This window comes from Macaca fascicularis, chromosome 4 (assembly GCF_037993035.2).
Source record: "Macaca fascicularis isolate 582-1 chromosome 4, T2T-MFA8v1.1".
Lineage (NCBI taxonomy): Eukaryota > Metazoa > Chordata > Mammalia > Primates > Cercopithecidae > Macaca > Macaca fascicularis.
Genome location: NC_088378.1, coordinates 128,641,357 through 128,774,764, shown reverse-complemented (window position 1 = coordinate 128,774,764; position 133,408 = coordinate 128,641,357). Strand labels below are relative to the sequence as shown.

General features: G+C 44.6%; 3 protein-coding genes across 6 annotated transcripts; 2 read left to right on the top strand and 1 right to left on the bottom strand.

The window, feature by feature from the left end:
- The first annotated feature begins 12,105 nt into the window (after positions 1–12,105).
- On the top strand, positions 12,106–101,182 carry BICRAL (BICRA like chromatin remodeling complex associated protein). Of its 4 annotated transcripts, XM_045390906.3 has the most exons (13): positions 12,106–12,369; positions 40,337–40,432; positions 52,384–52,429; positions 53,172–53,220; positions 53,311–53,379; positions 59,440–61,119; positions 85,128–85,233; positions 87,008–87,108; positions 89,532–89,593; positions 90,869–91,014; positions 93,067–93,161; positions 95,451–95,553; positions 97,289–101,182. In XM_045390906.3, the coding sequence occupies exons 3-13, from the start codon at positions 52,389–52,391 to the stop codon at positions 98,074–98,076; spliced, it is 3,240 nt and encodes a 1,079-aa protein (XP_045246841.2). In that variant the 5' UTR covers positions 12,106–12,369; positions 40,337–40,432; positions 52,384–52,388; the 3' UTR covers positions 98,077–101,182. The 4 variants fall into 4 exon arrangements, with proteins under 4 accessions (XP_045246841.2, XP_045246840.2, XP_045246839.2 ...); XM_045390905.3 differs by lacking the exon at positions 40,337–40,432; XM_045390904.3 differs by lacking the exons at positions 12,106–12,369; positions 40,337–40,432 and adding an exon at positions 12,998–14,121.
- An 11,311-nt stretch (positions 101,183–112,493) lies between these two features.
- RPL7L1 (ribosomal protein L7 like 1) lies at positions 112,494–120,817 on the top strand. The gene is made up of 7 exons (XM_005552976.5): positions 112,494–112,807; positions 114,046–114,151; positions 116,346–116,509; positions 117,502–117,639; positions 118,888–118,997; positions 119,165–119,379; positions 120,059–120,817. Exons 1-6 carry the CDS (start codon positions 112,767–112,769, stop codon positions 119,371–119,373), a joined length of 768 nt encoding a protein of 255 aa, XP_005553033.1. The 5' UTR covers positions 112,494–112,766; the 3' UTR covers positions 119,374–119,379; positions 120,059–120,817.
- A 562-nt stretch (positions 120,818–121,379) lies between these two features.
- PEX39 (peroxisomal biogenesis factor 39) lies at positions 121,380–123,737 on the bottom strand. The gene is given in 2 exon segments (XM_045391804.1): positions 121,380–121,431; positions 123,392–123,737. Coding segments are annotated over 2 exon segments (360 nt in total). The 5' UTR covers positions 123,700–123,737.
- Positions 123,738–133,408: the final 9,671 nt, after the last annotated feature.

Genomic DNA, 133,408 nt, shown 5'->3' with positions numbered 1-133,408 from the left:
TCATTATTATTTTTGAGATGGAGTCTTTCTCATATTGCCCAGACTGGAGTGCAATGGCGCAGTCTCAGCTCACTGCAACCTCTGCCTCCCAAGTTCAAGTGATTCTTCTCCCTCAGCCTCCGGAGTAGCTGGGATTACAGGCACCCACCACCATGCCCAGCTAATTTTTTGTATGTTTGGTAGAGACGGGGGTTTCACCATGTTGGCCAGGCTGGTCTCGAACTCCTGACCTCAGGTGATCCACCCGCCTCAGTCTCCCAAAGTGTTGGGGTTACAGGCATGAGCCACCCCACCCAGTCAGTGTTTTTGTTTTTTTCAGTCTGGATTGCAGTGGTGTGATCTCCACTCACTGCAGCCTCCACCTCCCAAGTTCAAGTGATTCTCTTGCCACAGCCTTGCTGAGTAGCTAGGATTACAGGGGCCCGCCCCCACGCCCGGCTAATTTTTGTATTTTTAGTAGAGACGGCGTTTCACCACGTTTGGCCACGAACTCCTGACCTCAAGTGATCCGCCTGCCTCAGCCTTACAAAGTGCTGGGATTACAGGCGTGAGCCACCGCGCCCGGCCCTCCCCTCTCTTTGAACAGGATTGCCTACTCTGTCCTCCGACTCCCCAGAGCTTTTCACTGACACCTGGGGACTGCTGGGTCCCTCCTCTCCTAGCCTGCCCAGGGCCACCCCAAGCCTGTAATAGATTTTCATTTATCTCTGTAAGAACGTTTACAAGGACATGGAGCAAATTAGCATCACACAAATGACGATGCTGCAAATGAGCGGTGTACAGGGTTGGCGGGTGTTGCAGGCAGGTTTCCTGTCGTTAGCGCCACGTGCTGCAGAAAGAGGACCCCTCCCCCTGCGGGCCGCCGCTGAGCCCGCGCGTCCGTCACAGGTACAATTCGCACCGGAACTTGCGGCCTGCTTCATTACATGGTGCATTTTAGCTGCTCTGGTTTCTTTTTGTTTTTTCTACTTTTCTCATTTGTTTGTGTTGTTAGGGACAGCCTAGTGAGAAATTGAGCTTCAGGCTGCATAGAAAGGCCTCTATATCTGCATCCCCACCCCTGCGGGGGTGGCGGGGGTGGCGGGGTGGCGGGGTGGCGGGGGAGGGTTCCTGTCTGAAGTGGTAGGGAAGGAGGGTTTTGAGGTTTTTGGCTATTTGCTTGCAAGTATCTAAGTAAGAGATTTGTTTGCCCACATTTGCACTCTCTTGGCTAGCAACCTGACAAAATATTTTCTGATGGTTTTGCGTGTATGTGGTTTTTATTTTTGAGGGAGAGAATAATTTACACCTTGGTTAAATTGTACTGAGATACAATGGCTGTTTTTAAAAATTGCTGTTAACTGAAGGGTTGAAGCTAATATAATTCCCAGGCTCAGCCTCTTGGGAGGCTGTCTCCAATAGCATAGTCTCCAATAGACTATGCTGTCAATTGTAACAGAAAAGAAAAAAAAATTAGACACGAGCAAAAGCAATTAAAGTATTTCTTCAGCCAGGCGCGGTGGCTCATGCCTGTAATCCCAGCACTTTGGGGGGCCGATGCGGGCAGATCACGAGGTCAGGAGATCGAGACCACGGTGAAACCCCGTCTCTACTAAAAATACAAAAAAAAATTAGCTGGGGGTGGTGGGGGGGCGCCTGTAGTCCCGGAGTCCCGGTGACTCGGGAGGCTGAGGCAGGAGAATGGCGTGAACCCGGGAGGCGGGGTTTGCAGTGAGCCAAGATCTCCTCACTGCACTCCAGCCTGGGCGACAGAGCAAGACTCCGTCTCAAAAAAAATAAAAATAAAAATAAAAGTATTTCTTCTCCAATATTTGCATTTCTGCATGTGTCAACAGCTGTGGAACTGTCACAAGATATGCCGATTTCGTTTTGGTATGTGCCTATCTGGGAAAGAGAGGAGGAGGGTGAAGGTAGACTGTAAACAGATCATTATTGTAAAGTGGTCAATGGGTAATAGAGGTGTGTATCGAGTGCATAGAGAAGGGACTCACTCATTTTAAGCAATGTTTTTCAAATGGGGTCACCTCCATTTGAAGGTCATGAAATCCTTTTACCAAGTGCCTAACAGCATTTGAAAAAATACAGTATAGAATGAAATACATCAAGATGCATCCTCCATAGTAAGTCTAGATATTTTTTTCCAAAACCTTTGTTTCAATTATATATCTGCTGAATTACAACGTGAAATATATTTCTTGGGATTGAGTCTTTTTTTTTTTTTTTTTTTTTTTTTGAGACGGAGTCTCGCTGTGTCGCCCAGGCTGGAGTGCAGTGGCCGGATCTCAGCTCACTGCAAGCTCTGCCTCCCGGGTTTTTACGCCATTCTCCTGCCTCAGCCTCCCGAGTAGCCGGGACTACAGGCGCCCGCCACCTCGCCCGGCTAGTTTTTTGTATTTTTTAGTAGAGACGGGGTTTCACCGTGTTAGCCAGGATGGTCTCGAACTCCTGACCTCGTGATCCGCCCGTCTCGGCCTCCCAAAGTGCTGGGATTACAGGCTTGAGCCACCGTGCCCGGCCGGGATTGAGTCTTAAGCAAAGATGTTTGAAAGCCACTGAGGTAGGTGACGGAAGAAGGCTTCCCAGAGGAGGTGGCATTGGAGCTGGGCCTTGAAGAATGGTGGACTTGTGCCACAGGAAAAGGGAATTCTAGGCAGAGGGGAAAGGATATGTCCAAATCTGGATATGTTTGTTCAGGGGCAGGGTATTCTCTGTAAAGGGACCATAGGTTACTAGGAGAGGACTGACTCGAGATATGCCTGGAGAGGCAGGTGGAGCCAATTACCGAGCCACTTGAAAGTATATATTCCACTTCTCAGCTTGCCTCAGAAATTCCCATTCTCTGGTTATGGATTTGGGTTTGGGGATCTGTACTTGCAATAAGCATCCCTGGACAGTGAGGTGCTGATGGAGGTGTGACACAACCAGCTCTAGAATCTAGAAAGATGATCTTTGTAGCAGTTTGGATAGGAGATTGATGGGAAGCAATAGCAGGACCTGAATTCGGGTGATGGTAATTGACAAAGAATTACCATCAAGGGAGGATGGTATTCAAGGGAGATTTTGGAGGCGTGTTTTGTAGGGACCAAGGGAAAGCTTCCCCTCCACCCCGTGAAAGTTTGTTGAAAATGAACTGGCAGTAGACAGATTAAGAGGAGAAAAGACAGAAAAATTTATTTAATATTTAACATGCATAGCATGGGGAAATAGCAAGAGAATGATTACCAAATAACCCAGTGAGGTCCAGGTGCCTAAGTACCCTTCTTCATAAGGGAAGGGGAGATGGGGAGTGGAGCAATTTTTTTTTTTTTTTTTTTTTTTTTTTTGGAGACGGAGTCTTGTTCTGTCACCCAGGCTGGAGTATAATGGCACGATCTCGGCTCACTGCAACCTCTGCCTCCTGGGTTCAAGCGATTCTTCTGCCTCAGCCTCCTGAGTAGCTGAGATTACAGGCATTCTCCACCATCATGCCCAGCTAATTTTTGTATTTTTGTAGAGACGGGGTTTCACCATGTTGGCCAGGCTGGTCTTGAACTCCTGACCTCAGGTGATCCACCCACCTCAGCCTCCCAAAGTGCTGGGATTGCAGTCATGAGCCACTGCGCCTGGACGCAATTTTAAAAAAATTTAAAAAGATACAAAGCATTGCCATGTTGCCCAGACTGGTCTCAAACTCCTGAGCTCAAGCAATTCTCTAGCCTAGGCCTCCTAAAGTGCTGGGATTATAGGCAGGACCCACCTTGGCCGGCCTTTTTTTTGTGAGACAGAGTCTTGCTCTGTTGCCCAGGCTGGAGTGCACTGGCACGATCTCGGCTCACTGCAACTTCTGCCTTCTGAGTTCAAGTGATTCTCCTGCCTCAGCCTCCTGAATAGCTGGGATTACATGCGCCCACTGCCATGCCCAGCTAATTTTTGTATTTTTAGTAGGGACGAGGTTTCGCCATGTTGGCCAGGCTGGTCTCGAACTCCTGACCTTAGGTGATCCACTCGCCTCGGCTTCCCAAAAGTGCTGGGATTACAGGCGTGAGCCACCATGCCCAGCTGGCCAGCCCTTTTTTGGGGATCATGGCCTACTGCAGCTTCGACCTCCTGGGCTTAAGCGATCAGAGCAATTTTGAAGTGTACCAAATGATTTTTAAGAAGAATAAATGGTCCAGGGGACAGAAATTATTTTGTAAATGATTGTTTTGTAATTTGAGTGAGAGGCAGACATTATCTTGTGAAAAAACCTGTCCAGATGTGATTGCATTTCTCAGTCTTCTTTTCTGTGACAAATAATGAGATTTCAGGGAGGAGACCTAAGGCAATTATGTTTCTCTTTTGGGGTCCAGTAGTTAAGGGAACTTCAGAGAACGTCCTGTGCTTTGAGAGAGACGGAAGACTGAAAGATGGGGGTTTGGAGGAGGAGAGGTCAGAGAGGCCTTCAGGCCGCTTCTTTAGTTCAGCATGTCAGAGTGCCATCTTTCAGGCTATCATTTTTCTGAGCTCCAATAGCTCCATGGTTTGAGGGAGAATGAGGAGGAATCATAGACAATTGAAAAATATCCAGGGGTTGGTCTAAGTGAAAGGTGGGTGTTGCAAGCATGCATAGAGACTAGAGAGGAAGAGCAGATTCAGAAGGGAAGATGATTACTTGAGTTTTGGTGCTTGCATGTGGTGGGACAGGAGTAACGCATCACATTTTCACCAGGCTGCGTGCAAAACATACCTTCAGAGCATCAGTGCCCTTTGCTCTGACCGCCCAATCTCTGAACATCTTCCTTATTGTCTTAGACCTGACTCAACCTGACTCACAAGGATTGATAAATACACCTAACTAATAGTTGATTGGTATGATTTGTAGTAAGAGAGATATATAAACATTTGGAGTATAAGAATACTTGTACCTTTGCTCAGGGTGTCATTTTTACAGTATTAGGACCCTGGGAAATGGAACTAGTAATTGGAAGATTTAGGAAAGAAAGAATTATATGGTCTAAGGGTATTTCATCAGGCTCTAAAAGTGCTCAAGTAAGAATGTGGCTCTTTAGTGATAAGAATACTTGTTGGAGTCACACAGTGTCTCCACTCCCATTGTCTCCACTCCCATAGTTTTTTTTTTTTTTTTTTTCTTTATTGTCAAGGATATTTCTTGGTGCCTGGTTAGTACATACTTATTTCCTTGTGCCTGGTTAGTACATACTTATTTCCACTCATATTTACGAGTCATCTTTTTTAGAGTGGTTTTTTTTTTTTAATTTTTTCTTTTCTTTTCTTTTCTTTTTTTTTAAGACAGAGTTTTGCTCTTGTTGCCCAGGCTGGAGTGCAGTGGCACAATCTCTGCTAACTGCAACCTCCGCCTCCTGGGTTCAAGCGATTTTCCTGCCTCAGCCTCCTGAGTAGCTGGGATTACAGACACTCGCCACCACGCCCAGCTAATTTTTGTATTTTTGGTAGAGACGGGGTTTCACCATGTTGGCCAGGTTGGTCTTGAACTCCTGACCTCAGGTGACCTGCCCACCTCAGCCTCCCGAAGTGCTGGGATTACAGGCGTGAGCCACCGCCCGGCCAGAGTGGCTCCTTCAGATGTTTTACCTCTTAGTAGTTTCATTTTCAGAAAGCACACTGACATTTATTGGGCAAGTCCCTTTACATGGGTGTTCTATCTTAGAGACTGGCTTTCTCACCAAGCTCCAAGTGTGCTTTGTAGTAGCACCTTAAAGCCTGATTATGTGACCTCCATTCCACTTCCTCTCCACTCCCCCATCCCCCTGGGCATGGTGGAATAGAAGGAATGCTCTATTTAGGAGAGTTAAAGAGTTCTGATAGAATACTAGGGGGACATGGGAACCAGTGAATGGCACATCCTGCGGCATGCCTGCCAGCAGCATGTGGTGCCCCCCTAACCTGATGGCTGTCCTCCCCCCAACATACTGTGTGGGGAAACAGTCTACATGGGTAAGACAGGAAGGCCAGTGGGAGTGTTGAATGCTTTTTTTTTTTTTTTAAACAGCTCTGCTATATTGTATTAATTCCTTATCCTTGTACTGAAAGCTTGTAGTTCAGATTTGTTTTTTAAGTCTGTCAAGGAAAATAACCAGCTTGAAACATGTCATGTAATATAGAGACAAATAGCTTTAGTCTTCTACAAGGATGATGTGAAGTGTTTAAATTCATATATTGAATAAAATAATGTAGGCAAGGTACTGAAAACATTTGTAATCACTCCAATAAATTGCTTATCATTGTTTTGAAAATAATTCCATGGTACTTTTAATAATAACAACAACCACAATAATAATGGCAACTATTATTCAATACTATATATGGGACACTGAAGCAAAGGTTTTTTATTTTATTTTATTTTATTATTTATTTATTTATTTATCCTGAATCAGAGTCTTGCTCTGTCCCCCAGGCTGGAGTGCAATGGTGCAATCTCAGCTCACTGCAACCTCCGCTTCCTGGGTTCAAGCAATTCTTCCAGCTTAGCCTCCCAAGTAGCTGGGATTATAGGCATCCACCACCACGCCTGGCTAATTTTTGTATTTTTAGTAGAGATGGGGTTTCACCATATTGGCCAGGCTAGTGTCTTGGCCAGGTTGGTCTCGAACTCCTGACCTTGTTATCCACCCGCCTTGGCATCCCAAAGTGCTGGGATTACAGGCATAAGCCACTGAGCCCAGCCTTTATTTTTATTTTTTTAATTTTTGAGACAGGGTCTTGCTCTGTCGCCCAGGCTGGAGTGCAGTGGCTTGATCATGGCTCACTACAGACTCAACCTCCCAGACTCAAGTGATCCTCCGACCTCAGCCTCCCAAGTAGCTGGGACCACAGGCGCATGTCACCATGCCCAGCTAATTTTTGTATTTTTTGTAAAAATGAGATCTGACCATGTTGCGCAGGCTGGTCTCAAACTCCTGGGCTCAAGTGACCCTCCTGCCTCAGCCTCCCAAAGTGTTGGGATTACAGGCATAAGCCACCATAGCTGCCCAAAGCAAAGGTTTTATATACTTAATATTATTGAACTGTCCTCCAACCAACCTGAGATATAGTTATTACTATCTCCATTTTACAGATGAAGAAACTTAGGTGAGAGAAATTTTTAAACTAGGCCAAAATCACATGGCTGAAAAATGGCAGTGATAAAACTGGAGAGAACTCTAAACCATTAGTCTATATAGTACTGCCTGTAATCAGCTGAGCAATGGTTTTACATGGTTTAAGGGGGGTTATTTTACCCCCTTAATATATGGGTCGCTACATAGAGATATGCTAATTTCTTGTAGATCTTGTGGACTGGGCTGTTTTGCCTTTATTGCAAAAATACTGATTGTGACCAAACTATATACAAAATAACTCTGCTAGACTCTAAGAGAATTTAAGGATGGAGATGATGGTCTGGCATCCTTGAGGAGCTCCCTATCCAGGAGGGAACATAAGGGAAACATACCAGGTTGAATCATAGGAGATTGCCATTGAATATTCACATGGGAAGATCTCACAGGGCTTAACCTGACACATAACTAAAATAAGGCAGTACAGTTGAATGTATTGAACTCTCATTATGTTTCAGGCACCATGCTAAACATTTTACACTAGTTCCTGAACCCTTAAAATAACTCTTAGAGGTGGGAACTATAATCATCCCCATTTTATAGATGAGGAAGTCGAAGCCTTGAGTGGTGAAATGACTTGCCCAAAGCCACACACCTGGTAAGTGACAAAATTAGAATTTGAACCCAGGTCAGTCTAAATACAGAGCCAGTACACTTAAACCTCAGAATATAAGTACTTCTATAGGTACAAGTAAAGATATATACCTTATGTATGCACACCGATAATTTAAAAAATTTTGTTTTGCAAACACTCTATAGGACACTTACTCTTCTGGTATGTGTTGGTATTTCTGTGATCTGGATACATCTGGTCATGCGTATCACTGCTCAATCTCCAGCATTTTCATTCTCCACTTCTGAGAATGTTTAACCAACCAAGGGAAACATTTGGAGGGAAAAAAAAGAACACTTTCACTTTTCATTGTTATGTGGACACTGGGCCTGTTTATGTGGTGGTCCAAGCATGTGTTAGAACATTTCAATTATATTTACATCCTCCTTTCTTTTTCTGTCCAGTTGCCTTTCTTTCTAAGTCACATACACAGATGGGAATCATAGGAATGGCCAGTTTATTGTACATAATTAAACTGTAGAGAATACAATTAAAGCTATTTGCATATAGTAAAGCCATTTGAAGAACTTTCCTCTTAAAAAGTTTTCTAATCTTACATTCAGCTACCAAAATCCTGTCTATATAAACTATAATTCTAAATTTTAATATACAAAGCATATCCCTCATTTAAATGAAGTTTTATAATAATCTGGGGAAAAAGTTGTTTTTGTTTTGCCATATTATTAAATAATTACAATTTTGGTTGTACCTGGAGAATCTGAAATTCTCCTACTGTGTCCCAGTATTTTGTAAACTGCTCCTCCAGATTTAAAATTAGGTTGGACAACTGGCATTCTCAAAGTAGGTCTTTACTAATTAGACAGCTGTCCCCTCTGTACCACACCACTAAACTCTAATGTTAACATTGAAACAGCAAAGACTGCTTGTTCCCAAGATCCTTTTCAGGCCTGACAGAGGGTGAGTTTTGGGGTCAGCCAGACTTGGTTCTCCTGTCTGCCCTTATTAGACTGATGTCCCCAGGCAAATTGCTGAAACTATCCTATTGGGAACCTCTTTTACAAAATCCAGATAATTAAACCTTATTCTTCAGGTTTGAGTGAAAGTTCATATGATAATGTGTATAAGCATCTAGCATAATGCCTGGTGGCACTTAGAAGACCTTCAATAAATGTTGATGTTCTTGTATTTGGACATTATCTTTAAAAAGCCTGCAATGCCCTAAGCTCTTTATGAGTATATAAATTCAGCTTTGTTAGGTCATTTTTAAAGTCAGATTTCAGTTTCCTTGCAATTGTGGCTGACTTGAGAGGACAGCTTTCTGAAATCCATTACTATTTCACTGGAGGGCCCAGCACCGTGGCTTACAACTGTAATGCCAGCAGTTTGAGAGGCTGAGGCGGAAGGATCACTTAACCCAGGAGTTCAAAACCCACCGTGGCAACAAAGCAAGACCCTGTCTCTTGGTTTTTGCGGGGTGAGGTGGGGATGGAGTCTCACTCTGTCGCCCAGGCTGGAGTGCAATGGCGCAATCTCAACTCACTGCAGCCTCCACCTCCTGGGTTCAAGCAATTCTCCTGCCTCAGCCTCCTGAGTAGTTGGGATTACATGCACCTGTCACCACGCCTGGCTAATTTTTTTTTTTTTTTTTGTATTTTTGGTAGAGATGGTGTTTCACCATGTTGGTCAGGCTGGACCCCTGTCTCTAAAAAACTGAAAAATTGGCTGAGTGTGCTGGTGTTCACCTATATTCCCAGCTACTAGGAAGGCTGAGGCTAGAGAATTCCTGGAGCCCAGGAGTTCCAGGCTGTAGTGAGATATGATCATGCCTCTCCACTTCAGCCTGGGTGACAGAGGGAGATCTGTCTCAAGAAAAAAAAAAAAAATACACACACACACACACATATATCATTGGAGCTGTGGAGCAACAGCTGTAAAACTTGCTTGGTGGGTCCTAATTGCAATGCATAATATATGGACTCTTGAAATGTAATTCTTAGAATGGGTATTATAATTACATCCCAGCCAATCCAAAGGCACCTTAAAACATGTTTAAAAAATTTTCCAAGCCAATTAGAAAACTGGTTGGTCCAACCATCAAGTGTAGAGAAATATGCTAATTTATGCAAAGATTACTGTTCCAAGAAGCCCTTGGATACATTTGAAGCAAAATATCTGAGAAAACACCTCGATGATACTGTGTGATACTAAATCACTGAATGTATTTTTAAGGCACATTTAAATATAAAGCATACATTATGAATGATAGAATGGCAGTACCAGAACAAGATATGGTGTTTTTCTTTGTTTTTTGAGACAGAGTCTTGCTGTCTTGCGCAATCTCAAGTGATTCTTGTGCCTTAGCCTCTCTCTAGTAGCTGGGACTATAGGCGCATGCCACCATGCCTGGCTAATTTTTGTATTTTTGGTAGAGACGGGGTATTGTCATGTTGGCCAGGCTGCTCGTGAACTCCTGGCCTTAAGCAATCCTCCCATCTCGGCCTTCCAAAGGGATTACAGGCGTGAGCCACTGCACCCAGCCAGATCTTTTTTATTATTTTTTAGAGACAGGGTCTCACTCTGTCAAACTACCCATAGCTCGCTGCAACCTCCAACTTGTGGGCTCAAGCAGCCCTCCTGCCTCAGCCTCCCCAGTAGCTGGAACTACAGGCATGTGCCACACATACCTGGCTAATTTTTAATTTTTTTTTTAGAGATGGGATCTCACGCCGTGTTGTCCAAACTGGTCTCAAACTTCTAACCTCAAATGATCCTCCTCCCTCAGCCTCCCAAAGTGCTAGGATTATAGGCTTGAACTACTGTACCCTAACTAAAAAGATCTTCTGTATTGACTATGACAACATTGTATGCCAGCCTCAACAGATTTAATTTATGCAACATAGTCTAGTTACAGTATCCTTATGTATGCAAGAAAGGTGTACTACCATTATGTTTTTATTAATGCTGAGGGGATATAGAAACCATACAATAATTTCACTTAAATAATTTTAATCTAGGGAGAGTTTTATTGAGAAGTCACCAAATATCTGGGAGAGATGGGTTTGAGCCGTTTGAGAACAGCTACTCCATAGGCAGAGCAGCTGAGCATTCTGTTTATCAGCAGGATCCTATTGCTATATGTATTACGAATGATTTTAAAACAATTTATAACATTTCTGAGGCTTAATATGTATTTTTTAAAACCTGAATTACATTCTGTACAATTCACCTTTTACCTATCCTTGATGTTTATTTAAAATAAAAGACAACAACAAAACCCCCAGTATATTTTGTGGGCATTTGTAGTTAACCTAGACTACAAAGGCACCTGCTCTCACTCCAGGCCACATAATATTGTTGTGTTGTTTTGTTTTGTTTTGTTTTGTTTGTTTTGAGTCTTGCTCCATCGCCCAGGCTAGAGTGCAATGCCCGATCTCGGCTCACTGCAACTTTTGTCTCCCAGATTCAAGCGATTCTCCTGCCTCAGCCTCCCGAGTAGCTGGGATTACAGGAGCCCACCACCACGCCCAGCTAATTTTTGTATTTTTAATAGACACAGGGTTTCACTATGTTGTCCAGACTGGTCTCGAACTGCTGACCTCAGGTGATCCACCCGCCTCGGCCTCCCAAAGTGTTGGAATTACAGGTGTGAGCCACCGCGCCCGCCCTGGGCCACATAATTTAAATGCTTTGGATACAGAGAAGTTTCAACAATTTGAGATTTCAGATTAAAAAATGGGTGGTAGTTATACTTGGACCAAAGAATGTTAAAAGATTGACTAGCTCTCTTTTAAGAATGAGGGGGTTATGTAATGAAAATTCCGCAAATATGGAGATAAAAGGTATCTACATAAAGAGAAGGCAGTAGAATGTTTTGAGAGTGATTTACTCTGCCTCACCTTCCTTTTGGTCACTAAAGTTTTTTGTTTTCCTTTTTAATGTTCACATATGGGCTTCACAGGTAAGGTTTCACGAATTTTGGAATGGAGAAAGAGTGTTGCAAAGGAAAGCTTAGTACATTTAAAAGTTAGGACGAACCAGTTATTTGCCTAATAACTAAGTTAAAAGTGGTTTTGGTTTTTAAAAAGCATATGCAAAACGTATTTACTGAGGCTTGCTCTAATTAGAGTTCTAAACAAATCTTGTAGGTTTTTTTTTTTGTCTTTAATCTTCCCCGTTCGCGTGTCAAGCTAAAACTGTGTGTGTGTGTGTGTGTGTGTGTGTGTAGAGAGAGAGCCTGCAAGAGAATTAGCACGCACCTCGTGGATCTTAATAATTTTTTTTAAAGCCAAATAAAACTTTCTTGAATAAACCAGTACATTTCTGAAGTTAAAAAGAATCCCAAAGGAAACAGGAATGAACATCCTTGGAGCTTGATTTACCAAAAAAAAAAAAAAAAAAATTTTAATTAAAAAAATCCTAATCTCCACATTTTTTGCCAGGCGAGAACCGAAGTTTGGAGGTAGAGGAGCAGGCGAGCGGTTTGCCCGGGCGCAGAGCATGAAGGCCGGGCGGGCGCGGGGAGCGGGCGCCCGCCGCCCGGCGCGGGGGTGAGCGAGAGAGAGAGCGGAGCGCGTGTGGCCGGCGCCGCTCGGCCGGGAGCTCCCGCGCTCGCGCCCCGCGCCCCGCGCCCGCCGCCGCCGCCGCCGCCCCTGTTGCGATGGCGCAGAAACCCCGTTGACAAGGCACTGCTTTTTCATGACGGTGAGTTTCCCTTTGAGTGTATTATAATTTTGTGATAAAAATTTCAAGGAGAAAAAAAAAACACACAACCTCCTTCCTCTGCCTCTTTCCTTCGGGGAGGGGAAAAGCGAGGGAGGGGGGGCTGGAGATCTGTCTCCAGACAGAAAAGAAAGAGGAGCAAATTAAACACCGAGTTGCCAAAACCAGGATATTAGGTTTCAGCCCAGAGAGCTATTGGCTAAGGCTGTGTTTTTTTTTTTTTGGGGGGGGGGTGGGTTTGTGGGTGGGTGATGGTGGTGGTGGGTGGATGTTTAATGGACACGGAGAAAAGGGGAATCGAGTGTTTATGCCTTTCCCAGCGCTGCCGGGGCCCCGGGAAGACCAAGTTCAGTGTCTCGGGCGGGGGCGCAGGCGGGCAGGGGGCGGCGAGGCCGGGCCGGGGGCGCCTCGGCGAGGTGGGGGCCCGGCGCCTTTCTTTTTCCTTTTTTTTTTTCTCTTTTCCGCGGATGCAAATTTCTGGAGCGGGGAGAGGGAGAGCCCGGGAAGGGGGTGGCGTGGCGGTTGGTGGTGGGGAGGGGAGGGGAGGGAAGCCTTTTAATGACTCATTGATTGAGCCGGTTTAAAATTAGTTGTGTGCGCGAGTGTGAGTGTGTTTTCCGCCCCCCGGAGCCGCCGGGAGCCGGGAAGGAGGGAGCAGGGCTCGGCGAGGGGAAGACGGCGCGGCGGGGCCGCGAGCAGGGGGCAGGGAGGGCCTGGAGTGACGGCGGGCGAGGAAGAAAAATAAGCTTTTCCAATCTCCTCCCCTCTGTTTTCCCCCCCTCGTTTCTTTTCTCTCTCGGAAGCTCTAGGGTGTGAATCACATTTTCTTTCTTCTCGGCAAAATGGACCCCGCGTCTGGGGAGGGGGAGGGGAAAGGGTGGGGAGGGAGGCGGCGGAGACGGGGTTTATTTTTCATCCTGGCTTCGTCCTTCCCGCCGCATCTGCGGGCGGCCGCGGCGAGGAAAGCAGGTCCGGGCTGCGGCGGGGAGAGCTCGGGGCCGGCGAGTCGCCCTGGCCCCGCTCCGAGCCCGCGGCGGCGGCGCGCACCTGCCGCGGGACTGCCCTTTCCCAGCCGCTCGCTGCCTTCTGAAGCACCGCAGAGGATCCGCGGTCGGATCCGGCCGAGCCCCCAGCCACGCGGAGGATCCGCGGCCGGGTCCGGCTGAGTCCCCAGCCGGGCGGAGGACTCGCGGCCCAGCCGGGCGTTTCCTACGAGGCCCGTGTTGTCCGCCGCGCTGGCCAGAAGAGCTGTGTGGCTGGGACGGCGCTTTTTTGGCCGAGTGCGCGCGGGCCTGATGCTATTCGCGCCCCCCGAGTCGCCCCGAATGCGGGATCTTGGGTGGGGGGTGCGGTTGGAAGGCGCTAAGATGGCGCTGGGCCTGGCCTGTCGCCAGGGCTGGTGGCGCAGTTGCTCGGCGGGCGCCATCTTTCTCGCGGCGCGGGCGGCGCCCTCCGAGGACATGTCGCTGACCAGGGCGCCGCGAGGCCCGGGGCCAGCGGGAGCCGAGAGCGGGGTGCTGAATTCTGGAGATGGGACTGGGGTCGCGCGGCCTTCTCCTTCCGCACGGCCCCAGACCCAAAAGACGAGGCCGCCGACTCGGAGCGGGAAGGGCTGGGGTCAGCTTCTTCCTCCTTCCCACTTGTGATGGAAGAAGGGGACTGGGCGTCGAGCCTCGCGGCTGATGGGTTCCCTCCCTGACCCCGCACCCCCACTCCTCCCAGTCAAAATTGGAGGTGAGGCGCTTCTGCCATTTCTCTCCTGCCATCTGAGAGTGGACGCCTTTGTCTTCTCTGGCCCGGCTTGGGGGCAGGGCATTGAGGCTTTTCCTTCATTCTCCAGTTATTGGAAGTAGAGTCCAACCAGGTTACAAAACTAAAAAAAGAGTCCAGGACATTGTCTGTCTGCCTTCCCGTAACATGGTTCTCTTGTGGGTACCCTACGCTTCGTTTCTTAGTTTTACTCTAAAACAACCATGAGGAGACATTTACTAGTCAGATTGAGAAGGTGATGGGTTCCAGTTTTCTGAAACTTCTTGTTGGCTTTCATATTACTTCAAATGGCAGTGAATTAAAAGTTTCTTAGAACGCTGATCTGAAAAGTTAAATATGCTTTAAAACACTCTGAAACTCTTCTAAAAAGCAAAACTGCATTATTTTCCTAAAAGCATCCATGTAAGTATCTGTTGGTAGTAAGTATCTGTGTTAGAGATGGGGGAGGGGTTTAACGTTTACATTGTTACTGAAAAGAGGAGGGGAAAGATTTGTAAAGCTCTGATTTCTCTAGAAGTCCGCAGACATGGAAAGTAAGTAGTTAATTTCTAGTATAGAAAAATAACACAGTGGTGCCAGTAGGTGTGTCCTTGTGTTTATAAATATACATAGTGGATGTTTTAGACCATTTAATAAGACCTATCTCATTGAACATCTGTATGCCAGAAACTGTGCTTGATGCTTTGTATAATTTCTATTATATCAGCCCTGAAATAGTGATTTTATGATCTGTCTACCGGGGAATGAACTAACGTTCACAGAAGTATAGTAATTGTTCGAGGTCTTGCAGTTTTTAGTAAAGTTGCCATTGGATAACGAAAGCTGTGTTTACCCCTACACCTGTGGTTTCCAAATCTGAGCATCAGAATTAACTTGGGAGATGTTTTTAAATAGAGATTTGTAACATCACCTCTTCCACCATCATTTGCTAGGGCCAATGGGGTCCTTTAATTGTGTGTCAGGCGCTCCAACTTCTTGATGTTCAGTGTTGACATTCTGGCCCACCTTGCACCCGCTATACCCAAAGATCTAGTATTCATTCCAAAACTTTCCAGGTGATTCCAGTGTGATACAGATACACATTTGGACTTTCTTATACTATGCTATGCACTGTTCTGCTGGCTCTTTTGAATTGGAACATGAGAATTGAGGTCCATATAATTTTTTTTTTTGAGAAGGAGTCTCGCTCTGTCGCCCAGGCTGGAGTGTAGTGGCGCGATCTCGGCTCACTGCAAGCTCCGCCTCCCGGGTTCACGCCATTCCCCTGCCTCAGCCTCCGGAGTAGCTGGGACTACAGGCGCCCGCCACCACGTCCGGCTAATTTTTTATATTTTTTTTAGTAGAGACGGGGTTTCACCGTGTTAGCCAGGATGGTCTCGATCTCCTGACCTCATGATCCGCCCGTCTCAGCCTCCCAAAGTGCTGGGATTACAGGCTTGGGCCACCGCGCCCGGCCGAGGTCCATATAATTTTGAGTTTCAGCAGTTTTTTGCTCACATTAGTCTCATTTTAATTTTTCCCATTCTAGCTGCCATTTATCAAATAATCGAAATTATTTCCTCAGAGAAAAAGGTTTAGGTATCCTAAGACCTTAAAATCTCAGTACATTTTTAAAAGTATATTGTCTCATTCTGTTGGGAAGTTACACAACATACAGGCTTCTAGGTCTAGCCAGGCCATCTAGTTTAGTCAAGACAGCTGTGTAACAAACATAGCATTGAGGCAGGGCACGGTGGCTCATGCCTGTAATCCCAGCACTTCGGGAAGCCGAGGCGGGCGGATTACCTGAGGTCAGGAGTTAGAGACCAGCCTGTCCAACATGGTGAAACCCCATCTCTACCAAAAATACAAAAAAGTTAGCCGGGTGTGGTGGCAGGTGCCTGTAATCACAGCTACTTGGGAGGCTGAGGCAAGAGAATCACTTGAACTGGGGAGGCAGAGGTTGCAGTGGCCCGAGACCGTGCCATTGCACTCCCAGTCTGGGAAACAAGAATGAAACTCCAATCTCAAAAAAAAAGAATCCAGGATTGATCCAGAAATTAAGAATAGGGTAGAAAAGACCGATATAAAGACCTGAAGATAAATCCTTAAAAGACTGTTTCCTGAATTTTGAATTGTGGACATACCTTCTGGTTTTGGGAAGTAGGATGGTCAAGTTATGTGGAACCCAATAGCAGAATATGTATAAAAACACAGGTCAGGGCCAGGCACGGTGGCTCACACCTGTAATCCCATCACTTTGGGAGGCTGAGGTGGGCGGATCACAGGGTCAGGAGTTTGAGACCAGCCTGACCAACATGGTGAAACCCTGTCTCTACTAAAAATACAAAAATTAGCCTGGCGTGGTGGCACGTGTCTGTAATCCCAGCTACTCAGGAGGTTGAGACAGGAGAATGGTTTGAACCTGGGAGGTTGCAGAGAGCTGAGATCGCACCACTGCACTCCAGCCTGGTGACAAAAAACGGGTCAGGAAGAAGCATCTAGAGCAGGTGATGAATAGATGACCTTACTAAAATGAGAAAGAGAACTAAGTCAGTGATGAAATCATTAACTTCTCTGGATTAAGGATCATATATTTTACTTATTTTGTGCTTTCCCTTGTTGATTCTTCTCAGATCGTTGTGTTTAGTGATTGCTAGGAAGAGTAGTTTAAAACTTAGATTTTTGATGCAGATGTCAGAATTAATACCATCTTTGCATATGTCCACATTGGAAAATTTTTGTAAGGAGCATCTGTTGAATACCTCTGTGCAGTCTGTCCAGTCTAGACCACTAGGTGGGTGGAGTGACTTACAGTTTTTGAAGGGAAGTCACTTCTGGTTTTTCTCGCCTTGTTTTTTATGGTAAATGCCAAAGTAATTATAATCTTTGACTAGACTAAAATCCAGTAAAGCTTGAAATGAGGGGGAAATCTAAAATAAACTTGCTTAGAGGGAAACAGTAGCTTCTTTAACCTTTATTGGAATTCAAGATCTCTGCACTCACGGAATTTACAGTATAGTGGGGAAGGACAGAAAATAGTTAAAATCACGATAATGACAGATTAAGAAAAAATATAAGTGGCTGGTGGAGCTAAAAGAGTATGTTGGGAATGACCATTTTGTGTAGTAAGGGTCAAGGAAAGTCTCTTTGTAGAGGTGATATTTGAGCTGAGACTTGAAACATGAACTTGTGCTAGCCATGTGAAAAGCTGGGGAGACATTCCAGACATGGGAACAAGTTCAAAGAACTGGAAGGCTGGGTGTTAGAATGGAGAGAAGGGTCCTCTGAGCAAGGGGAGAAATTAAGAATAGGGTAGGCATGAGATGGAGATGGAGAAATCCTATAGGTCTTCTTGTGTTACATCATAGGGGGATTTTTGGATTTTATTCTAATGGCAATGAGGGGTTTTAATTTGGGCAGTGATAATTTTTTTAAAAAATAACTATTTAGAGGAAGAGAGGAAACAGGGAAGTTAGGAGGGTATTGTAGTAGCCCAAGATCAATAGTATTTCGGGCAAGTAAAGTGGCAATGAGATACAGCAGAGTAGACAGCAGCTTTCACATATATATTTTGGAGATGGAATCAGAAGGATTTGCTTAATAGGTTGGCTGTGGAGGGAGAGGGAGGAATCAAGGGTGCCTTCAGGTTGCACGCCCCAGCCTTGGGCTGCTGATGGTACCATTTGCTGGTTGGAGAAGACTGGAGGAGGAACAGGTGGGGAGGGGTGGGTAGCAAGAGTTCTGTGTGGAACCTGTTGTATGTTTGAAATACTTGGGAGACATCCAAGTGGAGAGTTAAGTAGGCAATGAATATTTAAGTCGAGCTGAGGGGAGTGATCTAGACTGCACATGAATTTTGGGAGTGACTAGTGTACAGATGGCATGTCATGGAACTGATTGAGATTGTGGCCTTAAGATCAAGCCGTAGGAGACTGATTTGACTAATAAAACTCTGGCCTCCCACACAGCCAGCTCTGTGGGGGAAAAAAAAACCCTAAAACACTAACAATGGCTAAAGCTTGGGCAAAGGAGACTGAGAAGTTTCAGCCATTAAAGTGGGAGAGTGTTTTATTTTCAAGAAAGAGGGAATGGTCACCTCTGTCAAATGCTGCTGAGAAGTTACACAATGAGAATAGAGAAATGTTTATTCGGATTTGACAACATGATGGTGATTGTTTTGACAAGTGGTCCAAGCCACATTGGAATGCTTTGAAGAGAGAGTAGGAAGGGAGGTGAATATCGACAGTTAGGGAAATTTTGCTGCTGTAAAGTGGAGAGAAACAGTTTAGTGGCTTCAGAGGGAGATGGGGTCAAAGAAGAGGGCTTTTTTTTTTTTTTTTTAGACAAGGTGTCAGTCATCCAGGTTGGAGTGCAATGGTGCAAATTATGGCTCACCACAGCCTCAGCCTCCTGTGATCAAGTGATCCTCCTACCTCAGCCTCTTCTGAGTAGCTGGGACCACAGGTGTGCACCACCATAACCCAACTAATGAAAAAAAAAATTTTTTTTTGTAGAGACAGAGTCTCCCTATGTAAAGAAGAGGGCCTTTCTTTTAAACAGTGGGAACTAGATAGGCTAATGAGAATATTTAATAGAGAAGGTGAGACTAATCCAGAAGACTACCAGTGGAGCAGCATTCTTTTTTTTTTTTTTTTTGGAGACGGAGTTTTACTCTTGTTGCCCAGGCTGGAGTGCAGTGGTGCAATCTCGGCTCACTGCAACCTTCACCTCGGGTTCAAGCAATTCTGCCTCAGCCTCCCAAGTAGCTAGGATTACAGGTATGCACCACCACACCTGGCTAATTTTGTATTTTTAGTAGAGACAGGGTTCCACACAGTGTCTTGGTAGTCTTGGTCTCTTCGCAAGGCCAGCAACTTAAACGAAGAAGGGATAGTGGATTAGTGGATGATTTCAGGAGAGATGGACACTTCACCTTGAGCAACAGGACAAGGAACTGAGTAACTGGGAAACAAGGTCGTTTCAATGCTGGGCATTGTTGAATCCTCACCATGGCTTGGGGCCATGAATTTAAGGGGAAACCAGTCAGCTGAGCTAGTTGTGTGATTTTTCTCCTAGCAACATTCAGCTGTTATGACTGCAGCAAAGAGCAGGCAGGTGATCAGTTCACCCAAAATTCGTGTTTTGCCCTGCAGGTTTGACGGAGGAGGAGCAGTGCCAGAGGCTTGAGAGTAGTTGCAAGGGGGTGATTTTGATGATGAGCCTTGAAATGTTAGCCAAGTAGGAAAGCAGGAGAAGAATCGGTGTGGAGGCCATGAAAATCATTACTGGCTTAAAGTGAGTTAATGGGTACAGAGTTTCATTTTGGGAAGATGAAAAATTTCTAAAGCTGGATAGGGCTCTTGATTTCACAACAATGTGAATGTATGTATTGCCACTCAACCGAACACTTTTGAATAGTTAAAATTCAGTAATTCTATAGAGAAATAAAGGGTTTTCCCAATCCTGGAAAAAAAAAATGGTTAAAATTGCACTTTGGGAGGCCGAGGCAGGCAAATCACTTGAGGCCAGGAGTTCGAAACCAGCCTGGCCAACATGGCAAAACCTATATCTACTAAAAATACAAAAAAAATAGCCAGGCATGGTGGCACACACCTGTAATCCCAGCTACTCAGGAGGCTGAGGCATGAGAACTGCTTGAACCTGGAAGGCAGACATTGCAGTGAGCTGAGATCTCCCCACTGTACTTCAGCCTGGGTGACAGAGCTAGACTGTCTCAAAAAAAAAAAAAAAAAAAGAACACTTAAATATTTGTGGCAGATAGAGGTGTTATTTGCATATGGAAGAAAATTGCTTTGGAAATGAAATCTCAGATTACTGAAACTAAAGAGAAAGTATGTCTTCTTATCATGGTACCAAACTTGAGGGTGCATAAGTCACCTATAGACGTAGAGATTCTAGAATAGGACCTGAGAATATTACATTATTTGCTCCCATGTTTACTGTTTTGTTCTAAGCCTTTATCACAGCATTCAAAACAAGTTGAGCACTCAGTAAACATTTGCTGACTCAGTATTTGCAGAACCTAGGTAGAGTAGAATGATGGGAATCAAAAGGAAAGCAGTGTTCTGTAGAGATCGGCAATGCCTCATAGTATTAGAGGGATCTGTGAGAAAAAGAATCAAGACCATTGAATGTGTGGTGGGTTATAGCATTTGACGTTCTGATCTGTGCAAGTGATAAGAAAAAAAATCTGATTACAGAACAGGAGAGGAGAGAAATAAGCATTGAGTTCCGTTTTTTGTTTGTTTTTGAGACAGGGTCTCTCACTCTGTTACCCCGGCTGGAGTGCAGTGGTATAGTCGTAGCTCACTGCAGCCTGAACCTCCTGGACTCAAGGGATCCCCCCACCTCAGCCTCCCAGGTAGCTGGGACTATAGGAACGCAACACCATGCCCAGATAATTAAAGAAAAAAAATTTTTTTTTTTTTGGTAGAGACGGGGGTCTCTCTTTGTTACCCAGGCTGGCCTCAAACTCCTGGGCTCAAGCAGCCTTCCCACCTTGCCCTCCCAAAGTGCTGGGATTACAAGCATGAGCCACAGCATCCTGCCAAGAAAATCATTTTTTACTTAAACAATGTCAAATGGAAGTATGTAGCACCCCCCCACCTTCTTTTCCCCATTCTTTCCTCTTTGAATCTGCTGTCATTCCCTTTTTCATGAGTTTTCTTTGCTCCCCAAATAGGCTAAACCATAACCGTAAAGTGAGATTAGAGAAAATAAGAATGGAGTAGATGATGGAATTCAAAATAGCTGTCTACATTCTTCACTGAGAAAGATAGCTTTGAGTTAAAGGTGAGAGGAGCAAATCTGGAATGTATCCACCATGGGGAAAACGGGTGAAACAGCATGATTTACGTAGCATACCAGATGCGTTTCTGCATGGCATGGCTCTTGCTTGATGAATAATGTTCTGTATAGTAGAAGTGGAAAATACAGTGAGTGAAGGAGCTGGCAGAAGGTGGGCTGGGGGAGTTGGGGAAGAGTGAAATGAGTATGGAGAGGTGAGAGAGCTGACTGAAAAGGCATGTGGGGTGTGGACTTTAAAAGGAAAGCCCTAAGGTGGAAATCACTAACATGGTGCCTGGCTGCTAGCAAAGGGAGCCCAGGACTTGGCTGTGCTGGGGGTAGCCTGCCCTTTTGTAGTGCAGTTGAGGAGAGCTCAGGGACTGTCAGAATGCTGTGTGGGAAGATGGAAGAAAGAGGACCTAGTAGCAGCAGCTTTGTTCTGGTTTGTTGTTTTCTCTTCCCTACCTCGTGTGTACTCCCACTCAGGAAAAGATCCTGAGACCTCGCTGTTATCAGATCTTATACCCAGGTTCTCCTTAATCCCGATCAACTTTAACCTATAAAGTTATGATTTGTTTACTTACAAATTTATTTGTAATAAAGTTGTGAAACCGAACATGTTCTGTTTTTGTGGGTTCTTTTGCTCTCTATCTTGCAAACACATTAAACACTTAACATTACTTAAAATTAAAGCCCTGAGTCTGAGAATGTGAGAGAATAAGATATGACAGATACTGGCTTTCTAGAAATGGTTTATTTCAGTTGAACCCAAATCCAGGACACTTTGTTTCATTAGGAATTGAACTTTGTGTCCTGGCCTGAAGTGGAAACATTTTCACAAGGAAGAAAATGAGGGGGAAGAGAAATAATATTTGTTAAACCTTCACCTTGTTTGAGACCCTGACGGGTTTTGTTTTTGTTTTTGTTTTTTGAGATGGGAGCTCACTATGTTGCACAGGCGTGTCTCAAACTCCTGGGCTCAAGCGATCTTCTCACCTCGGCCTCCCAAAGTGCTAGGACTACAGGTATGAGGCACTGCACCTGGCCTCTGATAGGTTTTTAATAAATACAGTCATGCGCCATTTAATGACAGGGATTGGTTCTGCTGAATGCATCGTTAGGTGATTTCATTGTGTACAAACACCATAGAGTGCTGTTACGCAAACCAAGATGGTATAACCTACCACACACCTAGGCCATATGATATAGCCTGTTCCTCCTGTACTGTAAATCTGTACAGCATGTTACTGTACCTGGATACTATAGGTGACTGTATTTGTGTATCTCGACATATCTAAACATAGGGTACAGTGAAAATATGACACAAAAGAAAAAATGGTGTACCTGCATAGGGCAGTTACCATGAATGAAGCTTGGAGGACTGGAAGTTGGTCTGGGTGAGTCAGTGAGTGGTGAATGAATGTGAAGGCCTAGGACATTACTGTACACTACTATGAACTTTATAGACACCATACACTTAGGCTACATTAAGTTTATGAAACATTTTTCTTTTCTTAATAAGAAGCTTTTTCTTACAAACATTTTTGGTTTTTTTCCAAGACAGTATCTTGATCACCCAGGGTTGGAGTCCCATGGCATGATCATAGCTATAGCCTCCATCTCGCAGGCTCAAGCAGCCCTCTCACCTCAGCCTCTGTTGAGTAGCTGGGATTATGTGCGTGCACCACCATACCCAGCTAATTTTTTTTTTTTTAATGTAGATATGAGTTCTCGCTATGTTGCCCAAGCTGGTCTCAAACTCCTGGCTTCAAGCAGTCCTCTTGCCTCAGCCTCCCACAGTGTTGGGATTACAGGTATAAGCCACTCCGCTTGGCCTAGATTTAATTTAACCCTGAGACTTTTTAGAAGTGCAAATAAGTATATTTAGACATTGATGCTGGATGTGGTGGCTCATGCCTGTAATCCCAGCACTTTGGGAGGCTGAAGTGGGTGAATCACTTGAGGTCAGGAGTTTGAGACCAGACTGGCCAACATGAAGAAACCCCATCTCTACTAAAAATACAAAAATTAGCCAGGCGTAGTGGCAGGTGCTTGTGATCCCAGCTATTCTGGAGGCTGAGGCACAAGAATTGCTTTGAATCTGGGAGGCGGAGGTTGTAGTGAGCTGAAATCGCGCCACTGCACTCCAGTCTGGGTGACGAGAGAAACTCTTGTCACAAAAAAAAAGGAGAGAAAGAAATTGGCTGGTTGGTTTATTTCTTTTATTTATTTTTTGAGATGGAATCTCACTCCGTTGCCCAGGCTGGAGTGCAGTGGCACAATCTCAGCTGACTGCAAACTCCACCTCCCAGGTTCAAGTGAGTCTCATGCCTCAGCCTCCCCAGTAGCTAGGATTTACAGGCACATGCCACCATGCCCAGCTATCTTTTTTTTTTTTTTGAGACGGAGTCTCGCTCTGTTGCCTAGGCTGGAGTGCAATGGCGTGAACTCAGCTCACTGCAAGCTCCGCCTCCCAGGTTCACGCCATTCTTCTGCCACAGCCTCCCAAGTAGTGGAGACTACAGGCACCTGCCACCATGCCCGGCTAATTTTTTTTTTTTTTTAAAGTAGAGACAGGGTTTCACTGTGTTACCTAGGATGATCTCGATCTCCTGACCTTGTGATCTGCCCGCCTCGGCCTCCCAAAGTGCTGGGATTACAGGCGTGAGCCACCGCGCCCAGCCGCTAATTTTTGTATTTTTAGTAGAGATGGGGTTTTACCGTGTTGGCCAGGCTGGTTTCCAACTCCTAACCTCAAGTGATCCACCAGCCTGGGCCTCCCAGAGTACTGGGATTACAGGCATGAGCCACCATGGCCGGCCAGGTTGGTTTATTCTTATTTCCCATTGGAATTGTAATTCTCCAGATCTGTGAGAGTTTTAGGACGGAGAAATCTGTGGAAGTTAACCCCTTTTCACTGTGTGTGTGTGTGTGTGTGTGTGTGTGTGTGTGTGTGTGTGTGTGTGTTTGGCCGTGTACCTGTGACCTTGAACTCCTGGAGTCAAGTGATCCTCCTGCTTCCCCTGCCAAGTAGTTGAGACTACAGGTGTACTCCACCATGCCTGACTCTATTTTATATATTTTATGAGCACTAATATTTTATGTTCTTTTTTCATTTGTATTGTCAAGTTTTAAGGTTAAGCTAGACATATCAATTAAGAACTTACTATAAGTGGCCGGGCATCATGGCTCCCACCTGTAATCCCAGCAGTTTGGGATGCTGAGGCGGACAGATCACTTGAGGCCAGGACTTTGAGACCAGCCTGGCCAACATGGTGAAACCCATCTCTACTAAAAATACAAAAAAAAAAAAAAAAAAAAATTGCCCGGCGTGATGGCCGGCACCTGTAATTGCAGCTACTCGGGAGGCTGAGGCAGGAGCATTGCTTGAACCTGGGAGGCGGAGGTTGCAATGAGCCAAGATCACGCCATTGCAATCCATCCCGGGCAACAAGAGCAAAACTCCGTCTCAAAAACAACAAAAAAAAAGAAACCGCAAGTCATGCAAGAGTCTATTTACTGATCTCCCCACCAACACTCACAAAGAGAATTATGCATGAACTACAGTCAAGGTAACTGAAAAGATCTACATCTGTTGTTAGAAAGTTGTCTAACTTGTTTTCCAAAACTTTTTGCTATTAGATTTTAAAACGTGACAAAAGACTAGGAGCGGTGGCTCACACCTGTAATCCCAGCACTTTGGGAGGCCGAGGCTGGTGCATCACCTGAGGTCAGGAATTCAAGAGCAGCCTGGCCAACATAGCGAGATCCCATCTCTACTAAAAATATAAAAATTAGCCAGGCATGATGGTGCACGCCCGCAATCCCAGCTACTCAGGAGGCTGAGGCACAAGAATTGCTTGAACCTGGGAGGTGGAGGTTGCAGTGAGCCAACATCATGCCACTGCCTGGGCAACAGAGGGCAAGACTCTGTCTCAAAAAATAAAAATAAAATACATATATATATATATATATATAATGTGACCTATTTCACATTGTTTTATTTCTGTCATATATTACCTCAATTCCCAACATATAATTATTATTTCATATATGTTCTATGTCTCAAATTACCTTACTATCAAAAATTACCTTGAGCTTGACTCTCAAGCATATCTTTAGGACATAAGAGGCTGTGAAAGTCACAGAATAAATATTTTCAGAGCATGATGTGGATTTTGTATAATGTATATGCACCTTTAAGATATGTTCCATTCTTTTTAAGATTAACTTTTCAAATTAAATATTTTTTTCTTACATCATACTGCTTTCTAGAATGTTTCTTTTCTAAGAGGAATGTCTTGTTTTGAAAATTATTACCATCACTATCTACTCTGAAATAAAAAGGCAGTGCAGTGATATTTCATCAGCAAATATTTATTAAATGCTAAATTTGTGCAGAGCATTTGGAGGGCACAGGAACACATAATCTAGGCAGGTGGATCATATGTACACACAGAAAACTACACAACAGTGTATGGTAAGTGCCAAATGATTAGTATAAGCAAGAGAAAAGGAGAGAGAACCTTTGACTGAGGTGTTGTGACAGCATCTATTCATTTATCCATTCAGCAAACGTTGAGCACATAATGTGTGCCAGGTGCCATTCTAGGCTCCCAGGATGCTGCAGTGAGCAAAAGATCAAAGCCCTGTTCTCTTGGGAAAGACAGACAATAAACCTAAGCAGACTCTGTAGTATGTTATGGGGTAAACATATAGGAAGATAGGGAGTGCTGGGGTGTGGGAAGATTGTCTGGAAGGTCATGATTGTCTTTGAGCAGAGTCTTGAAAAAGTCTTAAGCCTGAGGATATCTGGAGGAAGGGCATTCCAGGCAGACAGCAGCCACTGCAAAGGGCCTAAGACATGAGCATGCATTTTGAGTTCTGGGTGTGGCAAGGTAGCAAGGGCAAGAATCAAAAGGGATCAGAGAGGTTGAGGAGCAGAGCAGTCGTGTAGGACATTATGGGTGTTCACAGTCTAGCACATAAAAGAATTTTGGTTTTTACATGACAGGAAGTGAAGGTTCATTGGAGAGTTTTGATATCTGTTTTAAAAGGGTCACTTCTGGAATTTGGGTTGAGAATAGATTCTAGAGTATAAAAGAGCAAAAGCAGAGACAGCTGGTGGGAGATGATGATGGCTTGGACCAGAGAGATGGTAGTGGAGGTGGTACGTGATTGGATTCTGGATGTATTTTGAAGGTATAGCCAGTGGGATTTCCGGACAGATGCGATGTGGGTAAAAGAGAATGAGCTGTCAGTCAGGTGCGGTGCTCATGCCTGAATCCCGGCATTTTGGGAGGCCAAGGCGGGTGGATCACCTGAGGTCAGGAGTTTGAGACCAGCCTGACCAACATGGAGAAACCCCATCTCTACTAAAAGTACAAAATTAGCCAGGTGTGGTGGCATGTGCCTGTAATCCCAGCTACTCGGGAGGCTGAGGCAGGGGAATCGCTTGAATCCAGGAGGCAGAGCTTGCGGTGAGCTGAGATCGTGCCATTGCACACCAGCCTGGGCAACAAGAGCGAAACTCCATCTCAAAAAAAAAAAGATGAACTATCAAGGGTTACATGTAAGAAATGGAATTTGAACTGGAGCCTAAAGGAAAAGGAAGATTTTGTTGACCAGGAAAAGATACATAAGCAGAGGAACTTACGTGGAAAAGAACAAAGTTAGGTTGGGATTTTATAAGAGAGGCAGACAGTAAGGAGACTTCTTTGGATGAATTGAGAAGTTTAAAAAGAGAGAGAAAAGGGAAGGCTGGGAAGGGACCTTGTGATCAGCTTGTGAAATGCACTAAATGTAAGGCCAAAGTATTTTAATTTTCTCTTTTTTTTTTTTTTTTTTTTTTTGAGACGGAGTCTCGCTCTGTCGCCCAGGCTGGAGTGCAGTGGCGCGATCTTGGCTCACTGCAAGCTCTGCCTCCCGGGCCCACGCCATTCTCCTGCCTCAGCCTCCCGAGTAGCTGGGACCACAGGTGCCCGCCACCACACCCGGCTAATTTTTTGTATTTTTAGTAGAGACGAGGTTTCACCGTGTTAGCCAGGAAGGTCTCGATCTCCTGACCTTGTGATCCGCCCGCCTCAGCCTCCCAAAGTGCTGGGATTACAGGCGTGAGCCACCACGCCCGGCTAATTTTCTCTTATATGTTAAAAAATCCTAAAGGTTTTCAAGCAAGGAGTGATTTGACTTAAAAAGGAAAAAAAAGTAACAGCTTTGGAACCAGACCGATCTGAGTTCTAGCATCTTGCTGTAGGTACTGCCTTGAGTGAGTAACTTCCCTGAGGGAGTGTGCCTTAGTTTCTTCCTCTGGAGAGAGGACTTACCTTTCAGAGGGAGTTTGAAAGGACTAAGTGAGATCATGCATATGAAGCATTAACATAATGTCAACCCATTTGGGTCTCAGCTATCACTGCTTTTTTTATTATTAAATTGTTACAGGCCCGGTGCAGTGATTCATACCTGTAATCCCAGCACTTTGGGACACCAAAGCAGGTGGATCACCTGAGGAGGTCAAGTGTGAGACCAGCCTGGCCAACATGGTGAAACCCTGTCTCTACAAAAATTGCAAAAATTAGCCGAGCATGGTGGCACGCACCTGTAATCCCAGCTGTTCCAGAGGCTGAGGCAGGAGAATCGCTTAAGCCTGGGAGGCAGAGGTTTCAGTGAGCCACGATTGCACTCCAGCCTTGGTGACAAAGTGAGACTCTGTCTCAAAAATAAATAAATAAAATGGTGGACCCAGCTATGGAAAAGAATGATATCATGCCCTTTGCAGAAACATGGATGGAGGCAGAGTTCATTATCCTAAGTGAACTAACTCAGAAACAGAAAATCAAATGCCACACGTTCTAAGTTATAAGTAGGAGCTAAACAACAGTACACATGGACATAAAGATGGAAATAATAGACACTAGGGACTTCAAAAGGGGGTAGGGAGGGAGCGGAGTGAGGGTTGACAATTACCTATTGGGTACAGTGTTCACTATTTGGGTAATGGGTACACTAAAAGCCCAGTCGCCACCAGTATGCAATATGCCCATGTAAAAAATATGCACATGTACCCTCTGAATCTAAAATTAAAATAAATCTAAAAAAGAGTCACATAAACCAGAAAAAGAAAACAAATTTTTTTAATTAGAAAAAAAAAAGGTGGGCCGGGCATGGTGGCTCACACCTGTAATCCCAGTATTTTGGTAGCCCAAGGCAGGCAGATCACTTGAGGCAAGGAGTTTGAGACCAGCTTGGCCAACGTGATGAAACCTTGTCTCTACAAAAAATACAAAATTAGCTGGGGGTAGTGGCAGGCACCTGTAGTCCCAGCTACTCGGGAGACCGAGACAGGAGAATCGCTCAAACCCTGGAGGTGGAGGTTGTAGTCAGTTGAGATCAAGTCACTGCACTCCAGCCTGGGCACTGTCTCTAAATAAATAAATAAAATTAGAAAACAAATTGTGTAGTGTTTGCATATAACCTACACAGATCCTCCCATATACTTTAAATCATCTCTAGATTTGTTTTAATTTTTATTTTTTATTACTGCTCCTTGCAGAGCATAGCTACCCGATAGGCAGCATGCCCACAGTAGCCAGTCATTTCTAGAATACTTACAATATTTAATACAATGTAAATGCTATGTAATCGTTGTTAGACTATATCATTTTAAAATTTGTATTATTTTTTGATGTTATATTGTCATTTTTTGTTTTATTTTTCCCAAATATTTTCAATCTGTGGTCGTTTGAATCTGGGGGTGCAGAACCCATGAATATGGAGGGCTTGACTGTATTAACAGTGCCTGGAGAAGGGGAACATCACACACTGGGGCCTGTCGTGGGGTGGGGGGAGGGGGAGGGATAGCATTAGGAGATATACCTAATGTAAATGACGAGTTAATGGATGCAGCACATCAACATGGCACATGTATATATATGTAACCTGTACGTTGTACACATGTACCCTAGAACTTAAAGTATAATTTTAAAAATGATTAAAGAACAATGATAAATAGTAATCATTATTGGTCAAAAAAAAAAAAAAAAGTGCCTGGAAATTTTTTACCCAGTAGAAATATATATTAGAGACAAAGTCTCACTATATTGCCCAGGCTGGACTTGTACTCCTGAGCTCAAATGAACCTCCTGCCTTGGCCTCCCAAAGTGCTGGGATTATAGGCAGGAGCCACCATACCTGGCTGAAATATTATTATATCACATTATATTAGCAAATATCTTGAAATATTACTGTCTTCCAAATGAGGGTAGTTATTAGATTCACCACTAAATCTTTTTTTTTTTTTTCTGAGATGGACACTTGCTCTGTCGTCCAGGCTAAAATTCAGTGGTGTGATCTCAGCCTACTGCAACCTCCGCCTCCTGGGTTCAAGGGAGTCTCCTGCCTCAGTCTCCTTCTCAGTAGCTGGGACTACAGGCACGCGCCACCATGCCTGGCTAATTTTTTGTATTTTTAGTAGAGATGGGATTTCACCATGTTAGCCAGGATGGTCTCAATCTCTCGACCTTGTGATCCTCGAGCCTTGGCCTCCCAAAGCACTGGGATTGCAGGCATGAGCCACCGCTCCCGGCCCATCACCACCGTTCTTGTCCAGAAGTTTTTCATCTTCTCCAACTGAAACTATGTATCTCATGGTCTCTTGATACAAATAATTACAATACAAATTCCAGTTCACATGGCGTTTCTTAGGATTTATTAAAGATTTCAGTAGACAGAAGTTTATGTCTCTTAAAGAGAGTTTAAAAAGATGACATTAAATCAGTATCTTTAAACTGTTTGTAGAAACTCATTGTAAAACCTTGCTTGGAATAATATGCTACAAATATATTTGTCCATATTCTTTCTTAAATATTTATTTATTTATTTATTTGAGACCGAATCTTGCTCTGTCTCCCAAGCTGGAGTGCAGTGGCCCGATCTTGGCTGACTGCAACCTCCGCCCCCCGGGTTCAAGCAATTCTCCTGCCTCAGCTTCCCAAGTAGCTGGAATTACAGGCGTGCACTACCACACTCAGGTAATTTTGGGGTTTTTGTTTTGTTTTTTTTTTTTAAGACACAGTCTCACTCTGTTGCCCTGGCTGGAGTGCAATGGCACAATCTCGGCTCACTGCAACCTCTGCCTTCCAGCTTCAAGTGATTCTCCTGCCTCAGCCTTCCAAGTAGCTGGGATTACAGGTGCCTGCCACCACGCCCAGCTAATTTTTGTATTTTTAGTAGAGATAGGGTTTCACTATGTTGGCCAGGCTGGTCTCCAACTCCTGACCTTGTGATCTGTCCGCCTCGGCCTCCCAAAGTGATTTTTTTTATTTTTAGTAGAGATGGGGTTTTGCCATGTTGGCCAGGCTGGTCTCCAACTCCTGACCTCAAGTGATCTGCCCACTTCGGCCTCCCAAAGTGCTGGGATTATAAGCCTCAGCCATCGTGCCCGGACTTAAATCATTTTTAAGCTTAAATAAAAGCACACTTGTTTTCTCCTTGTTAGGAAACTGATTTTGTCCACACATTTTTTTCTTTTTTCTTTTCTTTTTTTTTGAGACAGGGTCTCGCTTCATCGCCCAGGCTGGAGTGCAGTGGTGTGATCTCAGCTCACTGCAACCTCCGCCTCCTGGGTTCAAGGGATTCTCGTGTCTCAGCCTCCTGAGTAGCTGGGACTACAAGCGCCCACCAGCACATCTGGCTATGTCCACACATTTTCTGTTTGAGTCTATCTTTATAAAAGGGAATCTTCAGTGTATCTTCCATGGTAACGTTGACTTTGTAAAATGGAATTTTGTTTGTTAACATTATTATTTTCATAGGGCTTATTTTTCTTGGAACACGCCATAAAACCAAAATATTTTGAATGTTACTCATTGACAGAGAGTAAAGAGAGTCAAGAGTTTTCATAATAACTTTAATCAGATTGCTAATGCTGATGCTTAATAAAAGAAATATACAGCCGGGCACAGTGACTAACGCCTGTAATCCCAGTACTTTGGGAGGCCCAGATGGGCAGATCACCTGAGGTCAGGAGTTCAAGACCAGCCTGGCCAACATGGTGAAACCCTGTCTCTACTAAAAATACAAAATTAGCCAGGCATGGTGGTGGGTGCCTGTAATCCCAGCTACTTGGGAGGCTAAAGCAGGGGAATTGCTGAAACCTGGAGGTGGAGGCTGCGGTGAGCCGAGATCGAGCCACTCCACTCCAGCCTGGCCAGCAGAGCAAGACTCTTAAAAGAAAAAAAAGAGAGAGAGAGAGAGAGAGAGAAATCTACATTTTGTTTATAATTACTGACATTTTGAATTTTTTAAAGCAGTTCCATACATAGGGACCAGAATATATTTAAATGACACCAAGAAATGGTGTCCTACTATTAAGCAGTTTTGACTTTAATAGCTCAATTTTTACCATACTGTATTTTAGTGAATGTTTTGACTGTGGGCTAGGAATGCAAACAGCAGAGTCCCGTCTTTTTTACTATTTATGACTGGCATTGTACAAAAATGTCCATAGTCTGTAAAAGTGGAAAAAATCATATTCGTAGTATTATTGCTTTTATTTCATTTAAAATGTTCTCTAAAATAGGTCAGGCATGGTGGCTCATGCCTTAATCCCAGCACTTTGGGAAGCCAAGGCAGGCAGATTACTTGAGGTCAGGAGTTCGATACCAGCCTGGCCAACATGGTGAAACCCTGTCTCTACTAAACATACAAAAATTATCCAGATGCGGTGGCGCACACCTATAATCCCAGCTACTCAGGAGGCTGAGGTAGGAGAATCTGCTTGAACCTGGGAGGCCAAGATTGCAGCGAGCCAAGATCACGCCACTGCACTCTAGCCTGGGTGACAGAGTGAGACTCCATCTCAAAACAAAAAATAAAAAAGTATTCCCTAAAATAAATTCCCTTTGCTTTAGGAAAAACATAAATGACTTAGATAAATCTCCATTTTGTTTAATGAAATATATCATCATGCTGGGCATGGTGACTCACACCTGTAATCTCAGCACTTTGTGAGGCCAAGGCAGGAGGATTCCTTGAGGCCAGGAGTTTGAGACCAGCCTGGGCAACATGGTGAGCAATCCCTTCTGTATGAATTTTTTAAAAATTAGCACAGTGGCATGCACCTTTGTTTTCAGCTACTTGGGAGGCTGAGGTAGGAGAATCACTTTGAGCCACGTTCATGCCATTGTAATCCAGCCTGGGCAACAGAGCAAGACCTTATCTCAGAAAAAAAAAACAAAAAAACAAAAAACACACACACATATATGCGTAAATATTTTTCTGAATAAAACTAGAAATAGATAAGTATCAGAGCAGTTTCTATTTAATATTCAGATAGTTTGTCTTTATTGAGAATATATAAGTAAGACTTACTTTTGGCTCTTTTAGCTTTTAGTTTTTTTTGTTTTTAATAGAGATGAGGTCTCACTTATGTTGTCCAGGCTGGTCTTGAACTCATGCACATAAACAGTCCTCCCTCCTCAGCTCCCAAAGTGCTGAGATTACAGCTGTGAGCCACCATGCCCAGCCCCTCATTTCTCAATCATTTCCTGTGTATGGTTTTCCATAGTTATCAAAATGCCCTCACACTCTCTTAGAAAACACAGTAAAGAAGTATAAAAACATTTTTGTCACAGCATCTGGTTTTTAACATATTGTAGAGTTGTCTTTTCTTTAAGGTCTAGTGTTAGTATACTCAGTAGACCTTAAACCCATACCTGACTATGCCTTCAACTTAGTAAATGTCTTCAACTTAGATATTTACTTCCGAGTCTTTTGATGAACACAACTATTATTAATATAATAAATTACTGTGCTAAATGTTTGGAGACTTCAAATAACTATTTTATATTTATGTTCAGCACATAAATCCCTTTGTAAGGAGGTTTGTTAAATATTAAGTGGATTATCTTGGAAGGACACACAATCTTTTATTCTGTGGATCTTTAAAACTTGTATTTGCTTACACCTGAGAGAAGTAAATGGTCTGATTTGGAGAAGATGTGGGGATCAGTTGATTCCTCACTTTTTTTACACTGGCTTGATAGATGCCTGGCTGGATGATAAGGGTCCAACATTAGCCAGTGGATCCTGGACCATGGAGGACCAGGCCTGCATCCCAGAGTCTGTGCTGTACCATCATGAAAAAGTGCTCACATGTAGCCTCGGTGCATATTCTTGGAAAGTAAATTAGTAACTGACATTACCCCTAAAAATGTCCTTTGGAAACCAGAATCTTACGAAAGTAATTGCATAGGGTAAACGGTTATTAGGCATATATGTATCAGGCATTGCCCTACCCTCTGCTAACACAGAGATGAAAGGAAACTCATCCAGTTTTCATGGAACTTGTAAGCCAACGGGAAAGCCAGAAAAAACAAGTATACTCATGTGTTGCTTAAGGATGAGGATACGTTCTAAGAAATGCCCTAGCAATTTCATTATCTTGTGAACATCAGAGTACTCTTACACAAACCTAGATGATCTAGCCTACTGCAGACCCAAGCTGTATGGTATAGCCTATTGTTCCCAGGCACAAGACTGTGCAGCATGTTACTATACTGAATACTGTAGGCAACCATAACACAATGGTAAGCATTAGTGTGTCTAATCCTATTCACACACAGAAAAGGTACACTAACAATATTATATATATATACACACATATATATACACATACTATATATACACATATATACACATACATATACATATATATATATAGTTTGTTTGTTTTTTGTTTTTTTGAGACGGAATTTCGCTCTTGTTGCCCAGGCTGGAGTGCAATGGCACGATCTCTGCTCACTGTAACCTCTGCCTCCTGGGTTCAAACGATTCTCCTGCCTCAGCCTCCCAAGTAGCTGGGATTACAGGCATGTGCCAGGCCTGACTAATTCTGTGTTTTTAGTAGAGACAGGGTTTCTCCACGTTGGTCAGGCTGGTCTCAAACTCCTGACCTCAGATGATCTGCCCATCTTGGCCTCCCAAAGTGCTGAGATTACAGGCGTGAGCCACTGCGCCCAGCCAGTATTATACTCTTATGGGACCATAATCATGTATGTGGTCCACTGTATATGAAAAGTTGTTATGGGGCACATGGCCGTATTGTCATACATGTGTCAGGTGCTGGTAAGATGTCAGATGTCCTCTAGGGGATATGAATAAGTGAATAATGAATTTTGCTTCAGGATTTAAATAAAACTAAAGAAAGGCAGTATCATTTTACTCAAGACCTTCAGGATAAGTAGGCATTGTCAGTTGACCGCTTGGAGGTGGGTAGGAATGTCTTCAAAGTAAAAGGAATATGCAAAGTCAAATAATTGAAAAACTGATAAGTTTTGGGGACATCAGGTGGTCAAGGAAGCAAAGAACTAAGGGTTTCTTACAGGGACAAGTGGGATGGGTAGAGATAGGCTAGCTAGTGCCTATTGTAATGGGCCAGTATATTCAGCTCTCTGATGGCAAAAAAACCATACAGCCTAAAAGTTGTCTGCCTTTGGGATGGGAGAATTAAATGCTGTCTCATCAGCACTCTCATAGCACGTTATGGTTGTGTATTCATTTATATTTGGGCTCTGCTTTTTTAAAAATATTAGGTCTAACTGTGTAGCCTAGTCTGGTCTTGAACTTCTGGCTTCAAGCGATCCTCCTGCCTTGGCCTCCCAGAGTGCTGGGATTACAGGCGGGAGCCACTATGCCCAGCCTGCGCTGCTTTAATTGGGAACAGAAGATAAGCATAATGAAGATTATCACACAGAGCAGTGTCTGATCAGTGTTGCTGCTGTCAGAATTCTGGGCAGAGAATTATGAAGACAGGCTGAGGTTGTCAGAGACGGATTCACAGAGATCAGATCCAAACTAATTTTGAATAATGGTTGTATTTTCAGTAGACATGGGAGAGGAAGAAGAGCATTTCAGGTAAGGAAATTTGTCACCTGGACAAGGACAGATGCTGGGAAAGTACATCATTGTGTTTGGAGGCTAGGAGAGTGGCAGTGGGCTAGAATAGACGGTAAGGGAGTAGTGGAAAATAACTTTAGCCCTATTGTATGTTGTCAGCTTAAATAAAGTTCTTTGTTTTCCACTTTAGATTGTTCTCCTATAGGAATAACCTGGTCTCCAAAGTAAGAAAAATATGCTTTCTTGAAAAACTGAAGTTTTCAAGAAAAAGTGACTAAACACACTCTCCCTGTGTGCCTGGTTCTGTTGCAGGTTTGCCATCCTGTGACCAACACATTAGAAAGGGTGATAAGTTCATTTTTTAAAATGTTTGCTGAGTTCCTATTATGTGCCAGGGGCTATTCTGGGTGCCAAGGGTCATTGGTGAACAGACACAAACCTCTGCCCTGATGGAGCTGACTTTCTAATGTAAATATGAGTCAATGTGCTAAAGAGGAGAAGGAAGAAGTAGAGGAATTATTTGGCGGGAAGGAGTAAAAAAGGATTGATACTGAATGTGGCTTAGGGTGATGCATTCCCAAATAAGATTTTGCCCACAGCATCTTTCCTTCAGTCAGGTTGCCAAGAAACAGGATTCTCCCCTTAAGTTTGGAGAGTTGGAGCCTCAGTTTGTGTTTCTGAGTCAGCCTGAGGCCCTTGTTTGCAGGTCCCACCTGACTCCACTCAGACCTGGAACAGGTTCCCCAATTTGCTTGAAATTTTCCCGAGGGCAACTAGTAACCCCAGATTCCAGGTGAATCAGAATCTCCAGGGTTGGGGTAGCGGAGGACAGGAGTCCATGGTTTTTGTTTTCTTGAAACAGAGTCTTACTCTGTTGCTGAGGGCAGTGGTGCAACGATAGCTCACTGCAGCTTTGACCTTCTGGGCTCAAGAAATCCTCTCACCTCAGCCTCCCCAGTAACTGGGACCACAGGCATGTGCCACCATACCTGGCTAATTTTTTTTTTTTCTTTTTTTTTTTTTTTTTGAGACAGGGGTCTTACACTGTTGGCCAGGCTGGAGTGCAATGGCGCCATCTGGGTTCACTGCAACCTCCACTTCCCGGACTCTGTTGATCCTCCCGCATTAGCCTCTCAAGTAGCTGGGACTACAGGCATGTGCCACCATGCCCAGCTAATTTTTGTATTTTTTAGTAGAGACAGGGTTTTGCTATGTTGCCTAGGCTGGTCTCAAACTCCTGAACTCAAGCGATCCGCCCACTTGACCTCCCAAAGTGCTGGGATTACAAGCATGAGCCACTGTGCTCAGTGGTTTTTCATGTTTTGTTTGTTTTTTGAGACAGAGTTTTGCTCTTGTCACTCAGGCTGGAGTGCAATGGCATGATCTTGGCTCACTGCAACCTCTGCCTCCCAGGTTCAAGCAGTTCTGCCTCAGCCTCCCGAGTAGCTGGGATTAAAGGTACCCATCACCAGGCCTGGCTAATTTTTGTATTTTTAGTAGAGACAGGGTTTTGCCATGTTGGCCAGACTGCTCTTGAACTCCTGACCTCAAGTGATCCACCCGCCTCGGCTGCCCAAAGTGCTGGGCTTACAGGCATAAGCCACCATGTCCAGCCATTCATGTTTTTAATAACCAACTCCAGTTCATAGTATTATTATTATTATTTTTTTTTTTTTGAGACGGAGTCTCGCTCTGTCGCCCAGGCTGGAGTGCAGTGGCGCGATCTCAGCTCACTGCAACCTCCGCCTCCCGGGTTCACGCCATTCTCCTGCCTCAGCCTCCTGAGTAGCTGGGACTACAGGTGCCCGCCACCGCGCCCGGCTAATTTTTTTTTTGTATTTTTAGTAGAGGCGGGGTTTCACTGTGTTCGCCAGGATGGTCTGGATCTCCTGACCTCGTGATCCGCCCACCTTGGCCTCCCAAAGTGCTGGGATTACAAGTGTAAGCCACCGTGCCCGGCCTCATATTATTATTTATTTATTTATTTATTTATTTATTTATTTATTTATTTTGAGATGGAGTCTCACTCTGTCGCCCAGGCTGGAGTGCAGTGGCACAATGTGGGCTCACTGCAAGCTCCACCTCCCAGGTTCACCCCATTCTCCTGCGTCAGCTTCCCGAGTAGCTGGGACTACAGGCATCGGCCACCACACCCAGATAATTTTTTGTATTTTTAGTAGAGACGGGGTTTCACCATGTTAGCCAGGATGGTCTCGATCTCCTGACCTCATGATCCGCCCATCTCGGCCTCCCAAAGTGCTGGGATTACAGGTGTGAGCCACCACACCTGGCCTTCATATTGTTTTGAAGCAAATCTCAGATGTCATTTTTTTTTTCATTCATGCCTATTTCAGTATGGATTTCTAAAAGATACTGATTCTTTTTTTTTAAAAATGTGATCCCTGAGGTCAAGTGATTGAGACCATCCTGGCCAACATGGTGAAATCCCATCTCTAAAAGTACAAAAATTTGCTGGGCGTGGTGGTGCGCGCTTGTAGTCCCAGCTACTTGGTAGGCTGAGGCAGGAGAATCACTTGAACCTGGGAGGCGGAGGTTGCAGTGAGCCGAGATCACACCACTGCACTCCAGTCTAGCAAAAGAGCAAGACTCCGTCTCAAAAAAAAAAAAAAAACAAAAATTACCCGAGTGTGGTAGTGCGCACCTGTATAACTGAAAAAAATTTAACAGAATGATATATTTATAATTCATCAGGGATTATAGAATTTCAATGCTGATGGACTCTGTAAAATTGTAAATGTGTCAGGATTAACCTAGAATTATGGAATTATATGAGCTTTTAATTAGGCAAGGTCTTTGGGAGCTTGGAAAACTGAAGTTTTCAAGGAAAAGTGAATAAATACAGCTGCCTTATATTTAAATCCTGGGTATTTATTCCATATTTATTATACCCACTTATGTGCTATTTGCTGGGGATGTAAAGACAAATAAGATGAGATTCCTGTTTTTGAGGGTAGTACTATAATATCTTTTTTGTTGTTGTTAGATGGAGTTTCGCTCTTGTTGCCCAGGCTGGAGTGCAATGGTGCAATCTTGGCTCACTGCAACCTCCACCTCCCAGGTTCAAGCGATTCTCCTGCCTCAGCCTCCTGAGTAGCTGGGATTACAGGCATGCACCACCGTGCCCGACTAACTTTGTATTTTTAGTAGAGACGGGGTTTCTCCATGTTGGTCAGGCTGGTCTCGAACTCCCGACCTCAGGTGATCCGCCCACCTCAGCCTCCCAAAATGCTGGGATTACAGGCGTGAGCCACTGTGCCCAGCTGTTAGAGTTTACCTTAATGAAATGGGCCCTATATGTATAGCTATTGTCTTGCTTGCTAAAATAATCATGGATGTCTTGATTTTCACGGATTCCTGTTTACATTGCCAGATTCACCATTGCTGATGGTCATTCCTTTTTAATAGATGACAAGTCATAGAGTTCTGGGAGTTTGGGAGCTGGCTAAGTTAAATGATTTTCAAACTTTTTTCTTGCAGTTGAGTGAGAGTTGAGCTACTCAGCTGAAGGGTGTGTGTGGGGAGAGGTGGGAGTGTCAAGAGTGCCTCCACCACCACCAGCTATTTTAAGCCTCTAAGAAGCTCCTGGATACCTTAAAGAATATTGGGTCCCAAGTTTTAAAAACTCACTGATGTGGTCTATTAAGTTCATTAACAAATGGGAAATGGGACCCAGAGGTTGGAGCTTCTTCGTCGTCACATGATTAGTCAATGTCAGTATCCAAAACAAGCCCTGTGACTTCCAAATTCAGTGTCCTTGCCCTGTGTCCCCAGCCTCTGTAAAGCCTTGCCAGAAATTCTCCCCAGCCCCCTTCATGGTTGGTCACTCTTTCCCCCATGTTATAGCACATTATTTTTGCCAACTGGATTGCTTAATATGTTAGGCTTATTTCTTTCTTTTTTTTTTTTTTAATACTTTTAAGTTCTGGCCTCCCCTAGCCCCCACCCTCCCACCCCAACAGGCCCTGATGTGTGTTATTCCTCTCCTTGTGCCCTTATGTTCTCATTGTTCAACTCCCACTTATAAGTGAGAACATGCAGTATTTGGTTTTCTGTTCCTGTGTTAGTTTGCTGAGAATGATGGTTTCCAGCTTCATTCATGTCCCTGCAAAAGATATGAACTCATTCTTTTTTATGTCTGCTGTTAGGCTTATTTCTGCCCCACCTCATTCCTACCTCAAATAGGAATTAAAGCAATTTAAAGACCTTCAAATTCTTCATTTCATGAAATGAACCAGGTTTATCACTTATGTTAAATATCGCCTTTTCCAACTTTGGGATTTTTTTTTTTTTTTTGAGACAGAATCTCACTCTTTCGCCCAGACTGGAGCGCAGTGGTGAGATCTCCTCTCACTGCAAGCTCCACCTCTTGGGTTCATGCCGTTCTCCTGCCTCAGCCTCCCAAGTAGCTGGGACTACAGGCGCCGGCCACCGCACCCGGCTAATTTTTGGTATTTTTAGTAGAGACGGGGTTTCACCGTGTTAGCCAGGATGGTCTCGATCTCCTGACCTTGTGATCCACCTGCCTCGGCCTCCCAAAGTGCTCGGATTGTAGGCATGAGCCACTGCGCCCATCCGGGAATTTTTTATTATTTATTTATTTATTTATTTATTTATTTTTTGAGACAGAGTTTTGCTCTTGTCACCCAGGCTGGAGTGCAGTGGCACAATCTTGGCTCACTGCAACCTCTGCTTCCGAGGTTCAAGCAATTCGGATTCAAGCCTCCTCGCCTCCTGGATTCAAGCAATTCTCCTGCCTCAGCCTCCAGAGTAGCTGGGACCACAGGTCCAAGCCACCATACCCAGCTTTTTGTAGTTTTTGTAGAGATAGGATTTTTGCCATGTTGCCCAGGCTGGTCTCGAACTCCTGAGCTCAACTGATCCGCCTGTCTCAGCCTCCCAAAGTGCTGGAGTTATAGACATAAGCCACCATGCCCAGCTGGGAATTTTTATTATTTTTATTTATTTATTTTTTGAGATAGAATCTTGCTCTGTTGCCCAGGCTGGAGTGCAGTGGCATGATCTTACCTCACTGCAACCTCTGCCTCCCATGTTCAAGCAGTTCTCCTGCCTCACCCTCCCAAGTAGCTGAGATTACAGGCACATGCCACCACACCTGGCTGAGTTCTGTATTTTTAGTACAGATGGGGTTTCACCATGTTGGCCAGACTTGTCTCGAACTCCTGACCTTAGGTGATCCACTCACCTCAGCATCCCAAAGTGGTGGGATTACAGGCGTGAGCTACCGCACCCGGCAGAATTTTTAAATTTCTAAGTTTTTCTTGTAACAATTTGCCTTACTCTTTTCCACCCACTTCTCCTTGCTTTTAGAAGGCCCTAGCTAGTGACAAAATAAATGAAGAAATCCTTGGTTGAATAATAACTAAAAAACTTAAAGCCAATCATGCTGAGTTTGACAGCTTCTTTTCTCCCCAAATGGATATAATTGTGAAAATATTGTCATGTTTTCTTCTAGCAAAACGTCATATTATTTCACAAAAAGCCCAGCGATTTCACCTGAAGAAGCTTGGGAACTCCTGCCAAAAATTGTAGCACTTCTCACATTGCAATGGTAATGAATTGTTGCATGTCTGTCTTCCAAAAGAAAGTGAGTTCCTTCAAAACGGGAACCATGCCAGAAGGTGAAGTCTTGCAATTACAAAATTTAACAGCACAGTACAATTACAATATAGTAAAAAGAATAAGATGAGAATACTTTATATCCTTATCAACATGAATAGTTATTTGCCCTGCATAACTGGCTATTCATGGCATAACTTTTTGATGGTGACACCCATTGGAAAATTGTTTGCTCAAACACAGTAGTTCACTTTTCAGCCTTGCTTCTTCTGTTCTACAAAATGTGAAGGATTTTTACATTTATTACATTTATGTCATACTATTTTGTATTCCCACTCCCTAGCATAGTACCTGGCGCTAATGTTTGTTAAATGAATATTCTTTACAACCATTGAATAGTTTTATTAAAGATAGGAATTAAAGAAGGAGCCTTTCTCATTCCCTAAGCTGTTCTTCAAGGGTAGAAAACTAAAGGAGGCACAGGAGAAAACTGTGTAAACAATTTAATTATCTGTCCTCCTTCCTTCTTCATTTCTCCTATCCTCCCTCTTTCTGAATACTCTGATCCTATAATCTCTGCTGATGAACTCATATAACCCCTTCGAGAGATTTGGTTCAAGACCTTACAAATGACTATGGGGCCAAAATTGAGTAACCGAGACTGGATTTAACTTCCTGTGTAAAAATGGTAAAAGTCAGACACAATATAATGAAATAATGGTTTTTTAGATATTAGATATCAGGCAGCACAGGACAGTGACTCCTGAGAGGACAAAACAAATGAGATGAGCCCTGTAACTGACCCAGCTTACTGTCAAGAGTGTTTCATTAGGGGAGGAGGAACCCACAGGAAGGCTGATAATCTTCCTGAGTTGAGTTGATGTCTCTGAGAGGTTAAAATGGCCTAATTTCGGCCAGACACGGTGGTTTACGCCTGTAATCCCAGCACTTTGGGAGGCCAAGGCCAATTGGTCACGGGGTCAAGAGATCGAGACCATCCTGGCCAACGTGGTGAAACCCCGTCCCTACTAAAAATACAAAAATTAGCTGGGCGTGGCGGCATGTGCCTGTAATCCCAGCTACTCCCGAGGCTGAGGCAGGAGAATCACTTGAACCCGGGAGGCGGAGGTTGCAGTGAGCCGAGATTACGCCACTGCACTCCAGCCTCCCAACAGAGCGAGATTGCATCTCAAAAAAAAAAAAAAAAAAAAAGCCTACCTTCACAGGGCAGGGTACCAGAGAGAGGCAGCACTACACTTCACTATCTGGAGATCTGCAGAGTCTTTCTCAAGTTTTTAGCTGATAACTGATGTATTTGAGGAAACTACCTAAGTTCTGGGAAGGAACCCTATTTGGAGCTCACATAGGGCAGAGAATAGTTTGTGTTCCCATCTGCAAGAGTGCAAAACTCCTTGTAATTCATAGAATATCAAATGAGGTATTTATTGCCTCAATATAGGGCAAAATGACTTCTAGACTAAAGATTGACAAAGCTTAAAAGCAAACCTTAAAAGGATCAGACATTTTGTAAAGAAACTGTTGGCCAGATGAGGTGGCTTATACCTGTAATCTTAACACTTTGTGTGGTGGAGACAGGTGGATTGCTTGAGGCCAGGAGTATGAGACCAGCCTGGGCAACATGGTGAAACCCGGTATCTACAAAAAATACAAAAATTAGCCCGCTGTGGAGCTCATGCTTGTAATCCCATCACTGGGAGGCTGAGGCAGGAAGATCACTTGAGACTAAGGGTTCAAGACCACCCTGGGCAACACAGTGAGACCCTGCCTCTTCAAAAAAATTTATTTAAGTTGTTACTATCTTACATAAGTTCAAGAAAATAGTGGAAAGATTAAACAAATAATGGCATGGAATCTCATCTTGGGCCAAGACAAAAAGCAAAAAAAATTTTTTTAATAATAATGACATGGAGTATATTAAAAAGACCCAAATTGAACTTCTGGAGATGAAAACTACAGTGTTTTAAAATAAAAGTTTACTGGATGGGATTAACAGAAGATTAGAGACTGCAGAAGAAAATATTTATGAGTTTGAAGTCATATGAATAGAAGCTATCCTAAATGAAAGCCAGAGAGATTAAAATACTAAAAAAGTTCAGGCATGGTGGCTCACACCTGTAATCCCAACACTTTAGGAGGCCAAGGCAGGAGGATCGCATGAGCCCAGGAGTTCAGGACCAGCCTCCTAGACTACATGGTAAAACCCTGTCTCTACAAAAAATACAGAAATTAGCTGGGCATGATGGCAGGTGCCTGTGGTCCCAGCTTGGGCAGCAGAGCAAAAACCTGTCTCAAATTAATAAATTAAATTAAAAAAATAAAAGACTGAAAGAAAATACAGCATCATTGAGCTGTGGGACACTTCAAATAGTCTAATAATATAACTGTAATTATAGTCCCCAAAGGAGAGGGAGGGGCATAAAATATTTGAAAAAATTTTTTCAAATTTATGGCTGAAATTTTTCTAAATTTCTAAAATTTTCTAAATTGGAGGGAAACTATAAACCTACAGATTCTAGAAGCTTAGTGAACCCTAACCACAGGAGGCATGAAGAGAACTACACCAAGGCTTTTCATAATCAGATTGCTTAAAACTAGTGGTAAAGAGAAAAATATTTAAAGTGTCCAGAGGAAAAAATGACACATTATGAAAAAAAGAAAGGTAAAAATGATGGCAGACTTTTCTTTGGAAATAATGCAAATGAGAAACAGTACATCAGTATATATATATATATTTTTTTTTTGTATTTTTAGTAGAGACGGGGTTTCACTATGCTAGCCAGGATGGTCTCAATCTCCTGACCTTGTGATCCCCTCCTCTTGGCCTCCCAAAGTGCTGGGATTACAGGCGTGAGCCACCGCGCCTGGCCAGTGTATCAATATCTTTAAAGAACTGAAAGGAAAAGAAAACCCTGTCAATCTTAATATGCCCAGTGAAAATATATTTCAAAAATGAAGGAAAGAGAAACACTTTTTTGGGGGGTGGGGGATAGAATCTCTGCTGTCTCCCAGGCTGGAATGCAGTCACACAAACATGGCTCACTGCAGCCTCAACCTGCCGAGGCTCAGGTGGTCCTCCCACCTCAGCCTCCTGAGTAGCTGGGATTACAGGTGCGCATCACCATGCCCAGCTAATTTTTTTACTTTTTATAGAGACGGGGTTTTTCCGTATTGCCCAGGAGGGTCTCAAACTCCTGGACTCAAGCAATCCGCCCACTTCGGCCTCCCAAAGTGCTGGGATAACAGGCGTGAGCCACCATGCCCATCTCACACTCTTTAAAGATATATCAAAACTGAAAGAATTCATCAGCAAAGACCTGCACTACAAAAAATACTAAAGGATTCCTTTCAGGAGAAGGAAAATGATACCAGATGGAAATCTGGATTTACTTAAGAGAAGGAAGAACACTGGAAGTAGTAAATATGTCAGTAAAAATAAAGTGACTGCAGTTCATTTTACCTTCAATAGGTCAGGAGGTAAAAATGTGATTTTGAAGACTGCAACTATTCCTTAGTTCATGTCTGCTTAAAGTCTGTCAATAATTTGCTAACCTCAGCACCTTTTAGAGGTAAATTTGTTTGTAAATTATTGGTAAGTTATGACTCATGTTATAGCAACTTACTACAAGTAAAGCAAATGTCAGCAGTTTTTGGTAAGGTATCTTGTATTGGCTCTTGGTGGTTTTTTTGGTTTTTGGTTTTTTTTTTGAGACAGGGTCTCACTTTGTCACCCAGGCTGGAGTGCAGTGGTGCAATCTAGGCTCACTGTAGTCTCAACCTCCTGAGTTCAAGCCATCTTCACTAGGCTATATACATATATATACACATACACATATGAATACGTGTATATATAAATTATATATACACACATATATATAAATTATACACACACACACACACACACATATATATATATTTTTTTGAGACGGAGTCTCACTCTGTCACCCAGGCTGGAGTGCAGTGGCTGGATCTAAGCTCACTGCAAGCTCCGCCTTCCGGGTTTATGCCATTCTCCTGCCTCAGCCTCCCGAGTAGCTGGGACTATAGGCGCCCGCCACCTTGCCCGGCTAGTTTTTTGTAATTTTTAATAGAGATGGGGTTTCACCGTGTTAGCCAGGATGGTCTTGATCTCCTGACCTCGTGATCCGCCCATCTAGGCCTCCCAAAGTGCCGGGATTACAGGCCTCAGCCACTGCGCCCGGCCTATTTTTTTTTTTTTTTTTTTTTTAAGATGAAGTCTCAGTCTGTTACCCAGGTTGGAGTGCAGTGGTGCGATCTTGGCTCACTACAGCCTCTGCCTCCCAGGTTCAAGCAATTCTCCTTCCTGTCTCAGCCTCCCGAGTAACTGGGATTATAGGCGACTGCCACCATGCCCAGCTAATTTTTGTATTTTTGGTAGAGCGGGGTTTCACCCTGTTGGCCAGGCTGGTCTTGAACTCCTGATCTCACGTGATCCACCTGCCTCAGCCACTAGGCTATATTTTTGAATGAAGAAAAAGAACAGAGAAGCAGATAAGGGAGGAAACAAAAATATTTGTAATAGTGGCCACATACCAAATTTCAGTTTGTGCAGTCTTTGAAATCCTGTTTTCTTTTTTTTTTTTGAGACAGGGTCTCACTCTATCACCCAGGCTGGAGTGCAGTGGTGCGATTTCGGCTCACTGCAACCTCTGCCTCCTGGGTTCAAGAGATTCTCATGCCTCAGCCCCTATAGTAGCTGGGATTACAGGCACATGCCACCACGCCCAGCTCATTTTTTTGTATTTTCAGTAGAGACAGGGTTTCACCATGTTGGCCAGGCTGTTTCATGGCTCTTTTTTTTTTTTTGAGATGGAATCTCGCTGTGTCTCCCAGACTGGAGTGCAGTGGCGTGATCTCGGCTCACTGCAAGCTCCGCCTCCCGGGTTCACGCCATTCTCCCGCCTCAGCCTCCCAAGTAGCTGAGACTACAGGCGCCCGCCACCACGCCCGGCTAGTTTTTTTTTTGTATTTTTAGTAGAGACGGGGTTTCACCATGTTAGCCAGGATAGTCTCGATCTCCTGACCTCGTGATCCACCCGCCTCGGCCTCCCAAAGTGCTGGGATTACAGGCTTGAGCCACCGCGCCCGGCCTGTTTCATGGCTCTTAAGGGTCAGTTTTGGTTTTCTTCCATTGCTGGCCAGAATATCTTTTTTTTTTTAGATGGAGTCTCACTCTGTCACCCAGGCTAGAGTGCAGTGGGGTGATCTTGGCTCACTGCAACCCCCGTCTCCTGGGTTCTAGCAGTTCTCCTGCCTCAGCCTCCCGAGTAGTTGGGATTACAGGCATCCACCACCACGTCCAGCTAATTTTTTGTATTTTTAGTAGCAATGGGGTTTCACCATGTTGGCCAGGCTGGTCTCGAACTCCTGACCTCAGGTGATCCGCCCGCCTTGGCCTCCCAAAGTGTTGGGATTACAGGCGTGAGTCACCATGCCCAGCCCAGAATATCTTAAATAGGCAAAACTGATTTGCCGCACTAGCTTTCCTGAAATACCTGTTCTTGCAACCAATATGTTTCTTAATGAGAGCTTAGATTTTCTCCCTCTGTGTGAAAAAAAAAATGATAGTCTGTTATATCTCTGCCTTGGATGTCTTTGAAGTTTTGCTGTGAGCTTAATTAAATTCAGACTGTTTTTAAGATATAGTATTTCTTGGCCAGGCGTGGTGGCTTATGCCTGTAATCCCAGCACTTTGGGAGCCCAAGGTGGGCGTATCAACTGAGGTCGGGAGTTCAAGACCAGCCTGACCAACATGGAGAAAGCCTGTCTCTACTAAAAATAAGAAATTAGCCAGGCATGGTGGCACGGGCCTGTAATCCCATCTCGGGAGGCTGAGGCAGGACAATCACTTGAACCTGGGAGGCAGAGGTTGCGGTGAGCTGAGATCGCGCCATTGCACTCTAGCCTGGGCAACAAGAGAGAAACTCCCTCTCAAAAAAAAAAAAAAAAAAAAGGATACAGCATTTCTTTTAAGACAGCTGATGTAGCTTACTCTCCAGGTCAGTAGGCTGTTTTAAAATACTCTATGGGCTGGGCATGGTAATTGTAATCCCAGCACTTTGGGAGACCTAGGTGGAGGATCGCTTAAGTGCAGCAGTTCAAGACCAGCATGGGCAACACAGTGAGACCTCGTCTCTACAAAATCAAAAAAAAAAAAAAGTTCTAAGTATTTAGCTGGGCACTGTAGCATGTACCTGTAATCCTAGCTTCTCAGAAGACTGAAAGGGGAGGATTGCTTGGGCCCAAGAATTCAAGACCAGGCTGGACAACATAATGAAACCCTGTCTCTTTAAAACAAAAAAAGTTCTGAGTATTTGGTATATTTGGTATACTTAAGGAAAGTGAGCCTCACTTGAGGTTCTTTTTAAATTTTATTTTATTTTTGAGATAGGTTTGGTACTTTTGCCCGGGCTGGAGTGCAGTGGCAAGATCACGACTCAACTGCAACCTTCATGTCCTGGGCTCAAGTCATCCTCTGACCTCAGCCTACCAAGTAGCTGGGACTAAAGGCAAGCGCCACCACACCTGGCTAAACGGACTTGAGGTTCTTGTACTTCAAGGACCATTTTGTCTCCTTCTTCTCCTTGTTTTATTAATTGTATTTATTTTTTGATTAGATCTTACATGCATGTGGCACAAATTTCAAAGGTACAAAAGGACATATAAATAAAGAGTGTATCTTCCTCTGTTCCCCAGTCACCCTGTTTTCTTCCCAGAAGTAACTAGTGTTACTGGTTACTTGTGCTTCATTTTAGGGTCTATACATTTACACACACACACACACACATCATGTGTGTATTTTCCCACACACACATCTGGGAACATAATGTACATACTATTCTGCACCTTTCTTTTTTCATTGACCATATATCCTTCCAAGTCAGTATGATTAAAACTGCCTCATTAGTTTTAATGACTGCAGAGTATTCCACTATGTAGGTAAACCATAATTAATCAGGACATTTAATCATGGACATTTAGGGTTTTTAAGAGAGTTTTTAAAATTAAGGTATAGTTTACATACCATAAAATTCACCTTTTTAAAGAATATAACTCAGTAGTTTAATTCAATAACTTTTTTTTTTTTTTTTAGAGACAGAGTCTGGCTCTGTCACTTTGGCTGGAGTGCAGTAGTGTAATCATAGCTCACTGCAGCCTTGACCTCCTAGGCTAAAGCAAACAATCTTCCCATCTCAGCCTCCCGAGTAGCTGGAACTACAGGAGTGCACCACCACACTCAACTAATTTTTAAATGTTTTATAGAGATGGGGTCTCACTACATTGCCAAGCAGGTTCAAGAACGTGTTTATTGCCCCAGAAGGAAACCCCATACCCATGACATCTAAGGTTTTGCAGTCCTTTGTTAAAACCAATAATACTAAAATAATAATAATACTGCCCTGGATATTCTTATACACATGTCATTTGGCACATGTGAAAGAATATCCAAGTGACAGCTGGTTATGGTGGCACATACCTGTAGGCCCAGCTACTTAGAGGGTTAAGGATCTCTTGAGCCCAGAAGTTCAAGTCCAGCCTGGCCAACATAGAGAGACCCCATCTCTTTAAAAAAAAAAAAGTGAGTGAAAAAAAAAGAGTATCTGCAGTACAAATACCTGGAAATGGATTTGCTTGGTAAGCTGATTTATTCACTTAAGATTTTGGAAGACATTGCTGAATTGCCCTCACTAGAGGTTATATGAGACTGTATCCTGTCAGTGTATAGACGTTCCTATTTCCCCACTCCCTGCTAGCATAATTCTTCATCCAACTTTTTTATCATTGCCAATCTGACAGGACATGTAGTATCTCACTACAATATTAATTTATATTTCTCTTATTGTAAGTAAGGTTGATTATTTTATATGCTTAGGAGCTACTTGTATTTCCTTTGTTGTGAATTGATTGCTCATAAACTGATTAAATCTTTGATATTCTGGAGGGATCCTGATAAAAAAAAAATTCCTTATTTAGAATAGCTTTTTATGTATTAGGGAGAAAAGCCCTGATAAAAAATTTTCCTTATTTATAGGAGCTCTTTATGTATTAGGGAGAAAAGCACTCTGTGGTATGAATTGGAGATATTTTTCCCAGTTATTTTTGTTTTAGTCTTTGACTTTGCTTATGATGTGTTTTCTTTTATCATGCAGAAGCTTTGTATTTTATGTTGACTTTGTCAGTCTTTTATGACTTGTGTGTCTTATGACATCCTTTGACTTTCCTCACTCCAACATTGTTTAAAAAAAATTCTCCCATGTGTTATTCTAGTACTTTAAGTTTCTTCCTCCCTCCACCATGTAACGCCTAGATCCATCTAGAATTTATTTTGTGTAGGATAAGAGGTGTGAATCTACCTTATTTTCTCCATATGGTTAACAACTTTTCCCCACCGCTTTGAAATGTCATTTTTACACTGTGTCCTCTTGATTAAAAGCTATTATTATTATTATTATTATTATTTTTTTTTTTTTTTGAGACGGAGTCTCACTCTGTCGCCCAGGCTGGAGTGCAGTGGCCGGATCTCAGCTCACTGCAAGCTCCGCCTCCCGGGTTCACGCCATTCTCCTGCCTCAGCCTCCCGAGTAGCTGGGACTACAGGCGCCCGCCACCGCGCCCGGCTAGTTTTTTGTATTTTTTAGTAGAGACGGGGTTTCACCATGTTAGCCAGGATGGTCTCGATCTCCTGACCTCGTGATCCACCCGTCTCGGCCTCCCAAAGTGCTGGGATTACAGGCTTGAGCCACCGCGCCCGGCCAAAAAGCTATTATTTAAGATGTTTGTTGGTGCAATTCAGAACAATTTTAAATATTAGCTTTAATTTTTTAAGAGAGGTAGTCAGGTGCTCAGGGCAGTGATTTCTGAACTCTTGGGGTGCCTACAGCCCCCTTCTCTCCACGACAAATCCTACTGCCGAGTGCTAGTGCTGCTATTTACAGAGGAGACGACGTTTTGCCCACGTCTCTTGGGCCCAGAAATAGTTTCCAACCACTCATACAGGGATTTCCCCTTAGCCTCATAAAATCTACCTGGGGTCAGCCACCCATCTAGGGATGTTACTTGAATGAGAAAAGAGCCTCAACAGGAGTCCAGAATTAAAGGGAGAATCTTTCCAGAGAAAACAAAATTCTTCACTTCTGGGTCTTAGTGACTGATCTTCAGATTATCTTCTCATTTTATTTATTTTTCTTTTTAATTTTATTTTTTGAGACAAAATCTCGCTCTGTCACCCAGGCTGGAGTGCAGTGGCGTGATCTCGGCTCACTGCAACCTCCGCCTCCCAGGTTCAAGCAATTTTGCTGCCTCAGCCTCCCGAGTAGCTGAGACTACAGGCATGTGCCACCACACCTGGCTAATTTTTTGTATTTTTAGTAGAGATGGGTTTCACCATGTTGGCCAGGCTGGTCTCGAACTCCTGACCTCAAGTGATCCACTCACTTCGGCCTCCCAAAATGCTGGGATTACAGGCATGTGCCACCGTGCCTGGCCTATCTTCTCATTTTAAAATCATAGTCAAGTTTTACAATTTTGCTTTGGTAAATTTATTTTGATGGACCGTAGATCATCTGGTGAAAGGAACCCCTGGTTTAGGCTATATTATGACTACATTTTGGCATTATTTGAAGCTAGAGAATACAGGACTAAGGGGTCATCTCTTTTAATTTGAAACCATTTTAAGGTGAGAAAAGAGTGTGGCCCTTTAAAAAGTAGAATTCTCAGGGTGCCCCGACTGTAAAGGCTCCTAGAGTTGTACCTACTGGGACCAGAGGAGAAGGCCTGTCTGGCAGTTCCTGATGCTGCTGATAGGGGGTAGATATCCCCAGGGAGCCTTCTTTCAAGCCAAGTGTTTGACCCCCTGTTTTGTTTGGTAGAGAAGATTGCACAATGGCTTTTAATCTCATTCAATATTATAAAATTGTTCTGTTTGCACTACTCAAGGAGTAGTTTGTCATTCTGAACTTAGGGGTAGCAGATGTTCTCTGTGCTTGCAAGTGCTGGTGGTAGTAACACCTCAGTGGAGTGACTGGTGGTGACTTCCTGCCTCAGGGCTGTTTAACCCTTAGGGCACCTTATCAAGTAGAGGAATTAGGCAAGTGTGTCAAGTAAGGAGGGAAGCTGGGAGAGTCGGGGAAGTGTTTTTCTTTGGTATAGACTATTTTTCACTTACATTTTTATTAATTAGTTTGTTCCAGAGACAGACACTTAAAAAAAATGAATTCACAAAGGATACAGGGGAATTCAATTTAAGTGGTCATGTTAAAAAAGTAATATCTCCTTTATAGGCTTAATGTATGTCATAATTGGCTAATTTATTCCATATGATTGTGATGCCTGAGAGACAAGCCTATGGTTTGCTGATGAGCCATGGTTAATACAATTTTATCTCACTAAATGTCGTCAGGATTTAAGGGAAGACCTTCACACAGATTTCTCTGTATCTATGTGATGATCATTTTCCTGCTTTTCTTTCTGTCCCATCTTCACTCCTTCCACAGTCACGTTACGGTAGTATAGTCATGCCAGTGTGCCCGTGAGTAACTCCAAGTCTGAGTTCTAAAAAGCAGGTTTCACTTAGCCAGCTGCCCTTGTCAGTTTCAGCCTTGGGAGTCACCTTTTGGTATCTTTTCCCACTTCTTCTTCCTCCTTTCTCAACCACCATTTCTCCTCTCCATTGGATTCTACAGGGTTTATAATCTCCCAGATCATTCAGCAGCTGGACGAATTCACCCGCCAAGGGGAAGATCCCTGGCAGATCCCAGTGGGGGTACTTACCCCTTCCAGACTCTTCCTGAGGAAAGCAAGTTACCTTCTGTGTAGCAGGAGTACATTTTATATTAGTTTGGCCTTGTGACTGTTAGAGTGGGAAGTCTGAGGGAATTGGAGAAGAGATGCAGTTTTAACAGAGGAAAAATATTTAGTAGAGACTGTCCTTTCTGCCTTCTTCGGGCGTGTCCCTCTTCTGGGCATCTCTTCAGGATTTCATTCCTCCGTCCAACTGCTGTTCACAACTGCCCTTTCCAACTGCTCCAGAACTCTTGGCCCTGGCATTCCGTGATGTAAATTATTCCACGCATGGCTCAAAATGGGTGTGAAGCGGTGTTGCCAGGTGTCGGATCGCTAGTGTAAGTTTCCCAGTCTGTGGGGAGAGCTGCTTTTGGAATCTGTGCAGTTGTTGTTGTTCAGCTGAAGCATAGTCATTTCACTGGCTAAGCTTGACGCTGTCGCTGGCTGGGGAGAGAGGGATCTGAGGGCCTGGAGCTGGGGTGAACTTTTTTGGTTGAGATTCTCTACTTTAAGGATTCTAGTGTTAGGATGTAGATTGTTTGGAGTTGAACAGGGGTGGTGGTGCTGCAGAGGGAGAACACAGGACCTGCGGGCCAGAGCCTGCAGAGACTGCCTGCGGCTAGGGTGCCCCTCTTCTCTCTCTAAATGCAGGAAGAACTATTTTCCTATCTTCCTAAAGATAGCCAGAATATGGCAAAAAATGTAGATTGTTCACCATGTTTAGGGACATTGAGTCACAAAATTAAAAGACCTCTATGTCTATGAGATCTTTTCTAAAACATAAATATTATTTCTCCCCTTGTTTATTGTACATTTTGAGGAAGTTACTATTCATGGTTTATAGCCCCTTGGGGGAATCTGCATGTGAAGGAAGTTGCTGCCAACTATCTTTGATTTGTCTAGATTCTTTTTCGACTTACAAGTTAAGGGTTTGTTTCCAATAAAAAGTTTAAATTGAATATTTTATCTCTCAAAAATTACATTAATAATAAGCCGAGGAAAACTCACATGAATTACAGTTATTTATCCGGAAAAGTGTAAGGCATATGTTTATATTGCATTGATACTACTGCCTTTAATCTGCTTTACTGAAACCTGTTTCCCTCTCCCTTTTCTTTGTAGTTGTCATGGATGATGATGATGACTCGTGTCTCCTTGATCTTATTGGGTAAGATGCTTATTCCAAAACCCGGGTAAATCAAATGTGTGAGATTTGCTGAACACTAAAACAACCTAATAGCGTATTAACACCTGGTAGGTATTTTAAATAAAAATTAAATAATAATCATAGGTTTAGTAGAGAAACAAAGGACTTGATTAACATAGGGGCTGTAATTCAGTAATTCTTTTTTTATTTTTCCTTTTGAGACAGGGTCTCACTCTGTCACCCAGGCTGAAGTGCAGCAGCATAGTCTCAGCTCACTGTAGCCTCTACCTCCCAGGCCCACACGATCCTCCCAACTCAGCCTGCCAAGTATCTGGGACTACAGGCACGCACCACCATGCCTGGCTAATTTTTTGTATTTTTTGTATTTTTTTTTTTTTTTTGTAGAGACAGGGTTTTGCTATGTTGTATAGGCTGGTCTCCAACTCCTAGACTCAAGTGATCCTGCTGCCTCAGCCTTCCAAAGTGCTGGGATTACAGGCATGAGCCACTGCGCCCAGCAAGTAATTATTTGTTAAATTTATTTCCTAATAAATCCCAGGAGGGAAAAGTGAATAATAATAGGAAATGGCACAATATCAAAACAAAAACAAGATAAAAATTTTAAAAACTACTAATTGTTTTAAAATAGGGAGAGGATTTTACTCAGGTAATCATTTTCTTTCTACTCTAGTAAAAATTAGTTCTAAATGTAGGTAGTGTATTTGTTTGTTGTTTTATCTCTTTTTTTTCCTCTCTTTTCTAGAGACCCACAAGCATTGAACTATTTTCTACATGGACCTAGTAATAAATCTGTAAGTAATGCGTAGCACGCTACAGACATCTATTTTGTTTCTGCTTTACAGTTAAAGTAGTAACCACCTATTGAATTTGTATCTTTGCAGAGCAATGATGACTTGACTAATGCAGGATATTCTGCAGCCAATTCAAATTCAATTTTCGCCAACTCTAGTGTGAGTATTGGAAACTAAATGCAGTGATTAAATGGTTTCTATCTCATTGATGACTTGTGAATTGAGCCTTTAACTGCCTTTGTATCGTGAGAATCCTTACCTTGTCTGTTGTAATTTATTTTATTTTATTTATTTATTTTGAGATGGGGCCTCACTCTGTCACCCAGGCTGGAGTGCAGTGGTGTGATCACAGCTCACCGCAGCCTCGACCTCCCAGGCTGAAGCAATCATCCCACCTCAGCCTCCCAAATAGCTGCGACTACAGGCGCGTGCCACCAGACGGGCTGATTTTTGTATTTTTAATAGAGACAGAGTTTCGCCATGTTAGCCCAGCTGGTCTTGAGCTCTCAGGCTCAAGCAATCCACCTACCTTGGCCTCCCAAAATGTTGGAATTACAGGTGTGAGCCACTGCGCCCAGCCTGTTGTAATTTATATAGGAAGAAAATCTATTGAATTATGTAGACATTTTCTACTTTTAACATAGTAAATTAAGACAAGCTATATGGCCAGGTGCAGTAGCTCACACCTGTAATCTCAGCACTTTGGGAGGCCAAGGTGGGAGAATCGTTTGAGCTCAGGAGTTCAAGACCAGCCTGGACAACATAGCAAGACCCTGTCTCTTATTTTTAAAAAATAAAATAGGCCAGGTGCAGTGGCTTACACCTGTAATCCCAACACTTTGGGATGCCAAGGCAGATGGATCACGAGGTCAGGAGTTCAAGCTCAGCCTGGCCAAGATGGTGAAACCACATCTCTACTAAAAATACAAAAAAAATTAGCCAGGCATGGTGGTGGGTGCCTGTAATCCCAGCTACTCGGGAGACTGAGGCAGAGAATTGCTTAAACCCAGAAGGCGAAGGATGCAGTGAGCCGAGATCGCGCCGTTGCACTCCAGCCTGGGCAACAGAGCAAAACTCCGTCTCAAAAAAATAAATAAATAGGCCGGGCGCAGTGGCTCACTCCTGTAATCCCAGCACTTTTGGGAGGACGAGGCCGGCAGATCACGAGGTCAGGAGATCGAGACCATCCTGGCTAACATGGTGAAACCCCATCTCTACTAAAAATATAAAAAATTAGCTGGGCGTGGTGGCGGGCTCCTATAGTCCCAGCTACTTGGGAGGCTGAGGCAGGAGAATGGCGTGAACCTGGGAGATGGAGCTTGCAGTGAGCCGAGATCGTGCCACTGCACTCCAGCCTGGGCAGCAGAGTGAGACTCCATCTCAAAAAAATAAATAAATAACATAAAATAATACGCCGGGCATGGTGGCTCACTCCTGTAATTCCAGCACTTTGGGAGGCTGAGGCAGGCAGATCATGAGGTCGGGAGATTGAGACCATCCTGGCCAACACAGTGAAACCCCGTCTCTACTAAAAACACAAAATTGGGCGTGGTGGCACATGCCTGTAATCCCAGCTACTCAGGAGGCTGAGGCAGGAGAATCGCTTGAACCAGGGAGTCAGAGGTTGCAGTGAGCCGAGATTGTGCCATTACACTCAAGCCTGGCCACATAGCAAGACTCTGTCTCAAAAATAAATAAATAAATAAATAAATACAAATAAAATAAATAATAAACAATAAAAAGACAAGCTATATGAGGTTGTCTTTTAAATAATAAAAAGGCAAGCTATATATCCACTTTGCCATTTTTCTTTTTTTTTTTTTTTTTGAGATGGAGTCTCGCTCTGTCGCCCAGGCTGTAGTGCAGTGGCGTGATCTTGGCTCACTGCAAGCTCCGCCTCCCGGGTTTACGCCATTCTCCTGCCTCAGCCTCCCGAGTAGCTGGGACTACAGGCGCCCGCCACCTCGCTCGGCTAATTTTTTTGTATTTTTTTTAGTAGAGACGGGGTTTCACTGTGTTAGCCAGGATGGTCTCGATCTCCTGACCTCGTGATCCGCCCGTCTCGGCCTCCCAAAGTGCTGGGATTACAGACTTGAGCCACCGCGCCCGGCCCACTTTGCCATTTTTCTAAGCTTTCAACTTTCTTTCTTTTTTTGAGATGGAATCTTGCTCTCTTGCCTAGGCTGGAGTGCAGTGGCACGATCTCGGCTTACTGCAGCCTCTGCCTCCTGGGTTCAAGCAATTCTCCTGCCTCAGCCTCCCTAGTAGCTGGGGTTACAGATGCCCACCACCACACCAGCTAATTTTTGTATTTTTAGTAGAGATGGTGTTTCTCCATGTTGGCCATGATGGTCTTGAATTCCTGACCTCAAGTGATCCCCACCCCAATACAAGCTTGAGCCACTGCACCTGGCCTCAACATTCTTTCTAAAATGACTCAGAAATGTTACAACCTGAGAAGGTCATATTAGAATGTTTTGAACCTTGTTACATAATAATCTTTGAGGAAATTATTCTTAATTCATAGTTACTTATAAGTTGTTTTCATCTTAAATGAGAAAAAAAAGATAATAAGTAACACTTGAGCATTTAGTATGTGCTTGGCATTAAGAGCTTAACATATATTAACCTCAGGCAGATGTGGTGGCCCATGCCTGTAATCCCACCATTTTAGGAGGCCAAGACAGGAGAATTACTTGACCTCAGGACTTTGAGACCAACCAACATAGTGAGACCCCATCTCTACAAAAAATTTAAAAATTAGACCAGTGGCCAGGCACGGTGGCTCACGCCTGTAATCCCAACACTTTGGGATGCCGAAGTGGGCAGATCACGACATCAGGAGTTCGAGACCAGCCTGGCCAACATGGTGAAACCCCATCTCTACTAAAAATACAAAAAATTAGACGGGTGTGGTGGTGTGTGCCTGTAATTTAATCTTCTCAGGAGGCTGAGGCAGGATAATTGCTTGAACCTCCAGAGGCGGAGGTTGCAGTGAGCCAAGATCACACCGCTGCACTCCAGCCGGGGCGACAGTGCAAGACTCCATCTCAAAAAAAAAAAAAAAAAAAAAAAAAAACATTGGCTGGGCGCAGTGGCTCACGTCTATAATCCCAGCACTTTGGGAGGCTGAAGTGGGCAGATCACGAGGTCAGGAGATTGAGACCATCCTGGCAACATGGTGAAACCCCGTCTCTACTAAAAATACAAAAAAATTAGTGGCAGACGCCTGTAGTTCCAGCTACTCGGGAGGCTGAGCCAGTAGAATGGCGTGAACCCGGGATGCAGAGCTTGCAGTAAGCCGAGATCACACTACTGCACACTCCAGCCCAGGCGACAGAGCAAGACTCGGTCTCAAAAAAAAAAAAAAAAAAAAGATGAGCATGGTGGTGCATGCCTGTAGTCCCAGTCCTGCTGAGGCAGGATCCCTTGAGCCCAGGAGTTGGAGGCTGCAGTGAGCCAAGATTGTGCCATTGCACTCCAGCCTAGGCGACAGAGTGAGACCCTATCTCAAAAAAAAAAGAAACCCGCCGGGCGCGGTGGCTCATGCCTGTAATCCCAGCACTTTGGGAGGCCAAGGCAGGCGGATCACGAGGTCAGGAGATCAAGACCATCCTGGCTAACACAATGAAACCCCGTCTCTACTAAAAATACAAAAAATTAGCTGGGCGTGGTGGCGGGCACCTGTAGTCCCAGCTACTCGGGAGGCTGAGGCAGGAGAATGGCATGAACCCGGGAGGCAGAGCTTGCAGTGAGCCAAGATGGCAGCCACTGAACTCCAGCCCGGGCGACATCGAGCAAGACTCCGTCTCAAAAAAAAAAAAAAAAAGAAACCCAAAACATATATTAACCTCATTTAATCTTCACAATGATTCCATGAAGCGGTTCTATTAAGATACATATTTTGGCCAGGCACGGTGGCTCACACCTGTAATCCCAACACTTTGAGAGGCCGAGGTGGGTGGATCACCTGAGGTTAGGAGTTCAAGACCAGCCTGGCCTACATGGCGAAACCCTGTCTCTACTAAAAAATACAAAAATTAAATGGGTGTGGTCGTGGGCACCTGTAATCCCAGCTACTTGGGAGACTGAGGCAGACAGAATTGCTTGAACCTGGGAGGCGGAAGTTGCAGTGAGCTAAGATCAGACCACTGCACTCCAGCATGGGTGACACAGTAAGACTCTGTCTCGGGGGGGAAAAAAAAGATACATATTTTAGAGATGAGGAAAGTAAAGCACAGAAAGGTTAAGTTACTTTGCCAAATAGTACAAAGCCATGAGTTGCAGAGCTAGGATTCTAACCCAGGCCGCCAGGCTCTGGAACTCATGTTCTTTTGTTTTTGAGACAGAGTCTCGCTCTGTTGCCCAGGCTGAAGTGCGGTGGTGTAATCTCGGCTCACTGCAACCTCCACCTCCTATTTTTAGTAGAGACGGGGTTTCACCCAGTTGGCCAGGCTGGTCTTGAACTCCGGACTTCAAGTGATCCACCCGCCTCAGCCTCCCAAAGTGCTCAGATTACAGGCGTGAGCTACTGCACCCAACCTCCATGTTCTTAACCTCTAGAAGCATCTAGGCAGGAAACCTGACCTGGGGGATTGGGGTGTCCTGCCTGGAGACTATATTGAGATTACTGTGTTTGAGCCTTAGGTTCCCTTACTCTTTATAGTTGCTTTGTTCTGCCGTGGATGGTAGTCAGAAGTTGAACTGCCCAAGGTTGAATCCTTGCCCTACCACTTATTAGCCGTGTAACCTTAGATATATCACTAAATCTCTGTGAGGGTCAATTTCCTCTTTTTTTTTTTTTTTTTTTTTTTTGAGACAAAGTTTCGCTCTTGTTGCGCAGGCTGGAGTGCAATGGCACAATCTTGGCTCACCGCAACCTCCGCCTCCCAGGTTCAAGCGATTCTCCTCTCTCAGCCTCCTGAATAGCTGGGATTACAGGCATGCGCCACCATGCCCAGCTAATTTTGTATTTTTAGTAGAGACAGGGTTTCTCCATGTTGGTCAGGCTGGTCTCGAACTCCCAACCTCAGGTGATCCACCCACCTCGGCCTCCCAAAGTGCTGGGATTAACAGGTGTGAGCCACCGCGCCTGGCCAGTTTCCTCATTTACGAAACCAGAATAACAATAGAATTACCTGAGAGGGTGGTTAAGATTAGTTGACTAGACTGTTGAAATTACTTGGTATGGTGCTTAGTAAATATTAACTTACTATCATCAGGACCTATATTTTCTTCACCTATAAAATGGAATGGTGTTCGGAAAGTCCTTGGGATGGACAGTTCTTTTTAATGGTCGCGTGTGTGTAAGGTACATAAGATCATATCATGCAAGATATATCTGTCACAACACTGATCTCCTGTAAGGCTTGTGAATCAGTAGCATTTCTGACATTCATTTTGAATAAATAATCACTACATATGATGCCACTAAGCCCATAAAGTAGTTATTTAGCCTATCCCTCAACATTCATGATTTTTATTTAGCAACTCTCCTACTTCCATGTGAGTATTAATTCTATCTTTTCAAATTGCTTCATTCAATATGTATTTATTGGCAACTTTTTTTGCATCATGTCGGTGTAGTAGAAATATGGAAAATGCTCTGAGGCCGGGGATGGTGCCTCACGCCTGTAATCCCAGCACTTTGGGAGGCCGAAGCAGGAGGATTACTTGCATGCAGGAGTTCAAGACCAGCCTGGGCAAGATGGTGAAACCCCATCTCTAAAAACAAAAAACAAAAAAATATAGCTGGGTATGGTGGGGCACACCTGTAGTCCCAGCTACTCAGGAGGCCGAGGTGGGAGGATCTCATGAACCCAGGAGTTCACAGCAGCAGCGAGTTATTATTGGGCCACTGCACTCCAGCCTGGTCAAAAGAACGAGACCCCAGATCAAAAAATAAACTAATAAGTAAATAAAGTCTGTGGCAGTATCTCAAAAAAATGAAGCTAAGCTCTAAGTAGTCCTCAGTATGTTTGCATTATCTATCTGTTCTCTATAAAATAATTTACCAGCATGATGGATGCATATGCTTATAAACATAACATCAAGCATCATTACTATGGAAATAAAATATCAGAATAAGGTGAGCAGTTTAGAGAGTTGTGCCTGAAAAGCAGACTGTTGTGCTTTATTCATGTTCAAAAGTAAGATTAATTTTTATACATCCTTTTCAAAGGTTACATATGCCATGTAACATACTGTTTATTTTTTTAGAATGCTGATCCTAAGTCATCCCTCAAAGGTGTAAGCAACCAGCTTGGAGAAGGGCCCAGTGATGGACTGCCACTTTCAAGTAGCCTCCAGTTCCTTGAAGATGAACTCGAGTCTTCTCCTCTTCCTGATCTCACTGAGGACCAACCTTTCGACATTCTTCAGAAATCCTTGCAAGAGGCCAATATCACTGAACAGACATTGGCAGAAGAGGCATATTTGGATGCCAGTATAGGTTCAAGCCAACAGTTTGCACAAGCCCAGCTTCATCCTTCTTCATCAGCATCCTTTACTCAGGCTTCTAATGTTTCTAATTACTCAGGTCAGACGCTGCAGCCTATAGGGGTGACGCATGTGCCTGTTGGAGCATCGTTTGCAAGCAATACAGTGGGTGTACAACATGGCTTTATGCAACATGTGGGGATCAGTGTTCCCAGCCAGCATTTGTCTAATAGCAGTCAGATTAGTGGTTCTGGTCAAATACAATTAATTGGGTCATTTGGTAATCATCCTTCCATGATGACTATTAATAACCTAGATGGATCTCAAATCATATTAAAGGGCAGCGGGCAGCAAGCCCCATCAAATGTGAGTGGAGGGCTCCTGGTTCATAGACAGACTCCTAATGGCAACTCCTTGTTTGGGAACTCCAGTTCCAGTCCAGTAGCACAGCCTGTTACTGTTCCATTTAACAGCACAAATTTTCAAACATCTTTACCTGTGCATAACATCATCATACAAAGGGGTCTTGCACCAAATTCAAATAAAGTCCCAATTAATATACAGCCAAAGCCTATCCAGATGGGTCAGCAAAATACATACAATGTGAACAATTTGGGAATTCAGCAGCACCACGTACAACAAGGGATCTCTTTTGCTTCTGCAAGCTCACCCCAGGGCTCAGTAGTTGGTCCACACATGTCTGTGAACATTGTAAACCAACAGAACACAAGAAAGCCAGTCACCTCACAGGCAGTGAGCAGCGCTGGGGGCAGTATTGTTATTCATTCCCCCATGGGCCAGCCTCACGCACCCCAAAGTCAGTTCCTCATACCTACAAGCCTTTCTGTCAGTTCCAACTCGGTACACCACGTCCAGACTATAAATGGGCAACTTCTTCAGACTCAACCCTCTCAGCTCATTTCTGGCCAAGTGGCCTCAGAGCATGTCATGTTGAACAGAAACTCTTCCAACATGCTCAGGACCAACCAACCATATTCTGGACAGATGCTTAACAACCAGAATACTGCCGTCCACTTAGTGTCTGGGCAGACATTTGCTGCCTCTGGAAGTCCAGTGATAGCCAATCATGCCTCTCCTCAGCTTGTGGGTGGACAGATGCCCTTGCAGCAGGCATCCCCAACCGTATTACACCTGTCACCTGGGCAGAGCAGCGTTTCCCAAGGAAGACCTGGCTTCACCACCATGCCCTCGGTGACAAGCATGTCAGGACCTAGTCGGTTCCCTGCTGTCAGCTCAGCCAGCACTGCCCATCCTAGCCTTGGGTCTGCAGTTCAGTCTGGTTCATCAGGATCAAACTTTACGGGAGATCAGCTGACGCAGCCGAACAGGACTCCAGTACCAGTCAGTGTGTCTCATCGTCTTCCAGTTTCTTCTTCCAAGTGTACCAGCACCTTCAGTAACACACCTGGAGCAGGAACCCAGCAACAATTCTTCTGCCAGGTAATGCCCTTTCCCAAATAAATATTTGGCTGATTATAGAGTGGAAAAATGAGATGTGTATTTACTAGAATATAATTTTCATGGCCGGGCACGGTGGCTCACGCCTGTAATCCCAGCACTTTGGGAGGCCGAGGCGGGCGGATCACAAGGTCAGGAGATCGAGACCACGGTGAAACCCCGTCTCTACTAAAAATACAAAAAATTAGCCGGGCGCGGTTGTGGGCGCCTGTAGTCCCAGCTACTCGGGAGGCTGAGGCAGGAGAATGGCGTGAACCCGGGAGGCGGAGCTTGCAGTGAGCCGAGATCGCGCCACTGCACTCCAGCCTGGGCGACAGAGCGAGACTCCGTCTCAAAAAAAAAAAAAAAAAAAAAAAAAAAAAAAAATTTTCATCCTAGACTCCCAATTTCTTTTTTTTTTTTTTTTTTTTTTTTTTTTGAGACGGAGTCTTGCTCTGTAGCCCGGGCTGGAGTGCAGTGGCTGGATCTCAGCTCACTGCAAGCTCCGCCTCCCGGGTTTAGGCCATTCTCCTGCCTCAGCCTCCGGAGTAGCTGGGACTACAGGCGCCCGCCACCTCGCCCGGCTAGTTTTTTGTATGTTTTAGTAGAGACGGGGTTTCACGGTGTTAGCCAGGATGGTCTCGATCTCCTGACCTCGTGATCCGCCCGTCTCGGCCTCCCAAAGTGCTGGGATTACAGGCTTGAGCCACCGCGCCCGGCCGACTCCCAATTTCTTAAAAATTTTAGGCCAGGTGTAGTGGCTCATGCCTGTAATCCCAACAGTTTGGGAGACCGAGGCTGGAGGATTACTTGAACCCAATAGTTCAAGGCCAGCCTGGGCAACATAGTGAGACCCTGCCTATACCAAAAATTTAAAAATTAGCTGAGTGTGGTGGTACACACCTGTAGTCCCAGCTACTCTGGAGGCTGAGGCAGAACAATAGCTTGAGCACAGGAGGTTGAGGCTGCAGTGAGCCATGATTGTACCACTGCACTGGGTGATAGAGTGAGTCTCAAAAAAAAAAAAAATTTTTTTTTACACTTATGACTGGTTATCTTTTTTCTTGATTTTCTTTTTTGCCAGGGGACGGGGGTAGGGGGTCTCACTCTGTCGCCTAGGCTGGAGGGCAGTGGCACAGTCATGGCTCACTGCAGCCTCAACCATCTAGGCTCAGATGATCTTCCCATCTCAGCCTCCCAGGTAGCTGGGACTACAAGCACATACCAGCACACCTGACTAGTTTTTTGTATTTTTTGTAGATTTGGGGTTTTGCCATGTTGTCCAGGCTGGTCTTAAACTCCTGGGCTCAAGAAATCCCCTGGCCTTGGCCTCCCAAAGTGCTGGGATTACAGGCCACCACACCTGACCTTTTTTCTTCTTAAGTGTTTTAATCCATTGTAGAGTGGAGACTCTGGAGTTAGACTCTTGAGTTTGAATCTAAGCTTTATGACATGGAAAAAGTTAACTTACTGCTCTAGACTTAATTGTCTCCAACAGTGAAATGGGGATAATGATACTGCCATCCCATGGAGTTATCAGGAGGGTGAAATGAGATAATCTAAACAAAGCACTTAGACATAGACCCTGGCAAATAGCAAATACTCAATAGAAGCCTGTATTTATACTTAATTAAATTCATTATGGGCATTTAAAATGAAAGCTTATTTTAGATTATTTATTTACATTGTACAGCAGGCTACTAGGACATGTGACTATGGACTTGTTGAAGATGTGGTAGCTGCTTCTTGGTTGCCAACAGGAAAGGCTCAGGGACTCAGCGTGACTCTATAGTGGGTAACTGGCCTGCAGCAGAGGGAAGCACATAAAGGGAGAAATCGAGGCACTCTCATTTGACCAAGTACCTGACCTGAGCCTGCTCTTACTATACTATTATGCAGGTTAATTACTGTGGGCAATTGGTAAACCACATAAGGATTATGTTTCTGAAAAGAATCTCAAGTGGTCATGAGCTTTAGTCCTTCACTGTCATCTACTGATACTTCGACGGCTCCATCTTTTGGTTCCCACTCATTCTGAGCATGCTCCATAGTTCCAGCTCCTCTTCTTCTCATCTGGGAGGACCCATGCCATACCCTACCTTCCACCCCTCAGTCCTGCGTTTCCCCTGCCTTTGTCCTCATCCACATTCAGAAGGATTCAAAAACTTCTGTTTGTATATATCAACATATTTCAAAATCTTTTTTTTTTTTTTTGAGACAGTCTCACTCTGTTGCCCAGGCTAGCATGCAGTGGCGAAATCTCAGCTCACTGCAGCCTCTGCCTCCCAGGCTCAAGCGTTCCCTCCGCCTCAGCCTCCCAAGTAGCTGGGAACACAGCAAGCCACCATGCCCAACTATTTTTGTATTTTTTTTATAGGCAGGGTTTCACCATGTTGCCCAGGCTGGTCTCGAACTCCTGGGCTCCAGTGATCTGCCCGCCTTGACCTCCCAAAGTGTTGGGATTATAGGCATTTGCCACTGTGCTCAGCCAATATCAATCTTTTAAATATATATATCAGCCAGGAGCTGTGGTTCATGCCTGTAATCTCAGCACTTTGGGAGGCCGAGGTGGGCAGATCACTTGAGGTTAGGAGTTCAAGACCATCCTGACCAACATGGTGAAACCCTGTCTCTACTAAAAATACAAAAATTAGCTGGGTGTGGTGGCACACACCTGTAGTCCCAGCTACTTAGGAGGCTGAGGCAGGAGAATCACTTGGACCTAGGAGGTGGAGGTTGCAGTGAGCCAAGATCATGCCACTGCACTCCTGCCTGGGCAACAGACTGAATGAGACTCCATCTCAAAGATTATATATGTATATATGTAATATATACACATATGTATTTATATATATAATATATATTAATTTTTTAAACCATATACCTTTGACTTACTAATTTCACTAAGAATCCTAAGGAAACAAAAATTACTTATGATTAAGGATGTTCAGTTTATTTGTTTTGGTATCAAAGATATCAAAGGGGTGTATGTGTGTGTATTTGAAATAATATCAGACTTACAGAAAAGTTAAAGTTACAAGATTACTACAAAGAATTCTCACAAACCCTTCACCAAGATTCCCCAAATCTTTTCTCTCCCTTTGTCTCTCTCTCTCTCTCTCATACACAAACACACAGACACACAGACACACAGACACACACACTTTTCAGAGTAAATTACAGACCAGATGCTGATGCTACTTGACTCCTAATTACCTCAATGTGTATTTGTAAAAGCAGGGGCATTCTTCTACATAACCACAGTACAGTAATCAAAATTAAGAAATCAGCATTATTAAAATACTATAACTAATCTGCAGACCTTACTCAGATTTAGTCAGTTCTCCCAGTAATGTCCCTGAGAGCACAAGAGAAAACAAATTATTTGGTTTGGGTTTTGGTGTTTTAGTGTTTTTTCTTTAGAGATGGGATCTTGCTATGTTACCCAGGCTAGACTTTTTTTTTTTTTTTTTTTTTTGAGACAGAATCTCACTCTGTCTACCAGGCTGGAGTGCAGTGATGCAATCTCAGCTCACTGCAAGCTCCACCTCCCGGGTTCACATCATTCTTCTGCCTCAGCCTCCCGAGTAGCTGGGACTACAGGCGCCCGCCACCACGCCCGGCTAATTTTTCGTATTTTTAGTAGAGACAGGGTTTCACCGTGTTAGCCAGGATGGTCTCGATCTCCTGACCTCATGATCCGCCCACCTCGGCCTCCCAAAGTGCTGGGATTACAGGAGTGAGCCACTGCGCCTGGCCCAAGCTAGACTCTAGAACTCAAGCAATCTTCCCGCCTCAGCCTCCTGAGTAACTGAAACTACAGGCTCGCCCCTGCATGCAGCTTTGTTTTGTTTTGTTTTTGTTTGTTTGTTTTCGAGACAGAGTCTCATTCTGTCGCCCAGGCTAGAGTGCAGTGGTACTATCTTGGCTCACTGCAACCACCACCTCCTGGGTTCAAGCAATTCTCCTGCCTCAGCCTCCCGAGTAACTGGGATTACAGCTGCCTGCCACCCAACCCTGCTAATTTTTGTATTTTTAGTATAGACAGGGTTTCTCCATGTTGGCCAGGCTGGTCTCAAACTCCTGACCTCAGGTGATCTGCCCGCCTCAGCTTCCCAATTTGTTTTGGTTTTTATGGTCCAGGATCCACCCAGAATCGCTATCTCATTTCACTGTCAGATTTTAAAATCTGCAACAGTTCCTCAGTCGTTCTTTGTCTTTCATGCTATTAATATTTTTGAAGAGTGCAAACCAAATATTATTATTATTATTGTTATTGTTATTATTATTATTTTGAGACAGAGTTTTGCTCTTGTTGCCCAGGCTGGAGTGCAATGGTGCAATCTCAGCTCATCACAACCTCTGCCTTGCAGGTTCAAGCGATTCTCCTGCCACAGCCTCCCAAGTAGCTGGGATTACAGGCGTGCGCCACCAGGCCTGGCTAATTTTGTATTTTTAGTAGAGACGTGGTTTCTCCATGTTGGCCAGGCTGGTCTCGAACTCCCATCCTCAGGTGATCTGCCTGACTCGGCCTCCTGGAGTGCTGGGATTATAGGCATGACCCACCGCGCCCAGCCAAACCAATTATTTTCTATAATGTCTCTCAATTTGGGTTTCTCTGATGCTTCCTCATGATTAGATTCAGTACATTTTTAACAGGATTGCCACAGAAGTGAAGTGTCCTCAGTGCTCAGGATGTGGATTTGTCCCATTACTGGTGATTTCACCTTGAACACTTGCTTAACATGGTGTCTTTCAGGTTTCTCCACTGTTTTTCCTTTTGTCCTTAATTAGAATCTTCCAGAAGATAATTTGAAACTCTGTAGGCATCCAGTTTCTCATCAAACTTTCACATGATAATTTAAGTTTCCATTGATGATTCCTGATTGAATCAGTTACTACAGAGCTATTACTATGATGGCCTCCAAATAGAGACTTTCTGATTCCTTCATTTGTTCTATACTTACTGTTGGCATTCTTTTTTTTTTTTTTTTTTTTTGAGACGGAGTCTCGCTCTGTCGCCCAGGCTGGAGTGCAGTGGCCGGATCTCAGCTCACTGCAAGCTCCGCCTCCCGGGTTTACGCCATTCTCCGGCCTCAGCCTCCCGAGTAGCTGGGACTACAGGCGCCCGCCACCTCGCCCGGCTAGTTTTTTGTATTTCTTAATAGAGACGGGGTTTCACCGTGTTAGCCAGGATGGTCTCGATCTCCTGACCTCGTGATCCGCCCGTCTCGGCCTCCCAAAGTGCTGGGATTACAGGCTTGAGCCACTGCGCCCAGCCTACTGTTGGCATTCTAATTTAAGGAACAGCTTTTCCTTTTCTTCCCTTTCCTTTTTCTTTATGTGTGAATTCTTAGATTATTATTATAATTAGTGGATTATAAACTGTTATAATAATGTATTTTAATGCTCAAGTCTACCCACAGTTGGCAAGTGGGTGCCCCTCCAAATTGGCTGCTCATCCTTCTGACATGTTTCCATCATTTTTTGGGCACTTCCTTCAATTTCTGGCAAAACAAATGTTCTGTGTTTATCTTTTAATTTCCCTGCTCCTGCCCTAGCATCAACTATTTTTTAAGAAGGTTTGTTCCTTCTAGTGGAGAACAATATTTAGAAACCAAGATCTGAGCATTGTGTGTGTTCATTGCTACTAAGGTCATTTCAGTGGGGAAATATGTATGTTTATACACCCAACACCTATAGCTATTTACATTTCTGTGAATCTATATTAAAAGCTGTGGGTTCATATTGATAGTTCCAATTCTTTTTTTTTTTTTTTTTTTTGAGACGGAGTCTTGCTCTGCCACCCAGGCTGGAGTGCAGTGGCCGGATCTCAGCTCACTGCAAGCTCCGCCTCCCAGGTTCACACCATTCTCCTGCCTCAGCCTCCCGAGTAGCTGGGACTACAGGCGCCTGTCACCTCGCCCGGCTAGTTTTTTGTATTTTTTTTTTAGTAGAGACGGGGTTTCACCGTGTTAGCCAGGATGGTCTCGATCTCCTGACCTCGATCTCCTGACCTTTGGGAGGCCGTCTCGGCCTCCCAAAGTGCTGGGATTACAGGCTTGAGCCACCGTGCCCGGCCGATAGTTCCAATTCTAATCCATGACTACAGAATTCATCCAAGTTTCTTTTCCATGTTTGTAACTCCCTTTCCCCTGACCCCTTTTTTTTTTTTTTTTTTTTTTTTTTTTTGAGACGGAGTCTCGCTCTGTCCCCCAGGCTGGAGTGCAGTGGCCGGATTTCAGCTCACTGCAAGCTCCGCCTCCCAGGTTTACACCATTCTCCTGCCTCAGCCTCCCGAGTAGCTGGGACTACAGGCGCCCGCCACCACGCCCGGCTAGTTTTTTTTTTTTTGTATTTTTTAGTAGAGACGGGGGTTTCACCGTGTTAGCCAGGGTGGTCTCGATCTCCCGACCTCGTGATCCGCCCGTCTCGGCCTCCCAAAGTGCTGGGATTACAGGCTTGAGCCACCGCGCCCGGCGACCCCTTTTTTTTTTTTTTGGAGTCAAAGTCTCACTCTATCGCCCAGGTTGGAGTGCAATGGCGCAATCTCTGCTCACTGCAACCTCCGCCTCCCGGGTTCAAGCGATTCTCCTGCCTCAGCCTCCCAGGCAGCTGGAATTACAGGCATGCGCCACCACAACTGGCTAATTTTTATATTTTTAGTAGTGACAGGGTTTTACCATGTTGACAAGGCTGGTCTCAAACTCCTGACCTCTGGTGATCCACCCGCCTCAACCTCCCAAAGTGCTGGGATTACAGGCGTGAGCCACTACACCTGGCCTGTAACTCCTTTTTCTAACAGTGAGAAAGCCAGCCCCACCGTGTTTACTTATTTGTTCAATCCTAGAATATACAGAAAATAGTCTTAGAATTGCTAATCTATGTTTTTCACCATTGTAAAAAAAAAAAAAACCTATTAATTACACTTTACTATTGATTTACAGTTCTGTCTTTAGCCTAAGTGTTTACAGTCAACATACTGTGTTCAAAAGTTACTTGGGGCTGGTTGCAGTGGCTCATGCCTGTAATCCCAGCACTTCCCAGCAAGCGAGGGGGGCAGATTGCATGAGCTCAGGAGCTCCAGACCAGCCTAGGTAACATGGTGAAACACTGTCTCTACAAAAAATACAGAAATTAGGTGGGCGTGGTAGTGTGCGCCTGTAGTCCCAGCTACTTGGGAGGCTGAGGTGGACCATCTGAGACCGGGAAGGTCAAGGCTGCAGTGAGGGTGATTGCACCACTACACTATAGCCTGGGTGACAGAGCGAGACCCCATCTCAGAAAACAAACAAACAAACAAACATAAAGAAACAAAAAACGTGCAATTAATTAGTAAGAATGTAAAACAGTTCCAAAGTAGTTTAGAGTGAAAAGCAAGTCTTTCCCCAACCTCCAGTTTCCTTCCAGAAGGCTCACTGTTTGTAGGTTCTTTGTATTCCCCCAGAGCTATCCTCTACATAGACAAGCACACACAGTGCATACACATACTTATCTGCAACACGCCATAGACGTTTTCACTTCATGATAGAACTTGAGGATCATTTTATATTTGTATGTATTGATCAGCTTTATGTTTATTATAATTAATTAAGCAATCATCCATAGCATGGTCATTTCCTTTTCTTCTTTACTATATAATAAATAATGCTTCAAAGGCAGGGGGAGAAAAACACCTCTTTCTCTCTGACTCCCAAAAGTTTCAGTTATTCAAAGGTAAAAAGAAGCCTACACTAGCAGCTTCAAAGCAGCTGACTTTTTATGCCAAAAAGCATTGGGAACTAGGTCAGTTGCACTATTTCAAGTGTTCAAGTGTGTTTCTGCTTATAAGTTTTCAGGAACAAGTGAAACCCCAGGTTTATTAAAATTAAGGAACATAGCCTTGGGTACAGAATTAGTTGAAATAGTAGTATTTAGGTCAGCTACCATTTAAATTCCCGGGACACCCAGAAACACAGAAATTCTTTTCTTTCTGTGTTTCTGTGTAGTTTCTTTTTTCTTTTTTTTTGAGATGGAGTCTCACTCTGTTGCCCAGGCTGGAGTGCAGTGCTGCAATCTCGGCTCACTGCAACCTCCGCCTCCCAGGTTCAAGCAGTTCTCTTGCCTCAGGCTCCTGAGTAGCTGAGATTACAAGCGTGCACCACCACACCCAGCTAATTTTTGTATTTTTAGTAGAGACAGGGTTTCACCATGTTGGTCAGGCTGGTCTCGAACTCCTGACCTAGTGATCCACCCACCTCGGCCTCCCAGAGTGCTGGGATTACAGGCATGAGACACTGTGCCCGGTCCTCTGTGTAGTTTCTATGTAATATTTCTTTTCTTTTTCTCTTTTTTTTTTTTTTTTTTTTTTTTTTTTGAGATGGAGTCTAGCTCTGTCACCCAGGCTAGAGTGCAGTGACACTATCTCGCCTCACTGCAGCCTCCGCCTCCTGGGTTCAAGCAATTCTCCTGCCTCAGCCTCACAAGTAGCTGGGACTACAGGTGTGTGCCACCATGCCTGGCTAATTTTTTTGTATTTTTAGTAGAGACAGAGTTTCACCATGTTGGCCAGGCTGATCTCAAACTCCTGACCTCAGGTGATCTGCCCACCTCAGCCTTCCAAAGTGCTAGGGTTACAGGTGTAAGCCACCACACCCAGTTTTTCTGTGTCATATTTCTATATAAATTACTTTATAGAATGTTGTAACAAACAGAAATATAATTACCAAAGGCTTTTGGTGTTTGTATGTTTGTGGAAATGTAATTCAGCGGGTTTTGATACTATAAATGGTTAATGTTAGAGATAACTATGTTTTTAAATATAAACATAAATATAATATTGTTTTTAATATAGATAATACATTAACTTGGTTCAAAAAATCAAATGGGGCCGGGCATGGTGGCTCACGTCTGTAATCCCAGCACTTTGGGAGGCCAAAGCAGGTAGATCACCTGAGGTCAGGAGTTCAAGACCAGCCTGACCAACAAGGTGAAACCCTCTCTCTACTAAATATCCAAAAATTAGCCGGATGTGGTGGCAGGCACCTGTAGTCCCAACTACTCTGGAGGTTGAGACAGGAGAATTGCTTGAACCTGGGAAGCGGAGGTTGCAGTGAGCCGAGACTACACCGCTGCAATCCAGCCTGGGTGACAGAGCAAGACTCCATCTCAAAACGGAAAGAAAACTCAAATGGTACAGAAAGATGTATACTACAATGAAGAGTTTCCCTCCTAGTCTCGTTCCCCAGCCACCGACTTGCCATCAGGCAACCAGTGAAACCAGCTTTTATGGTGTGAGCTTAAGTTCCTTGCTCACTTTGTACTGGGAAAACTTTCAAACCCATGGACAAGTTGGAAGAGTACAGTGAATACATTCACGTGGTATCACCAGTCATTTCTGTTTTGCAGTATTTGCTTTATTGGTGCTAAATGTCTGTAGTCTCTCTCTATGTGTATGTACACACACACATTTATACTTTATTTATATACTTTTTTCTCTTAACCATTTGAAGGTACTCTGCAAACGTCACAACTTTTTAATCCCTAAATACTTCAGCAGATGTCTCCTAGGAACAAGGACCTTTTAATACAATTATATCAAATTTCTTCCATTTGGCCCAGTAACACCCTTTACAAAAACAGTTTTTCACTTTAGAATCCAGAGAGCACTGATTTCATGTAGTTATCACATCTCTTTAGTCTGTAACAGTCCTGATCAGTTGTCTTTTTTTTTTTTTTTTTTTTTTTTTTGAGACGGAGTCTTGCTCTGTCACCCAAGCTGGAGTGCAGTGGCGCGATCTCAGCTCACTGCAAGCTCCGCCTCCCGGGTTCACACCATTCTCCTGCCTCAGTCTCCCAAGTAGCTGGGACTACAGGCGCCCGCCACCATGCCCGGCTAATTTTTTGTATTTTTAATAGAGACAGGGTTTCACCGTGTTAGCCAGGATGGTCTCCTGACCTCGTGATCCGCCCGCCTTGGCCTCCCAAAGTGCTGGGGTTACAGGCGTGAGCCACCGTGCGGCCCCTGTTCAGTTATCTTCTAGAGTGGCCTTGTCTGACTGGACTTGTCAGACTGGAATTACGTTTTCTCATGACTCGACTTCATCAGGCTAAATGGTTTGGGCAAGACACATGTTGGTTTGTCACATTCGTGGTGATGCTGAGTGTGGGCACTTGGTTAAGTGGCTTCTCCCAGATTTCTCCACAAGGGTCTCAAAGGTGTCTTGTTCCCTTCTTAAGAGGAAATGATCTCCAGGATAGTGCTTTGAGACCATGTGACTATTCTGTTTCTCAGCCTCTCACCCTTTGATGCCCCTCACCTGAATATTATATTGATAGTCACAAAATGATGATTTTATAATTGTAGTATCCTATCTATATTTATTGCCTGGGATTTTTCCAGAAAGAAGAGCTTTTTTGGCCAGGCACAGTGGCTCACATCTGTAATCCCTGCACTTTGGGAGGCAGAGGCAGGCAGATCACTTGAGGTCAGGAGTTTGAGACCTGCCAGGCCAACATGGCGAAACCCCATCTCTACTAAAAATACAAAAACTATCTGGGTGTGGTGGCACATACCTATAATCCCAGCTACTTGGGAGGCTGAGGCAAGAGAATCACTTGAACCTGGGAGGCAGAGGTTGCAGTGAGCTGAGATTGCGCCACTGCACTCCAGCCTGGGTGACAGAGCGAGACTGTGTCTCAAAAAAATAAATAAATAACGGATTACCTGAGGTCAGGAGTTCAAGACCAGCCTGGTCAACATGGCAAAACCCCGTCTCTACTAAAACTACAAAAATTAGCCAGATGTGGTGGTATGTGCCTGTAGTCCCAGCTGCTCGGGAGGCTGAGGCAGGAGAATCACTTGAACTTAGGAGGCGGAGGTTACAGTGAGCTGAGATCGTGCCACTACACTCCAGCACTCCAGCCTGGGCAACAGAGTAAGACCCTGTCTCAAAAAAAAAAGAGCTTTTTCTTCCTCTCCTTCCCATTTTTTTTGAGTAGCACTGTGAACTCATAGGGATCATTACCGTTGTTGTTAGAATTTTTTAAATTATTATTATTATTTTAAAAAATAGAGTCAGGGTCTTGCTATGTTACCCAGGCTGGCTCTAACTCATGGGGTCAAGCGATCTTCCCACCTCAGCCTCCTAAAGTGCTGGAATTATAGATGTGACCTACCAGGCCTGGCCCAGGATTTTTTATGTTTGTTTTTTAGAACTTTTTATTATGAGGAATTTTAAACACAAAGTAGACAAAGCACTGTCACAAGCCCCCATGCTCCCTCAGCTTGAGTATTTACCACTCATGGCTGCTCTTGTTTCATCCACACCCCCACTGCCTTTGCGCCTGCCTGGTATGATTTTGAAGCTCACCCATCATATCAGTTCATCTGTCATATTTTAGCACTTATCTCTAAGAGATCATGTATTCTTTCTGTATTTAGTGTATTCTTTCTGTATTTAATATATTGTAATTTATTGCATTCCTCATTCTTTTTGATGCTTTAATTATCCCAAATTTGATCAATAGAAGCCTGTTTGAGCTGGCTCCTATACTTTTGACATGTTTTCACCTCCTCTGAACACTTCCTTGCTTTGTGTCACAAGACACTGTAGGACTGCCTTAGATTACCTTGCCTCAAACCTGGAATCCGCCATTCTCGAAGGAGCCTGTGAACTAAGTCTCTTTGTGCAGAGAGTAATTTACAGGATTTACACTTTCTTGTAAATGGATTAAAATTCAAAAGTCAGTTACTAAGGAGACAATTTAAAATAATCTATCAAACAAAAGTAAACAAATTAGTATAGGTCCAAATCTCTCCATCATTTATTTATTAGAGATGGGGTCTTGCTTTGTTGTCCAATATGAACTCCTGGGCTCAAGTGATCCTTCCACCTCAGCCTTCCAAATAGGTGGGATTACAGGCACGAGCCACAACAGTCAGACAAATCTCTTTATTTTTGTTTTGTTTTTGTTTTTTGAGATGGAGTCTTGCTTTGGCGCCCAGGCTGGCATGCAGTGGTGCAATCTCAGTTCAACCTCCACCTCCCAGTTCAAGTGATTCTCCTGCCTCAGCACCCCCTAGTAGCTGGGATTTCAGGCACCCACCACCATGTCTGGCTAATTTTTGTATTTTTAGTAGAGACCGCACCTAGCCCCAAATCTCTTTGGATCACTAAAGGATTTCGTAGGTTCAAAATTTATTAAGAGCAGGCAGGGCACAGTGGCTCATACCTGTAATCCCAGCACTTTGGGAGGCCGAGGCAGGCGGATCACTTGAGGTCAGGAGTTCAAGACCAGCCTGGCTAGCATGGTGAAACCTCATCTCTACTAAAAATACAAAAATTAGCCAGGTATGGTGGGGCATGCCTGTATAATACCAGCTACTCGGGAGGCTGAGGCACAAGATAGCTTGAACCCAGGAGGCAGAAGTTGCAGTGGGCCGAGATTGCACCACTGCACTCCAGCCTAGGGGAAAGAGCAAGACTCCATCTTTTAAAAAAAAAAAAAAAAAAAAAATTGAGAGCAGCTGAGCCCTTATCACCTATAGTAGCTACCGTGCTTTGGATGTGAGAGTGCCTGAATGATCATTCTGAATTTTTTTTTTTTTTTTTTTTTTTGAGACGGAGTCTCACTTTGTCGCCAGGCTGGAGTGTAGTGGCACTATCTTGGCTCACTGCAACCTCTGCCTCCTGGGTTCAAGCAGTTCTCCTGCCTCAGCCTCCTGAGTAGCTGGGACCACAGGCTAATTTTTGTATTTTTTAGTAGCGACGGGGTTTCACCATATTGGCCAGGCTGGTCTTGAACTCCTGACCTTGTGATCCTCCCATCTCACCCTCCCAAAATGCTGGGATTACAGGCATGAGCCACGCCGCCCTGCCAATCACTCTGAATTTTTACTGAAGTTTCTAGTCCCGCTCTGCCCCTCCCTACTTCCCTATCCCCCCTGTAGCTCAGCCTGCCTACCTTATGTGGAACCATTGTATTTTCAGACATCTGGACTTAAAACTAGATGTTCTTATTTTCTTCTTCCTTTAATGAATTACCAAATCCAATAAATTATTTGAAAATGTGTCCTATCCATTCTCTCTAATAACAATGAAAATACTAATCATATTATTAACAACAACAAGGACAGTGCTGGGGCTCCACACACTATTTCTAATTATGTTGGAGCTACATGTAGCATTATTGTTCCCACGTTACAGCAGAGAAGATGGGGGTTCAGACCTTGGACAAATTGCTCATAAAGGCGAACTTTACCTGTTAGTTATCTATACCACACTGCTTCCCATTTTTCTCCTTTTCTACATCCATACCTTAAGGTAGACTTTAAGAGAGACTAGAATATGACAGAAAAACAGGAGGTGAATCAGCAGTCCCAGCTCAGTCATAGGTCCCACCCTGCCAGCAAGTGGTTTCTGAGCTAAGCTTGTATCTTAAACTATCTGAGCCCTAGTTTTGTCTTTTCTAAAATGAGGAACTCTAGCTGTGCAATAAAATTACCTGGGGAGCTTTTTAAAACTATGGATGCCTGAGCCTCACCCACATAAATTCTGACTTAAATAGTCTGGAGAAAGGGCTTTAGGCATCAGCATTTTTCAAAAGCTCCCCAGGTGATTTTAAAGTGCAGCCAGGATAAAGAAGCATTATGCTACCTGATTTCCAAAGCCCATTGCAACCCTAACGCCTCCTAATTAGACAGCTGCAACAATTGTCTAGGTGATCAATCTGCCTTCGTCCTCTTCCTAAAGAAGGCAGATTTGCGGCCGGGTGCGGTGGCTCAAGCCTGTAATCCCAGCACTTTGGGAGGCCGAGACGGGCGGATCACGAGGTCAGGAGATCGAGACCATCCTGGCTGACACGGTAAAACCCCGTCCCGTCTCTACTAAAAAGGACAAAAAACTAGCCGGGCGAGGTGGCGAGCGCCTGTAGTCCCAGCTACTCGGGAGGCTGAGCCAGGAGAATGGCGTAAACCCGGGAGGCGGAGCTTGCAGTGAGCAGAGATCCGGCCACCGCACTCCAGCCTGGGTGACAGAGCGAGACTCCGTCTCAAAAAAAAAAAAAAAGAAGGCAGATTTCCGCATTAATTCTCCTGAAATATTTGAACCAAATCATCAGGGAGCTTCTCATTCCCACTGGAGAAAGCACAAATCTCCGACCTGGCAGTCAAGGTTCTCTAGTTAGAAACCCTCAACTTCCACCAGGCTGGTCCCTGTTTTTCCCATGAATAGGCCAGACTCATTGTGTGTTCAGGCCTTTATTGATGGGTATACATTGAATGTCCTTTCCTTCCCTGTTTAAATTCTTCCCCTCCTTCAGGGCCCCACCCAAAGCCCCTAGAAAAAATGAAGGTTTTTCAGTCCCTTCACTGATCTCTTCCTGCCTATTATACTTTTTATTTGTACACCCCACTAGGTACATAACCACTTTGTTAAATGTTTTCTTCATTGATTCATTCACCCAACAGTATTTGAGTACCTACCACATGCCAGCCCCAGATATATAACAGTGTATCCCAGACAGATAGTTAGGCCAACAGTCACAACACAGTTACGTTTTTGGTTTTGGTTTTGGTTTTTTTAGTGGAGTCTCACTCTGTCACCCAGGCTGGAGTGCAGTGGCGCAATCTTGGCTCACTGCAAGCTCCGCCTCCCAGGTTCACGCCATTCTCCTGCCTCAGCCTCCGGAATAGCTGGGACTACAGGCGCCCGCCACCACGACCGGCTAATTTTTTGTATTTTTAGTAGAGATGGGGTTTCACCGTGTGAGCCAGGCTGGTCTTGAATTCCTCACCTTGTGATCTGCCCGCCTCGGCCTCCCGAAGTGCTGGGATTACAGACGTGCAACACAGTATTTTAAGTGTGCTGCTAGGAGTAGTCCAGAGTGTGGACTCCGAAAAGGAGCCTCTAACCCAGTTGGGGTGGTCAGGGAAGGTTTCCTTGAGGTGGTGTTCTCTGAGAGTTACCCAGGCAGAGAGGATCTGGGTGAAGAATGGTCCGTGAAATAGAAACAGCAAGTTCAGAGCCTAGAGAGAAAAGAGACCATGGTGCTGTGGGGAAAGGAAAACACGTTCAGGTGAGGCAACTAAGGTGTTTGGTAGGAAAGGTGAGCACAAAGCATGCAGGTCTTGGATGCCATGTTAAGAGCCAGTGTTGTAATCTAAGCATGAAGTAGACCTACACTAGCAGTGTAGGAAAGATGGCGAGACATGAATGGATCTGAGACAACTAGGTTAGATAGAACTTGTGATTGGTTGGGCAGAGTGGAAGAATAAGGATGACTTACAGATTTCTGACAATCACACACAGGTTCACTGAGTTGGAGAAATGGGGAGAGATTTGGATTTGAAGGGAAGTTACTGAGTTTAGTTTAGGGTATGTTTGTCTAGTGTGAGGTACCTGTAGGACAACTAAATTATATGATACACGGCTGTATATACTGAAGCTTAACACTGAAATATGAGCTGAAATGGGATTGGGATTGATCAGCATATAAATTTCTTTTTCTTTTTCTTTTTCTTTTTTTTTTTTTGAGACTGAGTCTCAGGCCGGGCGCGGTGGCTCAAGCCTGTAATCCCAGCACTTTGGGAGGCCGAGACGGGCGGATCACGAGGTCAGGAGATCGAGACCATCCTGGCTAACATGGTGAAACCCCCTCTCTACTAAAAAAAAATACAAAAAACTAGCCGGGCGATGTGGCGGGCGCCTGTAGTCCCAGCTACGCAGGAGGCTGAGGCAGGAGAATGGCGTGAACCCCAGAGGCGGAGCTTGCAGTGAGCTGAGATCCAGCCACTGCACTCCAGCCTGGGCAACAGAGCGAGACTCCGTCTCAAAAAAAAAAAAAAAAAAAAAGAGACTGAGTCTCAGTCTGTCGCCCAGGCTGGAGTGCAGTAGCACGATCTCGGCTCACTGCAACCTCCTCCTGCCTGGTTCAAGTGATTCTCCTGCCTCAGCCTCCTGAGTAGCTGGGATTACAGGCACGCGTCACCACACCCGGCTAATTTTTTTTTTTTTTTTTTTTTTTTTTTTTGTATTTTTAGTAGAGATGGGGTTTCATCATGTTGGTCACACTGGTCTCAAACTCCTGACCTTGTGATCCACCCGCCTCAGCCTCCCAAAGTGCTGGGATTACAGGCGTGAGCGACCGCACCCGGCCAGCATATAAATTTCAACTGAAGCAATGGGAGTGGAGGAAATAGAACAAGGAGAGCATATAAATAGAGAAGAAAATAGCCAGAAGAGAACCCCACAGCACCTCAACATTTAAGCTAAGAAAAGAGGATGTTGCAGGCAGGAAAGAAGATCCACAGAGTGATGCACACTGAGAAGGAAGGGAAGGAGTGGGCGTTCTGATAGATTTAACAACTGGGAGGCTGCTGGTTGGTATGACTTGTTTCTGTGGAATGGTAGGTGCAGAAGCCAGATTGCAACAGACTGAGGAGAGAGCCGGAGGTGTGCTCATGAGCATAGACAGCTGTCAGATAAATGAAGATAACTGAAGAGCAATAGCTATGAGGATGTGTGGGATTAAGGGAATTATTTTTGTAGTGAAAGATGAGCTTTTTTCACAGCTGATAAGAGAAAGACATTCATTCTAGAGCACTGCTAGGATTCTTTGTAGACAGAGGAGGGACACCTCTTCTATTGTAACAAGAGAAGGTGGGAAAGGGTAAGACTGTAGCTTTCGCGGCAGAAAGTTCTCATCTAGCGTATAGGTTTGCTTATAATGAAATAGCATTCAAAAGAGCTGACTAAGGGAAAAAAAGGATTACCGGACAGGTGTGGGGTTGGATTCCAGTTGAGTCTGGGCACCACAATTATAACACACTGATCTATCATGTTTCTGTGAGCCTGTGTGTTTCTTGGATGGTAAACTTGAGGATAAAGACTGTTTGGTATCCTTCAGCTGTCTTCTCTGTTTTTTGTTTTTTGGGTGTTTTTTTTGTTTTTGTTTTGAAATGGAGTTTCAGTCGTCACCCAGGCTGGAGTGCAATGGTGCAATCTCGGCTCACTGCAACCTCCAACTCCCAGATTCAAGCGATTCTCCTGCACAGCCTCCTGAGTAGCTGGGATTACAGGTGCACACCACCACGCCTGGCTAATTTTTTTGTATTTTTAGTAGAGACGGGATTTCACCATGTTGGTCAGGCTGCTTGAACTCCTGACCTTGTGATCCACCAGCTTCGGCCTCCCAAAGTGTTGGGATTACAGGCGTGAACCACGGTGCTGGCCCAACAGCATGGCCTCTTATCTCTACTTCATTGTTCTTTCTCTTTGTTCTCCTGGACTAAAATGATTGCCCCAGGCTATCTTTACATTATTCCAAACCAAGCATTTAACAGCCACTGGCAAGTGCACTGGTTTCCAGTACTTAATACATCAGAATCAAATGGAAAGCTTTAAAAAGTTATAGATTCCTGGCCGGGCGCGGTGGCTCACGCCTGTAATCCCAGCACTTTGGGAGGCCAAGGTGGGCAGATCACGAGGTCAGGAGATGGAGACCATCCTGGCTAACACGGTGAAACCCTGCCTCTACTAAAAATACAAAAAAAAAAAAAATTAGCCAGGCGTGGTGGCAGGCACCTGTAGTCCCAGCTACTTGGAAGGCTGAGGCAGGATAATGGCGTGAACCCGGGAGGCGGAGCTTGCACAAGTGAGCCAAGATTGTGTCACTGCACTCCAGCCTGGGCAACAGAGTGAGACTCTGCCTCAGAAAAAAAGGTTATAGATTCCTAGCCAGGCGTCGTGGTTCACACTTGTAATCCCAGCACTTTCAGAGGCCAAGGCAGGCAGATCACGAGGTCAGAAGGTCGAGACCAGCCTGACCAACATGGTGAAACCCCGTCTCTACTAAAAATACAAAAATTAGCCGGACGTGGTGGCTGTAATCCCAGCTACTCAGGAGGCTGAGGCAGGAGAATCGCTTGAACCCGGGAGGCGGAGGTTAGCAGTGAGCCTAGATTGCGCCATTGCACTCCAGCCTTGGCGACAGAGCAAGACTCCAGCTCAAAAATCTAAAATAAAAAATGAATAAATAAATAAAATAAAAAGTTATAGATTCCTAAGCCCCACATTAAATTTCTGAATTGATCTTTGTGGATGGAACCAAGAAATTCTCCAGGTGATCTTGACGCAACCTGAATTTGAGAACCGCTACCTCTTGATATCCATCCCTTACCCCCATTCCAGATTCTCCAGAGAGTCTGATTAGGCCACTTGTGGTTGAGTAAACCATGACTGGAGGGGTAGTCTTCTGGGCGGCACAAGGAAGTAGTCTTCCAGGGCCTCTGCTGCTCAATCTGGAGCCTTTGTACAAATTAGGAAAAAGTGCCCCTCAGGGCCAAAGTATAAAAACGCACCCCTCTAAGTAGACAACCTGCTTTACTGTTAGGCTTGGCACTTTTAGAGGGTGTGTAGCGGGTGCTTCTTCCCTGGACTTTAGCTCTTATCTGCCCTCTGGGAAGTAACACCATGTTGTATATTGTCTTTTCTATCTTATTGCATTAGCTACATTTTTCAATAACATGTTGAAAACCTGTGAAAAGAGGGTCATCCTTGCCTTATTATTGATCTTAGCAGTAAAGCTTTAAGTTTTTTGCCATTAAATATGAATTACACTTGGTGGCTTATGCATTTAATCTCAGCACTTAGAGGGGCTGAGGTGGGCGGATCACTTCAGACCAGACTGGCCAACGTGGTGAAAATCCATCCCTACTGAAAATAGAAAAATTAGCCAGCTACAGTGGCACATACCTATAGTCCCAGCTACTCAGAAGGCTGAGGTGGGAGAATCACTTGAGCCTGGGAGGCAGAGGTTGCAGTGAGCTAAGATTGCATCACTACACTGCAGCCATGGCAACAGATACCCTGTCTCGGGGAAAAGAAAAAACAATGAATAAACCTCTCAAAACCTTTTTAAAAAGCATGAATTCGCTGTAGGTTCTTTGTAGATGTTTATCAAATTGAGAAAGTTCCCCTCCTAGTTTGCTGAGAGTTTTTTTCATGAATGGGTGTTGCTTTTTTTTTTTTTTTTTTTTTTTTTGAGACGGAGTCTCGCTCTGTCGCCCAGGCTGGAGTGCAGTGGCCAGATCTCAGCTCACTGCAAGCTCCGCCTCCCGGGTTTACGCCATTCTCCTGCCTCAGCCTCCCGAGTAGCTGGGACTACAGGCGCCCGCCACCTCGCCCGGCTATTTTTTTGTATTTTTTTTAGTAGAGACGAGGTTTCACCGTGTTAACCAGGATGGTCTCGATCTTCTGACCTCGTGATCCGCCCGTCTCGGCCTCCCAAAGTGCTGGGATTACAGGCTTGAGCCACCGCGCCCGGCCTGGGTGTTGCTTTTTGTCAAATACTTTTTCTGCATCTGTTGATATTATCATGGGATTTTTCTTCTTTAGCTTATTGATGTGATACATTAAAATAATTGATTTTTGGCCACACATGGTGGCTCACGCCTGTAATCCCAGCACTTTCGGAGGCCGAGGTAGTAGGATCTCTTGAGCCCAGGAGTTCGAGACCAGCCTGGGCAACATAGGAAGACCTCGTCTCTACAAAAAATTTAAAAATTAGCCAGGCATTGGCCAGGCGTGGTGACTCACACCTGTAATCCCAGCACTCTGGGAGGCCGATGCAGGTGGATCACGAGGTCAGGAGTTCGAGACCATCCTGACCAACATGGTGAAACCCTGTCTCTACTAAAAATACAAAAATTAGCCAGGTGTGGTGGCGGGCACCTGTAATCCCAGCTACTTGGGAGGCTGAAGCAGAAAATTGCTTGAACCTTAGCCGGGCACAGTGGCTCACGCCTATAACCCCAGCACTTTAGGAGGCCGAGGCAGGTGGATCGCTTGAGCTCAGGAGTTTGAGATCAGCCTGGGCAACATGGTAAAACCCCATCTCTAAAAAAACACAAAAACTAGCCAGGCTTGGTGGCATGCACCTGTAGTCCCAGCTACTCGGACTGAGGTGGGAGGATCCCTTGAGCCCAGGATGCAGAGGTTGCAGTGACCCGGGATTGCCATAGAGTGAGACCCTGTCTCAAAACAAACAACAATGACAAAACAATTAATTATAAAGCTGGTACTCACAGCTGGGCTTCGTGGCTCAAGCCTACTGTAGTATGGGAAGTTCCCCACCATATGGGGGACTTCCCATACTACAGTAGGACATCATGAGGTCACCTTGTAGGGGACATGCTGTAAAACTGGATGATTTTCACATTGACCCTTCCCCTCGTGGGTTTCTTCCTAATAATTCATTGCCTGTCTACCTGGAATAGTTTAGGTTCGCCCTTCCCTGCTAGTGGAAGAATGAAAAAGGTGACCATGTCCACCTCTTTAATAACCTTCTGTCACCTGGGCTGGAGTACAGTGGCTTCATCACTGCACTTCAGCCTCAACCTCCTGGGCTCAAGCTGTCGTCCCACATCAGCCCCCGCAAGTAGCTGAGACCACAGGCATGTGCCACCACGTCCAGCTAAGTTTCTAATTTGTAGAGATGAGGTCTCCCTATGTTGCCCAGACTGATCTCAATTTCCTGGGCTCAAGTGATCCTCCCACCTCAGCCTCCTAAAGTGTCAGGATTACAGGCATGAGTCACCACATCTGGCCTCCTTTTCATTTTTATATTACAAAAGAGAAACAAATAATTAATTGTTTAGAACAGAATCTTTTTTTTTTTGAGACAGAATCTTGCTCTGTTGCCCAGGCTGGAGTGCAGTGGCACCATCTCGGCTCACTGCAAGCTCCGCCTCCTGGGTTCACGCCATTCTCCTGCCTCAGCCTCCCAAGTAGCTGGGACTACAGGCACCCGCGACCGCGCCCGGCTAATTTTTTGTATTTTTAGTAGAGACGGGGTTTCACCATGTGAGCCAGGATGGTCTCGATCTCCTGACCTTGTGATCCGCCCACCTCAGCCTACCAAAGTGCTGGGATTACAGGCGTGAGCCACTGTGCCTGGCCTAGAACAGAAATGTTAACATTAGTTTGTCGGGCTGGATGCAGTGGCTCACGCCTATATTCCCAGCACTTTGGGAGGCCAAGGCAGGTGGATCACTTGAGGTCAGGAGTTCAGGACCAGCCTGGGCAACATGGTTAAGTCTTGTCTCTACCAAAAAATACAAAAATTAGCCAGGCATGGTCAGACCTGTAGTCCCAGCTATTCGGGAGGCTGAAGCAAGAGAATCGCTTGAACCTGGGAGGCAGAGGTTGCAGTGAGCCAAGATCGCACCAGTGCACTCCAGCCTAGGTGGCACAGAGTGAGACCCTGTCTCAATAAATAAATAAATAAATAAATAAATAAATAAATAAATAAGCTTAGTTTGTCAATTGGTCAGGCATTGCCAAGGTCTGTGTGAGCACTTACATGTGAATGGTTGGTGGGAACATTTTGCTAAGGCCAAGGTCATAGTTAAGTCTGTGATGGTTAAGTCTGTGACTGTGCAGATGGTTAGACTAAACTCTAAATCCACTGATAGTATAAATAATATAAAACTGAAGAGGGCAGGTGCAGTGGCTCACGCCTGTAATCCCAACACTTTGGGAGACTGAGGTGGGCAGATCACCTCAGGTCAGGACTTGGAGACCAGCTTGGCCAACACAGTGAAACCCCGTCTCTACTAAAAGTACAAAAATTAGCCGGGTGTGGTGGTCGGCGCCTGTAATCCCAGCCACCTGGGAGACTGAGGCAGGAGAATCACTTGAACCTGGGTAGTGGAGGTTGCAGTGAGCCGAGATTGCGCCACTGCAGTCTAGCCTGGGTAACAGAGCAAGACTCCATCTTTTAAAAAATAAAAATAATTTTTAAAAAAGCCAGGCACAGTGGCTCAAGCCTGTAATCCCAGCACTTTGGGAGGCCGAGATGGGCAGATCACGAGGTCAGGAGATCGAGACCATCCTGGCTAACACGGTGAAACCCTGTCTTTACTAAAAAAATACAAAAAACTAGCCAGGCGAGGTGGCGGGCACCTGTAGTCCCAGCTACTCAGGAGGCTGAGGCAGGAGAATGGCGTAAACCCGGGAGGCGGAGCTTGCAGTGAGCAGAGATCCGGCCACTGCACTCCAGCCTGGGCAACAGAGCGAGACTCCATCTCAAAAAAAAAAAAAAGAAAACTGAAGAAAAAAAACTCTGAAAAGTTACTGCACTTTGAAGTAGTAATGGCACAGAGGATTAAAAACTGAAGGTAGGCAGGGTATGGTGGCTCATGTCTGTAATCCCAGCACTTTGGGAGGCTGAGGCAGGCGGATAACAAGGTCAGGAGTTCGAGACCATCCTGACCAACATGGTGAAACCCCATTTCTAAAAATACTACTAAACCCCATTTCTAAAACTACTACTAAAAATACAAAAAATAGCCAGGTGTGGTAGCGCACTACTCAGGAGGCTGAGGCGGGAGAATCACTTGAACTTGGGAGGCGGAGGTTGCAGTGAGCCGAGATCGCACCACTGCACTACAGCCTGGCGACAGAATAAGATTCCCTCTTAAAAAGAAAAAAAAAAAAAAAATGAGGGTAATTTAAAAGCCCTTTATTGGCTGGGCGTGGTGGCTCACACCTATAATCCCAGCACTTTGGGAAGCCAGGGTGAACGGATCACTTGAGGTCAGGAGACCAGCCTAGCCACTATGGTGAAACTCCATCTCTACTAAAATTGGAAAAATTAGCCAGACATGGTGGCACGCACCTGTAATCCCAGCTACTCAGGAGGCTGAGGCAGGAGAATCGCTTGAACCTAGGAGACGGAGGTTGCAGTGAGTCGAGATCATGCCACTGCACTCCAGCCTGGGTGACAGAGTGAGACTCCATCTCAAAATAAATAAACAAATAAAAGCCCTTTATCTTTCTACTTAAAATGTATTATAGAGGCTGGGCACGGTGGTGCATGCCTACAATCCCAGCTACTTGGGAGGCTTGGGTGGAATGATCACTTGAGCCCAGGAGTTTGAGACCAGCCTTGGTAACATGGTGAGACCCTATGACAAAAAAAAAAAAAAAAAAAAATATGTTATAGAGATAACATAATAGTTTTTCTTTTTTAAGAGCTAAAAGGAACTTAATTCTTAAACATTATCCATTTCATCTTCCCGATTTATAGAAAAGAAGCACACAACAATTTAAACATTGGATTAATTTTTCTAATTATATTTTGCTCAGGCTAATATTAAATTGATTTTCATTTCTCAGTTGCATGCTACCTAATGTTGACACAACACAAACTAGAGACATACCAGATGGTAGTGAGGAAATGTACTTTACATCATCTACACAGCAAAACAATGAGTGGTGACAAAAAATTGGGGGTTGGCCCTTGGTCCCTGACCAGGTGCTTGGAGTCTGTGCAGATCCCACATAGGAGCTGATAGTCAGGATCATAATCCTAGCAGGCGGGATACAAGATTACCGGGGGTAGGCCGGGCGCAGTGGCTCACGCCTGTAATCCCAGCACTTTGGGAGGCCGAGACGGGCGGATCACAAGGTCAGGAGATCGAGACCATCCTGGCTGACACGGTGAAACCCCGTCTCTACTAAAAGTACAAAAAACCAACCAGGCGAGGTGGCGGGCGCCTGTAGTCCCAGCTACTTGGGAGGCTGAGGCAGGAGAATGGCGTAAACCCAGGAGGCGGAGCTTGTAGTGAGCCGAGTTGGCGCCACTGCACTCCAGCCTGGGCGACAGAGCAAAGACTCCGTCTCAAAAAAAAAAAAAAAAAGATTACCAGGGGTAGAAATTCCCAGCTGCAGCCTTTTTGTCTGAGCACCACAAACACAGCAGTCCCGGAAGCAAGAAAATAACCTGGTGTCAAGTCAGCATCCCTACTGAATGGCATCAGGAAAATTCAGTGTGCCTGCAGATTGTTAAAGGACGTACTTTGCAATTCCCCTGATGGGATAAGAAAATACAATTTTTAAATTTTTGTTTTGTTTATAATCTAACCTGAAAGTACCAGGGAGGCATGAAGAGGCTTGGTTGATATTTAAAATAATCTGTTAAAGCTTTAGAAATGAAATTAATGTTTTCATCTTGGTCATGTTTCACAGGCTCAGAAAAAATGTCTGAATCAGACTTCCCCCATTTCTGCTCCCAAGACCACAGACGGCCTGAGGCAAGCACAGATCCCTGGGCTCTTGAGCACCGCACTGCCAGGTCAGGAGCTTCCTCAGTTTGTCCGTCCTCCCAACACCCACGGATGCTCTTCTCACTCTTCTCCCTCATTCTGCATGAAAGCTTTCTGGCTTAATCTCGCCTCCACTCTGATTATTCCTTTCTTTCTGTATCCTTTCTGCCCAAATAATATACTGTGTTGCATCAACTCTAAGATAGCATCAGGCCAAGCACCATGTCTCATGCCTGTAATCCCAGCACTTTGGGAGGCCGAGGAGAGTGGATCACCTGAGATCAGGAGTTCAAGACCAGCCTGACCAACATGGTGAAACCCCATCTCTACTAAAAACACAAAATTTAGCCAGGCATGGTGGCACACACCCGTAATCCCAGCTACTCAGGAGGCTGAGGCAGGAGAATCGCTTGAACCCAGGAGGCAGAGCTTACAGTGAGCCAAGATCGCACCACTGCACTCCAGCCTGGGTGACAGAGCGAAACTCCATCTCAAAAAAAAAAAAAAAAAAAATCCGCCGGGCGCAGTGGCTCACGCCTGTAATCCCAGCACTTTGGGAGGCCGAGGCGGGCGGATCACGAGGTCAGGAGATCGAGGCCATCCTGGCTAACACAGTGAAACCCTGTCTCTACTAAAAAATACAAAACAAAATTAGCCGGGCATGGTGGCAGGCGCCTGTAGTCCCAGCTACTCAGAAGGCTGAGGCAGGAGAATGGCGTGAACCCGGTAGGTGGAGCTTGCAGTGAGCCAAGATTGCACCACTGCACTCCAGCCTGGGCGACAGAGCCAGACTCCGTCTCAAAAAAAAAAAAAAAACCCCACTAAGATAGCATCAATGGTAAGATGTACTGTCATTTTTCATACTACCAAAAAGAAAAAAAAAGCACTTATCTCTAAATTATGACACATTAAATTATGTGGGGAAAAAAAAAAATGCTTCTTAGAAATAATGAATTCAGGCCAGGCACAGTGGCTCACACCCGTAATCCCAGCACTTTGGGAGGCCGAGGCAGGCAGATCATGAGGTCAGGAATTCAAGACCAGCCTGGCCAACATGGTGAAACCCCATCTCTACTAGCTGGGCATTGTCCTAGCTACCCAGGAGGCTGAGGCAGGAGGATCATCTGAGCCTGGGAGGTCGAGGCTGCAGTGAGCTGTGATCATGCCACTGCACTCCAGCCTGGGCGACAGAACGAGATCTTGTCTCAAAAAAAAAAAAAAAAGGTATTTTATAGTACTTGTGACTTTGTAATTATCCCCATGTTGCTCTCTATATACATGTTTGGAATTCTCCACCCAGACTGAAAATATTATGGACTGTGTCTTCTGTTTTCTTAAGGTTTTGAACATCTGCAGTTCTAAGACTTTGAACATCCGATTAGTACTTTAAAAAAAAAAAAAAAAAAAGGCAAGAAAGAGAAAAAGCTTGAATATTCCCAGTCAATTGCCTCATTGGCTCTTTGGGCCTCCCTTTCCTTAAATTGTATTTTGGGATTCTGTAGTGCTGACAGATACTGGCTTGAGGCCTGTGTTTCAGACTATAACTAATTTGAAACTATAGCATTTAGAGCTTCTATTTATTACTCTTTACTTATTTATTACTTAAATAGGCTTTAATAACCTCTTCCTTTAGAGCTTGTAAGTAAATGCCCTACCCTGCCCTCCTTCTTCACAGCAAGCAGCCATGATAAAGAAACCTGTTGCAGATTGCTCAACAGTCTGTACCCCTTGGGCTCTAGGGTTATATGATGGACCCAATTTACTATTTCTTTTGAACACTGTCTTATGTATTAATTCTAATAGGGCAGGATTCTGGAAGCAAAGTTATATCTGCGTCCTTAGGAACCGCACAACCACAGCAGGAAAAAGTAGTTGGATCATCTCCTGGCCATCCAGCTGTGCAGGTAGAAAACTATTGGCATAGCCTCTTCCTAATGTTTGGCATAATTGAATGGAAATGTAGTCGTATCATCTTTGTGGTTGCTGGCTAGCTTTGTGTGCACAGTCCACCCAGTCCCCTGTGTGCCCACAACAGGGTGGTCGTTGAAGACCTTCCTGGTGGGCTGGGCCTTATGTTTCTGTTTCTGAGATGAATGTCTATTCTATTTCTGACATGTTTACAGTGCTTCATTAATCCATCATTTCCTCATGAATTAGTAATATACCAGCAGCTAGCACATACTAGGCACTCAAAAAATGTCATTTATTACTGGGCAATATCGTTCACCATTGTATCAAAGTGGATCTGTTCTTCTTAGTTATGCTGAGGGATTTTTTTTTTTTTTCCTGTAGTAGTAACCAGGCGTATAGGAATTAGGCCATCCCTACAGTCTTTTGACCCAACTTTGACACTTTTTTTTTTTTTTTTTTTTGAGACGGAGTCTCGCTCTGTCGCCCAGGCTGGAGTGCAGTGGCCGGATCTCAGCTCACTGCAAGCTCCGCCTCCCGGGTTCACGCCATTCTTCTGCCTCAGCCTCCCGAGTAGCTGGGACTACAGGCGCCGCCACCTCCCCCGGCTAGTTTTTTGTATTTTTTTAGCAGAGACGGGGTTTCACCGTGTTAGCCAGGATGGTCTCGATCTCCTGACCTCATGATCCGCCCGTCTCGGCCTCCCAAAGTGCTGGGATTACAGGCTTGAGCCACCGCGCCTGGCACAACTTTGACACTTTTTAAAGTCCAACTTTTTGGTTTTCGTTTGAGACAGGGTCTCACCTGTCACCCAGGCTGACACGCACTGGTGCGATCACAGCTCACTGCAGCCTTGACCTCCCAGGCTCAGGTGATCCTCCTGCCTCAGTCTTCTGGGTAGCTAGGACAATACCCAGCTACTTTTTTGTGTTTTTTGTAGAGACAGGATTTTGCCATGTTGCTCACACCTGTCTTGAACTCCTGGGCCCAAGCCATCCACCTGCCTCGGCCTCCCAAAGTACTTGGGATTATAGGTGTGAGCCACTGTGCCCTGCCTAGTCCAGTTGGGTTTTTTTTTTTTTTTAGTTTTTCTGTTTTGTTTTGAGGTGGGGTCTCGCCCTGTCACCCAGACTGGAGTGCAGTGGTGTGATCACAGCTCACTGAAGCCTCGATCGCCTGGGCTCATGTGATCCTCCTACCTCCGCCTCCTGAGTAGCTGGGACTACAGGCATGCACCACCACGCCTGGCTAATATTTTTATATTTTTTGTAGAGAAAAGGTTTTGCCATGTTGGCCAGGCTGGTCTCAAACTCCTGGGCTCAAGCGATTCTCCCACCTCAGCCTCCCAAAGTGCTAGAATTAAGAATTACAGGCTTAAGCAACCACGCCTGGCCTAGTTTTTTTTGTTTGGTTTGTTTTTTGATACATGATAGATGTACATATTTTCAGGGCACATTTGATAACTTCAACTTTGGCTTTTAAACCTAAAAGATTTCAGATTAGTAGTCTAAAAAGGAAGGAAACATTTCTTGTTTTCAGCTTACTAAGACAGTTTCTTCTCCATCAGACCTACCAATTAGTAGTTGAATGAACCTTGCTACAGTGTGGGACTGCCTGGAATACACAGTGAAGGATCTGTTCAGTTCTAAGGTTCTGAGATAAGGCATATTTGTTTCCTTAAAGTGATGTAAAAAATGCCTCATTAGATCACACACCTGGACTATATATAACAGGAGCTTAAAAGTGTGTGCACCCCGTACTTACCACTGAGAAGATGGATTAGATAGTATCTACTGACTTTTCAGATGTCTGTGGAATTTCAAAACTATAACCATGGGTCGGTGCAGTGGCTCACACCTGTGAGCAGGCGTGATGACTTGAGCCCAGGAGTTCAAGACAAGCCTGGGAAATATGGCAAAACTCTGTCTCTACAAAAAATACCAAAAAATTAACAGGCATGGTGGTGCATACCTGTACTCCCAGCTACTTGGGAGGCTGAGGTGGGAGGATCACTTGAGCCTGGGAAGCAGAGGTTGCAGTGAGCTGAGATTATACCACCACACTCTAGCCTGGATGACAGAGCAGGACGCTGTGAAAAAAATGATGATGATGATGATGATGATGATGATGATGATGATGATGATGCATTTAGAGAGGAGTTAGAGATTCAGGCTTTAAAGTGCAAACTAAGTCCTCGGGAACTGATTATGCAGCTTTCTGCAATCTTAACACAGTATAACTTTGCTTCATGGACTCTGTGTACTGGTTTTTTTTTTTTTTTTTTCAGCAGGGCACATTCTATAGTCTTAGACTATGTTCTTGATAGGTAGTTGAAAATATGTGAAATGTAGTGAACTTTGTGTATAACTGTATTCTTTTTCCTATAAAAGGAATAATAAGAGGTATGTTTTGTCTTTAGGTGGATAGTCATTCAGGAGGACAAAAAAGGCCTGCTGCAAAACAGCTAACTAAAGGAGCTTTGTGAGTTACTTTTGGAAATAACAAATCAATTTTGAACATTTCTTTGGGTCCCTAGCCTTCAATAAATATATTATAGAAATCAGGTTATAATAATGAGCATATTAGCCTTTTTAAAAATGTACTTTGAGGTAGGGCATGGTGGCTCACTCCTGTAATCTCAGCACTTTGGGAGTCTAAGGCAGGAGGATCGCTTGCACCCAGCAGTTTGAGACCAGCCCGGGCAACATGGCGAGACCCTGTCTCTACAAAAAATACAAAAATTAGCTAGGCGTGGTGGTACGGGCCTGTAGTCCCAGCTACTTGGGAGGCTGAGGTGGGAGGATAACTTGAGTCCTGAGGTGGAGGTTGCAGTGAATTGGAGATTGTGCCACTGTACTCCAGCCTGAGCGACACAGCAAGACCCTGTCTCAAAAAAAAAAAATATATATATATATATATATATATATATACACACTTTGAAAATCTTTTTCTATACTTTCTTTTCTTTTCTTTCTTTCTTTTTTTTTTTTTTTTTTGTGAGACAGATTCTTGCTCTGTCACCCAGGTGGAGTGCAGTGGCATGATCTCGGCTCACTACAGCCTCCACCTCCTGGGCTCAAGCGATTCTCCCGCCTCAGCCTCCAGAGTAGCTGGGATTATAGGCACCCGCCATCATGCCTGGCTAATTTTTGTATTTTTGTAGAGACAGAGTTTCACCATATTGGCCAGGCTGGTCTTGAACTCCTGACCTCAGGTGCTCCACCTACCTCAGCCTCCCAAAGTGCTAGGATTACAGGTGTGAGCCACCGCGCCTGGCCTATACTTTATTTTCATTAGGACTTACAAATATATTGAAATGTAGTATATACATTTCAAATATATTGAATGTAGTTTCAGCCTACTGTTAGCTCTTCTTAAGGATAATAGTTCTTTGTCTTTTCAGAGACAAAGAATCTCTGAGGAAAAGCATGGTTTGTTAAACTCCCATGTTTAGAACAGAAATGTTAGCATGAGTTTAGTTGGTCACTGGTCAGGCACTGCCAAGGTTTATGGGGATGCCAACACATAAATGATTGGTGGGAACCTGTGCTTTCGAGGTCAGGGTCATAGTCTGAGTCCTCTGTGGAGCTAGTTAAACTAAGCTATAAACGCACTGTGGTATAAAAAATATAAAACTGAAGAAAAAACTGCTGTACTATTCCTATATATCTTATTTTATTTGTGTACAAATAAATATGACTAGATTTAATTTCCTAACATGACTCTACGTTGACATTGGCCATTTCCCTTGTAAAGCATTCTCCAGCAGTTGCAGAGGGACCAAGCCCACACTGTGACACCGGACAAAAGTCACTTCCGATCACTAAGTGATGCGGTGCAGAGACTGCTCTCCTACCACGTGTGCCAGGGCTCCATGCCCACTGAAGAAGACTTGAGAAAAGGTAAGCAGGCTGGAACCCTAAGGCACTACTCTGATACCGGGAAACCCTCCCATGGACACCCCCCAGAAGAGCAAGAGCCATGTCACCCCCAGATGGTAGGCAGGTGATTGTTGTTAATCACAGACCAAACTTGTTCCCTATTTACTCAGTTTCCCAGTCCCTGTTTAAGGTCGTGACTTACACTTCTCAATATTTTTTGAAGGGAAGCCAAGTATAGGGGCACACACCTGTAGTCCCAGCTACTCAGAAGGCTAAAGCAAGAAGATCACCTGAGCCCAGGAGTTTGAGACTATAGTGTGCTATGATCACACCTGTAAATAGCCATTGCACTCCTGCCTGGGCAACATAGGGAGACACTGTCTCTTTAAAAAAAAAAAAAAATTGTTAGGCGGCTACCCTAATGTCAAGAGTATTTTATTGACAAATTAGGGGCAGTAAATCCAAGCTTTGTATGGACTGCTGGCTCCAGATGGGATGGCTTTGCACTAGACACTCTACACAGTGGTTTCGCATAGTCCTTGCCTTTAGGCAGTATGCATACCTGAAGTTTTTTTTTTTTTTTTTTTTTTTTGAGGTGGAGTCTCGCTCTGTCATCCAGGTTGGAGTGCAGTGGCACATCAACTCACTGCAACCTCTGCCTCCCAGGTTCAAGCAATTCTCCCTGCCTCAGCCTCCCAAGTGGCTGAGATTATAGGCACCCATCATCACAGCCGGCTAAGTTTTGTATTTTTTAGTAGAGATGGAGTTTCACCATGTTGGCCAGGCTGGTCTTGAACTCCTGACCTCAGGTGATCGGCCCACCTCGGCCTCCGGAAGTGCTGGGATTACAGGCATGAGCCACCGTGCCTGGCCAAACTGTTTCTAGTAGTTTTATGAATTAGACACTTGAGTTCCCAAAAGCATTCCCTGAGGTTCCAAAATGAGTCCAGAGCATTAGCCACATATCAAGAAACTGACAAAAATGTGAGAGATAAGGGCTGAGCATGGTGGCTCACATCTGTAATCCCAGCACTTTGGGAGGCCGAGGCAGGCCGATACCTGAGGTCAGGAGTTCAAGACCAGCCTGGCCAACATGGTGAAACCCTGTCTCTACTAAAAATATAAAAATTAGCTGGGCGTGGTGGCACACGCCTTCAGTCCCAGCTACTTGGGAGGCTGAGGCAGAAGAATCATTTGAACCTGGAAGGCAGAGGTTGCAGTGAGTGGAGATCGCACCACTGCACTCCAACCTGGGTAACAGAGCAATACTCTGTCTCAAAAAAAAGAAAATGCCGGCTGCGGTGTCTCACACCTGTAATCCCAGCACTTTGGGAGGCTGAGGTGGGTGGATCACTTGAGGTCAGGAGTTCTAGACCAGCCTGACCAACATGGAGAAACCCTGTCTCTATTAAAAATACAAAATTAGCCAGACATGGTGGCACGTGCATGTAATCCCAGCTATCGGGAGGCTGAGGCAGGAGAATCACCTGAACCCGGGAGGCGAAGGTTGCGCCATTGCACTCCAGCCTGAGCAACAGAGCAAGACTCCTTCAAAAAAAAAACCCACAGGGGTGTGAAGACTGAGAAGAAGAATGAATTAGAAGGTGTTCAAATCTTTGGAGACCAACAGACAGAGAATAGAGCCACATGACCACAACAGTTTAGGTTTGCCTAGTCCAAACAGTTGGACTTCATTGTTTCAGCTATTTTAGTTTTTCATACCATTAGGCTTAGGTCATCTAAACTAGTAGATCATTCTCTACTCATTGATATTTATTGCGAGTCTGTTATATGGTTTTATTTTATAGGTGATATCAAAGTAATTATGTTTTTGGTTTCCTAAAGTTAAAAAAGCTAGTAATAAAATGAGTTTCCATGATCAGTGGACAGTGAGGCAAAGCAGTGTAGAAGGATGATGCTTAGCCAGGGAACAGCTCATCTAAGAAGAGAAAATTGCCCCAGATAAGCCATGTTTGAATAATGGAAGAGCAATGAATTTCAGTCTTAAGAAACAGAAGACCTAGTCAGTGATTTACAGTCTCTTACTATTTCTTTGTCTCTCTTTTTTTAAAGTGGACAATGAATTTGAAACAGTTGCCACTCAGCTCCTAAAAAGGACCCAAGCTATGCTTAACAAATACAGATGCCTGCTCCTAGAAGATGCCATGGTAAAAGTCATGCTACTGATATTTGTTTTTTACAGGTCACAGCCACTAAATCAGAGATAAAAAGTTCAAGGGATTATAGAACATAATGTAAAAGACACAGATAGTTCACACTGTAGAAAAACTTACACTTAGCTGCTACTACAAAAACAGCAGTGAACATTTGCTGTACTTTACTTGGTGGGTCAGTACTATTCTCTTGTTTAACAGATAAGGAAACCAGGGCTTTGGTTAAGTAACTTGCTCGAGTACAGATGGCTAAGAAGTTTGCAGTCATTAGCAGAGCTTGGATACAGGCCAGGATCATCTGACCCCTGGTCCACACTCTGATGCTGTCTACCGCCTTTCACCAACCCAGAGATGTGGGGAAAGGACTGGAGACACATCTGAACAGATAAGCTGGTGACAAATGTCAAAATTAGTTTTGTTTTTAATTGAGAGATCATTGACATACCATAAAATTTACATTTAAAGTGTACAACTTAGGCCAGGCACGGTGGTTCATGCCTGTAATCCCAGCACTTTGGGAGGCCGAGGCGGGTGGATCACCTAAGGTTGGGAGTTCAAGACCAGCCTGACCAACATGGAGAAACCTCATCTCTACTAAAAATACAAAAAGAGCCAGGCGTGGTGGCGCATGCCTGTAATCCCAGCTACTCAGGAAGCTGAGGTGGAAGAATCACTTGAATCCGGAAGGCAGAGATTGTGGTGAGCCACGATCATGCCATTGCGCTCCAGTCTGGGCAACAAGAGTGAAACTCTGTCTCAAAATAATAATAATAATAATAATAATAATAATAAATAATGGATCACCTGAGGTCAGGAGTTGGAGACCAGCCTGGCCAACATGGTGAAACCCGTCTCTACTGAAAAGACAAACATTTCAGTGTTCAGAGTTGCAGTGAGTCGAGATCGCACCACTGCACTCCAGCGTGGTGACAGTGAGACTCATCTCAAAAATGAATAAATAAATAAATGAAGTGTACAACTTGATGGTTTTTAGTACATTTACAAGGTCACATAGTCATCACCATTATCTAATTGCAGAACATTTTCATCATCCCAGATAGAAACTGCAATTCATCTGAAGTGCCAGTTAAATAAAGAAAGGAGTAAGAATAAGATACCTCAGGAAATGATAGAAAGACCAAATCTGAGATTTGAGAAGCAGTTCTAAAATCAAATAGGCTTTAGCCTATCATGGTCTCTTATAACTCATTTTCAATTTGATATCAACTTTGAAAATGTACCTTGGGAGATTGGTTGAGCTATATTATACACATATACAACATAGAGTAAATGTGTATCTGTGTGTCTGTATTTACTTAAATAAATAAATATATATATTTATTTATAGATATATTTATTAATATATATTTATTAATGTTTATATTATATATTAATAATATTTATTAATATATATCTATATATTTATATATATTTATTAATATATATAATATATATATTATTTATTTACTTAAAACTATGCCACCAGACCAGGCACAGTGGCTCACGCCTATAATCCCAGCACTTTGGGAGGCTGAGGTAGGTGGATCACCTGAGGTCAGGAGTTCGAGACCAGCCTGGCCAACGTGGCAAAACCCTGTCTCTAGTAAAAATACAAAAATTAGCCAGGCGTGGTGGCGCATGCCTGTAATGCCACCTACTGCAGAGGCTGGGACAGGAGAATCGGTCGAACCTGGGAGGTGGAGGTTGCAGAGAGCCGAGATTGCACCACTGCACTCCAGGCTGGGTGACAGAGCGAAACTGTCTAAAAATAAATAAATAAAATAAAATAATGCCGCCAAAGTCTGTAATAATTGTTCTCAGCCAGGTGCGGTGGCTTATGCCTGTAATCCCAGCACTTTAGGAGGCCAAGGCGGATGGATCACCTGCGGTCAAGGGTTCGAAAAGATTTCTAAGATATATTATTAAATAGAGGAGAAAAAAATACAGAACAGTATATATAGTTGCTACTATTTGGGTACAAAAATAAAGAAGTATATTTCTTTATATATATACACACACACATATATATAGTACATATATATTCTTATGTGTGTCAGAAATATCTCCAGAAGAGTACTGAAAACTACTAGGCAGGCAGACGCCTCCAGGGAGAGGCACTTTGTGGTAGTGGGTGCACACCAGGAAGAGGCAAAGAAGGGAGGCTCACTTTTCACATGCCCTGTAGCATCTTTTGAATTTTGTACCAATGTGTAAGTTATTTTTTCCAAAAACAACAATTTTTTTAAACTGATCTATGAAATGACTGGCCTCTCTCTCTTTCAGCGAATCAATCCCTCTGCTGAGATGGTGATGATCGATAGGATGTTCAACCAGGAGGAAAGAGCTTCCCTATCCCGAGACAAGCGCCTGGCGCTTGTAGACCCTGGTAAGAAACATTGCAGTGAAAGTAGCAGACAGCTCCTGCCATGGTTCAGGGACCATGGGGCCTTTGGGAGTCTGTGTGAACTTTGAGTAAGAAACTTGAAGGTAGAACGTGAATTCTGGGGAGAGCTGGGCACGGTGGCTCACACCTGTAATCCCAGCTACTTCCTTCTCCTCTTTGGCCTGCACAGCCAATGTTTGTTGGATGGAATAATCTTTTCAGATTTCAAGTCTACATTCCCTAAAACTCACATTTTAGAATTTGGTGAACAAATTCATGTTCACACTATACATACTCTTTGTTGTTTTGTAGATGTCATCAAAGCTCTATTTCACTTCGATGATTTCCAGCGTTAACACTTTTTCCACTCTTGCATAACAGCAGTCTGCCTACCTCCATCTGGACCCTCAATGTTCTAAATCCTCACGGACATTTCTTTTGCCATCCTCTGGCTCCTCAAGCCTGGTGCAGTTCAGTGCTCACTCACAGATGCAGCTCCTGCATACCCATTGTCCTTCCATATCATTTTGGATGAGTGTTGGCTATTCATTTTGTGGTCTTGGCAAAGTGATGCCAGGTTTCTCCTATGTGTCTAAGGGGATTGAAGTGCTTTCACCCAAAGACAAGTAGCTGTCTTCACCCGGAAAGTATGTAAGACAGATAGGTTTTCTGTTTCCTGGTGTCTATCCCCCTTCCCTGCAAAGCCCCATTCCAGGCCCTTCTGCTCTAAGGAGGAAACCAGGCTGATACCAGGACCTAATTTCTGTTTTCAGGAGGTTTCAAGGAGGTCATTAGCTGAAAACTAATTTAAAATAATACTTAGAGGCCAGGTGCGGTGGCTCACACCTATAACCCTATCACTTTGGGAGACCAAGGCGGGCGGATCACCTGAGGTCAGGAGTTCAAGACCAGCCTGACCAACATGGTGAAATCCCATCTTTACTAAAAATACCAAAATTAGGCCAGGTGCGGTGGCTCACGCCTGTAATCCTAGCACTTTGGGAGGCTGAGGCAGGTGGATCACCTGAGGTCAGGAGTTCGAGACCATCCTGACCAACGTGGTGAAACCATGCCTCTAATAAAATACAAAAAAAAATCAGTCCGTTGTGGTAGCAAGACGCCTGTAATCCCAGCTACTCGGGAAGCTGAGGCAGGAGAATCACTTGAACCCAGGAGGCAGAGGTTGCAGTGAGCCGAGATCACGCCACTGCACTCCAGCCTGGGCAATAAGAGCAAAACTCCGTCTCAAAAAAAAAAAAAAAAAGCCAAAATTAGCTGCGCATGGTGGTGGGTGCCTGTAATCCCAGCTACTCCGGAGGCTGAGGCAGGAGAATTGTTTGAACCCAGGAGGCAAAGGTTGCGGTGAGCCAAGATCGTACCACTGCACTCCAGTCTGGGCAACAGAGCAAGACTCCATCTCAAAAAAAAATAAATAAAATAATACTTAGAGATCAGGACTGAGTGAGGCTTTTTGCCCATCACATTTTCCAATTTGTCATCAAGCATCTACCTTTTCAAGAGGTTTAAGCTCCCCATCTGGAAGCTGGGGCTCCACAGCCTTGGCTGCCTTTACAGGATGCCCTCTCAGGATCCTGCTTCTGCATGTTCCTGTATGTGAAGCAGATGGATTCTGTGAGTGGGGCTGGCTTTGCCCTCAGCACCTGACCCACTGAAGGTCTGCTGTATAGTCTGTACTCTCCCAATCACTCACTAATGATCTTTTTGTTCCCATTTCCAGAGGGTTTTCAGGCTGATTTCTGTTGTTCCTTCAAACTTGATAAAGCTGCTCATGAGACACAGTTTGGCCGGAGTGACCAGCATGGCAGTAAAGCAAGCAGCTCTCCACATCCGCCAGCCAAGGCCCAAGGCAGAGACCGAGCCAAAACCAGTGTGACAGAATCCATGAATCATGACCAGTTTCATCTAGTGCCTAATCACATCGTGGTCTCTGCAGAAGGAAACATTTCTAAAAAAACAGAATGCCTTGGCAGAGCACTGAAATTTGACAAAGTGGGCTTAGTTCAGTACCAGAGCACGTCTGAAGAGAAGGCCAGCCGGAGAGAGCCTCTGAAGGCCAGTGAGTGCTCTCCCGGCCCTGAAGGGCACCGGAAAACCTCATCCAGATCAGATCACGGTACTGAGAGCAAACTCTCAAGCATCCTAGCAGATTCGCACTTGGAGATGACATGTAACAATTCCTTCCAGGACAAAAGTCTGAGGAATTCTCCAAAGAATGAAGTTTTACACACAGACATCATGAAAGGGTCAGGCGAGCCCCAGCCAGATCTCCAGCTGACGAAGAGCTTGGAAACCACATTTAAGAACATCTTGGAACTCAAAAAGGCAGGACGGCAGCCCCAGAGTGACCCCACGGTTAGCGGCTCTGTTGAGTTAGATTTCCCCAACTTTTCTCCTATGGCTTCACAGGAAAACTGCCTGGAAAAGTTCATCCCGGACCACAGTGAAGGTGTTGTAGAAACTGACTCCATTTTAGAAGCAGCTGTAAATAGTATCTTAGAGTGTTAATAGCAGCAGTCCTCCCCTTACCCCACCCGAGACCCCCCCGGCCCCGGACCAGTTACATTCTTTCCTGGCAAAAGCAAATGGAAATGGTCTCCTGTCTCCAGCCTGCTTGATCTTTCATCACAGGTTATACTTTCTAATCTCAATCCTGTTCTTTGTTTAAGAGCAATACTTGTCGTGATTACAGGGAGATCCTTTAGTAAAATTAATCCTTGTTAGAAAGCAGTCTGATAGGCCCCACTCATTTCAAGTGTTATGAAAGTGCTTATAGTCATTTTGTTTATTTGTTTTGTTTTTTAAAAACACCATAACTCAATGAGACCACAGTATACTTGGCCCTTGGTAAAATTTTGACAATCATAAGTCATTTGAAAAGAACAGACTTACTAAAATCAAACGAGACAGATAGAAGCTACTTTTTAAAGAATATCCCACTGCATCTCCAAAGTTAGTTTTGGGGGTTTTTATTATTATTATTATTTTGGGTTTGTGTGTGTGTGTGTTTTTTTGTTGTTGTTGAGGGGAAGACCACATGCTTCTTCCCCCTCAGCCATCCTTGAGCAGTAAATTGCTGGCTGTGCTGCCAGGGACCGGAGCCCTGGTGGAAAAGCCAGTAGCACATACGCAGGGCATTGCAGTGCTTCCCTGTTGATGGTTCAAGTGCTTTTCTGATGCTTCTGGGACAAAACCTCATGCTTTTAGGCATATCCATGTTGAATTTCATCTAGGGAATGTTCTGTTCTTATTTACAGCAGCAAAATTTGAAATAATTTCACCAGGCTAAATAAAGGAAAATGGAAACCAGTTAAGAGGCACAGTGTACAGGGGAGGCCGGGATAGAGCCATGAAGGTTATAATATTAATATGTATATATGTAAAAGCATATATATGTTAACTATTGAGAAAAAACAAGTTTTGCATTTTATAATTGGATATAGTCAACATATGATGTATGTTTTTGTTTGTTGCTGGATTTTGTTTCATTTAACCTCTCTTTGCACCCTCTCCCACAACAAATACCAAGCATCAAAAGCACTTTCATTTGAAAATTATGTTGTAATTTTTCAGTTTAAACTTTAAGGAGACTTTGGCCTTGTTTATGCTTCTTGTCTGAGAACAGTGGTCACCCCTGGCAGCAATTCATTACCAAAACACAGACAAACCAAAGGTAACCAGCTAGCCCACCACTGAAAGGAAAGATCTGAGACATGGGATTCCCATTTGAGAGCCAAAGGATATGCCCTGTCACGATTTCTGTTTGGCCTGTGTTCATATTAGTGAGCATGGCTTATTGCTTTATTTATTTTTATTTCTTGTCAGGGAGTGTTCTCCGTTTTCCTTTCTCGTATACCTGCCCCAGGTTATCCCATTTCTGTTGTTACCTTTATTCTCAATGTCATTGTAACCATCACTTATCTCCTCTCATTGGGAAAGCTACATGATAGTATTTGTATGCACTCTTCTCCCACACATACACACATGTGCGTGTATCTGAGCTGCTCGGATCCAGAGGTCATTTTTGTTACAGTGTGTGCACACTCACTCTCCTTCTTAGTGTGCATACTCTCTCATTTATTCTGTTTATCTCCCTGGCTCTGGAGGTGCAGCCTCTGGTCTTCACTTTAGTGTGTTGCTAGAATCTGCTTCTGGCTGTCGCCAGCATGGGGATGACCCCCATTGTCATCATGTTGGGCATTTCTTTTCCGGATTGGCCTGTTATGGAAAGGAAGGCTTCTGATTAGAAAACACAGCAACAAAAGACCTATACCCCCGGTGCCCCTGTGTCCCACTACACACAAAAAACCCTGTGAGATGGCCAATCTTCATAATAGCAACGTACCTTCACCCCAGCCACATGCCCTAGCCAATACAAATTGGAAAATCTGGGCCATTTTAGGGTTACCATTTTTTCCTTATTTGTGCCAATGTCCAAGTTGCAGATTTCCCCTTTTTCCTGTATTGTAACATATTAGGTAAGTTGGTTTTGCCAGTTGGTACTTTCTGTTTGGGTAGCCCTGGGGTAACACCCTGCCCTGAACTCCATGATTTCATAGGCTTTTCTTCCCTTAGGGCTCATGCTCCCCTAATTCCTAGCAAGATGATCCCTCCTAATCAAATTCTTCTCATTGTGGGACTTTATCCCTGGAAGCCTTCATGTGGGCTGCTAGTGAGTTATATTAATTACTGCAAATCAGTGGAATTCTCAAGAGACAAGATAAGCTTCATGTACATTTGTCACCTCTCTTTCTTCCCTATCCTGCCCTGCTGTCCCAATCCTAGCTTTTCTATATACCATTTTAAAGGGTTTTTAAGCCCTAACACTTGTCTAGCAAATGGAGAGCCTAATTTACCAAAATGAAACTTGTAAATGTTTGTGTCATTGTATGTAAGTTTACTTTTTATGGAGGAAGGATTCTAGATAATGACAAATGAAGATTATGACATGTATTTTACTCCTGTGATTAGGTTCTACGCACATGGGTCATAACTCGCATGTCGAGCCCCCTCTGGTGCAGGGTAGGAGAGCTCAGCCTCAGATGGCCAGCATTCAGTTTTTCAGGTTCATTAGTCAAAGTTAAGTTTTAGAACTATTTGTACTCAGTCACAAAAATCATTTTTCTTTTTTTTTTTTTCTGTTGTTGTCGTGGAAAAGTGTGAATTTGTTATTAAGCATTTGATTTTCTGTGTCCTTAAGTACTTCCTAAAGATGAAGCAAAATTTTAATCTGGCAATTACGAAAAAGAAATATTTTAGCTCTGAAGGATTTAGTAGATTCTGTTAGATTAGGGAGGCCTTACAGACTGACTTGACTTAAAGAGGACGCGTCACTCGCTGTCAGTGTGGTGTGGGCTTTATTTGCTTAAATACCTTCATTTGTATAGTATGTCTCACTTGAAATTGCTTTGTATACATTTTGTAAAAATATTTATAAAATGTTTTGTAAAAAAAAAAAAAAGTATAACAAATTGCAGTTTATTTTGTTATGTTGGATAAATACTGTTAAAAGAAACCAGTCAGTAACTATATTGTTAATCCATGGTTAGGAAATGTTTAGTTGGAGATTACAAAATGAAACAACCATTGCAATACAGCCAAAGATTTGGGAAAATGTGCAACTGTGATTGTCTTGATTTTGCAAATAGGAATGGCTGCTTTTCCCAGAGGAGAAGGGTAAGTGTTCAATGGGAATTCTATTTTAATAAATTTACCATTACCAAAATCAATTTACCCCAGTTAGGGAAGGGATAGGATTTTAATTGTTTGGTCTTTCCAAACAGTTACAAATTAATGAAGCTGGTCAGTGAGGAGGTTTGGTCCTGTACACCTTTGGCCTCCATCCCTACTCCTGTCACATAGATCCTTAGCTATGGAAGGAAAAGTGGGGGTCATGTGAAAAGTCAGGTAAGTGAGCCTCACTCTGCAGGAGATTTTCTTCAGTTGTTGTGTTTATTTTGTTTCTGCAAGGACAAGGAGAAAGCTAAGTGATAAAAGATTTCACATAAGACATAGTCCAGAATTAACATGTTTCTCTTTGGATTCAACATATTTGACCAAATTTTGTATTAAAAAATAACTCTGGCTGGGCACGGTGGCTCACGCCTGTAATCCCAGCACTTTGGGAGGCCGAGGCGTGTGGATCACGAAGTCAGGAGATCAAGACCATCCTGGCTAACACGGTGAAATCCGGTCTCTACTAAAAATACAAAAAATTAGCCAGGTGTGGTGGCGGGCGCCTGTAGTCCCAGCTACTCGGGAGGCTGATGCAGGAGAATGGCGAGAACCCGGGAGGCGGAACTTGCAGTGAGCCGAGATCGCACCACTGCACTCTAGCCTGGGTGACAGAGTGAGACTCCGACTCAAAAGTAATAATAGTAATAAATAAAATAACTCTATAACCTTATGTGTAAAAGCCCCATGAGGCCCTTTTGAATTCCTGCCCTCACAAGTGTTTTTCCACCCAAATTGTTAGGGAAGCTTCTAGAGATGAAATGTATTTCTGGGAACAAATTGTTCTTTAGGGCCTAGAATCTACACTTGTACTCATTTATGGTTTAATTAGATTCTCCCCTGTACCCTAACAGCAGTAGGAAATGAAGATTCAGCAGTAATCAGTACATAAATAGAAAGTCATTCTCTAAAAAGATTTTTAAAAGGCAACAAAGAAAGTCATTCTCAAATACCTAACAGAATGATATGAAGGGATCTATCTACTGATGTCATGTACAGTGTCACCCTGATGTCAAGCTTCTCTTCTTGCTAAGGATAAATGTGTGTCCAGAATGACATTTTTGTCCCTCTTCAGGCCATTTACAATGGGAGTGCCCCGGGATTGAAGAGTTAAAAGGAAGGATCAGCCGGGTGCGGTGGCTCTAATGCCAGCACTTTGGGAGGCCGAGGTGGGTGTATCACCTGAGGTTGGGAGTTTGACACCAGCCTGACCAACATGGAGAAACCCCGTCTCTACTAAAAATTCAAAATTAGCCGGGCGTGGTGGCGCATGGCTGTAATCCCAGCTATTCGGGAGGCTGAGGCAGGGGAATCACTTGAACCTGGGGAGAGGCAGGGGTTGTGGTGAGCCAAGATCGCGCCATTGCACTCCATCCTGGGCAACAAGAGCGAAACTCCATCAAAAAAAAAAAAAAAGGGAAGGAAGGATCATCTGGTTGCTAGGTTAGGATCTGTCTCTATTCCCTGGAGGCATACCTGGAGGAAAAACAGGCATCTTCTCTTAGGATGGTTAAAGCCCACAGCTGTGTGTATGGGAGGACACATTCTAGGAAAGGGGCCCTAGCACTTCCTGATGCAGAGAAAGTTCCAAGTTAATTACTGGGGGAAAGGTAAGGGAAAATAAAGAAACCTTTACAGTGTGGGGGAACTGGAACAGCATTGCTCAGGCAGGGCTCTAGCTGTGCTGTTCTGAAAGGGCTAGGCCCTGGGATTCAGGGTCATGCCCTGCTTGCAGCCTTGTGTGTGCTCTCCAAGACAGAGGAGGACCTGTTGGGTATCCAGCTGAAAATGATAATCACTAACCAACAATATTACTTGAGCAGTTGACTGTTGGCAGACACTGTGCTAGACATTGGGATATACAGATAATTCAGGCATGCTTTCTGCTTTCAAGGGGCTCACAGTATACAGGGGGAGCAACACACAAATATACATTACATTTGGGAACTGACTGGAGTGCAGGAGAGAAGAAAATGGGATGCTATAATGTTTCTGGGCTGGACATGTGGCTCATGCCTGTAATCCCAACGCTTTGGGAGTCTGAGGCAGGAGGAGTGCTGAGGCCAGGAGTTCAAGAGAAGCCTGGGCAACACAGTGAGACCTATCTGCAGAAAAAATAAAAATTAGCCAGGCATGGTGGCATATGCGTGTAGGCCAGGAGGCTGAGGCCAGAGGATTGCTTGAGCCAAGTTCAAGACTGCAGTGAGCCATGATCATGCCATTGGACTCCAGCCTGGGTCACAGAACAAGACCCTGTCTCAAAAAATAAAATTCTTCTGACCGCCACGATAAATTGCACAGAGAGCTGTAATTTACATTTCCATGCCCTGGTTCTTAGTATTTTCCTGAGTTATACTTGAGAAAAAAAATATGATACTTTCTGTAGTAACAAAGATAAAATACTTTAATTTTTTATTTTTATTTTTTCCGAGATAGAGTTTCCCTCTTGTTGCCCAGGCTGTGTGCAGTGCAATGGCGTGATCTCGACTCATCGCAACCTCTGCATCCCAGGTTCAAGCGATTCTCCTGCTTCAACCTCCCGAGTAGCTGGAATTACAGGCGCCTGCCACCATGCCCGCTAATTTTGTATTTATAATAGAGATGGGGTTTCTCCATGTTGGTCAGGCTGGTCTCGAACTCCCAACCTCAGGTGATCGGGCTGCCTTGGCTTCCCAAACTGCTGAGATTACAGGCGTCAGCCACCGCGCCAAGACTTTTGTAATTAAATTGTTAATTATATAGAGAAATCTGTTTCAGTATATTCACAAATAGCAGGAGCACATACGTAGTATAAAGTGGATTCTGTAATAGGAATTGCCTGTCTACACTGCTGCAGGTAAAAGACCTTTATAAGAAACCCAGGCCGTGTGTGGTGGCTCACGCCTGTAGCCCCAGCACGTTGGAAGGCTGAGGCAGGTGGATTACCTGAGGTCAGGAGTTTGAGACCAGCCTGACCAATATGGTGAAACCCTGTCTCTACTAAAATTACAAAAATTAGCCAGGCGTGGTGCACCTGTAGTCCCAGCTACTCAGGAGGCTGAGACAGGAGAACTGCTTGAACCAGAAAGGCGGAGGTTGCAGTGAGCCAAGACCACATCACTGCACTCCAGCCTGGGCGACAGAGCGAGACTCCATCTCAAAAAAAAAGAAACTCTAATCTGTATTACTCTTGGGTATGTGCTGGAGTCTGACCTTTGAAACCAATTGCAAAGGCAAGAAGATCCTTGGGAAAAAATTACTTCTATGACAGTCAAGGAAAGCAGTGCAACTGGGTGGGCAGAAAGTGCCTTTGGCAGCAGAATGTGAAAATGGGTTCTGGTACCTCATCTATCACATAATCATGTATCTTCATACAACTTAACTCTCAGTCACCGTGTCCTTGCCCATCAACTAGGAAGACTGGTCTCGGCCCTCTACTTCTTAGGGTGTAAAATGTTTTGTTACTAAGGGCGGGCACGGTGGCTCACACCTGTAATCCCAGCACTTAGGGATGCTGAGAGGCGGGCGGATCACCTGAGGTCAGGAGTTAGAGACAACCCTGGCAAACAAGGTGAAACCCTGTCTCTGCAAAAAAAAAAAAAAAAAAAAAAAAATTATCCAAGCATGTTGGTGGGTGCCTGTAATCCCAGCTAATCAGGAGGCTGAGGCTGGACTATTGCTTGAACCTGGGAGATGGAGATTGCAGTGAGCCAAGATCGTGCCACTGCACTCCAGCCTGAGTGACAGAGCAAGACTCTCTCAAAAAAAAAAAAAAAAAAAAAAAAGTGTTACTGAAGACATGCAGACAGTAAAAAGAGCGGGGCCGGGCACAGTGGCTCACGCCTGTAATCCCAGCAGTTTGGGAAGCTGAGGCGGGCAGATCACCTGAGGTCAGGAGTTCAAGACCAGCCTGCCCAACATGGCGAAACCCCGTCTTACTAAAAATACAAAAAATTATCTGGGCATGATGGCACATGCCTGTAGTCCCAGCTACTCGGGAGGCTGAGACAGGAGAACCACTTGAACCTGGGAGGTGGAGGCTGTAGTGAGCCAAAATTGTGCCACTGCACTCCAGCCTGGCTGACAGAGCAAGACTCCATCTCAAAAAAAAAAAAAAAAAAACACAGAAAAAGAGACCGGGTGCGGTGGCTCACACTTGTAATCCCAGTACTTTGGGAGGCCAAGGCAGGCAGATCACCTAAGGTTGGGAGTTCGAGACCAGCCTGACCAACATGGAGAAACCCCATCTCTACTAAAAATACAAAATTAGCCGAGCGTGGTGGCACATGCCTGTAATCTCAGCTACTTGGGAGGCTGAGGCAGGAGAATCGCTTGAACCCAGGAGGCGGAGGTTGTGGTAAACCAATATCATGCCATTGCACTCCAGCTTAGGCAACAAGAGCAAAACTCCATCTCAAAAAAAAAAAAAAAAAAGTAAAAAGAGCCATATTCCATTATCCCTAAATAATTCAGAAGTTTGGGTTTGTCTGTTTTGCTTTTAGTCTTACCTGCTACATACTTTCACCTTCCTACCCCAGCTTTCTTGTCGATCCTCAAGCTTGAGGCTGCTGCCCCTCACCTGTTCTCTCCCTTTCCTTCCCACTTTTGCTTCCTTATGCCTGTTTTTCATCAGGATCAAAAGCTGTTGTTCACGTGGTCTGCCTTAACTCCAGGTTCATCCACTGCTCTCAGACTAACCTCTTTCCTACCTGGTTCCCGATAACCCCTTGTCACTCTCAGAACACAAGCAAAGCTTGAAGCACAATGAAGCTGACTGCAAACAGTGTCTTAATCCAAGAAAGAGGATGGAGCAGATGGGAAATTGCCGATAGAGTTCCCCTTAGGGTGTGTTGGGTGTGGCAGCTTTCCCTTAAGTAAAAGTAGGATTCCAAATAATCCAGAAGTGCAGAGAATACTGAAATAAATTATGCACAGACATGTTAGGAAAGAGATTCTGGTACCAATTCAGAGAGAACCACAAAAATCCAATTACTTACAGATCTTTTTTTTTATTTTTTTACTTTCTATTTTATTTTATTTTATTTTTTTCTGAAACAAGTTCTGGCTCTGTCACCCAGGCTGGAGTGCAGTGGTGCGATCTCTGTTCACTGTAACCTCCACCTCCCAGCCTCAACCCATCCTCCCATCTCAGCCTCCCAAGTAGCATGACGACAGGTGCACACCACCATGCCCATCTAATTTATATATAGATATAGATTTTTTTTCTTTTTTCTTTTTTTTTTCTGAGACGGAGTTTCACTCTGTCGCCCAGGCTGGAGTGCAATGGTGCGATCTCGGTTCACTGCAACCTCCACCTCCCCAGGTTCAAGCGATTCTCCTGCCTCAGCCTCCCAAGTAGCTGTGATTACAGGCATGTGCCACCATGCCCAGCTAACTGTTGTATTTTTAGTAGAAACGGGGTTTCACCATTTTGGCCAGGCTGGTCTCGGACTCCTGACCTCGTGATCCGCACGCTTTGGCCTCCCAAAGTGTGGGATTACAGGTGTGAGCCACCGCGCCCAGCCTTTTTTTTCTTTCTTGAGACGGAGTCTCTCTCTGTCGCCCAGGCTGGAGTGCAGTGGTGTGATCTTGGCTTACTGAAACCTCTGCCTCCCAGATTCAAGCAGTTCTCCTGCCTTAGCCTCCGGAGTAGCTGGGACTCCAGGCACATGCCACCATGGCTGGCTAATTTTTTGTATTTTTAGTAGAGACGGGGTTTCACCATGTTAGCCAGGATGGTCTTGATCTCCTGACCTCATGATCTGCCCGCCTTGGCTTCCCAAAGTGCTGGGATTATAGGCGTGAGCCACCATGCCGGGCCAAGATTTTTTTTTTTTTTTCCTGAGATGGAGTCACTCTGTCACCCAGGCTGGAGTGCAGTGGTGCAATCTTGACTCACTGGAACCTCCATCTCCCAGGTTCAAGCAATTCTCCTGCCTCAGCCTCCTGAGTAGCTGGGATTACAGGCACCCACCACCACACCCAAATAATTTTTGTATTTTTTTTTAGCAGATACGAGATTTCATCATGTTGGCCAGGCTTGTCTCAAACTCCTGAACTCAAGTGATCCACCCACCTCGGCCTCCCAAAGTGCTGGCATTACAGGTGTGAGTCACCTTGCCTGGCCATGTCTGTCTGTCTATCTGTCTATTTATCTACCTATCTAACTACTGAGACAGGGTCTCACTCCAGTTGCCCAGGTTGGAGTTCAATGACAAGATCTGGCTCACTACAGCCTTGCCCTTCCAGGCTAAAACGATCCTCCCATCTCAGCCTCTCAAGTAGCTGAGACTACAGGTGTGCACCACCACGCTCGGCTAATTTTTTGTATTTTTAGTAGAAACAGGGTTTTGCCATGTTGCTCAGGCTGGTCTCAAATTCCTGGTCTCAAGTGATCCACCAGCCTCGGCCTCCCAAAGTGCTGTGATTACAGGTGTGAGTCACCACACCCAGCCTAATTTTTATATTTGTTGTAGAGACGTGGTTTCACCATGTTGCCCAGGCAGGTCTCAAATTTGTGAGCTCAAGTGATCTGCCCAACTGGGCCTCCCAAAGTGCTGGGATTACACACGTCAGCCACCAACCTGGCTCAGAGCTTTTTCTTAAACTAATTCCTACGTGGTAAACAAAGGGCATATCACAAAGTAGAAGTTTTCCTCCGATTCCAGACCCTACTACCATTTCCCAAAAAGACCACCATCAGCACTTTTTCATATATGCTTCCAAAATTGTTACATACAAATATACCTATAATTGGCCGGGCGCTGTGGCTCACGCTTGTAATACCAGCACTTTGGGAGGCTGAGGCAGGTGAACACCTGAGGTCAGGACTTCGAGACCAGCCTGGCCAACATGGTGAAACCCTGTCTCTACTAAAAATACAAAAATTACCCAGGCGTGGTAGTGGGCACCTGTAATCCCAGCTACTCGGGAGGCTAAGGCAGGAGAATGGCTTGAACCCAGGAGGCAGAGGTTGCAGTGAGCCGAGATCGTGCCACTGCACTCCAGCCTGGACGACAGAACGAGACTCTAAAAAAAAAAGAAAAAGAAAAAGAAAAGAAAAACAATCTGGGGATTGGGCACGGTGGCTCATGCCTGTAATCCCAGCCCTTTGGGAGGCCAAGGCAGGCGGATCACGAGGTCAAGAAATTGAGACCATCCTGGCCAACATGGTGAAACCCCATCTCTACTAAAAATACAAAAATTAGCCGGGCATAGTGATGTGCACCTGTAGTCCCAGCTACTACTTCAGAGGCTGAGTCCAGAGAATTGCTTGAACCCGGGTGGCAGAGGTTGCAGTAGGCCGAGATAGTACTACTCTACTCCAGCCTGGCGACAGAGTGAGATTCCATCTCAAAAACTCAAACACACACACACACACACACACACACACACACACACACACACACAAAATCTGGGAACATTTTTTACACCCTATTCTGTATCCCAAATGTTTGGGAGTATTACAATCAGGATTATTTGGTTGTAAACAACAGAAAATTATTCTAGTTAACCAACATAAAGGGATTTTGTAAGGAGAATAAGAATTAAAGAAAACATTGAAGAACCCACCAGGCTTGAGAAGAATAGAGACAAAGAAACTCTAGGAGGTCTTCTTAGGTGGAAATCCTTAAGTTTTGCCCCCAACTGGGTGCAGTGGCTCATACCTGTAATCCCAGCACTTTGGGAGGCCAAGGTGGGCAGATCACTTGAGGTCAGGAGTTCAAGACCAGTCTGGCCAATATGGTGAAACCCGTCTTTACTAAAAATACAAAAATTAGCCAGGTGTGGTGGCACATGCCTGTAGTCCCAGCTACTTGGGAGGCTGAGGCACGAGAATTGCTTGAACCCGAGAGGCAGAGGTTGCAGTGAGCCAAGATTATACCATTGCACTCCAGCCTGGGCGACAGAGCAAGACTTTGTCTCAAAAAAAAAAAAAAAAAAGTCTTGTCTCAAATCTCATACTTTGTGCCATCATCACTCATCGCTCAAAATTCAAAATCACAGAGAAATTTAGCATCTCATACCCACTCCCAATAGGGTGATTAAAAGAATTGAAAAGATCTTCCAAAGACTACTTTAAGTATTAGAGGGAAACGTTCGGATTTGGTATCCTCCCAACAGCCGCCCAACTGTACATGATGAAGAAGAGATAAGTTCACAAGAGGATTGGAATTTTTTTTTTTTTTTTTTTTTTGAGACAGGGTCTCACTCTGTCACCCAGGCTGGAGTGCAGCAATTCTTGTGCCTCAGCCTCCCAAGTAGCTGGGATTACAGGTATGCACCATCACACCCAGCTAATTTTTGTATTTTTAGTAGAGATGGGGTTTCACCATGATGGTCAGACTGGTTTTGAACTTCTGGCCTCAGGTGATCTGCCTGCCTCAGCCTCTCAAAGTGCTGGGATTACAGGCATGAGCCACCACACCCGACCTCAGTAACCTCACTTTGAAAAAAAGATCTAGGACACATGCTCAATGCTCAGTAAACACATATTCAGTTAATGAATAATTGTTTAAGAGTGGGGCTCTTTTCTTTCTCCCTGTGTCAGTCTGGTGGAGTAATGGCGTTGGCGCTGAGAATAAGTATTCTCCTAGCACCATCTGCTGGCAGTAGAAAACCATTTCCTGAATCCTGGCCTCGATCCCATTCAGCCTTGCAGTACTGGTTTTTTGGGGGTTGTTTTGAGACAGAGTCTGGCTCTGTTGCCCAGGCTGGAGTACAGTGGCATAATCTCGGCTCACTGCAACCTCTGCTTCCCAGGTTCAAGCAATTATCGTGCCTCAGCCTCCCAAGTAGCTGGGACTACAGGCATATGCCACCATGCTCGGCTAATTTTTATATTTTTAGTAGAGACAGGGTTTTGCCATGTTGCTGAGGGTGGTCTTGAACTCCTGAGCTCAAGTGATCTGCCCGCCTCAGCCTCCCAAAGTGCTGGGATTACAGGTGTGAGCCATCGGGGCCCGGCTGGAGTATTGTTAACCCTAAAATTCCTCCTCCCTTTAATATTATTGATACCACAGACTCTACCTTTTATCCATAGACAGGAAAAATCACAAAACATTTAACTTTTTGCTTTTTTGTTTACTATTTAGTGAATGTCTTACACTTTGATGACCCTTGTATTTTGCCTCTTTACAAAGACACACGGTGAGGTGCTGAAAGAGAATGGGCCTCCCTCTTTCAGTGTGTGACCCTGAATACTGGGTTGTCCTGACACTTATTCATCAGAAAGTGACCTGTGCCCATGGCAGTCTTTCCGGTTGGACTAGTTACATGGCAACACGAGGCCTTTAGCTGCCACCAGTATCAGTATCAATAGTGCCAAAATCGAGAAATTGGTGCTAGACCCTTAGGATCAGTGATGAGCAAGCAGTCATGGTTCCTGACCTCCTAGTATCGTGTGGAAGAAATATTAAATATATAATAATGTCCTGAGGGAAATCAGACACTAGAGTCTTACTAGTCAGCCCATAGACCAGTAGCACCAGTGTCATTCTGAAGCCTGTTAAAAATGCAGAATATTGGCCGGGCGCAGTTGCTCACGCCTGTAATCCCAGCACTTTGAGAGGCTGAGGCGGGCGGATCACAAGGTCAGGAGATCGAGACCATCCTGGCTAACACGGTGAAACCCCGTCTCTACGAAAAATTCAAAAAATTAGCCAGGTATGGTGGTGGGCGCCTGTAGTCCCAGCTGCTCGGGAGGCTGAGGCAGGAGAATGGCGTGAACCCGGGAGACAGAGCTTGCAGAGAGCCGAGATCATGCCACTGCACTCCAGCCTGGGGGACAAAGCAAGACTCCATCTCAAAAAAAAAAAAAAAAAAAGGCCGAGCGCGGTGGCTCAAGCCTGTAATCCCAGCACTTTGGGAGGCCGAGGCGGGTGGATCACGAGGTCAGGAGATCGAGACCATCCTGGCTAACATGGTGAAACCCCGTCTCTACTAAAAATACAAAAAACTAGCCGGGCGTAGTGGCGGGCGCCTGTAGTTCCAGCTACTCGGAGGCTGAGGCAGGAGAATGGCGTGAACCTGGGAGGCGGAGCTTGCAGTGAGCCGAGATCGCCCCACTGCACTCCAGCCTGGGTGACACAGCGCGAGACTCCGTCTCAAAAAAAAAAAAAAAAAATGCAGAATATCAACTCCCCACCCGGCTTCCTGAATAAAAATCTGTATTTTAGTAAAATCTTCAGATGACTCCTATTCACTATTAATGCTTGAGAAGCGCTGCTCTGGAGGTTTGCGGAGATAAGACTTGTGTTGTTTTTCAGGATTTTTAATTTAAAAAAATTATTTTTTTATTTTTTTGAGACACTCTCGCTCTGTCGCCCAGGCTGGAGTGCAGTGGCACAAACTGGGCTCATGCAGCCTCCGCCTCCCGAGACTTCAGGCGCGAGCCACCACGCCCAGCTAATTTTTTGTATTTTTAGTAGAGACGGGGTTTCACCATCTTGGCCAGGCTGGTCTCCAACTCCTGACCTCAAGTGATCCACCTGCTTTGGCCTCCCAAAGTGCTGGGATTACAGGTGAAAGCCACCGGCTCCGGCCTACTTTTTCAGGATTTTATATAGACCGGGAGGGAAGAATGCATATTCCAGGTGATGACAGCTGTATAAGGGTTTTATTTTCATTCCTTTTTTTTTTTTTTTTTTTTTGAGACGGAGTCTTGCTCTGTCGCCATGTTGGCCAGGCTGGTCTCGAACTCCTGACCTAAGGTGATCCTCCCGCCTTGGCCTCCTAAAGTGCTGGGATTACAGGCGTGAGCCACCGCGCCCGGTCTGTATAACGGTTTTAGATGGCAAGGAAGCAAGTTGTAGTTTTCGGTCCAGCAGTAATAGTAACAAACATAGTGCTGACAGACACTGCTAAACGCTTTACGCTTTATATAATCTCCTGTAATCCTCGTAACGCCATTAGGTAGACCTATTATTACTGTATACCCATTTTATGGGTAATGAAGCCGCAGTACAGAGGGGTTAAATAACGTCTTCAAGGATCCATCGACGGAGCCAAGCTGACGGAATCGCAGCTACCTGTTTTACCACTCTAAGTCCTCAATAAACACTTGCACCTACATGTGAGAGCCAAAACCATAGCCTCCAAATTTTTCCACAGAGCGAAAAGGTTTCCCGCAATTTGTCTGTCTTCCTCCTCAGAGACGCAGCAGAGCCGCGCCGGAAGTGCGGCGCCTTCGCTAGAGCGGACGCCATAGGTGCATTGTGGGAAGCACTTCATTGTCCACAGCCAAGCTGTTTGTGATGAAACTGTAACTTACAAAAAAAAGGGCTGGGTTTTGAAAATGATACAGGCTCTAAAAACCCTGGAAGCGCTGCAACTTTTGGCAGGAATCGGGGTTAGCAGGACCTCAGCGGCTCACTGCGGCTAAGTGACCGCTGACTGTCTGGGTCCTCCAGCGTGAGTTAGAACAGACATCTCTATGGTCAAGGAAACAGAGCGAGTGCTGTCTTCCGCATGTGTTGGGGTTGCGCATGATCAGTAGCTGCACCACTAGAAAGATGGCGGAGCAAGAGTGAGTGGGGCTTTGAATATCTGGAATTGGGTGTTGAGTATCTGGTGCCATCCACGGTGTTTATGCCTCGGTGGCGGATTCTTGTGGGCTCTAGGAATAGAAAAGGCCACAGTTTACAAAGGGTGGGGATGAGAAGCCGTAGCGCTGTGGCGGAGGAGGGAGGGGACCGCGGTCAATTTCGGGTTATCTAGAGAGGCGAGGATTGACTTCAGGCAGCGGGCTGGAGTGCCACAGTTGAATTCACCCAGCCTGACAAGTATTAACCCTGCAGATAGGTCTGCACCCACCCCAACCCCATGGGGTTTTACTAGATTCGTCGCTGCTAGTGCCTATGAAGAGCTGTGGCAGTGAAAATCCTGTTAACTTACAGGAACGCAGAGGCTAAAGGGCTCTTTACTTTTTGAGGCATTGGGGATGAGTGAATATTAGGGGTACATTTTGAGGCCTGGAGTCAGAAACCGCAGGTTTCAGGGGAATCTTTCTTCAGACACTTGAAAACAGTAATGTTCCCTGAAGCCCAGGATATTGACTTGGTTTGGAAATCCATTGAATGTTCGTTTTTTTTGTTGTTGTTGTTGTTTTTTTGAGACGGAATCTTGCTATGTCGCCCAGGCTGGAGTGCAGTGTCGAAATCTCGGCTCACTGCAACCTCCGCCTCCCGGATTCAAGCGATTCTCCTGCTTCAGCCTCCGGAGTAGCCGAGATTACAGGCGTGCGCCACCCCGCCAAGCTAATTTTTTATTTTTGGTAGAAACAGGGGTTTCACCATGTTGGTCAGGCTGGTCTCGAACTCCTGACCTCAGGTGATATCCCCCCCCCACCTCGGCCTCCCAGAATGCTGGGGTTATAGGCTTGAGCCACCGCGCCCAGCCAAGTGTTCTTTTTCTTTTTCTTTTTTTTTTTTGAGACGGAGTCTTGCTCTGTCGACCAGGCTGGAGTGCAGTGGCCGCATCTCAGCTCACTGCAAGCTCCGCCTCCCGGGTCTATGCCATTCTCCTGCCTCAGCCTCCCGAGTAGCTGGGACTACAGGCACCCGCCACCTCACCCGGCTAGTTTTTTGTATTTTTTAGTAGAGACGGGGTTTCACCGTATTTAGCCAGGCTGGTCTCGATCTCCTGACCTTGTGATCCGCCCGTCTCGGCCTCCCAAAGTGCTGGGATTACAGGCTTGAGCCACCGCGCCCGGCCTCAAGTGTTCGTTTTCTAAATGTTATCTCTGATCTCAATTTTCTGCATCAGGCAAAGAAAAATCCCTTTGGTTCCAGAAAATCTGCTGAAAAAGAGGAAGGCTTATCAAGCCCTCAAAGCCACCCAGGCAAAGCAGGCACTTTTGGCAAAGAAGGAGGTAATGGTGGGGAACCAAGATAAAGTAATTAGAATTTGTATTAGGTGAGTTTTATCCAGCATGTGTTGGACTACATTTGGTATTTACGAGCTCCCCGCAACAGTTTGACAAACCAGGTATCGTTGTCTCTCAGTGTCCTTAGGGGGTTGGTTCCAGGACTCCCACAGATGCCTAAATCTGAGACTGCTGAAGTCCCTTATATAAAATGGTTGTGGTATTTGCATATCATCTGTACTCCTTCCGCCTATGTAATTTAAATTCTCTTTGGATTACTTAATAGCTTTTTTTTTTTTTTTTTTTTTTGAGGCAAGAGTCTCACTGTGTTCTGGAGTGCAGTGACACAGTCTCGACTCACTGCAACCTCTGCCTACTGGGCTCAAGCAATTCTCCTGCCTCAGTCAACCAAGTAGCTAGGATTACAGGCATGTGACTAATTTTAGCTAAATTAGCCACCACACTCGGCTAATTTTTTTTTTTATTTAATTTAATTTTGTTTTGTTTTTGAGACAGAGTCTCACCTGTCTCCCAGGCTGGAGTACAGGGATGTGATCTCGGCTTACCACAACCTCCGCCTCCCGGGTTCAAGCGATTCTCCTGCGCCAGCCTCCCGAGTAGCTGGGATTACAAGGATGTGCCACCATGCCCTGCTAATTTTTGTATTTTTAGTAGAGACGAGGTTTCACCATGTTGACCAGGCTGGTCTGGAACTCATGGACTCAAGTGATCTACCCACCTCGGCCTCCCAAAGTGCTGCGATTACTGGCATCAGCCACCCCACATGGCCACTGGCTAATTTTTGTATTTTTAGTAGAGATGTTTTAACATGTTGGCCATGCTGGTCTCAAACTCCTGGCCTCAAGTGATCCACCCACTGGCCTCTCAAAGTGCTGGGATTATAGACCTGAGCCACCCTGCCTGGCCTGGGTTACTGATAGCTAATACAGTGTACATAATGTATTTTTAAAATTTGTATTACTTTTTACTGTTTTTTTTTTTTTTTCATTTTTTTCCCGAATTTTTTTTCTTTTTTTTTTCTTTTTTTTTTTTTAAGAGGTCAGCAGGGCGCAGTGGCTCACGCCTGTAATCCCAATACTTTGGGAGGCCGAGGCAGGTGGATTACTTGAGGTCAGGAGTTCGAGACCAGCCTGGCCAACATGGTGAAACCACATCTCTACTACAAATACAAAACATTAGACGGGCGCTGTGGCATGTGCCTGTAATCCTAGCTACTCAGGAAGTGAGGCAGAAGAATTGCTTGAACCCGGGAGGCGGAGGTTGCAGTGAGCCAAGATTGTGCCACTGCACTCCAGCCTGAGTGACAGAGCGAGACCCTGTCTCAAAAAAAAAAAAAAGTGGGGTCTTTGGCCAGGTATGGTGGGTCACGCTTGTTATCCCAGCACTTTGGGAGACTGAGGCAGGTGGATCACCTGAAGTCAGGAGTTCGAGACCAACCTGGCCAACAAGGTGACCCTATCTCTACTAAAAATATAAAAATTAGCCAGGTGTGGTGGCACATACCTGTAATCCCAGCTACCTGGGAGGCTGAGGCAGGAAAATTGCTTGAACCCAGGAGGCAGAGGTTGCAGTGAGCCGAGATCGCATCACTGCACTCCAGCCTGGGTGACAGAGCGAGACTCCATCTCAAAAAAAAAAAAAAAAAAGAATGAGGTATTCTGTTACCCAGACTAAGTGCAGTGGCAGGATCATAGCTCATTGCAGCCTTGAATTCCTGGGTTCAAGAGAACCTCCTGCCTCAGCCTCCTGAGTAGCTGGGACTACAGGTGAGCCACTGTGTATGTGCTCCTCAGAAGTATTTTCCATCTGGGGTTGGTTAAATCACGGATGCAGAGCACCAAGTGTATATGGTGTATGTCTTCCTTTAGCAAATATTTAACACCTGCAGGCAAATGCTGGCGTTGAGTTTAAGGAAGCTTGTTAGTAAGCATTGATTAATATCATGCAAACTAATTTTTTGTTTGTTAATTATTTTTCCCAGTAATTCCCAAGTTTACTCAACTCCACCTTTACTTTGGTTTTTCATTTTTCCCTTATATGAAAATAGAGAATACTGCTTTGCCCTGCATTGTAGAACACGGGGAAATAAGCTCTATCAGTTGTCACTCATGAATTACTGTTTTAAAAGTAAAAATGTATGGAGGCACAAGATGATAATGATGGTCTGTCTTCTCTGTAGCAGAGGAAAGGAAAAGGGCTCAGGTTTAAGCGACTGGAATCATTCCTACATGATTCCTGGCGGCAGAAACGTGACAAGGTGCGTCTCAGACGACTAGAAGTGAAACCTCATGCCTTGGAATTGCCAGACAAACATTCCTTGGCCTTTGTTGTACGCATCGAAAGGTAAGGAACTGGTGTCTTTCTAATTGCGTGAGGCTGGGGCAAACCGTTGCTTAAGCTTTAGACCCCTTTCTAGGGAGATGATAAGCCCCAAGCCACTCAGCCAAGTCATGCTGGGATGTCAGGGTAGAGCACAATTTAGTCTGCAATATTTGGAAGACCTTAGACAGATAGACTTGAAAATAAGTGCTCACTAGGGAGAAGGGGTTGAGGACACCCTCTCTAAAGCAGGAACTTCTACCTGAGACCTGAAAGATGTGAAAGGCGTTCACCAGTGTTGGGAGACTTTCCAGGCATATGTGCTGAAGTCCTGAGGTGGGGAAAGCAAGGCATTCTAGGAACTGAAACAAGGCTGAGTGGATGAAGCATATTCAGTGAAGGGGAGACATTTTTCCTCAGTTAGTGGAATTTTCGCAACCCCCTGCCCACCTCATGTGCAACTCTACTTGCTGTTTCCCCTACCCAATCACCCAAACCAGAAACCTGTGACTTTTGCATATTTTTATGAGCTCTGTCCTTTGTAGCCTTCTACCACTGCTCGTATTTTTCCTAAACTATTGTATTAACCTTCCTCCTGGATTTCCTTGCCTCTAGTGTCATACTGTGATCTATCCCATACACTGCCCTTGGTGATTGTCAGAAAGAAATCTGGTCTTGTCTCTTCTACTTAAAATCTTCAGTAGCTTTTACTGCCCGTAAAAGCGTATCCAGCTTCCTTAGCTGGACATGCGTAGACCTGCATACCACCACTCCCTCAGCCCCTGAAACACACACAAGTTCAGGGACTGTCTCTGTGTTTCCATAGCATTCCAGGCATTGCTCCACATCATGAAAGGATTGGTTTTCATAACTCCCTCCCACTAAACTGAGCTCTTTAAGGCACAGTCTCTGTGTCTTACTCCAGATTACCCAGTGTAGTGACCTCGCATGTTGTGCTTGCTGGACTGACATAAACTGGAGGGAGTCTGTCTGACTTCTGTTGCTGTTCATTTCAGGATTGATGGCGTGAGTTTATTGGTGCAGAGAACCATTGCAAGACTTCGCCTAAAGAAAATTTTTAGTGGTGTCTTTGTAAAAGTCACCCCCCAGAACCTAAAAATGCTGCGTATAGTGGAACCTTATGTGACCTGGGGGTGAGTGAGGTTTTCCATGTGAATTCACATTAGATTTCTATTTGAGTGTGTCAGGCTGCACCGGGTATTGCTCTCCAGGGCTCATGTTGCTGTAGAAGGGACATTTTGCCGTGACCTCAGCCAGCCTGAAATCAGTGGGTAGCTGTAACAACCATGGGACACGGGGTACGGAGGGGTCTTAAGAGTACCATGGTAGGGCTGGTGCCGTCGTAGGCTAAGGCTGGGTCAAGGAGAGATCAGTTCTTGGAAGTCTTAAAGCAGAGCTAAAGGCAGTGCTTGTATAAGAGTAGTAGTCCTGGCCGGCCATGGTGGCTCGTGCCTGTAATCCCAGCACTTTGGGAGGCTGAGGCGGGTGGATCACAAGGTCGGGAGATTGAGACCATCCTGGCCAACATGGTGAAACCCCTGTCTCTACTAATAAATACAAAAAAAAATTAGCCAGGCCTGGTGGTGTGTGCCTGTAGTCCCAGCTACTCGGGAGACTGAGGCAGGGGAATTGCTTGAAGCCAGGAGGCGGAGGTTGCAGTGAGCTGAGAGAGATTGCGCCACTGCACTCCAGCACGGCGACAGAGCAAGACTCCATCTCAAAAAAAAAAAGGCCGGGCGCAGTGGATCACGAGGTCAGGAGATCGAGACCATCCTGGCTAACATGGTGAAACCCCGTCTCTACTAAAAATACAAAAAAAATTAGCCAGGCATGGTGGCGGGCGCCTGTAGTCCCAGCTACTCAGGAGGCTGAGGCAGGAGAATGGTGTGAACCCGGGAGATGGAGCTTACAGTGAACCGAGATTGCACCACTGCCTTCCAGCCTGGGCGCCTGAGCAAGACTCCGTCTCAAAAAAAAAAAAAAAAAAGAGTAGTATTCCTCAAACATTGAAACCCAACAAAAACTTGGGATTTCATCTCCAACTCTTGCACTATCTTGAGTTAGAGGGTCACCTAAGGCCAGAGTCCTAGCCCCTAAGCTAAGCTAGGACATTGTTTCTGTTTTGTTTTTGTTGGTGATATTTTCCCTGGTGAACATTTATATCCATAAATTTAAATTTCTAATTATGTAAGTGGGGTCACTTCGGTTCTTTATTAGGAATATTTCCAAGCATTTCAGCTGGAATGTGATTGCAGAACACTTGCTCGTTGGGAGAAGTGGGTATGTGGGAGAATCTCTCCAACCTCTCCTCAACCAGGCTGCAGGACTGGTATGTAGTGTGCCAGGTGCTGGTGAAAACCGTGCTTTATTTTCCCACATAGATTTCCAAATCTGAAGTCTGTCCGAGAACTCATTTTGAAACGTGGACAAGCCAAGGTCAAGAATAAGACCATCCCTCTGACAGACAACACAGTGATTGAGGAGCACCTGGGTGAGTGCTACAGCTTAGGGTCATCTGGGGCAGAAAGCCAGGGTCTTTGAAGCTTTGATGTGAGATTCAGGTTGTGTTCTTGGGGTCCCAAGAGTCTACCAGAGTGCCCAGCTTAGTATATGCTGGATACATGTTGATAAAGGAATCTGTGCTTTTGTGTTTCTTAGGGAAGTTTGGCGTCATTTGCTTGGAAGACCTCATTCATGAAATTGCCTTCCCAGGGAAGCATTTCCAGGAGATCTCATGGTTCTTGCGCCCTTTCCACCTCTCAGTGGCCCGACATGCTACCAAAAATAGAGTGGGCTTCCTCAAGGAGATGGGCACACCTGGCTATCGGGGTGAACGCATCAATCAGCTCATCCGCCAGCTGAACTAGACCCAGGTGAGGCAGGGCTGAAAATTGCCCTTTGGTTGACTTTCGATGGGCCATGCCTTGCCACTTTATAAATTCTTTTTGCATTTACTAGTATTTAAGAGTAACCTTGAGATTGGAAGGAGAAAGGAGGCTGGTACAAATAGATAGAGACCTGCTGGGATCAATGAATGCCTGATGAGGACATGGAGCTATGCATAGCCTGAGTTATAGGCTTAAAGATGTCAAGTAACTAAAAATTATTGCTGGCCGGGCGCGGTGCTCATGCTTGTAATCCCAGCACTTCGGGAGGCCAAGGCGGGCAGACCATGAGGTCAGGAGATTGAGACCATCCTGGCCAACATGGTGAAACCCTGTCTCTACTAAAAATACAAAAATTAGGTGGGTGTGGTGGCACATGCCTGTAGTCTCAGCTACTCAGGAGGCTGAGGCAGGAGAATCACTTGAACCTAGGAGGCAGAGATTGCAGTGAGCCAGGATCACACCACTGCACTCCAGCGTGGGCGACAGAGCAAGACTCTGTCTCAAAAAAAAAAAAAAAACTGTACTGCGGTCATTTAGATGGAAATGGGGAAAGACCAATAATAATAACTGATTTCAAAAAGGACTTGAAGATGTGAATCATCTGTTTTGCTGAAGAAATCTTAACTCTGAAATTACTTTTTATTGCTGTTGTTATTGCTTTTAGGTGTCAAACTGCGGTGAATTTTTATCAATGAAGTGGAAGCATGTGTTTAATTGTTTTGGGAATTTTTATCAAGTATCTTCAGAGAAGATTATTTCCTGCTTTATCTTCAAAAACTGGAAAGGAAGGGTCAAAGAAAAGACAGTAGCTGGCCAGGCGTGATGGCTCACGCCTGTAATCCCAACACTTTGGGAGGCTGAAGCGGGCACATCAACCTGAGGTTGGGGGTTCGAGACCAGCCTGACCAACATAGAGAAATGCCGTCTCTAGTAAAAATACAAAAATTAGCCGGGCATAGTGGCATATGCCTGTAATCCCAGCTACTCGGGAGGCTGAGGCAGGAGACTTGCCAGGCAGAGGTTGCGGTGAGCTGAGATCACGCCCTTGCACTCTAGCCTGGGCAACAAGCGAAACCCTGTCTCAAAGAAAGGAAAAGACAGTAGCTTATGTTCATGGCAAGCATCTCTCATCACACTCCAGTTCCAAAGAAAAATTCCAGTGTTTCCTACATTGGGTACTGCATCGTCTGAAATCAGCACATTCCGTGGAAGAAGGAATCCTACTTTGTTGCATCTATCTTAGGGTTTAATGTTGGTAAATGAATCACTCTAGCATTTGTACAAGGCTCCCTAAGACTCCTGCAGCAGTTGACCAAGCCCAAGGACGTAATTGAATCTGGAGAGTCCTAGGGCCTTGTTTTGAAAAAGACTTGAAATACACATAGGAAGAAAGGCATACAAATAAATGTTCACTTGTCTCTGCTGTGAGTCTATGTTCCAACTTTTCAGTGATGGCTTTGAGAGCCCTCAAACTTGACTGGCTCTAAGTGTATCTGGAGGCTTTTGTATCCTAACCTGAAACTGGCTTAGTACTTTTTCCTAAAAGCTCAGGATTTGAGAATGAGGACCCCTTCGCCAGGAAAACATGTTTACACTCAAAATTTTGCTTGCAGTTCTAGGGTGTTTAGACCCTTCTCAGATACCTGTGCACCTTATGGGTTTTGTTTGTCTCTGTTTTGAGACAGTCTCACTCTGTTGCCCAGGCTGGAGTGCCGTGGCGTGATCTTGGCTCATTGCAGCCTCCACCTCCTGGGTTCAAGTGATTCTGCCTCAGCCCCTCGATCAGCTGGGATTACATGCATGTACCACCATGGCCGGCTAATTTTTGTAGTTTTAGTAGAGAGGGAGACAGAGTTGCACCAGTTGACCAGGCTAGTCTCCCGACCTCAAGTGATCCACAAGCCTGGGCCTCCCAAAGTGCTGGGGTTACAGGCGTGAGCAACCGCGCCCGGCACTTGTGTACTTTATGCGAGGAAGTCCTACTCTTAATCGGGATCGGTCATGCAGGCCCTGATCTTGCTACTCTGGTTCCATGTCCTATGGAAGAACAAAGTTTACCAAGATAGACTTTTCCCTTCATGGTGGCATAGTGTTACCCCCTGCACCATCTCTAACTCAGAAATCCCCACCATTTCTTCCCCTGGGCTTCAGGATAGAATTACCTGGTTTCTCTGATGATCAGCACACTTTCTTCAAACCCAAATCAGGAAGGAACGAACAATTTTGTTTGGCATGGATGAAATTAGCACTGTTTGGCTCGGTAGGCCCAGACAGGCAGACAACTTAATTTTTTCCTTGTGTATTCTAGTCTTCAGAAGTATTGCCTTTTGTACTGCTGGTAGCGACATAGTAGATAGTAGACCAGTAACTGGGCATCTGGGGATTTTAATCCTGCAAACAGTGGATCTGATACTGATTGTGTTTTTCATTAGTGTCCACCCCAAGTGGGTCTTCCTGCTACTCCCTTCACTTAGTTGCCCCTCACTTGCCATCTGAGCAATTGGCAAGGATGTGCCAGGCCTAGGTTGAACTTGGAAACATATTTGACCATTCTGTTCCCTGGTCCTTTCAGATCAGTTTGGCTGCAATTTTGGCTCCTGGGACCCTCAAGCATAGCTGGGAAATCAAGTTAGAGGTGTAACTGCCTTAAAACGTGCCAGCTTAGGCTGGGCGTGGTGGCTCACGCCTATAATCCCAGTACTTTGGGAGGATGAAGCAGGCGGATCACCCGAGATCAGGAGTTTGAGACCAGCCTGACGAATATGGAGAAAGTCTGTCTCTACTAAAAATACAAAATTAGCTGGGTGAGGTGGCACGTGCTTGTAATCCCAGCTACTTGGGAGGCTGAGGCAGGAGAATTGCTTGCACCCAGGGAGGTGGAGGTTGCAGTGAGCCAAGATCAGGCCATTGCACTCTAACCTAGGCAACAAAAGCAAAACTCCGTCTTAGAAAAAAAAAGTACCAGCGTATGAGGTAACTAGATTGGTTCTCTCCAGAGGTAACCTGCCAAGAAGAGATGCTGTAGATGTTACTCTTACACTGTAAAACATTGTGAAATCGGATTACTTTAAAATGATGTATTACAAAGTTTTGGGAAAAAGCAGTTGTGACTATGGAATCCCAAGGCTTATATCCCAGCTCTGTCTTACACTAAATATGAGTACAGTGTTTCCACTCTGTCCGTAAAATGGGAGCTAATACCCTCCAACCTGTGTGCCTGACATGATGGCTAAAAGGATTAAGCAAAACAAGAGTTTGTAATTTACTCTGTCAGAGCAAACTGCTGGTAAATAAAAGGGAGTAAGTTGACTAAAAATAAATTTAAAAAAAAATTCTGATAAAACAAGTTTGTAATTTATAATTGTATACAAATAAAAGATGTTACAAAAATTGTGCACTTCTATATATGTACCATGACATAACTAATTCGTTGAACAAGTTGTGAGACAATCCTTATTTCTGAGAAAAAGTAGACCTGTTACATCATCTGTGGGTTAGGGTATGTTCATGTCAGCACATACTAGGTATGTTCTAGCTTTTGTAGAGAAAGTAAAATCTAGTGTTGACTAAGTAGGTGCACTGAGCCAGGTAGCCTGTTTAACATAAAAGGACCGATTTCAGGGTGGCTGTGGAAGCCTTTCCAATGCTCTTAAGTCTCTAGCCCCTTGCCTGATCCAGCTGATTCCAAGAGCCACGATTTTAGTCTTTCTTGGTTGGCTTTTTAAAATGCTTTGGGCTTTCCTTTAACGTATCTTCAAAATCATTGTGGGGCCAAATTAATCATAAAACCTTTTGTTACATATTTCATTACATATAAGGACTGAAACAGGATTTTTCTTAACTGTATCAAGGTCCAGAAATGCAAATGCAAAACCCCCATAGTGGCTGCAGGAGCAAGTCCAGTTGAGACAGGTCAGGACCAAAGCATAAAAGATGAGTAACTGAACGGTATACGGGGTCCTGTAGCCACGCCCTCCAGATCGCCGCCGCAAAGGACCTGGAACCTCGGGAGCCCGCTGTGTGTCATGAAGAAGGTGCAGTCGCTGCCTCAGCCAAGCCAGGCTCCGCCGGGGCCGTTCCTATCCTGTGGGTCGGAGGAGGAAGGGACTCAGCCAGTGCCGCGGCCTCCCAGGGCTTGGGCCTCCGCGGGAGCCGGGACGCTGTGGGTTCGCCGTGTATCGCCGCGATGTGGCGTCTCTCCAGACCCGGGAGCTCCCGGCCCTGCTGGACCAGCTGCAGGAGCTGCGCCAGGGTAACCGAAGCCGGGGCCGGGGCCGAGCAGCGGGGACTGCGAGGACGCTCCATATCACGTCGGGTCGCGAAGCCTGACCCGCCTGCAGTTCGGGGAAGCGAGCACTTCCGGGCGGAATGGATGCAACCACCACCGGGGGACGGGGGAAGGAAAGGGAGGCTGTAGACCGTACCAAGCCGGCCCAGAACTGGGGGAGCACTTGAGAACTCTGACCAGCGCCCTGCAGAAACGCTTTAGAAGCGTCCGCGATTTAGCCAAACCAGAGTGCCCAACGTACCCGCCAAAGAAGAAGGGACGGACGCGCCAAAACTTGAAGGCTAGCATAGGACAGAACATGCCTGCGGACGCGCTGCTGCGGGCAAAAAGACCCATACATGCATTGGCACCGAGCACATGCCCATTTTCATGCATAACCACGGGAGCGCATGCAAGGATTCCGATACAAGGCATGGCGGAGGACAATCCCCATCCTAGGCTCCACAGCACGGGACAAAGCCTAACTGCAGAGTTGTTCCCAGGGGCCTCAGGAGTGACACCACCACCAAGCCACGCCACTCTCTTAGTTATTATTATTGTTTTGTTTTGTATTGTGTTGTGTTGTTTTAGACGGAGTCTCACGGTCTGTTGCCCAGGCCGGAGTGCAGCGGTGAGATCTCAGCGCACTGCAACCTCCTCCTCCTGGGTTCAAGCAATCCTCAGGGTCCCTAGTGCCTCAGCCTCCCTAGTAGTTGGAGGTACAGGTATATGCCACCAAGCCCAGCTAATTTTTGTGTTTTTAGTAGAGACAGGGTTTCGCCATGTTGGCTAGGCTGGTCTCGAACTCCTGACCTCAAGTGATCCACCCGCCTCAGCCTTCCAAAGTGCTGGGATTACAGGTGTGAGCCACCGCACCCAGCCAGAGCCTCACCACCCTCTTCACACATCCTGCCATCCTTCAATTCTTGGTGGTCCCAGAGAAGATAGAAGGTGAAGGCAGGTCAGATGTGCTACAGCTTCTCTGACTGCTCGGAAAGTCAGGTTTTTAAATTATCAAAAGTGGCCGGGCACGGTGGCTCACACCTGTAATCCCAGCACTTTGGGGGGCCAAGGCAGGTGGATCTCGAGGTCAGGAGTTCAAGACCAGCCTGACCAACATGGTGCAACCCCGTCTCTACTAAAAATACAAACATTAGCTGGGCATGGTGGCACACACCTGTAATCCCAGCTACTCAGGAGGCTGAGGCAGGAGAATCGCTTGAACCCGGGAGGCAGAGGTTGCAGTGAGCTGAGATTTACGCCACTGCACTCTACCCTCAGCGACAAAGCAAGACTCCGTCTCAAAAAAAAAAAAAAAAAAGTGTCAAAAGCTAGACTGATCTGGTGAACATCACCTTAATCAAAGAATCAAAGCTTAATGGTCAGGCGTGGTGGCTCACACCTGTAATCCCAGCACTTTGGGAGGCAGGTGGATCACAAGGTCAGGAGATCAAGACCATCCTGACCAACACAGTGAAACCCCATCTCCACTGAAAATACAAAAAATTAGCCGGACGTGGTGGCAGGCGCCTTTAGTACCAGCTACTCGGGAAGCTGAGCCAGGAGAATGGTGTGAACCCGGGAGGTGGAGCTTGCAGTGAGCCAAGATCACGCCACTGCACCCCAGCCCGGGCAACAGAGCGAGACTCTGTCTCAAAAAAAAAAAAAAATTAAAATTAAAAAAAACAAAGATAAAGAAAAAGCTAAGAACTACCCCAGATTAAAGGAGACATAAAAAATAAATATAGGCCAGATACAATGGCTCATGCCTTTAGTCCTAGCACTTTGGGAGGCTGCGGTGGGCAGATTGCTTGAGCTCAGGAATTCAAGACCAGCCTGGGCAATATAGCAAAACCCCATCTCTACTAAAAATACACACACACACACACACACACACACACACACACACACACAAAAATACCCGAGCATGGTGGTGGACACCTGTAGTGCCAGCTATTCCGGAGGCAGTAGTTGAAGAATCGCTTGAACCTGGGGAGGTGGAGGATGCAGTGAGCTGTGATTGCCAGCACTTCAGACTGGGAGACAGAGTGAAACTGTGTCTCCAAAAATAAAATATAAATAAATAAATACAATGAGTGATCCTGGATTAGATACAAGATTGTGTAGGGGAGATCAGCTCTAAAGGACATTTTACCCTTGGGGAAATTTGAATATGATCCATATATTAGATGATAGCGATATATCAATGTTAAATTTATCAAGTGTGATAATTGTGGTTATGTGCGGGAATTACCTTGTTCATAGGAGATACATTTTGAAGTATTTAGAGGTGAAGTGTCATGATGACAGAGAGAAAGCAAATGTGGCAGAATTGCTAAGAATTCGTGAATCCACATGAGGGTTTGAAACTTGTTAAAATAAAAAGTTGGGGTAGGCCGGGTGCAGTGGCTCATGCCTATAATCCCAGAACTTTGGGAGAGGCCAAGGCAGGAGGATCACTTGAACCCAGGACTTCAAGACCAACCTGGGCAACATAGTGAGACCTCCAAAACACAAAAATTAGCTGGATGTGGTGGCACACACCTGTAGTTCCAGCTACTCAGAAAGCTGAGGCTGGAGGATCACTTGAGCCCAGGAGGTTGAGTCTGCAGTGAGCCAAGATTGTTCCACTGCACTCTAGCCTGGGCAACAGAGACTCTGTCAAAAAAAAAAAAAGTTGGGGTTGGGAGCACTTGGTAAGAGCTTGAGAAGCCAGCCTGGAGGAAACTGACCGTATTGAGTGTTGTATAATAAAGAATTTTGAAGGGGTGGCCTGCCCCTCCACACCTGTGGGTATTTCTCGTCAGGTGGGACGAGAGACTGAGGAAAGAAAGAAGGCACAGAGACAAAGTATAGAGAAAGAACAGTGGGCCCAGGAGACCGGCACTCAGCATACGGAGGACCTGCACCGGCCCTGGTCTCTGAGTTCCATCAGTATTTATTGATTATTATTTTTACTGTCTCAGCAAGGGGAATGCAGCAAGAGAACAGGGTGATAGTGGGGAGAAGGTCAGCAAGAAAACACGTGAGCAAAGTAATCTGTGTCACAAATAAGTTCAAGGGAAGCTACTATGCCTGGATGTACACATAGGCCAGATTTATGCTTCTCTCCACCCAAACATCTCAGTGTAGTAAAGAATAACAGAGCAGCATTGCTGCCAGCATATCTTGCCTCTAGCCACAGGGCGGTTTTCTCCTATCTCAGAATAGAATGAATGTACAATCGGGTTTTATACCGAAACATTCCGTTCCCAGGGGCATGCAGGAGATAGAAGCCTTCCTCTTATCTCAACCACAAGAGGCCTTCCTTTTACTAATCCTCCTCAGCACAGACCCTTCACGGGTGTCAGGCTGGGGGACAGTCAGGTCTTTCCCGTCCCACGAGGCCATATCTCAGGCTGGCTCAGTGGTGAGAAACCTTGGCCAATACCCGGCTTTCCTGGGCAGAGGTCCCTGTGGCTTTCCGCAGTGCATTGTGCTCCCGGTTAATCGAGAATGGAGAATGGCGATGACTTTTACCAAGCATACTGCCTGCAAACATATTGTTAACAAGGCACATCCTGCACAGCCCTGGATCCCTTAAACCTTGATTCCATACAACACATGTTTCTGTGAGCACAAGGTTGGGGCTAAACTTACAGATTAACAGCATCTCAAGGCGAAACAATTGGTCAGGGTACAGATCAAAATGGAGTTTCTTATGGCTTCCTTTTCTACAAAGACACAGTAACAGTCTGATATCTCTTTATTTTCCCTATATATCCCCCTTTTTGACAAAACCCACCATCGTCATTATGGCCCATTCTTGCTGGTCGCTGTCTCTTCTGAGCTGCTGGCTATACCTGTAGACTAACAACAGACAGAACAGGCATGCAAGCATTAATATGAAATTTACAATAGTAGAACTTCTGATGGTTTTTACCCAAGTGATGGGGTTAAGATTTGTGAGGCCATCAGTAGCTTTCACGATTGACTCAGTTCCTGGCACCAAATTTAAATTGGCTTTCGATGCCTCAAAAATTTGTTATTTTAATTTTGAAATATCTAAAGTAAGATTATCTTCTCTTCCTTGTAGCTGGTATCTAACCATGTCCCAGTGATGCTCAGACTCATTATAGGCTCGGGGTGTAATACAAAAATCTGACATATTCCAGTCACACTGTAACTGAAAAAGATATCCCAAGCTCATGAGCCTATTTCCCATCCAAATGACGGTTCGTCTAAGATCATTAATTTGGTTTGCCAATTTTTGATTTATTTAGGTCTGAGAATTCCACAATTTTGAAGAATTCTTTACATATTCTGCAGTTTGAACAGAGGAGTGCAAAGTAATTCCAGCAGCCGCAGCAGTAGCTGTGACTGCAATAAGGCCCATAATCCCTGCAATCAAAGTAAAAATGAATCTTTTGGATCTAGTTAGAATTCCTTTTAATACTTCCGTTAAAATGTGGATGGATGGCGAAGCCTCCCATGGTCAGTCCAAGGACACAGGGATCCACACGCCCTCTCTTGCCCTCACTCACAGAATACGGTGCTGCCAATTAAAAATCGAATCAATGCAAGTAAACAATCAACAATTTTCACAGGTTATAGTTTGGGAATCTGGTTTAATAACTATGTTTTCTACAACTAGCATATAAGGGGGTTTTACACAACTTTGTAAAGGAATTGTCAGATTGGAATTTAGGTTGATAGTATAATATGGCTTATGATTTCTTATTTCTATAGCTTGATTTCCAGACCAAATTCTAATGTGGTGCGAGGCCACAGTAAGCTTCCATAATTTTTGGATGTTTAGGACCAGTAACGGGACTAACTAACTTTGGTCAAGGTGATGAAATTCCCTTTTCACCCCATTTCCATGGATAGGGTGATTCTAACCTTCTATAAACCTGATCCAGCCTTTCAATTAAATCATTATCATAGGCCAGATTAATGAGCCAGATGGATGGGGCCTGTGAACATGAGTGAGTCTGGCCCGTACAATGATAATATAATTGGCCTCGAGAGGCCCAGTCTATAATAGTTCCAAATTCATTGTTTTCTTTTTTTCTTTTTTTTTTTTTTTTTTTGAGACGGAGTCTCGCTCTGTCGCCCAGGCTGGAGTGCAGTGGCGCGATCTCGGCTCACTGCAAGCTCCGCCTCCCGGGTTCACGCCATTCTCCTGCCTCAGCCTCCCGAGTAGCTGGGACTACAGGCGCCCACAACCGCGCCCGGCTAATTTTTTGTATTTTTAGTAGAGACGGGGTTTCACCGTGGTCTCGATCTCCTGACCTTGTGATCCGCCCGCCTCGGCCTCCCAAAGTGCTGGGATTACAGGCGTGAGCCACCGCGCCCGGCCAAATTCATTGTTTTCTAATACCACTGCAGTATCAGCCACACATTCTTCCCAAACTAAGGCTTCTGGGCTTTTTGATTCTTTGGGAATTTCCTTGGGGCAAGGCTTCCCCTTAGGCCTAGATTTTAATGATCTTTGATAAGAAGGGTCCTATAAATTATTTATCTGTGACCCTAGTGACAGTCCCCTTACCATGTGATAAGTAAATCTACTGGTGGCACTGATAGTAGGTACTTCTACCAACCAATTTTGGGTTGTAGACATTAAACATCCTGGTGCCTTACCTAGGCAAATAGTAGGATAATGATACCCAATGGGAACATTTATCATCATTCCTTGTTCTTTAGGTTGGGCAGGGCAGCGATCATCTGTGGGGCCTGGTACCCATGCATTATTATTAACACACACTTCAATAGAATTATCCATCCATGTGACTAACTGAATTAAGGGCAGGAAAGGCACATAAGCCCAGTAAGTATAATTAGTTGCAGCTGCTCCTGCAGACATGGGGAGACTTACCACCGTTGATACAATCATCAAAGCTGCAAGCAGCATATTCTCTGAAGTTCGTGTTACCCTTGTGTTCTTTAGGCTTTTTTTAGCTAACTGTGTCAGCTTCTTTAACTGGGCCCAAGTCGGCAGCTCCGCTTCCTTGGTGGATGGCAACTTCATCTGTTCTTCTGATATCACACATTTTGTTTACCTGGAGAGTCGATGATGCTCCATTGCAGGTTTTCTGTCTCCGCGGAGGCGCTTTCCTTCGCATCTCCAACGGGTTCATTGTAGAACTTTAAATGTCTAGTGGGTATCCAAGCAGGAAGCTGATTTTCTCCTGGTGAAACACAAGCAAAGCCTCTCTCCCATGTTATCACCTTCCCTATTTCCCATGTCTTATTTTTGTTATCTTTCCACCAAATCAGTTTTCCTTCTTGTGGGCTGTTCTTTTACCACTAAAATGTTGTTCTGCAGAAGTAATAGTCTGATTTCTATAAATGTTTAAAAAATTTAAAGTCTAAAATGCTAGATTAAGTTGCATCTGGGGAGTGTTATACTCCTTACTATCTTTTTCCTTTTTTTGTTTAACCAATTGAGCTTTGAATGTTCTATTAGTTTTTTCAATTACGGCCTGTCCTTGGGAATTGTAGGGGATTCCTGTTATATGTGTAATTTTCCATTGATTTAAGAATTTTTGAAATGTTTTACTATAGTATCCTGGCCCATTATCCATTTTAATTGTTTTTGGAACTCCCATGACAGCAAAACAAGATAATAAATGTCTTTTAGCATGTGAAGTACCTTCTCCTGTCTGGCAGGTTGCCCATACAAAATGTGAATAAGTATCAACTGTCACATGGACAAATGACAATTTTCCAAATGAAGGCACATGTATGACATCCATTTGCCATAACGCATTAGGACATACACCTCTGGGATTAACTCCTGCCTCCTGAGTGGGCAGGTGTAGGACTTGACACTGATTGCAATGTTGTACAATATTTTTTGCCTGTTTCCATATAATACCAAATTTATTTTTTAGTCCTATTGCATTTACATGAGTCAAGGCATGAAGTTCTTGTGCTTCCATGAATGCAGATGATACTAGCAAGTCAGCTTGTTCATTTGTTTTAATTAAAGGCCCTGGTAAATTAGTATGTGCTCGAATATGAGTAATATAAAATGGGAAATTTCTTTTTCTTACAGTTAGTTGTAACAAATTAAACAGCTGGTTTAACTGATCATCTATACCATATTTGATTAGGGCTGTCTCAACATCCTTTGTAGCCTGTACTACATCTGCAGAATCTGATACAATGTTAACAGGCTGATTAAAATCTTGTAACACTGTAATGACAGCAACCAACTCTGCTCTTAGAGCAAAGTGATATTAAGTTTCAATGACTCGTTCTTTTGGCCTGGTGTAAGCCCTTTTCCACTGCTGGAACCATCAGTAAACACTGTCAGAGCATTTTCTAAAGGTTTATGGTAATTTTAGGTAAAATCCAAGTAGTCAATTTTAAAAACTGGAAGATTTTTGGTTTTGGTTAATGATTGTCAATAATTTCCACAAAATCAGCAAGACCAATCTGTCCTGCACCAGAATTGATAAAGACTTGTCTAACCTGTTCCTTGTTTAAAGGAACAATGATTTTATCTGGGTCACTTCCACACAGTTTTATTATTCGTAATCTTGCCTGACCAATTAATGTAGCCATTTGCTCCAAGTACAATGTAAAAGTCTTAATCGTACTATGAGGAAGGAAGGACCACTCCACAAGATCTGTGTTTTGAACAATAATGCCTGTTGGAGAATGTGCAGTAGCAAAAATCAAAAGTTGGGGTGGGGCTAAGTGATCTATTCTATTTACTTGTGCTGACCGAATTTTATTCTTCAACTAATTCAATTTCTTTAGTTGCCTCTGGAGTTAATGTTCTTTTACTGTTCAGTTCTGGATCCCCTCTTAAGATAGAGAACAAATTTGACATGGCATAAGTAGAGATGCCTGGAGTTGGCTGAATCCAATCAATATCTCCTAGCAATTTTTGAAAGTCATTTAATGTTTTTAATGTGTCTTTTCTTATTTCTATTTTTTGTGGTTTAATTTTCCTTTCCTCTACCTGCATTTCCAATGGAAAGTAGAGGTTTGAATCTTATCAGATGCTATTGTCAGTCCTGCGTTTGCAACCTCTGTCTGCAGAAATGTGTAACAGTCGATTAATTTGTCTCTCATTTCTGCAGCACACAAAATATCATCAATATAATGAATGATATCACAGTCTGAAAAAATTTGTCTCTAACTGGTTGAAGTGCTTGAGCTACAAAAGTCTGACAAGTAGTTGGACTATTGATCTTTCCCTGAGGCGACACTTTCCACTGAAACCTGGTGGCTGGTTCTTTATTATTTATGGCTGGTATAGTAAAAGCAAATTTTTCAAAATCCTGTTTTGCCAGAGGAATGGTAAAAAAGCAATCCTTCAGATCAATTATAATTAAAGGCCAATCTTTGGGGATCATGGCCAGAGAGGGTAACTCCGGTCGGACAGCCCCCAAGGGTTGAATTATGGCATTAACGACTCTATAAGTCGTTTAGCATGCGCCATCTGCCGGATTTTTTCTGAATTCCAAACACAGGAGAATTCCAAGGTGAAAATGAAGGCTCAATATGTCCCTTTTCTAATTGTTCCTTTGCTAATAAGTGTAAAGCCTCCAGCTTTTGTTATGGTAGCAGCCACTGATTTACCCATACAGGTTTTTTTGTTTTCCAAGTTGATGGAATGGGTTTTGGAGGCTCTACAGTGGCCGCTCCTAAAAAGGATACCCTACTCCTTTTCTTTTTTGACTTTTTTCAGCCTCAATTGGGACTTTAATGCCATCTTCATTCTTTCCTAGTCCCTTTTCAGGGAGATATCCCATTTTACTCATGATTTTTTGACTCGTGGAGCTGTATAGGGAGGCTGGAATAGTAATCTCTGCATGCCATTGTTGTAACAAGTCTCAGCCCCATAAATTAATTGGAATAGAAGTGATCATAGGTTGAACTGTACTTTCTTGATTATCAGGTCCTAGACAATGTAAAATCGTGGCACTTTGATACACTTCTGAGGCGGTGCCTACACCAACGAGTCCTGTAACAGGCTATTGTTTAGGCCAATTTTTTGGCCATTGATTTAAGGCGATGATAGCAACATCAGCCCCAGTATCCACTAACCCTTCAAACTGCTTTCCCTGAATAGTGACTGTACACACAGGTCTGTTCTCTGAGACCTGACTAGCCCAATAAGCAGCTTTTCCAGCAGGGTTGGTATTTCCAAACCCTCTTGTTCTTTCCGTTTTGTTTTTCCCAATTTTAATATAAGGCAAAAGCAGTAATTGAGCAATTCTATCACCTGGATTGGTGCTCCAGGGACCAGTGGAGCTGATCACTAACTGAATTTCCCCTTTATAATCTGAATCAATTACCCCAGTATGAATTTGGACTCCCTTCAAATTTAGACTTGATCTCCCTAAAATAAGGCCTACCATCCCTTCTGGCAGCGGGTCATATACCCCTGTAGGAATCTTTTGCAGGGGCTCTCCAGGGAGTAAAGAAACCATTTGAGTGGAACATAAATCTGCTGCTGCGCTGCCTGCTGTGGCGGTGGACAGCTGTTGTATTGTTGTAATTGGCTGACTCCCTGATGTGGTGGTATTTGCTGCGGGGGTTGTGGTCCCTGAAAACCCTGAGGAACAAACGGCTGAATTGGGAATGCCCCAGTTTGTTGCGGGGCCTGAAGCTGGCTCCTCTTTCCATTTCCCCAACAATGGTTGCCCATCTTTATCAAATTTAGAATGACATTGATTAGCCCAATGTTTTCCTTTTCCACATTTTGGACACAGGTCAGGTGGCTCTTTATTTTTTGCCGTAATAGCT

What these genes read in the sequence shown, in the direction of transcription:
- BICRAL (XM_045390904.3), top strand. Translation starts at nt 14,070, where the DNA reads ATGGGTTCCCTCCCTGACCCCGCACCCCCACTCCTCCCAGTCAAAATT. An exon ending in CCTCCCAGTCAAAATTGGAG is followed by an intron (nt 14,122 to 52,383) that starts GTGAGGCGCTTC and finishes TTTTCTTTGTAG; the next exon opens with TTGTCATGGATGATGATGAT. An exon ending in CCTGGCGCTTGTAGACCCTG is followed by an intron (nt 95,554 to 97,288) that starts GTAAGAAACATT and finishes TCCCATTTCCAG; the next exon opens with AGGGTTTTCAGGCTGATTTC.
- RPL7L1 (XM_005552976.5), top strand. Translation starts at nt 112,767, where the DNA reads ATGATCAGTAGCTGCACCACTAGAAAGATGGCGGAGCAAGA. An exon ending in TTTGTTGTACGCATCGAAAG is followed by an intron (nt 116,510 to 117,501) that starts GTAAGGAACTGG and finishes TGTTCATTTCAG; the next exon opens with GATTGATGGCGTGAGTTTAT. An exon ending in AGTGATTGAGGAGCACCTGG is followed by an intron (nt 118,998 to 119,164) that starts GTGAGTGCTACA and finishes TGTGTTTCTTAG; the next exon opens with GGAAGTTTGGCGTCATTTGC.